This window comes from Mesoplodon bidens (assembly GCF_964165515.1).
Source record: "Mesoplodon bidens genome assembly, chromosome: X".
In the NCBI taxonomy this organism is placed as follows: Eukaryota; Metazoa; Chordata; class Mammalia; order Artiodactyla; family Ziphiidae; genus Mesoplodon; species Mesoplodon bidens.
This window is the reverse complement of record NC_138163.1, coordinates 101,434,525-101,578,703: the sequence shown is the minus strand read 5'-3', so window position 1 is coordinate 101,578,703 and position 144,179 is coordinate 101,434,525. Positions and strand designations below refer to the sequence as shown.

Here is a 144,179-nt window from a genome sequence, read left to right as displayed (position 1 = left end):
CCCTGCTTGATACAACACCCGAATGAATCATATTCATCCTCTAAGACTGAACTCAGGTAAAGAAAGTTGAGGAATAATAGGAGTGGTTTACATGGAGCCTATTCACATGTTTTCATGGAGGACCATGTGTAATTCAGTACCACCAGAAAATAAGTTATAAAGCAAGACAGGTCAATTCAGTTGAAGCTGAAAAGCAGTTAATATGACTGGTGCCCAATGTCAGAGAGTGTGTCTGAGAGAGAAAGGCAGTTCTTGAAGGGTGTTGATTCATTTAGTGTTTTAGAATTTTGAATATAGTTTCCACCCAACATAGGAAGTTGGAAGAATGGTTAGGGCAGAAACTTGGCAATATGGAAACCAGCTGAGGAGAATCTACCACAATCCAGGCAAGAGATGAAAATGTGAACCAGGTTAACAGTTATTTGGGATGTGTTTGATAAATATTTTAAAAGTAAAAAAAAATCAATAGGGGCTTCCCTGGTGGCGCAGTGGTTGAGAGTCCGCCTGCCGATGCAGGGGACACGGGTTCGTGCCCCGGTCTGGGAAGATCCCAGGTGCCGCGGAGCGGCTGGGCCCGTGAGCCATGGCCGCTGAGCCTGCGCGTCCGGAGCCTGTGCTCCGCAACGGGAGAGGCCACGACAGTGAGAGGCCCGCGTACCACAAAAAAAATAAATCAATCAATCAACAGAACTGGATACTCAAATAGAGAGGTGTCAAAGAACAAATGAAAATCATCAGAGGTTAAAAAAGTACGAAGTTGAGTCTATTAATTTCCCATGCAATGGAACTCACACCAGTGAAGAAATGCACTGATTTATTTACTGAGGAAAAAAATATAGGTGTTATTAAGTGCCAGAAAGGGAGCTTCATCGTGGTTACGCTAATGGAAGATTGAAAACTAACACTCTGGATAAAACAGAATGAATCCATAGGTCTGACGAGGTTGGTTTACTCAAGTCCTAGCACCCGCCGGTCAGGAAAGCATCATCAATTAGTTCCAACAAGTGTCTGGCTTACCACAGTCACTCAAAAAGCATGATCTTTTGTCAGCTTCAGCTGGTTACAGACAGTTGTGGTGATACACAGCATTCAACTTTGATATCTCCTATGCAAGCACTGCTGTAAGTGGGACATGTTCCTTTGTTGGGGGGACAAGCATAGGAGGTGATAAAAGAGTTGAACATCCCCTCAGGCTACTGGCTTGCATGACTAGTTGGATGCGGGAGTGGGGTAACATTAACTGTGATCGTGAATACCAGAAAAGATTTAGGGGTGGGGAGCTGGTTAGGGGAAATAAAGTTGGATGTCTGGGCCACGTTGAATTTGAAGTATCAGTGAAATAGATGTGTCTGCAATAGAAAACTCTGGAGCAAGCCTCGAGAGATAGTTCTGGGAGTCAACTGGGAATAGTTAAGAGGAATCACCACTCAAGAACAGCACAGAGAGCAGTGGGCAAAGAGGTACTGTGATGGCTAATTTTATATATTAACTTGACTAGGCCACACTGCTCAGATAGTTGGTCAAACTTTATTCTACATGTTTCTGTGAAGCTGTTTTGGATGAAATTAACATTTAGATTGGTGAACTTTGAGTAAAGCAGATTGCTCTCCATAATGTGGGTGGGAGTCATCTAATCAGTTGAAGACCTGAATGAAAAAGAATGACCTCCCTTGAAAAAGAAGGAATTCTGCCAGCAGACAGCCTTAAGACTTGAACTGCAGATTTTGGACTTACCAGCCTCCATAATCACGTGAGCCAATTCCTTAAAATATGTATGTATGTATGTATGTATGTATGTATCTATCTATCTATCTATAAATCCTATTGGCTCTGCTTCTCTGGAGAACCCTAATACAGGTATTTATCCCCCAGGCCTTTTACTGTTTACATTGAGGTAGGAAGGTAACCTTATGCCAGGTAGAATGGAAATATCTTTCCTTTCCTGCAAGGAACAGAAACCTTCACAGCAAGGGATAGATATCAGTCTGTGATAACAACACCAAACAATGACTCTGCTGATAGGACCATCAAGGCTCCTCCTGATTTCCCTCATAAGAGTCCTGATACCCAAAGAAAAGACTCCCTATCTAAAGGGGTTAGTGGAAGAAAACAGGGCCACCTTTTCCACATCTGATCCCTGCAAAGGTAAGGCACAGTGAGGGCATTATGCTCTTACAGAGAGGTTTTACCATTTCTGGACTCTCTCCATTTCACAAGGCTGAGAATAACAAGGAATCCTAAGCATCTTCCTGCTTGAGGACCACTGGTTTAGGGCACTGCTTCCCAAACTCTAACATGCATATGAATCACCTGGGGACCTTGTTAGAAAACAATTCTGATTCAGTAGGTCCACGGTAAGGCCAAAGAATATGCATTTCTAGCAAACTCCCAGGGGATACGAATGCTGTCAGTCCATGGATTCCAGTTTAGTAGCAAGGTCCTAAAGTGCCGGAGGTTACTGATGCCTGACCAACTTGAGTACGAAAGTCAGTGTAGCCTTCTGGAGAATTAGCAACAGGCTTCATGTGGTCCAACAGAAGCTTCTGAGTAATAAATGTTTTACTAGTGGGAGGTGTCTTCCATGTACATTTTACCTCAGGGGGTCTTGCAAGTAAGAGCAGCTCGTTGAGAACTAGACTCTGGTTGATCAGGAGGGAAAAGGTGAGATGTTAAGGTATATCAGCAACTCCCCATGTATTTTGTCTTCTAAGATAATTGTTATAGCTTTAAAGCCATGTACACAGGGGCCTGAGCATGATGCGCTTGGCCTCACCCACTTTGCACTACAGGATTGCTCTCAATGAGGAAGGCTGCAGATCTAAAGCAAACTTACTGTGTACATTTGCAGGTAATAAGTTCCATTTGTGGTGAATTCCACTCCCCCTGGATCAAACATCTAAATGTGACGATACCTCTATTACTCTCTACCAGTACCTTCTAGGTATCCCTACACCCATTATATGATTACATTTATTTTCTGGCTGATCAGTTTGCAGTAGCAGCCACCATCTGGGCTGGGCCCCAGCCTGTATCGCTAGTCCCATTAATACCAGATACAGCTTCCATTATGTGTGAAGTTGCCCTTCCAGGCCACAGCCCTGCGTGCTGCCTTGGAACAATGAGAGCTTGGGAGACTGAGTGTCCTAAACCCACCTCAGAGAAATGTTCTTTTGGTCTGGATCTGCTTGGATGCACCATGGAATGTGCCCCCCAGAGAAGGATCCCTTCCCTGACATTTCACACTTTTATAAGGAATTTTTTACAAGGAAATTGGGAGTAACCAAAGAGTCTTGTGAATGGCAATTGAAAGTCCTTGAGCTCACATAGTCAGACAAAGACCTTTTTGGCAAGAGGAACAGCCCACTCTCAAACATCAGGCACACAGTAGAGTTTACACACCCATGCTGGAATCAGCTAAGGATTTTGCAGCATTTTCTGCTAAGCCAACTCCTTTCTAGGTGACCAAAGGTAGGAAGGTACCAGGGCTGTCCAGTAGACCAATGGGATTATGTCTCCTCTGAAAATGATTTTAAGATGTCCAGAGTTTAAGCCCAACCACTGTGGGATAGTATAATTAGTCCATAAATAAAGAACATGAGCCTAGGGAAGGTAGCTTCCTCTTAGACCAAAACAAACAAAAAAAATAGAATGAAAAATAAATCGAATTGAAGTGAGAAGAAAAAAAGTCACTGAGGAAAGTCAACACTTGCCATGCTGTGGCTTTAGGAATCACATATAAGTGAGAGAAGAATCTCATTTCTCTCCATTCAAAACCTATTCAGTGGCCAGTTAATGCTTTAGAGGTAGTATAAGGACACCCAGAAAGAACCAGAATCTGACAGAACATGGGCCAAACTCAGGAAAACAGGGAAAGGGAAACTCTTAGAGTCCAGGTTAATCATATATGAAAACGAATAAGCAGTCTCTAGACTGGAATCTGCACCCAGACCTGTCCCACCTTGGGAGAAGGCAAGTTGATTAGTTTTGTTTGAAAACATAGGAGTAAATATTTTATAAACTTGGAAAACACACAAAAAGTAAGCACTAAAAAAATTAAAATCATCCACAATTCCTCAACTGAAATATATTTGTTAGATTTCCTCTTTTATTTTTCTTAGGTACATTATTTTTCTTAAATTGAGATGATATACAAGTGTCATGCAGTACTGTCTGAATTTTAAATTCTGGTTTTTGTATTACATGATCAAAACTTAACATAGGCTACAAGACCTACAATAAAAATAAACAGTCTTTTCCTCTATATTTCTAAACTTTAATATTTCATAAATTGACTTATTACAGAAGGTGAGGATTTAGCACTCTTACGTAATGCCAGCCTCCCTCGCCTCTAATATTATATCAATTTCTGGTTAAACCAGTATTTACTATTTTCCTTATTAAGATTACTATGATTCCCTGAAAAGCTAAGTGGTAAATAGGATTATGATTCCTTTTTGGTGCTCTTCTACCCCGTACCTGGAATTCATTTGCCTTGTTTTTTCTTTTATTTCAGTTAAATATTTGCATAGGTTCAAAAGAAACCATTTGGAAATCTGATATGTCTCATAAGACTTACAATTTAGTTACCAGTCATTAGTGGAGGAAAACTTTTTCAAACTAAAAGATACTACCATTATATGCTTCAGCTTTATGTGTTGAAACAGACTCCTGTACATTCTCAATTTTTCACAGAATTAAGTCCTAAAAAGTATTCTTTGATGTATCACACAGACTGCAACGTAACATTTTTCTTATGCTGAATGTCCAAATCTACACATACTGTCAGGAGATATTGATGGTGTGCTCTTTGCCAACAAGAAGGAAGAGAAGGAAGAAGGGACACAGAAAAGGGCAGCAAGCCCTTTTTTTCCTTGCTTGGGCATTTATCATTTTCAACATTTCTCCTTTGCCTTCCGAGAGATTTCTTACATTCACTTTCCCATCAAGACTAATATGAATGTTCTTAGCAATAGTCCTGAGCACCTAAGTGGAGATGTCAGTTTCTCTGGCTCTCCAAATCTGAAAGTCTGCCATACCTTCTCATTACTGAGCATAGGGTAATACTTCCTGGGATGTATCCATGTTTTCTGGATTTTCTTTGTTAACAGACTCAGAACCCGAGTGCCAGAACGCTAAGGGGGCCTGAGGCCATTTGGGCCATTTGGTACATCTTTGTGAGCATTTACCTCAAGCAGACCCTCAATTTATTTATTTATTTATTTATTTTTTTATTTTATTTTTTTTTTTTGCGGTACGTGGGCCTCCCACTGCTGTGGCCTCTCCCATTGCAGAGCACAGGCTCCGGACACACAGGCTCAGCAGCCATGGCTCACAGGCCCAGCCGCTCCGTGGCATGTGGGATCCTCCCGGACCGGGGCACGAACCCGTGTCCCCTGCATCGGCAGGCGGATTCCCAACCACTGCGCCACCAGAGAAGCCCCAGACCTTCAATTTTTGAACCATACTAGCAATTGCCTGACCCAGTCCCTGCTTTACTTTCAACACAATCATTTTTCCATTTGGGATCTTTTTTTCCACAACTTTTCATCTTTGCCGTTTGCAGATGTCCGGACGTCCCCTTCTTCAGGCCATACTGTGGCAACCATACCGCTCCTTTCTTCTACTTTTTACTCCCTCCAAGATTGACCTGAGGGAATTCCCTGGTGGTCCAGTGGTTAGGGCTCTGCACTTGCACTGCAAGGGCCACAGGTTTGATCCCTGGTCGGGGAACTAAAGATCCCACAAGCCGCCTGGCGTGGCCAGAAATAAAAAAGATTGGCTTGAGTTATGTATGTTTTTCTCTTCCTTCTTCCCTCCATTTTGCAATCTTCTAACTTGATCTTCTTTGAGCAGAAGCATGCATAATTTTCCCACAGAATGGGATAATCTTTTCACATACACTAAAAGGACAATCAACCTTTGCATATTCAGATATATGCCTGTCATACTTATCTTGACTTCTGAAGCCATGATCACAGGAATCACAAAATATTAAAATACTATAAAATACATTTCTTTCTCTTTTTTCATCTGTTTCCTACTGGAGAAGAGATTAAAGTCATTCAAATTTTTATCTTATTTTTCACACACAAAAAATATGTTTTCAATATTGTAGTACTGGCGACAGTCTCTTGAAACTTTAACTCAGCAGTGGAAGTATTACAACCCTCCAGATGAAAAGTGAAAATCCCAGGAAGGCAGTGAAACATGGAGAGCACTAGGTGCTGCAAGGGACAGTGCCTCAGGAAGAGGCTAGGGCATCAAGAAGGCACTGAACCTCTGAGAAATGCTCTACCCTGGTAGAGGTGGTAAGGATGGAGGCAGCGGCAGCACTGCTCAGTATCCAGGTGTCCAGCAGGGGGCAGTGTTGTCCAGAGATGCCAACATGGGAGTCAGCTGTGGGGGGTTGGGGTAGAAACCACCTGTGGAGACCTTGAAAACTCTAGCTGTCCCAGCTTGGGGAACTCACCCACAAATGTCTTTTTGCCTTTTTTATTTTTTTCATTTTCTTCATTTCTCATTTCCTTATCACTAGTTCTTTATGTTCTACAATCGAACTGTTAACCCCCATGAATACTTTTTTTCTAGTCAAAATCTAATCTTTTGACTTCTTGGAGCTACCTCTCCTGGAGCCCTCTGTTTTCCTCCTACAGTTTCAGTGGACATTGATCTGGTAAGCTCCTGAAAGTTTGCTGAAGTCCCACCAAGTGTCGTATCAACAGGCTTTCTCTAGAAATTTTGTCTTTGGAGAAAATTCAACAGTCCCAATCTCCAATGTGGGATGGAAGGGTCAAGTTCAATGGCCAGCACTATTAAGGGTGAGCATGAGAAGGGATTGTGAGTCTCTTCATTCAGTTAGGAAAACTTTCATCAATCTTTTCAATATGCCTGTTGTCCTGGAATTAAGAGCTTCTCTGGTACAACATATCCTCAGAATAAGCCTTTAGTTTCCAGTGCAGTTCTGGGAGGGGCGGTCTCCTGGATTCATGGGAGGAGAGGGAAAGGGAGCTCAGGGCCTAACAGTTCATTGTGCAGACTTTTAAAACAACTTCCTCATTTTCAGCTCCATGCCTCAGCTCCCCTTCTGAGGTACAGTATTTTGTGATGAGCATTTTGTTGTCAGCAGCCTGAATCTGAATACTTTTCGTGGCATCCCCCCTGCCAGCTGGTAGCTTCCTAGCTGCCAAAGATGTGTTTATATGTCTCCACAGTTGTCTCTTCTCCCATCTTCTTTATCCCTGCTTCTTTAAAGAGCCAAATTAAAATAAGAGCAAGAATTCCTTAAAAAGTATTCATCCCTAAAGGCAAACACTTCCACTCCAGCATGTTTAAGCATAAATCTAACTACTTTTTTCTCTTAGGCTTTGCGAACGCTTACCCAGTAACATTAACAGTTTTAAATTTGTATTTTGAAATACAAACGATTTAACATTTTACCTCTCAAATTTACTGTTCCTTCCTCTTCCCCTTCCTTTCCCCCAACAATCTGATTTTTACTGATTATCTTGTCCTTCTTAGTTTTAACAGTAACTTGATACCAAAGGCGGATAAAGATAACACAAGAAAACTACAGACTAAAATCTCTTATGAATATAGATGCAAAAAATCTTCAACAAAATCCTAGTAAAACTAATCCAACAGCACATCAAACAATGTAACCTGCCAGCTATAAAAGATGAGGAAATCTGGGCTTCCCTGGTGGCGCAGTGGTTGAGAGTCCGCCCGCCGATGCAGGGGACAAGGGTTCGTGCCCCAGTCTGGGAAGATCCCGCATGCCGCGCAGCGGCTGGGCCCATGAGCCACGGCCGCTGAGCCTGCGCGTCTGGAGCCTGTGCTCCGCAACGGGAGAGGCCGCAGCAGTGAGAGGCCCGCGTACCTCAAAAAAAAAAAAACACAAACACCTGACAAAATACACAAAACTATGGTTTTTAAGACAGTGGACATCAGACAGTGAAGGGCAGTGATCCCCAAGAGACAAGGCAATTCCTACAATTTGACCCATCTTACTGCCGTGAGAGAGCTTCCAGGCCACAGTGCAGGGAGGGGGAACTGAGTTGGAGCCAAGCCGACTCAGAGTTGAGAAGATAATGCTGAGAATCCAGGGAGACCAAGAAAGCGAGAGTTTGTAGACATAGTACCATAGAGGAGAGAGCTTCATGGAGAGAAAACTACAGAGACATGCAGAGGGTCCCCCCTTGGATATTCGTACCATCTGAAAGCATTAGAGGAAACCGTACCTGGCTCTCACACAGGGCCCAAAACAGTGCCTGATTCCACTAGGGGGGCTGGAAAAAGTAACAATTTCTAAGGCACTGGGAAGAATATTCAGAAAGATCTTGTCACTGGACATATATACACTACCAAATGTAAAACAGATAGCTAGTGGGAAGCAGCCGCATAGCACAGGGAGATCAGCTTGGTGCTTTGTGACCACCTAGAGGGGTGGGATAGGGAGGGTGGGAGGGAGGGAGACGCAAGAGGGAGGGGATATGGGGATGTATGTATACATATAGCTGATTCACTTTGTTATAAAGCAGAAACTAACACACCATTGTAAAGCAATTATACTCCAATAAAGATGTTTTAAAAAAAGAAAGATCTTGCTAAAATAGTGGAGAATTATTAGACTGAGCAGTGTTCGAGAACCTCCTAACAAATCATAAAAGCAAGACCTGAAAAGGTTAAACTGTTTCCAAGTAACATAACCATATCTTAGAACAAACCTCAACATTTACAGCAATACAAAAATACCCAGCACCCAATGCAGTAAAATACACAATGTCTGGCATCCAATCAATTATTACCTGGCATGCAAGGAAGCAGGAAAACATGACTCATAATGAGGAAAATATGTACAATGCTTATTAGCTGTGATGGTCAGTTTTATGTGTCAACTTGGCTAAGCTATGGTACCCAGAGTTTAATTTAACTCTAATATAGGTGTGAAGTTTTTTTGTAGATGTGATTAATGTCTATAATCAAATGGCTTTAAGTAAAAGAGATTAGCCTAGAAATCTGGGTGAAGCTGAAGCAATCAGTTAAAAGACCTTAAGAGCAAAACCGAGGTTTCCCTGAGGAAGAAGAAATACTCTCTGTGGACTGCTGTGCAGCATCCATTTCTGCCCAAGGGTTTCCAGCCTGCCAGCCTGACCTACATATTAGAGACTTGCTAGCCTCCACAATCTCATGAGCGGATTCCTTTAAATAAATCTCTTGATATTAGATAGATAGATAGATAGAGATAGATAGATAGATAGAGAGAGAGAGAGAGAGAGAGAGAGAGAGAGAGAGAGAGAGAGAGAGAGAGAGATAGTAGATAGTCAATCCTACTGGTCTTCTTTCTCTGGTAGGACTGTGATTGATACAGGAGTTTGTTTTCTTTTCAGCCTATCGTGGATATAAAAGGTATCCCTCGCTATCTGAACTCACTACCTAAATATTCATTAAAACTTAGAAGTTTTTGCCCTGAATTTATTATTCAAACAGAAAATCTTTAATAGTTCATGTGCATGCTAGTGAAAAACATTGAAGCTGGGTGCAGGTTTGTGTGGTAGGGAGTGTGCTCCAATGGCACTGCAGCTGTTCTCTGCATAGAACTGGGACTCTTGATCATGCCATTTAAACACAGTCTGCACTATGGTCCTTATCTTTCCCACATTAAATGAAACCATCTGTATTAGCTTCCTATGTCTGCCATAACAAAGTATCACAAACTGGGTGGCTTTAAACAACAGATCTATTCTCTTACAATTCTGAAGGTTAAAAGTCTGAAATCAAGGTGTTGGTAGGGCCACGCTCTCTCTGAAGGCGCTAAGGAAGAATCTGGTCCATGCCTTTCCTCTTAACTTCTGGTGTTGCCTGAAATCCTTGGTATTCCTTGGCTTGTAGACCCATCATTTCAATCTCTACCTCTGTCATCACATGGCATTTTCTCATTTCTGTGTGTGTGTGTGTGTGTGTGTGTGTGTGTGTGTTTTCCTCTTCTTATAAGAGCACCAGTCATATTGGATGAGTGCCCACTCTAATCCAGTATGACCTCATCTTAGCTTGATTAGTCAATGACTCTATTTCCAAACAAAATCTCATTCACAGGTATCAGGGGTTAGGATTTCAGTATATATTTCCGGGTAACATAATTCAACCCACACACCATCTGAATAAATGGAAAAGCAATTTGAGGAAAAGGTTTAACATAATTCCATTAACTAAAGGAAGAAGAGGCATAGATACCTGATGTCAAATCTTTCAGATTTATTTTTAATAGCAATCATATCTATGTAATCATGATATAAACAGAATCAACACCTTCCAAAATGCAATGATAAATTCAATCCTGTTATCAGGAGCAGCACCAATGCAAGCAAAGGAAATATAAACAGCTGCCCAATTTCAATTGCTTTATTTATGGTTTCAATCAGGGTTTACAACTCTCTACTTGCAGTGCCTGAGCGCCAAAAAAACGATAGACTGTTCAGTAATTCCTCTGATCTGGATGTGGTTGAACTGCAGGCATTTATTATCTCACTGACTCCTTCACAGGCTCACACTTTCTCATTGGCACCAACCAAGCAGAACAGTGCATCAGAGTCTAAACAAGAAAACAGAAGCTACTTCAAGTATTTACAACAGATGGAACTGAACAACGAATTGTTCACACAAAGAATAGAGGAAATGAGAAGCAAACAGAGTGGTGAAGCAACCTAGAGATGAGCAAAGCCAGGAGCCAACAAAAACTCTCTTGACCCTCTAGGCTAAATAAGCAGAATTCTCTGAAACTACAGCAGGAGTTAGGTTGCAGGAAGAAATGGAGACACTGCCAAAGAAACGTCTGAGGCAGAGAAGGAGAGGGAGAAATAACTACCTTCTCCCCTCCCACCAATCCTTGACCTCTCCCCAATGTCTCCATTGGCCAAAGGCAGCCAGAAGTCAGCCTTCACAGAAGCCAAGGGAATGCAGCCTGCAGAAGTAGGGCAAGAAGTCTATGAGAAATAATGTCCACGTCCTGCCTATCTTCCTCCAATGAGTTTGTTGCTATATAGGAAGAAAACAATTCACATTTGTTGTACTCTGAAAACAAATATGCCCAGCTGATGAATTCAGTAAGTGTTAAGTAACTAGAAATAATGGTTTAACATGCTATTATGCAAAAAATCCTTTATGAATTGTTATAGGTATTTAAGAATTTGCTTTGTTTCTTAGTAGAATTGGGGGGAATGGATTAGGGTTTGGGAATGGAATGATCACACATTTTTACCATTTAAAGTAAAAATCCTGCATTTCCAAATTTTGCTATCAGCATGTCTTCAGTAACAAATTCGAGTCAGAAATGGGAGATGCGTGGACTTGAAGCCACAGTCTAGTACAAAGTTTTCCACATCAGGTCTATAGAGTCCTCTTCCCAACTCCTAATTTGTATTTTAATTCTTCCAAGACTTTAGAGCTACCTACAGCCTAGGCATTTTTTACTTGGGTATGGTAAGCCTTGTTCTTTATTACTAGTTATTTGCAAAGCATTATTGTATATCTGATACATTCAAAATTATTTCAATAGACAAAGAGGGGATATATGTATACGTATAACTGATTCACTTTGCTGTACAGCAGAAACTAACACAACATTGTAAAGCAACTATACTCCAATAAAACATAATTAAAATTTTTTTAATTTTTTAAAATTTTAACTTATCTTTGTTCTCAGCATGAAGTGAAAGGGGTATGAATTTCCACCTGTACCTGTTCCATCAACTTAAGCGAAATTTGTAAGACCTATTTGATTTCCCCTCCAGACTTTAAATTCCTTGAGGAGAGAGTCATAAAAAATATACCAATAGACAAATTAGGTTACCATCCTATTATGAGTTAGAGTAGCACTATCTTGAAACCTAGAGCTATTTGAATTAAAAAAAAATAGGTTACAATGATTTGCCACGACCTTATTACTGAATTCTTGCACTCACACCAAACTTCACTTGAGACAGAAGAGTGCTAAAAAGTAGTCATAATTTTTAGTGTCTATAGAAAAAGAATAACTAGTATTCTGGTAGGATGCTCATCCTATCAGTAATGTCCTTAATTACACAGAATTTATAGGAACAAAGTCGATATAAGGAATGATGATATAAACTGTTTATTTGTAGAACAAAGCTAATAGGGTCATCATTCTTCACTGTGAGAATGCTGGCTTACCTAGTGTCGGACTCACCAATGTTCCAGACATGGCATTCCAATCACAGCATTACCACAGTGGCCTATGATCTCACAGAAGTGAAACAAAGGACCTGGTGTTGGTGGTTAACTCATCTCTTCCAGCCCAACTGATAATACTAAAGGCAGCAAAGAAAACAGCGAGAGGGGTCAGCCTCCAGCGATGTCAAAGAAGTCACAAAAACAGACACAGAAAGCCTTAGTTCAAAGCGTAGTCTCAGAAGCCCTGAAAGTAACATGTGGCACCTTGCAAGGTGGCTGCTGGTTCACAAACTGAACACCAAGAGAGCTGTGTGAGAGGAAGGAGGAATACTCAGTGCAGTCTCCACCACACAAAGGCTAATGCCATCTTCTAGGGGTCATTTGATGCACTAGTCCTAGGTGGGCTCAGGTGGGCCATTTAACAATCATAGCACAACTACACAACTGTTTTCAAATGTTGTGACTAGGTGGCCACCACTCCAACACCCTCCAAGCCCACACTCAACTTTCTCCAGGTCAATTTAAAGTCATATCCACACTAAGGGGGTGTGACGGCACAGAAGTGGCCCCAGACTGGGTGGTAGAGAGTATCTCGCAAATGTGGTCAAACAGCCATAGAAGATACTTTAAGCAGTTGAGCAGGAATGTGTTAGAGATGCACAAAATGCTAGTCTGGCTTTCTGCTAATATACATTTCCGCATTCCACAGACCTCATATAGCTTTCATGTGCTAGGGAGAGAGATGACTAAGACAGTCCCCTGCCTCTTAAGAGAGATTATGTTGGGGGCTTCCCTGGTGGCACAGTGGTTGAGAGTCTGCCTGCTAATGCAGGGGACACGGGTTTGAGCCCTGGTCTGGGAAGATCCCACATGCCGCGGAGCAATTGGGCCCGTGAACCACAACTACTGAGCCTGCGCGTCTGGAGCCTGTGCTCCGCAACAAGAGAGGCCGCGTTAGTGAAGAGGCCTGCGCACCGCGATGAAGAGCAGCCCCCGCTCGCCGCAACTAGAGAAAGCCCTCGCACAGAAACGAAGACCCAACACAGCCATAAATAAATATATAAATAAATAAATAAATAAAAGATGACTATAAAAAAGAGATATTATGTCTAGTTGCTGAGACAGACTTTATTATATTGCATTTTAAGTGCTGGCATATCAAGACCTGAGACAATACAAAGCAAACGTTTGATGGTGCTGCATGAAGCAGAGGGTACTTATAACGGCACTTGAGGTCTATCATGCCTTAAACAAAACCAAATGGCTAGATAGGCTATCAGGTATTACCTAGTATATCTTGGATATTAAGAGGTCTCACTGGGCTATTCATGCTCAAAAGGATAGCTGCTCAAGCTGTCACCAGAACTAGAAAAGTCAGAAAAGCTAGAAATTTAAATGGTCAGTTTTTTTTGTTTTTTTGTTTTTTTTTTTAAAGACGTTGGGGGTAGGAGTTTTTAATTAATTAATTAATTTAGTTTTGCTGTGTTGGGTCTTCGTTTCTGTGCGACGGCTTTCTCTAGTTGTGGCAAGCGGGGGCCACTCTTCATCGCGGTGCGCGGGCCTCTCACTGTCGCGGCCTCTCTTGTTGCGGATCACAGGCTCCAGACGCGCAGGCTCAGCAGCTGTGGCTCACGGGCCTAGCCGCTCCGTGGCATGTGGGATCCTCCCAGACCAGGGCTCGAACCCGTGTCGCCTGCATTGGCAGGCAGATTCTCAACCACTGCGCCACCAGGGAAGCCCCTAAATGGTCAGTTTTCATCTTACATCTTGAGAGCATGAGGCGGGTTTTCTCAAGGCCCCATGGGCCTCTTTTTGGAGCACAACTACTTGCATGGAAAAAGTGAAAGCCACTTGGTGGGTGAAGTTCTGCCCAAAAGACTGGGCAGACCCAAGGCTATAGCGCATGGATATAGGGTGGCTCCTGAAAAGTGGTATAACACATAACTCATCACATCCCCAAATTTGGAATCCTGTTTCTTGTCGTGTGGTAGAGATTTGACCCTCGCTAGCAAACCCCAAGTACTCCAGACTGAGAACTATCAAAATGCATTTTGGGTTAAACAGTGGCTGTTTATCAACTTAAGTGATTAATTTCCTCAAATCAAGGCAGCCCAATATCCTAATTTAAACATGAAAAAAATTGTACCAATGGCAGTTTGTTGGTTTTGACACTGTACTAGAGTTATGTAAGATACTACCACTACGGGAAGATGGTGAAGGGTACACGGGACTCTCTGTACTATTTTTGCAAATTACCATGAATCTATAATTACCTCAAAATAAAACTTTTTGTTGTTGTTTAAATGAGGTAAAGGAGCGTCAGAGATCTTTCTCAAGGTCAGAGATCCTTTGAAAACCTGCAGCTGGATCCCTGGCCTCACGGAATAACTTATCTGAGTAAGGAGCCTTATAAAATATGCTGCCACAGTAGGGATGACCGTGACCCATCTGCTGCAGGCCAAAATAAGCAATCTATCTTTTACACTAGGGGTTCTTAAGTTAGGGATCCAAAGTATTATAATATCCATGGAATATTAATTTGATTGGTAAAGCATTCATCTTTATTTTTACTAATCTCTAACTTAAATTTAGTACTTCTTCAGCTAATAAATTCACCATTAGCAGAATCTATGAATTTGTCACAACAGAAATCAGTTCTTTTCATTCCACATTACCTTGATGCAGATCTCAAATTTATGTTTATCACTACCTCAAAATTACGGTAGTAGAGTAGCCACCAGCTGTCACATGATCACTGTCTTTGTGTCTACAGATATCTGGACAAGGCAGTTGCCCAATTCTGGGTCAGGTAGACATTCAGCTACTGAGGAATGAAGTAGAAAGTTATTTCATAGGCGACCAGGAAAGCCATGTTGCTTTCCTGTACTCCCTATCTACAGTTAGTTTTCAATCTATACATGGAAGGTTGTGAGACATTCCGGTTAAGTTTTTGCAAAACTAGCACACTCAAATGAGAACACAGCTCTCCATAAAGCAGCCTGACTTTTGTAACAGACAGTACATGGACTACAAGGGTGGGCCAGGCAAGTTCAAACACATCTGAGTTGAAGTAACTTTAAATAAGACATTTAAACAGTTACTACTAACAGATTGTGCAATGTTGTAAGTCATGCACAGTGTAAATGTGATGAGTAACAGATGTTTTTCTCCTTATACTCCTTTTGTACATGGTTAGGAAGTGAAGACATGCACAAGGGTGATACAAGGTATTTTACAAGGGGTATTCATATACCATTCTGTGAAAATACCTCACCCCACATTTAAAAAATCATTTTTGCAAGAAAACCAATTACACATGAAAACCATTTTTTTTCTAGAAAGGCACAGAAGGCCACATATGTGGAATGCTGGAAGAAGTTCTTTACCAAGATGAAGCTGCAATTCAAAATTCTGTCTAGTTCACTGACAAAAGATAGCTGTTAACACCTACAAACACTGCAGAACTCTTTTCTTGATGGTAAAATTGAACCATGGGTTTGTAATCTCTTCTTAAATGTAAAACTGTATCAAAGAATTTGGCTTAGCCAAAGATGACCTATTGACTTTTTTAAAATAGTGGTTTTGAGATATAATAAACATATGAAAAAATTAACCCATTTAAAGTATTAAATTCAGTGTTTCTTTAGTATATTCAGGAGGTTGTGCAACCATCACCACCATCTAATTTCCAAGTATTTCATCATCTCAAAAAGAAATTCCATAGCTATTAGCAGTCATTTCCCCATCCCCTTTCCTCCCAGCCCCTGGCAAGCACTGATCTACTTTCTGTTTTTATGGATTTGTTTATTCTAGACATTCCATATATACAGAATCATATAATATGTGGCCTTTTGTGACTGGCTTCTTTCATTTAGCATATTGTTTTCAAGGTTCATCCTTTTTATTGCTGAATAATATTCCATTGTATAGATATGACAAATTTTGTTTATTCGTTCATCAGTTGATGGACATTTGGGTTGTTCCACTTTTGGCTCTTATGAATAATGCTGCTACAAACATTTATGTACAAGTTTTTGTGTTGATGTATATTTTAAATTCACTTGGATATATACCCAGGAGTAAAATTGCTGGGCCATGTGATAATTCTATATTTAACATTCTAAGAAACTGACAAACTGTTTTCCACAGCAGTGGCACCATTTTACATCCCCAGCAGCAATGTAGGAGGGTCCAATTCTCCATATCCTTGCTAACACTTGTTACTGTCTGTCTTTTTTATTTTAGCCATCCTAGTGGGTGTGAAGTGGTATTTCACTGTGGTTCTGGTGTGAATTTCTCTAATGACTAATATGCTTATTAGTTATTTGTATTTCTTCTTAAGAGATCTATTCAAATCCTTTGCCTATTTTTAATTGGGTTATTTCTATATTGTTGAGTTGTAAAATAGCTTACTGATCTTAGTGCAAATGATTTAATACAACTGGAATTTAATTCAAAAAACCTTGGAGAAGTCAAGTGTTTTTGCCTTACAATGTGAATTAGGGAAGCTTCACCTTTTTTTGAACCAATACATTTGTGAAATTGAGATTTTTCAACCCTTGTATCCATTAAACAAACAAGAAAATCAGAACTGATTGGATGTCCAGTATGACATGCATACTGTCTTGCCCAAAGACCACCCCAATTCAATGTTGTGATTCAAGCTAAGCAGCCTTCACACTGCTGTCTTTAAACTTCAACTTGCCTGTATTTAAAATGTATTGTCTTGCTATTTAATGCATTAAGGTACATATTTTTATATTACAAGTTTGCTTTAAAATTGATACCTTTCAAAGTATTTTATTTGAAAACCCATGTGTTTTATTTTAGACTTTTATACGCATTATTCTGAACTGCCGACAGATTTCAAACTAAGTAGGCCATGTGAAAAAGACACAGAACCCCTGCTGCAACTGCAGAGAAGAACACACCTTCCAAAGGGCAGGAGAAATCACTGCAGCATTTTTTAAAATGCTATACTGAAATATAGCTAGTGACAATGAGCCTCTGGCTTTTTTCTACCTCACTCTAATGTTGCATACTGAAATGGCCAATACTGTCAGTTTGATTGGGAGCAACGGGAAAGATGAAGCCTCTGACTTTTCTATATGAAAAGTCTTTAACCCTTAAACGATGCAAGCAAATAGATATTTTTGAGATAGCTTGTTTGCAATTATTACAAGCAAACTTATAAAGCAGATTCTTAGATCAGCCCCAAATGGCAATGTCTGCACAGCTACATTTGATTTTTTAGAAAAACCTCTCAGCTTTAGCATTCTCACTGTGGGTAGCAGAGTTGATACTAGTTTGTAAATCTTTGCTGCTATATTACAGACGTAAGAAAGATGAGTTTTTCCGACTAAGTCAGATAGTAGAAATATAAACCAAAGTCCCTGGGATCTAATGCATCTAACTGAATATTCCTGCCCCAGTAAAAAACCTTATAGAGCAAAGCATGACAATCCTGGGGTCATTTGCAATGTGCCTAAGGCAGCTAGGAGTTACAGGGGGGTTATCTGAGGAAGACCCAGAACGTGGACTCACACACAAGATACACATAAATATTTCAGTACACTGACAAGAAGGCTCTGTGATTTAATCAACAGGGTCCCCATTCCACGGTCTCAGAAACAAAGACAACCAGTCAGTGGAGAATGTAAGTTTATACACTAGAAAAACTAGACAATCAGGAAACAAAGGATGGAGTAGGAGAGGCTTCCTACTGAGAGAATGATGAGTTCCCTGCTAAATTCCCTAATTCTAATATTTTATATATATATATATCTTGGCCATGCCGTGCGGCATGCAGGATCCTAGTTCCCCAAGCAGGGATCAAACCCGTGTCCCCTACAGCAGAAGCACAGAGTCCTAACCACTGGACCACCAGAGAATTCCCTATAATTTTTTAATAGCAATATTTTTATCCATTTCAACCATTTTAGCACCTGCTGTGTGTCAGGGGCTAGACCCTGGAGATACAAAGATAAGTGACTGTTCTTGATCTCAATGATCAAGAACACACACACCCAGTCTTAACTCAACTCAGCCAATCTACCCAGTAGTCTGGGACAAAATTTTGTGCTACCCTTGATTCATCTCGTATCCCACAGCCAATTCGTCAACAGTCATGGAAGTTAAAGCTTCAAAGTTTTCAAAATTAGATCCACTTCTCACTACCTTCCATCCCATCCACCTGAGTCACCACCATATCTGCTAGACTACTGCCAAATCCTCCTAACTGGCCCTGCTCCATTCTCACCCCTGCACAGGTCAGGATCACCTATTGACGACATATGTCAAGTATCACGCCCCTGCTTAAAACTTCCCAACAAGTTGACAATATACTTTACAAAAAAAAATCCCAACTCTTTACCGTGGTCTACAAGACTACATAATCCAGCCCCTGTCTGCCTTATTTCATTCCACTTTCTTCTTTATTCAGAACTCTTCAGCCACCCTGGTCACATTTCTGTCCTCTTGCACTTAGGGTTCTGGTAAAAAGAAACTCCCTCCCTCCACGCATTCATTCTGCTGTTTACTTCCCGTTCAGGTCTCTACACTGAAGAGGCCTCCCTCATAACCTTAACTAAAAGAGCCACCCCTGCTGTAGTTACCCCAACCACATCACCCTGTTTTGTCTTTATGGCACCTGGTCCTAAACATTTTGATATACATGTGTCATCTCACTAATAGCACTAGTACTCATTCGAGACGCTGGGGATAAAGTAGTATGCCATGTCTTTGGGCTGCCTGACTTAGTGACAGCTACTCCTGGCTGTTCTTTCTGTTAGCTAAAGTTGCCTCTAAGTACAGTTATTTGATTTCTGTTTTGAACATTTGCTTATTCTGTTTCTTAAGTGTATTCAATTACCTCCCTTGCTCAGCTTGAAACACCTTCCTCTCCACTTTACTTGCTCCTTTTTTCCCTATATGCGCTATTCTCAGAATCAGACATAAACAGACATTTACCTGATGCTTCTCATACAAAGATGAGCATCTCCTTCTCAATGCAAGCTTTGCCTATTTGCTGTCCTAGCAGTAGATCCTGCCAACGGTAACCTCAAATGTATTAGGGTACCGTTGAAGTTCCCAAGAGTCTTCTAATACAACAGAACTATAAAGGGCTGAGAGTCTGTAGAGCAAAGGCTACCCTCCCTGGCCTCATCAGGCCAATGATTACATAGGTGTTATAATGAATGCACTAGGAAGTCTTTCACATATGACAAAAGTCTAACAGACGTCTGGGAGACCTGGACAAGTAAGAAACAAAACTAGATGACCCCGATTTGAAAAGGAACAGATTTGTTCCAGAGATGGACACTGGCGTGTCTGTTCCTTTTCAAATTGGGGTCATCTAGTAGGTGAGCAAATTAGAGTTGAGGGAAGCCTATAGCTTTTGGAACCAGAGTTTCCGCTCTCATTACAGGACCCATTCATTGATCAGTTGGATCAGATTAAACCAACCTCTCAGATTCTAGGGCTCCCATGAAGACCGTGCAGCTCTGCAACTCAGATGTCTCTGAAAAGACTAGGACTACAGAGAAGCCATTGGGTCAGAAATACTAGCCCTATAATCTCAAGTAGTAACTGCTCTGATGCTGCAGTGCCCGTGTTGCTACCATCCCAGACTAATTCCATCAAGCTCACCCACTTGTCCAGCTGTTCTGTTCAACTATAACTGAATATGGAACTACAAAATTCAAAATTCATAGGGAACAGAACAGCAACATTCTTTAGGTCTCAGCTTACTAGGGAGGGGGGACATGGGGCAGACCCACAGCTCTAGTCGTGAAATTTGGTAATTGAGAGAGAAGTCATGGCCCTTTCATCACAAGACATGTGCTCCCTGCACATACATGCATGATCAATGGCACTGGCCCAATTGTTAAGCCCAGGAAGAGGTACATGGAGGTGAAGGAGGCAATGATCCAGCCCAATGAGCTGCCCAGCCTCTAAGTGAGTAGAACTGAGAATGGCTGGATATCAGCTCTATTCACCTCCCCACGCATATTTCCTGCTTGCCTCCACTGAACAGGAGATGGGGCCCTGAAGCCAGCCATGTTCACACTAGCCTCCACAGAGGAGGCATGTCCTACAGGTGAGCTGCTATAGTGCGATGCCCCAGGCTCAGAGAGTGTTTGCCCCTTCTACTAGGAAGCACCCTGGTCCAGCAGTAGACATTGACAAGCAGGACCTTACATTATGTCTCCCATCCCCCATGCTCATTTCATCCTTCTGAGCAGTGCGGCTGAATAAACCTGTCTCCAGCCCAACATGATGGTCTATCAAAGAGAATCAGCAGATTTGTGAACCCAGCCTTGGTCCAACAGTCCAGCAGAAAATGTAAGCCACCTGTTGATGGGTCGCCTCTGCTAGGAATGGGGCAGTATCTCATAAAACCACCCTGTGAAACAGACTTCTGACTTACTTTACTGGCTTTGCCAAGTCTTTGGCACTAGGCGTCTTTAAGCGACTAGCCTCATCAGCATTACCACAAGATGCAGCCATTTTTTTCTCGGCTGTGCCACCAGACCTATCTATGTGTTCCACAATGCCCTGCTCCTCATATTCATACTTTAAGTGCTCCATCTCCACAAACAGTTCAAACACAGAGCCAAGGGAGTTGCCTCTGTGTTTTAACATACCTGCTCAACTGGCCTAGTTCCCAGGACCCAGCACATTGCAAAAGGAGACTCCCTTCTAGAGGCCAGACAGATTGAGTTTGCTAACGCTAACTCCCAGCAGGAGTTGTTCCAGGGCTTGACTAATGGAGAGTTCAACTTCTGCCATGTCACCAAGATCATAGTGTAGCCCAGCCTTTAATTGCTTTTGCTCCTTCACACGTGAAGGTCACAGGTCTGTGTTAAACTATACCTCTGGGATACCCCCAGTCTTGCCAGCCTCCAGGAAGGGCTTTTAGCTGTTACTGAAGCTGGAGAAAACAATCTGGCGTGGACGATGGATGGATGGCCACCTACAGCAAGGACAAAATCCAAGACTGTGAATGGAATTAGGGCAATTTACCTGGGCATTGCCTCCTTGGGATACTGCTTCAGGTAGAGTCAATAGCTCCAAGAGGCTTGTGTTCACCTCTTCCTTCTGTCACACTCTTAACATGGAGATCCTTGGCGATTTACCTGACATAATAGGCAACCTTTGAGAAACTCTTTGTGACACCCGAATCTGACTGAGAACAAGGTATGGGAACTTGAAATCTTGCGCTCTTCCAAGCTCTGAATTTCTCTGGATTTTGTATGAGTTCTCCCAAAGGCTGTCGTGGCACTACCCTAGAGGGGATCTTCAAAGAAACGGCTTATTCCAGACTTAACACAGGTACCACAGTTACCCCAGCCACGACCACCTTACTTAGTAATAAAACTTTACAACGTGTGGACTAAAGCACTTGATTTTCAGCCCAAGCCACATTTAGAGGATAAGCTCAAGTCTCGTCAAGCATGCACCTCCAGCTCCTCTCCCATCACTCCCAGTGAAATATGCCATTTCATTTCTCACACATAACGTGAATGTTGCACGTCTTCTGCTTCAGCCAGCAATTTCTCACCCCCAAAACAATTCCACACAAACTACAGCTTCTATCCCTCTGGCACCTATCACTGAATGCTCATCAGATGGACGATACCTGGGGTACATCACTCCTCCCTAGTACCCTAGAAGTCCCCAGCTGCCGCCAGTCATTTAGCTTACTCCCATCAATGGGCTCCATTGCTCAGGACTTCCTGGGGTTTTTTTTTTTTTTTTGGACTAGTTAACCTCGTAAACAGAATGGATTATCCTCTATCTGATTTGGCAACTTGACTTTTTAACTGGCCACTTGCCTTTAAGATTTCTTCCATCCATGTTTGACACAGCCTGACGCACTGCTGCTTACTAGTCCAGGTCCCTCGCTCTGCTTCCAAACAGCATGTGGCCCCCTTGTGGGGACCACCCTCAGCTCCATATACAACCAGCCTGTCCACACCCCCAACTGTTATTCTGCCCAATAGGTCTCTTCTCTTCCTAGGGCTCCCCCCAATGGTTTTACTCCCCAGGGGCTATCACAACATGGCCACAGCTGAGCTAAGCCTCTGTCCTGAGGCAGAACTACTGTTAGGTTAAACGTTACCTGTGGGTGCCTAAAAGAGTAGTCTATGTGATGTCTAGAGAGATTCAAAGGCAATTGCAGGCACACAGCGCCCTCACATGGTAAGGAGTAGTGGTGCAGCTGGGCAAACCTCTCTGCAAAGCAAAACCCGACTCAGAGCCCTAGGGGCATCTGGCAACCAAACAGGAAATTCTGCAAAATTCTTGAGTCCAGCAGAGTTTATGGACATGGACTGAAACCACCTACCCTTTCACAGACTGGGAAACTGAGAAGGAAATAGACATGTGCAAGGTAAACAAAGAAAGTTAGAGGCAGAGTCAAGGTCCTTGCAGGTCAAGTCAAGCCCCTAACACCTTAAAGGATATGACTTGACTTAATGCCTTTAGGCTCAATTTTTCTCCACAGCTAGCTGCTTAGGTATTTTAGAATAACATATCTGAGTTTAAGATGTGGAAGAAGTCACTTGTGGGTAAAAAGTAAAGTCTGCATCAGAGACTTAATGGAGAATAAGTAATTAAATTTTCTAGTTTGTTTCCCTCATTTGCAGACCTAAGATGAGAAATAAGTATAACAGAGATAGAAAACCGAAGGGATTGCCAGCCATTAACTTCAGCTTTTTTTTTTTTTTTTTTTTTTTTTTGCGGTACGCGGGCCTCTCACTGTTGTGGCCTCTCCCGTTGCGGAGCACAGGCTCTGGATGCGCAGGCTCAGCGGCCATGGCTCACGGGCCCAGCTGCTCCACGGCATATGGGAATCTTCCCGGACCGGGGCACGAACCTGTGTCCCCTGCATCGTCAGGAGGACTCTCAACCACTGCGCCACCAGGGAAGCCCAACTTTAGCTTTTTAACATTCATGGGAATGAGACACAAGTGATGTCTGGCCAAGGAAAGATTGTTTAGTCTCAAGTCAGGCGAGGCTGCTTTTCGTAAGTGAAGTTGTCCCTACGAAGATGAACTCATTTGGTTACTGAAGATTCTCACCAGGTTGCAGCAAAGACTGAGAAGTTTGTTGAAGAATGCCATTCTCCAAGAGAAACTGCTGTCTAGAAGCCAGCATAAAGGTATCTGAATTTCTTCCTTATTCTCAACTGTAAGATTGAGCTGGTCGTGCAAGGGCAATAGGGGAGGGGGATTGGCTGCACACCAAGGGTAATACTGCTTGCAGATGACACTGAGGCCCTGCTGAGCTACATTTTGGCCAAAATCTTGGCCATAAGCAACTTACAAAACAACCCCGAACAGCCAAAATCTGACAGGCTCAGTTCCCTTTCCTTCAGAAAGAGTCTTGCCCTGGTGCTTTTTGAGCGAACAATTTTTTCCTAGAAAACCAACCACCCATTGGCCATCTGTTTTAGTTCAATCAGCCTCAAAAGACCATAGACAAACCTGTAGTCTGACAGAGTCAGGTTTGTTGACTCACTGCAATAAGTAAGAATGAACAACAGAGGAGTCATGGGGCATCTCCCACCAAAGGAAATGGTAGTTCTTGCAGGATTGGGGGAGTGGGGGAGTGGAACTTAGGTAAATGATGGGCTCCGAAGGAAAGCAGGGCCGTGTGTAAACACATCAACATCAGGTCTGCACTGCTGTGTGGTCCCAAGCTCCTGTGTCCTTAGGGATAACAAAATTAATATAGATGTGGAATGTTGTATCCTGAAACCCCTTATCTGCACCTGGGTTGGAAATCCAGACTGCTTCGCTCTGTCGTAGAGACTCAGACATTCCAGGCTAGAGTGGGGAGTTTCATCTTACTGAGCTAATTTCAAAAAGTTAAGTTTCTGATAGTCTATGATCTTACAGAACAAAGTTTCTCACTGAGTAAGAAAGAAGTCGTCAAAGAAGGAGGTTTGGGCTATATTTTATCAAGTGCCTTTTTAGTACATGTTGTTATAATCATTTGATTATTTTTCCTTTAATTTGCTGCTTTAATAGATTGGGTTGATAGATTTCCTGATCTCAAGCCACACTGGTCCCTTAGTCATACTGTATCTTTCTTTTGATATGTTGCCGGAGCCTATTTTCAGTTGTGATATTGTTCTATAGCTTTATTTCTCCCTCTTTTCTCCCTTCCGCTCTCCCTTCTTTCCTTCCTTCTTTTCATATTATCATCATCAGGTTTCCATATTAATGGTACTGTCATAAAATAAACTGGAGCAATGTCCATGTTTTGCTTTAAGAAAAAATAGCATGTTCTTATGATACTTTACAGCTGTGATGACCTGGAGAGAAATGTTTCCTGATAATTTACAACTTAATTAATCTGTTATCTCAACTTGATGAATGGCAAGGCAGATTTTTCCCTTCTCAATCTATGCTAATTTTTACTGTATCATATCCAAGCAGGGCCTATCCATCTCCCATGATTTGTCTGCCAAGTGTTTTCATGAAATTAAGTCTTTGTCCAACTCTGATTAGGTCTTAAAAGTTCTAATGGTATTAAGAGCAGGAAAAGCTGAGGTCATAGTGCTTTGCAAATGAGGAAACCCAAGATAAAAAAGCTTTCACTTGAGTCCTAACAATGTTAGAAAGGCAAACTCATACATGAACAAAAGTTAGACCAGGGGAGAGTCATCAAGGCAAGAGTCTAGAAAAGGCAAGGTCAGTAACACTAGAACAGAACTAGATTTTCTAGTTATTCTACAGCAGCAAAAACTTCCACTGGAAACAGCTAAAGTAATAAAAAGAGATAACCCCTGCTGACAATTTGAGAAAGCCCTTTATTACTGCCTCTCTTATGATTTGATTAAACAAAGAAAGCTCCATGTTATTAGATTAGTTTTGGCCAACTGATTTCAGAGCCAAAGACAAATTACATTTGAAAGTCACTGACATTTGAACATTATTGAAATTTGAGGCCACTTCTACTGTGAGAGAAGAGCAAGCACACAAAGACTCCTGCAGCATGGAGGGCAGCACTACAGTATCTAAGGTTTGTTTGGAGTTAAGGCCAAGAATTTGCTTGGCTAGGAAAAAGAAATACACCTAGAGTCTCATCCCAACTCAGTCACTTACTAACTCTGGATCCTTGGGCAACTACACATCCAAAGCTCCAGTTGTTTGAGTTATGAAGTACAGATGCCACTGAGATGCCTAAAGACAAAATGAGAACAAAAGTAGAAAAGCGTTGTGAGCTACAGAGCACTGCACACTGTAAAGTTATTATTGCTGATGGGCCAAGACCCTGATTCATTTGAGGCAAGTCTTAATGCCAAGAAGGAAGTCTGGTAGTGCCAATTTCAAGATAAGTCCTACCATGACAGGGATAATCCACACATAGTAATAAATCGGTTTTAGAATTTGTTGAAGGGTTTTCTGAGAAATCCTCTTGTTTAAACTCACAGCTCCAGCACTGAAAGTTAACTGTATTCAGAAGAGAATTTACATGTGAAGGAACAAAAAAGAGAGATGAACAAGAATCTAAAAGGTGTCTCAAATCACTGATCTATGGTTGTCCCATGCAGTGATGGTCTCTAAAAAACAAATTACCTCGAATCAAATTTTAATGTCTGGTTTCTTACCTGTCCCAAGCAACGAAGTATCAGGCCGAACTTTCTAGTTTAGAACTTAATGGCAGACACCAGATTTAAATGTAGAAACTTAATTTCATTTAAGAATAAGAAGTTTAGAGCTGGAAAAAATCAGAAGTGCCTGGATTAAGTGCTGTCTCTATTAAATCATTCTATTAGCACTTACTTTCAGTTGTTTGCTACAATTCCCACACACGGCTGCACTTAGAAATTTATGTTTCATCTTAATTTAGGACAAAGTAAAATTGGCCCTCTGCTCTAATTCATTGTTAACAAACCACTTTGTTACTCACTTGGACCACTAATTACCAAAGACCAGAGACTGACAGGAGAAGAAAACAGCAGAGAGAGTTAACTAGAGAAAGAGCTATAGTGCCTAAAGAAAAGACCAACATAATTAAGAAGTGAGAAGTATGTATCCTGACAACATTCAGAAAACTTAAATGATGCTTGGCTGCTCTCTTTATCTAGACTGGCTTCCTGACCCACTAGTTGAATACCGACACCTGAGTCTCATTTTTTTTTTAATTTTTTTTTTTAAAGTAGATGTTGGGGGTAGGAGTTTACTAATTTTATTTATTTATTTTTGCTGTGTTGGGTCTTCGTTTCTGTGCGAGGGCTTTCTCTAGTTGTGGCAAGCGGGGGCCACTCTTCATCGCGGTGCACGGGCCTCTCACTATTGCGGCCTCTCTTGTTGTGGAGCACAGGCTCCAGACACACAGACTCAGTAGTTGTGGCTCACGGGCCTAGCTGCTCCGCGGCATGTGGGATCCTCCCAGACCAGGGCTCGAACCCGTGTCCCCTGCATTAGCAGGCAGACTCCCAACCACTGCGCCACCAGGGAAGCCCCTGAGTCTCATTTTTGACTTTATCAGACATGTACTCCCTTTTATCTTTTTTTAAAATAAATGTATGTATTTATTTATTTATTTATTTATTTTTGGCTGTATTGGGTCTTCGCTGCATGTTGGCTTTCTCAAGTTGCAGCGAGCCGGGGCTACTCTTCGTTGTGGTGCATGGGCTTCTCATTGTGGTGGCTTCTCTTGTTGCGGAGCACCGGTTCTAGGCGCACAGGCTCCAGTAGTTGTGGCTCGCAGGCTCTAGAGTGCAGGCTCAGTAGTTGTGGTGCATGGGCTCAGTAGTTGTGGCTCGCAGGCTCTAGAGTGCAGGCTCAGTAGTTGTGGTGCATGGGCTCAGTAGTTGTGGCTCACGGGCTCAGTAGTTGTGGCTCATGGGCTTAGTTGCTCCATGGCATGTGGGATCTTCCTGGACCAGGGCTCAAACCCGTGTCCCCTGCATTGGCAGGCGGATTCCTAACCACTGTGCCACCAGGGAAGCCCCCCTTTTATTTTTTGACTCAAAGGTATTCCTGTTTGGAAATCATAGCCATCAATAGCCTACTGTGGGAAAAACTGATGAAATCCTAATAAAGTCTTTAGTTACTAGTATTATACCAATGTTGATTTCTTAGTTTTGATAACCACACATGGTTATGTAAGACGTTAACATTAGGGGTAGCGAGGCAAAGAGAATACAGGGACTCTCTGTATTATCTTCCAACTCTTCTCTAAATCTAAAATTATTTCAAGGGCTTCCCCGGTGGCGCAGTGTCTTGAGAGTCCGCCTGCCAATGCAGGGGACACGGGTTCGTGCCCCGGTCCGGGAAGATCCCACATGCCGCGGAGCGGATGGGCCCATGAGCCATGGCCGCTGAGTCTGCGTGTCTGGAGCCTGTGCTCCGCAACAGGAGAGGCCACAACAGTGAGAGGCCCGTGTACCGCAAAAAAAAATAAAAATAAAATAAAATAAAATAATTTCAAAATTTAAAAAAACATTAACCAAAAAAGCCTGCTGTGTGCCAGCACTGTGCTCCACAAGGCTGTGGTTGGCACTGCCAACAGCTGGATATGCTCTTACTCTGTCAACTGTACAGCCTCTACAATTCAGGAATATAAGGGAACATCCAACCCACCCTGCACTTGTGCTCTGGAAACTGACTCCTCTGATGAGGAGGAGGGATATTTCTAGGAGCAGAGTTCTGTCCACAGTGGGAGGGAACAAAGAATTCTGAGAGACTCGTCACTGCCTGTCTCACCCCCACCCCCCTCCAGCATCAACTGGATCCTGGAGTTATCTAGAGGGTCTCAGAAGGAATGTGACTGTCACAGAAACCTTTACTACAGAACAGACTGTTACCATTTGCTCCTTGAAGGAAAGCTCATCTGCTACTCCACTGGCATGTGGGACACACGCTGCCAGGTTGATCTGCAGGCAGAGCTCTCCAGTGACACACGTTGGCAGTCTGTTTTGATGACTGGAGTTTCTGCTCAGGCAGACCTAGGGGATGCTTAGCAATATCCTTAGCACCCTTGTATTGAAGCACTCCTGCTAAGGATTCATGATAATAATCTAATGAGATGAACCCTGTAAAAGACCTTAGTGGTGGGACTTCCCTGGCGGTCCAGGAGGCAGGAAAGACTCCACGCTTCCACTCCAGGGGGCACAGGTTTGATACCTGGTCGGGGAACTAAGATCCCGCATGCCGTGCAGTGTGACCAAAAATTTAAAAAAATTTTTTTTAATTTTTAAAAAGACTTTAGTGGGTATTTTACTAGGTAGGGGTATTATGTGCTAGATGATTTTTTAGCTAATTACTTCCTTAAGACAGTAGATTATTTACCCTCTCTTTGCCATAGGGTTCTTGACTCAAGTTTGGGATGTATTAAAGCTAACATTCTCTGCTCCCCTTCCTCAATATATCCTGTAGCCTTTCTTAATATTTAAAGGAGTTTTAAAGCCTCTTGGTTAAGCTGTATTTATTTGCAAGCTCCATTACTGAGCGGTCCAGGAGACGCAGTAAAAGCTTTTTACTGAAAAGGCAAATCACACAGACTAAATCAATCAACTGTTTGTTCTCAATTTATCCAAAACTTTATATTATTCTTTATCCATCAGCTATAGATGGAAGGAAGGTAATATGAAGATTATTGAAGAGTAAAAAAGGAGGGACAAGCTAATGTTTTGTATTATTCACCATAAGATGCAAGGAGCACTGGGAAAATAATGATGAATGAGACAAGCACCCTGCCTTCATGCAGCTTACATGGTTGCAGGGGAGAGAGATAAAAATTAATTAAACATAGACATCAGTAAAATAAGTCATCATAGATACTATGCAGGAGAGAAATAAGGGGCTGATATAGGGAAGAAGGTAGAAGGAAAGGGAAATCTACTTTGGAATGGACTGTCAGGGGAGGCTTCTCTGGGAAGATGACGTCGGAGCTGAGACCTAAAGTAAGAAGGAAGCAGCTCCACAAAGATCAAAGATCAGAGGGGAAGAGCATGGCAGGAGCTTATGTAAATCCCTGGGGTGGAAAAGCTGGGCATGTCGGAGCAAGTGAAAATGAGTGGGGCTGCAGCACATCAAGCAGGGGCAAGTGGTCTACGACTGGGTTGGAGAAATGAGCAGGGACAAGTGATGCAGGGCCTTGTAGGTCATGGGATGGAGGTCTGCTTTTGTTCCAGATACAGAGAGAAGCCAAGGAAGAGCTTTGAGCTATGGGGTGACATGATTGGTTTCAGACTTTAAGAAGATTACTTTTGCTGCTACTTGGAAGGAGGCATTAAAGCAGATCAAGAGTGGAAAAGGAAAGCCAGTTCCAGGCTGCTGCAGTGCTCCATACCTGGACTAGGATGGTGCCAAGGGTGAGTGACAAAAGAGGGCAGATGCAGGATATATCTTGAAGAAAGTACTAGACTCTCCTGTGGATTAGATGTATGGGCTGAGGAAAGGAAGTATTATTGATATAATTAATAAAATAATAATACCTACATCCAATAAATATCCCCTGAGAAACACTGCAGTAGGCACCATGAAATATTCTGGAGCATGCATGGGTGGAAGGCATGGGTGATGGATGGCCCAGAGTGACGAATAAAGGTGGAAAAGGAAAGAGTGTCTACCGTGTGACAGATTGTTAGCATACAGTACTTCACTGAGCCCTTACAAGGCCACGGTGAGACTAAAATCCTCGTGTTCATCTTAGTGAGGAGGAAACCAAAGCTCAAGGACATTATGTACCGTGCCTGAGTCACGCTGCTGGTAAGCAGTAGAGCCAGCATTTAGGCCCACGTCTGTCTGGTTCTAAAGCCTGTCTGTGCTTTCTTCTTTGTTCCAAACAGCCCACAAGGAATTTACAAACCAGTGAGGGCATTTGAAGCTTAGGACAAAAACGTATATGTATATTTATGCCACAAAGTTTTATAAGTACTATAAAATGTAGAAACAAATTTCTAAAACAATTCCAATTGTGTGGGTGTACTGGTACAGAAAATCAAGGCATACAGTCGTCTCTCAAGATTTTCCTGCTAATCCTTGATGGAAAGGTAAGACTGTAAAAGAGTTGCTAAAAGCCAAACTATTTCTGTCTCCCAACATTTTGGACCATTTATCAAGTCCACCAGAAAACAATAAGACTTTGGCATGACCACAAGATATACAGGCCATGGTAACAAGAAGGGCATAAACTCGATTGTGTTGTGAAGTAAATCTGCTGCAGGACTGCAAATCAGTTTTGCTGCAAGTACTGAATCTTCGAGGTTCCCTGAAGTTTGACTTAAGCCTAATACTAAATTAAGTAAACATATTTTTTCTATGGGGTAGGTTTGGTTTTTGACACGTTAAATACAACTTTAGGTTAAATACAAATTTGAGGAGCAATGATAAGGCATGAAATCCACATGAGGTTTTTGCCTCTGACGAGGCGTTGACTCCCTTAGAGAGATCATTCATCACTCAAACACAGAAAGGGCAAAGAAAATTATTCCAAGTTTTTTAATATCATGAAGGTGGCACAGACTCATGAAAATTAAACAATTTTAAATGCAGAGTTTCCTGCAATTCTTTCCACAAAACCTAGAGATGTTGTTTTTCATTCTCTATAGATTGCTGGTTTCACTGCTCTCTGTGTGTCACAAGATAAAGTCAAAATTTTGGAAGGAAATAAAAGACCCTTTTCCCATGAATATTCATATGTAAGAAGCCCTCACCCTCAGCTACCCATCATAGTGGGTTATTGCATTAGTTACCCATGGCTGAGTAACAACTTACCCCAAAATTTGCCTAAAACAACAAATATTTATCCAACACTTTCTGTGGGTCGAAAATTTGAGTGGCTTAGTGGGTGGTTCTGATTCAGGGTCTGCTGTGAGGTCATAATCAAAATGTTGGCCAGGACCGAAGTCATCCTACACTCAAAGAGAAGGAAAGCCTGGGGCTGGGGGGATCCAACTCCAAGCTCACTCATATGGCTGTTCGCCAGAGGCCTTAGTTCCTCACCAGACTGGTCATACCATAGGGCTGCTTGAGTGTCCTCAAAACATGGCAGTTGGTTTCCCTAAGAGGAAATGATCCAAGACAGAGTAAAGCAAGGAGGAAGCCACAGTGCGATTATGACTTAGTCTTGGAAATTATATAGCACCACTTTTGCCATATGCTATTCATTAGAAGTGAGTCTCTTAAATCTAGTGCACACTTAAAGAGAAGGAAATTAAACTCCACATCTTGTCTTGAAAGGAGAAACATCAAAGAATCTGTGAACTTATTTTAAAACCACCATAGTCATTGAAGTAAAAAACTAATGTGCTTCCCCATGAAACAGAAAAAGTTGCTATTAAATATTAGTGGTGCTCTGTTGTGATTGCCTGTTAAGAGCAATGAGTTTCTTAGTAAGAAAACAAAATAATGGTGACCTACTGTATCATGTGGGAAATCATTCTGATACAATGGTAGCCATCATCGATATAAGGCAAGCTATTCCAGAATCCCAGAGGTTACAGAACAGGAAGGTTCACAGATCAAATTATGAAGCAAATAATAAACATATAGTTTATTAAATCTATTTGAAACACAATGAGAAGCAAGAAGGAAAAGATGGGATAGTTTAATACACTTAAGATAAGACAAGCAGGGTGGAAGAACCACACACCTGAATCTTCAGAATGTCCTCTCTCTCTCTCCTTCTCTGCGCCCTCAGCCTTTGCCCACTGATGATGCAGTTAGAAAACTATGTATTGTGGGTTCCAGAGACAGGCACTCCTAGACACAGATGTAGCCTGTCAATAAGCTTGCAGAACAGCTATGAGATTCATTTCTTTTGTTTGGGAAGAGCACGTGTGAAGCCATAATTGTACCCTACAGGATGCCACCAATAGGTGGCCAGTTTAGGGGTGACATAACTGTCAACCAGAGTAGCATCATCATGATTTGGTCTTGGTTTTTCCATTACTTTCTATCCATAAGAACACTCCTGTCTATTCTATTCCATACTCCATTTATTCTATCTATCTTTTAACATATCTTTTAGGTTACTAACTTACCGTCTAAATTTAAAACCTCTTATATGTTCTGCCTGTCTCACAAGCTACATGCTTACTCATTATCTATACTTAACAGATCCTGTGAATTCTGCATATATCTAATGAGCTTCTAACTTATTACTATTTATGCTTAACACTTCTCGTGGCTTTCATCTGTCCCATTTAATTTTCTTTTCCATAGCAGAATTGAATTATTGAATTATAGCAGAAATATCAATGATAGCAGTTGTATTATTCGCAAAATAATACCAAAAAAAGAGACATATTACACTGTATCTAAAAGCAGAGACAGCTCTTTGCTAATTGAGGGAATATTTTTTCTCAATATGTATTTGGATTATATGATCTCTAAAAGAAATGAGTGATAGCATTTAAAAGACGTGAGTAAGTCACTGAGTTCTGGAGCTGCATAGCTGACAGCTCTCCTGGTCAGTAGTAGATCTCTACCCATACACACAGCCTTCCCCCACCACTGCCTGCAGAACAACTGGTAACAAACATCAAGATCTATCGGGCAAAACGCAGGAGATTTAGTGATGACTTCAGGAACTGGACAGGATCCAGAGAACCTCTTGCAGGTTGAGTTCTCTGGAAGCAGAAGCTGTGATAAGAGTCTGGGGTACAAGATGCTTATTAGAGATCAATATGTTTACAAGAAAGGGGAGCAGAGGGAGAAGCTGAGCTACAGTGCAGGCCCAATACAGCCCAGTTCAATCCAGTGAGGATCTCTGAAGATAGGACTGTTCATCAGAGTTGTCTCCTATCAGGACAAAAGAGCAGGACCTTTATACCACTGCCACCCTTAGTCATTGGATATGGGCTGCCCTGAAAGGGCATGAGCTCCCACAAGGCTGCTTTCTGCAGATGAGACAGACCCTGAAGGCAAAGCCTTCCTTGAAGAAAGAGCTGGGTGGTGCACCTCTTTGTTGAATACGGAGCCACGTCAATCTTCTGTGGGATGGGATGTGGTTCTCCTGATAGGGAGGAGAGACTATTCAGACTGAAAGATTTGAAAGATAGTATTCTTGGGAAGCAGAGGCCAAAACTAAGGAGAGAAAAGCCAATTAGGAATCAGGGGGAGCTGGCGAAGGGTGGCCTTCTCCAAGGGAAGACCTATGGCTCTGGGTGCATCCCTTGGGAGATGGAAAAGAAACTCAAATGAAACAAGAACTTTGATTTATATCTCTACTCTCTGTTCCTCTTTTCTAAAAACACTTTATCCCTTTAGGGACAGGGTAGCCAGAGGGAATCCCCCATATCTCTGAGAGAGAACACTGTGGCAATTTCCGGCCCTGGAAAGTTTCCCGCAGTTAAGCCAAAGGTAGCAGAAAGCACCAAGCCCCTAAGAGAAATGTTCTGGAGAGAGCATATGCAGAAAATAAGACCAAACCTTTTGGCTATGGTTATAGATAAGCAGATGACACCTCTTAAGAAAGAAGGGCGGGATCCCAGCAAACTCCTAGTTTACTCAGGAACTTCCGACATTGTGGAGTAAAGTAGCTTTTTCTGAGATGTGTGCCTAGGAACCAGAATATAATTCTAATCTAAATTCTGAATTTTTCAGTTCAGTCACAGGTTCCTATCAAAGGTGGGCAGATTAGTCAGGAAACAATAACAAACCCTAAACGCTCAGTGGCTTAACCCGACAAAAGATTACTTCTCACTCACATTACACAATCAGTACAGTCAATGGGAGACTGTGCTATACACTCAGTTACCCAAGGTATAGAAGCTCCACCATCTTGAAACTATGCCATTTAGAAAACATGTTCTCCACCCACTTCTACATGCCAACTCATTATCCAGAATCCAGTGCCGTGGCTACAACCTCAAGGCAATGGAATCTGGGAATTGTAACCTTCCTGTGCATCCAGACAGTAGAAAATGAAATGGCATTTGGTGAGCGCATAGCATTGCCTCTTATGTAATGAGGAACAGATGGCAGTTTGGTTCTGAAGAAAATCCTGATGACCCTTAAAACCCACTTCTCGGTCACTCTTACTTTCATCTGGCTTAAATAATCCCAGATTTGGCACTGCATACCAGCAACGCCAAACAACTGCTTTTGGGAAGAAGACATTAAATTATACTTTTGAGACCAATTGGCATCTAGGAACTATTGTCTTAGCTTATCTATAAACCTTGAAACTGCTGGGGTATTAAAAATGATGAGTAGGAAAAACTATATAAATATGCTCAGGTTCAAATAATATTTTAGAAAAAATCTTCACAATTTTAAGAAAACCGGAATTAATAGAGGACTGGTGGTCTGTCAAAAACACCAAGGAGCAAGATAAGCATTCTTCTACACTCTTCCTCAGAAGATAAGATTAGGTAGCTCACTGAGGCTGTTTCTGTGGATCATTTCTTCTAAATATATGAATAAAGAGAATTTTTCCAGAACATTCATGTCATCTAAACTGATAGATAAATATGGCATCTGAATACCTTTTATTCATTCCATCTCTTTCTCAGTTAAATAAAACCATGATAGGTATCGTGGGTTGCCTCCTTGAGATGAGTAGATGATTTACTTCCAAATATGTATTGAACATATATTAAGTGTGAGGCAGTTTCTTCTGAAGACATTAACAGTGATCACACAGAAGAATTCTCTGCCCATTTAAAGCTTACATTGTAATGGATAAAGACAGACAAGCAAATAATTCAGCGAGATAAACCATGGGTCAAAATGTTGTAAGTGCTACAGAGAAAAACAAAGCAAGGAAGACAAATGGGAGCTGAGATGGGAGCTGTCGTGGGCTTCACGTCACTGTGAGACCATTCCTGGTGCTCTCAAGGCAGATAGTGAGCGGGTAAGAGGGCTTGGACATGGAGGTTTTGCCAGAAACGTGCAGAGCTCTGGTCTCCTTTTCATTCCTGTCAATGGTGATACGGAGACTGAGGAATAGATTATTGTAACCAGAGAATGTAGAGTTCTGGAACTCCCTCTGAACTCTTGCTCTCCATTGATTTTTCTGTTTTTCCCATTGAACTGTGAATTCCTTGAAAGCAGGGACTGTACCTACTGGGATTCAATAAATGTTGGATGACTAAGTAAATCTCTATGAGATGCATTTTCAAGCGTTTTGGTATAATTGATTAGCTAGCAATCTATAGGAATGGCTTGGTAATTGTGGTGGCGTTACAATGTGTCAGCTTGGCTAGGCTGAACTACATTTTCCAGAATTCCCTTTCTTGTATGTTTCCAGTTAGGGTCAGCAACAGGGGAGAGTCTTGGGAAATTTGGAGCACAGAAGGGAAGCAGCAGGCATTCTGTAGCTCATACATATTGTTGCTGACCTGTCGACTCACTCATTGGTGTGAGGCAGCAGCTGGACCTGCAACTGTTCTACCTTTCCCCGGATTCTCCTGTAGCATCCCCAATTCCTGAGGCAGGTGTGTGTGTGTTTTACTCTTCGAGGAAGCATCACAGCCACACCCACTAAGGTCAGGGTCAACAAAAACTAACATGGATTTCAGTCTGTCCTTGTGGGGTTCTAGCCTGCCTTTTCTCTTCCTCACTTTACAGTCATCTTTCCTTCCTGACTCCCTGCCCTGTGGCTTCACATTCTAGCATCAGACACAAAGATTTACACACATACACACACACACACACACACACACACATCCTCGTCTTCTGCCTCTCTAGTTGAACAATAATGAATATAAATGTTTAATTATTAATGTCCCCAGGGAGTTAAGAGAAAATATGGCATCTGTGAAAAAACACTAGGATACTATAGCAAAAGAACATTCAGAAAACAAACAGAGAGGAGCTTCAAAATGGCGGAAGAGTAAGACGCGGAGATCACCTTCCTCCCCACAGATACATCACAAATACATCTACATGTAGAACAACTCCTACAGAACACCTACTGAACGCTGGCAGAAGACCTCAGACTTACAAAAAGGCAAGGAACTCCCCACATACCTGGGTAGGGCAAAAGAAAAAAGAAAAAACAGAGACAAAAGAATAGGGACGGGACCTGCACCAGCGGGAGGGAGCTGTGAAGGAGGAAAGCTTTCCACACACTAGGAAGCCTCTTCACGGGCGGAGACAGGGGTGGGCAGTGGGATGAAGATAAAATAGACTTTAAAATAAAGAATGGGGCTTCCCTGGTGGCGCAGTGGTTGACAGTCCACCTGCCGATGCAGGGGAAACAGGTTCGTGCCCCGGTCCGGGAGGATCCCACATGCCACGGAGCGGCAGGGCCCGTGAGCCATGGCCACTGAGCCTGCACGTCCAGAGCCTGTGCTCTGCAATGGGAGAGGCCACAAGAGTGAGAGGCCCACGTACCGCAAAAATAAATAAATAAATAAATAAATAAATAAATAAATAAATAAATAATAAAGAATGTTACAAGAGACAAGGAAGGACACTACATAATGATCAAGGGATCAATCCAAGAAGAAGATATAACAATTATAAATATATATGCACCCAACATAGGAACACCTCAATACATAAGGCAACTGCTAACAGCTTTAAAACAGGAAATCGACAGTAACACAATACTAGTGGGAGACTTTAACACCTCACTTACACCAAAGGACAGATCATCCAAAATGAAAATAAATAAGGAAACACAAGCTTTAAATGATACATTAAACAAGATGGACTTAATTGATATTTATAGGACATTCCATCCAAAACCAACAGAATACACATCCTTCTCAAGCGCTCATGGAACATTCTCCAGGATAGACAATATCTTGGGTCACAAATCAAGCCTTGGTAAATTTAAGAAAATTGAAATCTTACCAAGCATCTTTTCCGACAACAACGCTGTGAGACTAGATATCAATTACAGGAAAAAATCTGTAAGAAATACAAACACATGGAAGCTAAACAACACACTACTTAATAACCAAGAGATCACTGAAGAAGTCAAAGAGGAAATCAAAAAATACCGAGAAACAAATGACAATGAAAACACGACGACCCAAAACCTATGGGATGCAGCAAAAGCAGTTCTAAGAGGGAAGTTTATAGCAATAAATCCTACCTTTAGAAACAAGAAACATCTCAAATAAACAACCAAACCTTTCAACTAAAGCAATTAGAGAAAGAAGAACAAAAGAACTCCAAAGTTAGCAGAAGGAAAGAAATCATAAAGATCAGATCAGAAATAAATGAAAAAGAAATGAAGGAAAAGATAGCAAAGATCAATAAAACTAAAAGCTGGTTCTTTGAGAAGATAAACAAAATTGATAAACCATTAGCCAGACTTACCAAGAAAAAAAGGAGAAGACTCAAATCAATAGAATTAGAAATGAAAAAGGAGAAGTAACAACTGACACTGCAGAAATACAAAAGATCATGAGAGATTACTACAAGCAACTCTATGCCAATAAAATGGAGAACCTGGAAGAAATGGACACATTCTTAGAAATGCACAACCTTCCGAGACTGAACCAGGAAGAAATAGAAAATATGAACAGACCAATCACAAGCACTGAAATTGAAACTGTGATTTAAAATCTTCCAACAAACAAAAGCCCAGGGCCAGATGGCTTCACAGGCGAATTCTACCAAACATTTAGAGAAGAGCTAACACCTATCCTTCTCAAACTCTTCCAAAATATAGCAGAGGGTGGAACACTCCCAAACTCATTCTACAAGGCCACCATCACTCTGATACCAAAACCAGACAAAGATGTCTCAAAGAAAAGAAAACTACAGGCCAATATCACTGATGAACATAGATGCAAACACCCACAACAAAATACTAGCAAACAGAATCCAACAGCACATTAAAAGGATCATACACTATGATCAAGTGGGGTTTCTCCCAGGAATGCAAGGATTCTTCAATATACGCAAATCAATCAATGTGATACACCATATCAACAAACTGAAGGAGAAAAACCATACGATCATCTCAATAGATGCAGAAAAAGCTTTCGAGAAAATTCAACACCCATTTATGATAAAAACCCTCCAGAAAGTAGGCATAGAGGGAACTTTCCTCAACATAATAAAGGCCATATATGACAAACCCACAGCCAACATTGTCCTCAATGGTGAAAAAGTGAAACCATTTCCACTAAGATCAGGAACAAGACAAGGTTGCCCACTCTCACCACTATTATTCAACATAGTTTTGGAACTTTTAGCCACAGCAATCAGAGAAGAAAAAGAAATAAAAGGAATCCAAATTGGAAAAGAAGAAGTAAAGCTGTCACTGTTTGCAGATGACATGATACTATACATAAAGAATCCTAAAGATGCTACCAGAAAACTACTAGAGCTAATCAATGAATTTGGTAAAGTAGCAGGATACAAAATTAATGCACAGAAATCTCTTGCATTCCTATACACTAATGATGAAAAATCTGAAAGTGAAATTAAGAAAACACTCCCATTTACCACTGCAACAAAAAGAATAAAATAGGAATAAACCTACCTAAGGAGACAAAAGACCTGTATACAGAAAATTTTAAGATACTCATGAAAGCAATTAAAGTTGATACAAATAGATGGAGAGACATACCATGTTATTAGACTGGAAGAATCAACATTGTGAAAATGACTCTACTACCCAAAGCAATCTACAGATTCAATGCAATCCCTATCAAACTACCAATGGCATTTTTCACACAACTAGAACAAAACATTTCACAATTTGTATGGAAACACAAAAGACCCTGAATAGCCAAAGCAATCTTGAGACAGAAAAACGGAGCTGGAGGAATCAGGCTCCTTGACTTCAGACTATACTACAAAGCTACAGTTATCAAGACAGTATGGTACTGGCACAAAAACAGAAAGATAGATCAATGGAACAGGATAGAAAGCCCAGAGACAAACCCACGCACATATGGTCACCTTATCTTTGATAAAGGAGGCAGTACTGTACAGTGGAGAAAGGACAGCCTCTTCAATAAGTGGTGCTGGGAAAACTGGACAGGGACATGTAAAAGTATGAGATTAGAACACTCCCTAACACCATATACAAAAATAAACTCAAAATGGATTAAAGACCTAAATGTAAGGCCAGAAACTATCAAAGTCTTAGAGGAAAACATAGGCAGAACACTCTATGACATCAATCACAGCAAGATCCTTTTTGACCCACCTCCTAGAGAAATGGAAATAAAAACAAAAATAAACAAACGGGACCTAATGAAACTTCAAAGCTTTTGCACAGCAAAGGAAACCATAAACAAGACCAAAAGACAACCCTCAGAATGGGAGAAAATATTTGCAAATGAAGCAACTGACAAAGAATTAATCTCCAAAATTTACAAGCAGCTCATGCAGCTCAATATCAAAAAACCAAACAACCCAATCCAAAAATGGGCAGAAGACTTAAACAGACATTTCACCAGAGAAGATATACAGATTGCCAACAAACACATGAAAGAACGCTCAACATCACTAATCATTAGAGAAATGCAAATCAAAACTACAATGAGATATCATCTCACACCAGTCAGAATGGCCATCATCAAAAAAATCTAGAAACAATAAATGCTGGAGAGGGTGTGGAGAAAAGGGAACCCTCTTGCACTGTCGGTGGGAATGTAAATTGATACAGTCACTATGGAGAACAGTATGGAGGTTCCTTAAAAAACTATAAATAGAACTACCATACGACCCAGCAATCCCACTACTGGGCATATACCCGGAGAAAACCATAATTCAAAAAGAGTCATGTACCAAAACGTTCATTGCAGCTCTATTTACAATAGCCAGGACATGGAAGCAACCTAAGTGTCCATCAACAGATGAATGGATAAAGAAGATGTGGCACATATATACAATGGAATATTACTCAGCCATAAAAAGAAACGAAATTGAGTTATTTGTAGTGACGTGGATGGACCTAGAGTCTGTCATACAGAGTGAAGTAAGTCAGAAATAGAAAAACAAATACCGTATGCTAACCCATATATATGGAATCTAAAAAAAAAATGGTCATGAAGAACCTAGGGGCAAGATGGGAATAAAGACACAGACCTACTAGAGAATGGACTTGAGGATATGGGGAGGGGGAAGGGTAAGCTGGGACCAAGTGAGAGAGTGGCATGGACATATAATACACTACCAAATGTAAAATAGATAGTTAGTGGGAAGCAGCCACATAGCACAGGGAGATCAGCTCGGTGCTTTGTGACCACCTAGAGGGGTGGGATAGGGAGGGTGGGGGTGAGGGAGACGCAAGAGGGAAGAGATATGGGGACATATGTATAACTGATTCACTTTGTTATAAAGCAGAAACTAACACACCATTTTAAAGCAATTATACTCCAATAAAGATGTTTAAAAAAAGAAAACAATCAAAAGAAGTTATTAGAACTCAAAAACAAGATAGCAAAAGTTTAAAAATTCAATAGATGGTTTGGAAAATATAGATGAGGAAGTCTCCCAGAAATTAGAGCAAAAAGATTGTGACTTCTGCCTTGCTTACTTTCTCTCTGGCTTTTCTTGCTTGCTTGCCCTGATGAAGCCAGCTGTCAAGTTGTGAGCTGCCCTAAGGAGAGGCTCACGTGACAGGAAACTGAGAATGGCCTCCAGCCAACAGCCAGGGAGGAACTGAGGCCCCCAGTCCAAACAGCCCACAAGGAACTGAATCCTGCCAACAACCACATGAATGAGGTGGGAAGTGGGTCCTCCTCCAGCTGGGCCTTGAGATGACTGTGGCCCCACCCAAGGCCTTGATTGCAGTCTCATGAGAGGCCCTGAGCCAGCTAAGGAGCACCCAGATTCCTGACCCACAGAAACTGGGAGGTAATAAATGTTTGTTGCTTTCAGCTAACTTTTGGGGTGATTTGTAATGCAGCATTACATAACTAATATACTACTGGTAGGTGATCATTAATCTAAAATTAGTTGATCTGTATTCAGATCTGTTGTAAGTAAAGCATAAGCACTTATTACAGACATATCCTAATTCAATCATGTTCAGGTTAGGTGGAAAGCATTATGGTTTTGGAACTTTGTTCTAGTCTCTCTCCCTGACTAACAGTACCATGGAGTAAACTTGGCAGTGAACAAGACGTTCTCAGAAGAGAAAGACAGGTTTCCATGGGTCTAGGACTAACTCCAGAATTTGGCAAATCTGAGAATCCTGAAGTCTAAGGAAAACAAAAGATGCATTTGTTTGTCAGTGATCAGGCTTTCCTGGGAAGTTTTCCTAAGTGAATAACTCATATCCTGATATACCAAGATACCTAACCCTAGATGAAATGTGCAATTATTAAGGTTGTGTTATGCATGTATGTATGCAGAACTGCCTTACTATAAGTTACAAATCACTGAGAAAGGCCAAGGTTATGTAATTTCAGGATTAGTCTTAAACCTGAGATTCTTTTCTTACTCTATGTTTTTAAGGAACTATGTCAATATGCCAAGTTGCAATATATTTATAATGTCAAATATGTATGTTGGTCTCATTTTCCTCTTCCAGACATTTGCACAGTATGTGCACCCATGGTGTGATTAATAACTGTTCTATATTTAGGAAATAAAGTCCATGAAAGCAGTGACAGCTGTGGTATTTAGATAATGGTGCAAGGATTTCTTTATTAAAAAATGTGTGTTACATAAGAGCTGCTTTTGTAGTTTTTAAACAGAGATTTCCTATTGCAATGAATCTTTCATACATGTTTAAGGATTTTAAAAATATAGAAAATGAAGAAGATGAAACGAAGCCTACATTGTTGAGCTCTAAAGGAATTAGTAGTCTTAGATTACAACGCTCCTCATGTGATAGTCCACCAATATTATGCAATACTCACTTAGCATTGATTTTTTTAGAATTTATTTTCTCACTTCAACTCTATGACTTGCTAAGTGAGTAGGAAAAACTCACTTGTCTTGTGTGTCTCTTCTTTATTACTCACACAGAATACTTCACTTCCCGCCACCAAATTGGGGGGGTTCCCCCACCAAGCAATTCTCTGAGACACCAGCTGGGTGTCCTATAATTCAATCCAATTTAATTTTGACACTATCTACCTAGAGTTAGCATCAGATCCTACAAGGTCTGAGTTCAGTCCCACAAGACTGCCCCACCCCCACTTCAGATGCCAATTACAAGTCCCAGGTTATCAACTGTACTTCTGACCAACCGGCTATAAATTGAGTTCCCACAACCCCCTCCTTGGGTTGGGTAATCTGCTAGAATGACACAGAACTCAGGCAAACACTACTTACCAGTTTATTATAAAAAGGATAAGACAAAGGGTACAGATGAGCATCCAGATAGAAGAGATGCATAGAGCAAGGTATGTAGGAAAGGGCATAGAGCTTCCAGGATCTCTCCCAGCACCTCCATGTGTTCATCAACCTAGAAGCTCCCTGAGCCCCATACCACTGGAATTTTTATGGAGGCTTCACCATTTAGGCAAGATTCATCATTAACTCAATTTCCAGCCCACCTTCCCTTCCTGGAAGATGGCGGATGAGCCTGAACGTTCCAAGCTCGTAGTCATAGCCTGGTCTTTCTGGTGACCAGTCCCCATCCAGGAGCCCAGCAAGCATTGCTTCATTAGAACAAAAGATGCTTTTAGTACTCTTATCACTTAGGAAATTACAAGGGTTTTAAGAGCTCTGTGCCAGGAACCGGGGGCAGAGGCCAATATATATTTTTTCTATTACTTCACACTAAGAGACAGAAGCAAATAAAAATACATGTAAACAACTATAGGAAAACATCATAATAAAAACTGACTTTAATAACTTAAAACTCTCTAAACACAGGAGGACTGTCAAATTCACTTTTGATTACGAGACTAGGTTTTGAAAATGGAAGAACTGGCTAGAACAATTAGCAGAATTACTTATTAAAGAAAAGCATATTTTTCCACGAAATTTAGGTTGTCTATTTAATGCTTAACTACTTTGGTAGGCAGTGATGGTTTAAACCAGGATAGCATTTACTTCACTTCAGGCCTGGAACATTTTTTTTAATGAGTATCAGAGGAAGACTGCTGAAGAAATGTCTAACAATACACAGGAAACATCTATGCCTTTTCCTCACCTTCCCTTTAATCACCTAAAAGAAAGTTCATGCACTAAGTCCCATGTAACTTATTCATACGAGACAGCCCCAAACTATCATTCTGAGTTAATTCACAATTCTAACATATTTCATTCATTCATTAAACAAATACTGAACACCTACTATAAGTCAGCTCCTTATGCTAGTTGTTGGGATTATGACAACAAAATAGAAACAGTTCCTGCCCTCATGAATCTTGCACTGAACAAATGATTCTAATAAAATATGTAGTATTATAAAGCAAATTTTAAAATGTAGTGTCATTATTGGAGGAGAATTAAGGGAACATGTGGCAGGGAGACCTAAACCAGTGAAGGCAATCAGGGAAGGCTGACTTTCCAGCCAGGTAAAAGATGATGTCATTCATTAAGATGATAGAGGAGGGAGAGCAGTGATGGCAGGGAAATGAAGAGTTTTATTCTAGGCCTGTTGAGTGAGCTTATGGTGCCTACACACAAGTTATGATATTTTGGTGGCAGTTGGATGAACCTTGTCTGGAGCTCACAAGAGACGTCTGACTTGGGAGTCTCCACCGTATGGCTGGTAAAGGAAGCCACAGGGGTAAATGAGCTACCCAGTGAGAGGACATGGAATGGAAGAGAGGATGCCTAGGGCAATATAATGAAAGACAAAAACATCCAGAAAGAGGGAGAAGAAAAAGAGTCGGAGAGAGAGCTACCAGAAAAGTAAATAGAAATCCAAGAGTGTACTGCTCCAGAAGGAAAGGGAAAAGAGTGGCTCAGGGAGGGAGGGAACGTTGAGTGCCAAATTAAATGACAACTGGGGAATGTTAATTAGATTAGTGACAAAACACTTACTGATAAACTTGGCAAAACCAGTTTGAGCAGAGTGGCAGAGACAGAATACAGATTGCTAGAGTGGGAGCTGAATTAGGAGAAACATCAAGTATAGACAATTCATTCTAGAATTTTGGTTGTGCAAGGGAGTTGAGAGAGCTTGGATAGTGAGTGGGCAAGAAAATGAGAATGGATTGAATAAGCAATAGGTGAAGCAGATGGGACAAAAAGAAATTTTTCTGTCTTTCCCCTCTCTCTCTCCCCTTTGGTAACCATAAGTTGTTTTCTATGTCTGTGAAACTAACACAGTATTGTAAATCAACTATACTTCAATTTTTTAAAAGAGAGAGCTTTTTTTTTCCTTTGTCTTTTGAATGGGAGATATTTGCAGATTTACATTTTGATGGGAAAGAGAGTGTAGAAAAGAAAGGGTTAAAAATAAAAGTGGGGGGCTTCCCTGGTGGCGCAGTGGTTGAGAGTCCGCCTGCCGATGCAGGGAACACGGGTTCGTGCCCCGGTCTGGGAAGATCCCACATGCCGCGGAGCGGCTGGGCCCGTGAGCCATGGCCGCTGAGCCTTGTGCATCCGGAGCCTGTGCTCCACAACGGGAGAGGCCACAACAGTGAGAGGCCCGCGTACCGCAAAAAAAATAAATAAATAAAAGTGGGGGAGGAAGATGGAGATGAAGAGGAAGAGAAGGAATGACAATGGCCAGAAATAATGAGAATACTAAGGAGAGAGAATTCAGAGCTCAGTTTCTACTGCAACTGGAAGGAATGAGGAAAAGACTGGTGCAAATGCTGAGAAAGGTTTGTAGATGTAATTGCAGGAAGTTGAGAGGATTTTATTATGGGGTTTCCAGGCCGCATAAGATTAAAAATAAGAAATTAAAAGGTGTGGACTTATTAGGGGCAAGTACATTGACCATTATAAAAGTAACAGTTGATCTTAAAGGATATTCAATTCATTTATTTAACAAACATTCACCTAGTACTATAATAGGTTTTATGAGAATACTCTGATGAAAAAAACATTGTCTTAATTTTATGAATCGGTGAAAAAAAACAAGCTTCCCCCCTCACTAAATAGTGACCCCACCATGCCACCATTCATCTAGTCGCTTGGAGGAGAAACCCAGGAGTCAACATGAACTCCTTCCTTTGCTTCACCTACCCTCCTCGCGTGTGCACACACACACACACAGACACACACACATCCCATATCCAACTCACTGGGAAGCTGTGTCAATTCTATTTCCAAAACAGATCTGGAATTTGTCTGGTATTTCCATCTCCACTGCCTCAATCTTGATCCAAACCACTAGCATCTTTTAGCTAGACTATTGCAGTAGCCTCTATTAAAGAATAAAACTTTAACTGAGTAAATTTTTTAAATCTTATTGGCTTTATTCAGCAATTCATGAATTGGGCAGCATCCAATCCAGCAGGATAGAAAGGAGCTCTGAGGAGTCATGCAAGGTAAAAGATTTTATAGACAGAAGGAAGCATAAACCAGGAAGTTGGACTAAGCAAAAAAGCAGATTGATTATTGCAAGATTACTTTCCTTTAGGGGATGGCAGGGGTTTATCAGTCAGATTACCTAACTAGTGCTGATCAGGAGATTCCTGATTGGCTGGTTTAAGATTCCATTACTGGGAGAGCCGAAACTGAAATTAAATTTCAGTTTGGTAATGTGGGGCTTAGCATAAGCGACTCCATTTTGAGCCTTTTGTCTAGTCTTTAACACCTTCTAACTTGTCTCTTCCCGATATCCAGCAGCTAGAAGGTAGATCAGATCATTATACTCGCCTATGTAAAACCTTCTAATGGTTTCCAACTGCTCAGAAAATAAAATCCAAAATTGTCACCATGCCCTGAAAGACCTTACATGTTTTCCTGACCACCTTTCCACACTTGCCTCATTCAAAACACCTCCTCCAAAAAAAAGAAGTTATCATAACCTTAAAAAAAAAAAAACCACCTCCTCCACACAGGGACAGGGACATAGGCCCCATCTTAGTTCCTAGAATATGCTAAACTCTTTTTCAACTTGGGGGCTTTGAACTTGCTGTTCCTCTGCCTAGAGCATGCTTCCCCTGGCTTTTGCATGACTGGCTCTTACTCAACCTCAGCGTCACTCCTGAAAAAGACCTTCCTTGATAATTTCACTAAAAGTGTTTCACTTTACCACCTATCATAGCACTTTAGTGATTCCCATCATAACACTAAAGACAATCTGTAGTAATTTTATGTGTTTACTTTTGTTGTTTGTATTTCCCAATAGAATGTAAATTCCATGAGGGCAGGGACTATGAGTGTCTTGTCCCCAATTCCTAGAACAGTGCCTGGCATATAGCAAATATTCAAAAACGTAGCCTGAATAAATGAATTGCTCAAAAACTAACCAATAAACAAGGCAGAATGAAAGTATACTGAATTACACATAAGATAAAATTTGTGAGAGCATATAAGAAGAGATGAGAAATTCTCCTTGTTAAATAAATATAACTACAGTGAGATAGTGTTTAAGGCAAAACTAATCTATGCTACTAGGAGTCAGGATGATGCTTTCTCTTGGAGGGGTGCAGGTTCTGTTTCTTTATTTGAGTGCTAATTACCCAGCTGTGTTCAGTTTGTGCACTTTTCTGGATGTATACTCTATTTCAAAAAAAAAGTTAAAATTGAGGAAAACCATAGCTTATATGGACCATATGACATCAAGGTACAACTGATGTTCATAATGGTGGCCTAAGTGATCAAAAAGATTAAGTTATGTTTATTGTGAACTACTTTCCAAAACTTCAAGTGTATAACATAGTTTTTAAAAGATTTCTGCTAAAAATAGTTAATATTATGCCACTGAGGTGGGTCTATTACCTGAAAAAGTTGACTTAAGTGGAACACCTTGTACTTCCATGATGCTCAAGAAATAAAGTATGAATACATTAATGCCATTAGAACAACCACAAGAACCAGGCCAGGACTACTGCCCCCATTTTACAGAGGAGAACACTGAGGCTCAGGGTAGTTACCTGATTTCTTTATAGTCGCACATGCAGAAAGCCTAGAGTCAAGTTCCTCTGACTCCAGGAGCAGTTAAATTATGCTTCTCACTACTCTTTGTATGAGTACATGGTAATGTGGAAGAGAAGAGGCAAAGCCAAAGGGGTTGGGCCATCTCAGGGAGAAGGGTCAGATAAGAAGATGGTCTGTGAGTCCTGCCAATCTTCAAGGCAGGACTTAACATCTCCCTTGACTCCTCCTCACCTGCTTTGAGTGGCACTGGCATTTTTTTGAGCAATGAAACTATGATTCTTCATTAGGCATTCACCGTGCCTTACCATAGATATAGCTAGGTTCTGAGCACCGCCATCTTTTATTTCTAGGGGCCTCTGCACATCTGTTCCCTAGTTGTAGATTGTAATATATATTTAAAGAGAAATGACCCTGCAAAACGAATATCCTCTGTTGGGGCCTACAGATTTCACCTCAAAGCTGATTTAAGCATTCAAGCCAATGCCTGGGTAACCGCTCTGTCAACATCTAAGTTCAAGACTGATTGACTTATGAACCAATCAAGGACTATCAAGCCCAGATTGAATGAGAATGTGGGACATTAGAGGAAAAGGAAGAAGTGAGACCCACTTTGGTATATAATGGTCTCAGGGAGTCCAGTTTTCCCAGAATCCTATCAGGTCTGGAGGGCTTGGTGCAGGCCTCTCCTTGGGCCAATAAGGTGAGTATGTGTAATTCAGTTAAAACCTACATAGCCACACAGAAATGGCAGTTCTATGTCCCAGGAGGAGCATGAACCTGATCCAAAGTTCTAAGATAAAGCACTAGATAAGACCCAGAATTGATTGGACTTGAGACCAGCTTAGGTTTAACAAAGCCATACTCAACTTCTCAGGCCTATAGAAGACCAGATATGTCAGAGAAGTCAGTCGACCCAAAGAACTGCAAGTCTTGCCAGTGTTTTCAACCCTGTAGCAGATGCTGTGATCCATCCGCCCAAATTCCACCTTGAGAACTGAGACATTCATTATCCCCGTGGCCAGGAATGCTGGTGGCTGATAGTTCTTAGCTAAGTCCCAGTCCAGGAATTGCCAAAAGCCAAAAAAACAGCCAACTGCCACAAGGTCACACTCCCTCTCTAGGAGCAAACTTCATCCAAAGACCAGTTATGCTTGGGGTGGAAAGCCTAGTCCCATTATCTCAGGGCAGGATAACAACTCTGAAGGGCCATCCCAGCTTCAGAGCTCCCTGGAAAATCAGCTGAGACCTTGGCTGCGTCTGCAGCACAGGTATATATACCCCCACCTGGTCCTGCTTCCTTCACTTCCCCGCAGACTGTGATCCTGAGATAAGCTATACACTAAGCTCTGGCTCAGTCAGTTTTCTGGGAACAGGGTTCAAACAAACTGTTACAAAATACAGAAGGTATTATAAGTTTGGGAAACAGAAAGACCATGAGTGCAAATAGCTAAAATATGAACGCAGCGGAAAATATCTTCCTTGGAATATTGTTTTGGCAGCGATAAACTGAGACACTATGAAAGGAGGTCAAAGTTAAACTGTCACCAGCAAAGCCCATTAACAATGCCAGGGAAATACAAATAGAATTCTGGGTAATAAAGTCTAACCTTTTTCTTTTCCTTTGTGCTTTGTCTACTTTCGCTTGCTCAGAGGGTGCCGCGTGCAGAGTCCTTGCACCCAGCACTTCAGACCGGGGCTCCTAAGGCGAAACAGCAGCACCGACACGGGGATTCAAGATGGTGGTGGTGGGTCGTGCGCAGAGATGCTGCGCCCCGCCCTGCGATCTGGACTGTGAGCAACACGCCAGCGCCGCCTCGCGAGAACTCCACCCGCCTCGCGAGAACTCCACCCGCCTCCCGGTGCACAGATCTCTACAAAGCAGCCCCGCCCACAGCGGGGCTTGGCCAGGAGAGCATGTGCGAGCGCTTACTTCCCGTCTTTGTTCAAGAATAAAAGCTTCGGGAGGGAGACGCAAGAGGGAAGAGATATGGGAACATATGTATATGTATAACTGATTCACTTTGTTATAAAGCAGAAACTAACACACCATTGTAAAGCAATTATACTCCAATAAAGATGTTAAAAAAAAAACCACAGCGCTTCTCTGGTGGCGCAGTGGTTGCGAATCCTCCTGCTGATGCAGGGGATACGGGTTCGTGCCCCGGTCCGGGAAGATCCCACATGCCGCAGAGCGGCTAGGCCCGCGAGCCATGGACGCTGAGCCTGCGCGTCCAGAGCCTGTGCCCCGCAACGGGAGAGGCCACAACAGTGAGAGGCCCGCGTACCGCAAAAAAGAAAAAAGAATAAAAGCTTCCTTTTGCTTCTGAACTGAGCTCTGTCTCCTTCCATTGGCTCCAAGGACGCCAGGCAGAAGGACCCTTGTTGGGGACCAACTCTGGAGGGTCGGTAACAAAACTGCAATTTAAAAAAAAGATTTAGCTTAGACTTAGTTTTGCTTTTAGGGATGTTTCAACCTATGGCTATTTTAGAACTGGAGACCCAGGCAGAAGTGCTGATTTTTCGTTTGTGGTAAATTGTGCATGGATAGACCAAGGGTTGATATTTTTAATGTCTAAGAAGCTCATATACATCAATAAATAAAAGCATGGATACTTCAAAAGATATAAATGTTTAATGGTGCGAGTAAGTGATTCAGAAGCAAGCAAGTGTTAAGAACAAACAATCTCTAGTAATTTAAAATGCAATTAAAACACAGCAGTATTTTCTCTATTAAATTAGCATATATTAAAAAATTATAAAACGCCTAACCCTGGTGAGGTTTCAATGAAACAAGTTCTTACTGCCAGTGGGGTGCAAATTGGCACAATCTTTTTGGGAAGTACTTTAACGTTTGATAGTAAAGCTAAGAGATTAATATCCTTTGTTAAAGTAATTCCATTTCTTGGACTCTATCCTCAAGAAACATTTCCAAATATGGAAAAAGCTTTGTTCTACATATTTTTTTCATCACAACATTAATTCAATTTGCAAAAACATGAAAACAAATGTGAGACATTAAGTCTATATATACATTTGATGGGCTGTTATGCAATCATAAATGACTACAAGGAGTTCATACAAATTCGGAAAATGCCCATAACTTAATGCTAAGTGAAATTTTAAAAGATACATACATTCTGTATTTCCTCTCTGCTCTTGAGTGGAAAACTTCTCTTCCACCTGATATCGCTTTTGAACAATTATATCCCTCATTTAAAATATTTTTTTCTCAGCAATTTAAGATACTGAAAACATATTGTGTATCTCAGTTTTACTTAATTTTAAGATGATCCCTGTTGTCTTGGACATGGCTTCATTCACATCTGTCATCTCTAACAATCAGACAGAATGGTTCACTGAAACTTTGATTGGAACACAATACAATAGAAGGTTAAAACACTGTACCACTGTGGGATGACTTCAAGAATTTTAGGGTTTTTAAATAGTCCAAAACCCTGGATCATTGCTCTAATTGTATTTGCTCTAGCAAATGCAGTGAAAAGATTTTATTTACTGAACTACCAAAGGGAATTTGCCTCAAGGTGACTCAACCCATAAAGCCATCAACAGTAGAGCCCAAGGACTTTCTAGTAGCGAGACTGCATCCTGCTGGTGTTAGCTCTGGCAGGAAGAGTTGATTCATCATTAACTAGTTAGTCCCTGTGTTATTTGAGTGGTGTACAGCCAGAAGTGATAGTAATGGCTTTATGTTTTGTACAAATGTTCCAGAGCAAAATCTATAGTGAGGGACTAGAAACACAGAAAAACTTCTATTGCATTTGTCTGCATTTTTCAAACAGTAATTCTTGAGGGAAGAAATGCTCATCAGATAGCTTGGTCTGTGACTTAATTCCTTAGCATCACTGCCCTGGATGAGTTTAATACATATAAGTCTATTCCTTTACCAGAGGAGTACTTGGCAAATCACTTATGTATTATCAAAAAAAAAGCGTTCATCATCAAACAATCTGACTGTTTAATTTTACATTTCAAACCCAAAAAATGTGATGAGAAATGTATCATCTATTTGCAAATATAAATTTGCAAAACTTATTCCTATTCCGCATGCAGAGTCCTTGCACCCAGCACTTAAGACGGGGGCTCCTAGGGCGAAACAGCAGCACTGACACGGAGAATATGTGTTAAAATACCTTGGCTATGAAATATGAAGTCAATGGTTTTCTTATTTTTTAATACTTGAATTTTATTGTCTTATTCTCAGTGGGATGTGATTTTCTGTAAGAAGGTAATAGGAACCTGGATTTTAAGAGCAGATAACATTTGTTATAACAGTATGATTGTTTGTCTCAACCACAGATTTACATGCACTCCTATACCAAAAACGAAAACAAAGGGAATTCCCTAGTGGTCCAGTGGTTAGGACTCTGCGCTTTCATTGCCAAGGAGGGTCTGGGTTCAGTCCCTGGTCGGGGAAGTGGGATCCCACAAGGTGCGCAGCACAGCCAAAAACAAAAAAACGACTTTCTCCTTAGGTATAATTAGAGCAAGTCCATGTTGTCAAGACAGCACTCAGTATTCAACAGAATATAGCAAAGACGTGGAGGAACTGGAACTCTTGTACATTGCTGGTAGGGATGTAAAATAGTACAACCACTTGGAAAACTGTTTGACAGTTTCTTAAAAGGTTGAACATGTTCCCACTGTACAATACAGCCATTCCACCTGAAGGTTTTATCCAAGAGAAATGAAAGTATAAAACTATGCAAAGTCTTGCACATGAATGTTCATAGCAGCTCCATCTGTAATAACCAAAAACTAGAATCAACCCAAATGTCCATCAGGAGGTGAGTGGATAAGGAAATTGTGGTATATCTACAATTGTCCAATATCTACAGATACCCCATATCAGCAATAAAGAATGAACTGTTGATACACATAATAACATGGATGAATTTCAAAATAATATGATGAATGAAGCCAGATAAAAAAGAATACATTCTATTTTGAGTCTGTGTATCCAACATTCTAGAAAAAGCAAACTAATCTACAGTGACAGAAGGCAGATCCATGGCTGCCTAAGAATTAGGAGTTGGCAGGGGCAGGAGAGAAGGATGGCAAAGTGGCTCAAGGAAACTTTGGGGCCTGATGGATATGTTCATTTTCTTAAGTGTGGTGATGGTTTCAGGTGTGTATACATATGTGAAAACGTATGAAATTATACTCTTTAAATCCGTGCAGTTTGTTATATGTCAATAATATGTCAATTATATGTCAATTATATGTCAATAATACCTCCATAAAGCCCTTAAAAATTGGGAGTTCCCTGGTGGTCTTGGTGGTTAGGACTTGGTGCTTTCACTGACGTGCCCCCAGATCCTGCAAGCAGCACAGTGCAGCCAAAAACAAATAAAATAAGTAATAAAAGGAATAATATTCAGTAGAACAAAGGTTGTAAAAAACAATAAGATATGATGACTGAATTTCTTTCAAAAGGGATATAAAATTTATACATCCTGTCTTTTAAAGAATTGCTTGGAAAGCTACATAAGGACTAGCAGCAGAGCTGGAAGAATCTTATGGAAGGGACAGTTACTTAGTGACTTTCTAGTCAATGAGTCATCAGCTATGTAATAATACCCCTGGGAGAGATAGAGATATTCTAGTAAAATATCAACAATAACAATCTCTCCCTCAGAGATTTGGGGAGAGCAAAGTAGGACACTGAGCAAATAAAATCCTGGCTCCAATATAATCTAAACTTCCTCCTCCAAGAGAGAGGGATATAAAAAATTAAAAGGCCCCTAGAATACACAGCAGGCACTGACCTAACAAATTGCAGCCTATTCTGTAGGCAAGGAAAGGTGGCTAGGAAGTGAATGTGAGGGCACATATCATCCTGCAGAATCTCTTCTTTTCATAAAACTCCACCCATGGCCAATTTCCCCAAGCATCCATTAGTATTTAAAACTTAAACCCAATTGAAAGATTTTACATTTCACTTGGGTAAGAGCTAAGTAGAGAGAGAAAGAATGAGAGAGAGACAGTGATAGCAAAGAAAGGCCAGAAGCCTGAGGGTCTGCTATCCCTGATTTAATGTGCCAGCCAAGGAAGCAGATATCCTAAACAAGTTAGGAATATTGGATCTGTCTTCTTCCTCGAAGCAAGGGATTAATCCTACTGAATATATCTTCCCTCTGAGGCTGCTTTGGAACTGTTGTTTCACCCTAAATATTCTCTGGATCCTTTTGGCAAATGGCTTTGAGATAACATGACGAGAATGAGCTTTGGATCTTGTTTATAATGACAAAACAGAAAGAATAGGTTCACACCTCAAAGTTCTGACATGGATAGTGGCAAGTGTGAAACAGGCAAGAAGATGATGAGAAAGACAAACAATACAAAAAGAAATGAGAGGAAGGGAAGAAAAACCCTAAATTTGATTATTTGGGGGTAGGGGAAAAGAAAGGAAAGTGGATTGCCTAGAAAGGCAGACCCTTGAAGCAAATGGGACTCTACAACATTTACTGATAGATACAGCTTCATAAGGAGATAATGATTAATTCGGCCTAAAAGAACAAATGAGACCATCCAGGCAGAAATTTATACAGAGGGAGAATGGAGCCCAGGATGCAGCACAAACAAAGGGGTGACATTATGAAACATTGTGCTGCTCTTGCTGGTACATAGAATGTATGTGTAGGAGGTGGAGAGTGGGGCTGGTGAGTGGAGGGCCAAACAGGAAATTGACATTGGCAATATGATTAACTAGACTACTGATCTTGCTTGGAATTTACCAAATACCAGTATTTTAAAAATTGAAGTGTTAACATTTCAATAGTGATATGTATATAAGTCAAGGATGATTGCTAATGGCTTGTGTGGACTGTCATTCAGAAATAACTTCAGTGATGATGGTGAGCATGTGCTAACCTATGTAAGTATAATTACTGGCATGAAACTCAGACAGCTCCTGTCATATGGAAGTATGCAATCCTCTTGGGAACCTGAACAATGCAAATAGAAATGAATACACAATCTAAGTTGTTGATAAGAGTTCAAGGTGGAAGCAGTCCTGTTGGAACAACTGGAAACTTGCCTGCAGTGGTAACTCCATGTAGCCCACAGATAATAGGGCAGAAAAAAATTTTAGTCTAAGTGTTCAAAGGGCTGCTTGCTGTTTCTGCTGGGACATCAGGTATTTATAAGCAAACCATGGCTTTGACCTATCAAACTTGGTAGCTTTGTCCTTTGCTCCTCGATTGCAGGCAAGTGAGCTTTCCAAAATGGTGTAGGGAAAGAAAAGACTGTTTTTCCTCTACCCATCTTGGGTTCTCCAGAGGAGGCCCTATAAAATAGACTAAGACAGATGAATAAGAAAAAACAAGCAGAATTTATTAACATGTGCATCATGCATGCACATGGGAGCACTCAGCAATGAGAAACTCAAGGAGTGGTTAAAACTTGGGCTTATATAGTCCCTTAAGAACAGAACAATAAATTTGCAGAGATTTGACAAGACAAAGAAACAGGGTTTTAGGCTTCCCAGGGTAGCAAACTGTTGGAAGGTAAATACAGGGCAGAAACTAATGGAAGGTAAGGGTTATTTGTGGGGGGTCCATTTTGGTGCTGACTTTCCATCTTCTTCATGGCCATAAAACTCTCCTGGGAGAGGGGATTTATGGCAGTCCTCATTTCTCAGAAGTGTCTGCTTTTATTTAGATAAGGAAAGCTCTGGAAGCCTTCATTTTGCTTCTGTTGATTCCCATTTGCCTCCAGATCAAAATAATCTTTATGCCAAAGTGACATTTTGGTGTGCCATATTCTGCTACCCTTCGATGGTAACAGGAAAAGTAATAGAGAATGGATTTCTCTGTCCCCAGGGACAGTGTTCCTGGGAGCATTATCCATGGAATTTACTCCCTCCTAGACTCAGCAGAAGCCAAACATCTGTTCTGATCATTCAAAAAGTAATGACTGAAGGGCTTCCCTGGTGTTGCAGTGATTAAGAATCCACCTGTCAATGCAGGGGACACAGGTTCGAGCCCTGGTCCAGGAAGATCCCACATGCCTTGGAGCAACTAAGCCCGTGTGCCACAACTACTGAACCTGTACTCTAGAGCCCGAGAGCCACAACTACTGAGCCCGTGCACCGCAACTACTGAAGCCTGCGTGCCTAGAGCCCATGCTCCGCAACAAGAGAAGCCACCGCAATGAGAAGCCCGAGCACAGCAACAAAGAGTAGCCCCCGCTCGCCGCAGCTAGAGAAAGCCCGCGCGCAGCAACAAAGACCTAACGCAGCCAAAAATAAATAAATTTAGTTTTTTAAAAAAGGTAATGACTGAAATGGTCATTGGGACCTAAAAATCAATAGAGACTAGAAAACTTTCAATGACTTCTAAGTCAGAGCTATTGACTAAGGCAGATGATCTTAAAGATTTTTGTGTCATGGACCTTTTGGCAATCTGGATAATAATCTTTCTAGATTAATAAAGTAAAAGATCTAAGAGTACAAAGGAAACCAATTACATCAAAACACAGTTATCAAAGTATTAAAATTTTTATGATACAATAATACGGGCAATTCTTTATCAGTGCATTAAATAGTAAGGTCTAGCTGTGGACTTTGTGACTAATTTTGAAGTATTGTAAGTAATGTAAAGGATTTACAAGATAGCTGCAAGAACTACTATATGATATAGCAATGCTTGTGATTCTTGTTGGTGAGAAAGTCACAGGTATTGCTAATACTTCTATTGTTTGTTACCCACATTCAAAATTGAAAAAAATGCTAATTTCAGTTAGAGGTTAGTGAAACTGAAACCGAGCAGGACCCTGTGGGGCTCCTGGGCACATAAGCCTTTCAAACAGTTGATAATCAAGGAAGGGAGGGGATGCAGAGACAACTGAGGAGCAGCCAAGAAAATAGTGCAGCCTTGGGAATTCCCTGGCAGTCCAGTGGTTAAGACTCCATGCTCTATGGCAGCTGTCATAGAAAGAGGGTTTAGATAAGGTATTTATACTACTTAAAAAAAAAAAAGACTCCATGCTCCCAATGCAGGGGGCAGGGGTTCCATCCCTGGTCAGGGAACCAAGATCCCACATGCCACATCGTGTGGCCAAAAAAAAAAGGAAAGAAAAGAAAAAGCAAATAGTGCAGCCTTGGGTCAAGGTCATGGTTCCGCCTCAAGTGAAACACATAACTATATCTTTGAGCTCTTTACAGAACTAAAACCCCCAACAAATGGAAGATGTTAGCATCTTCCTGAGGCCAGATTAAAGGAACCAGAGAAGCTCATCAAGGGACTACCTGAGGGCTTCCCTGGTGGTACAGTGGTTAAGAATCCACCTGCCAATGCAGGGGACACGGGTTCAAGCCCTGGTCCAGGAAGATCTCACATGCCTTGGAGCAACTAAGCCCGTGCGCCACAACTACTGAGCCTATGTGCCGCAACTACTGAAGCCCATGTGCCTAGAGCCCGTGCTCCGCAACAAGAGAAGCCACCGCAATGAGAAGCCCACGCATCGCAACGAAGAGTAGCCCCCGCTCTCCGCAACTAGAGAAAGCCCGCGCACAGCAACCAAGACACAGTGCAGCCAAAAATAAATAAATTAAATTAAATTAAACAAAAAAGAGACTACCTGAGGCCACATTAAAGGAGTGCAGGCCCTGTGCATACCCTGATCCTTAACAGCAACTCCATCCTTGAACCAGTGCTATAAAACTCCTCATCAAATCCTCCCGGGTTGGGACACACATTTTCGAGGGCAAGAACCCACTGTGTCCCCCTTTGCCTGGCAAAGCAATAAAGCTATTCTTGTCTACTTCACCCAAAACTCTGTCTCCAAGATTCGATGTGGCGCTGGTATACAGAGGCCGAGTTTTCTGCATCAAAAGTGAAGATGTAAGATTTTCCCTTCTCAAGATTACAGATCTTCCTGAATTCTATTAGTTGACCCACAGTTAAGAACCCCTGTCCTAAAAATCTGTGGTCTTCTTGTATGCTCTCCACACTGGGTCTGCTAGTGTGTACTGAGAAAAATCCCCATTATGTACCAAACTACATGCTTAGAGACAATACCCAAGGCTTCCTAGAGCCCTCCCCTCTTCAAATCATAGAGAAGTGGTCCGAAGACTATGCAGTGTCTGGCAACTCTGCTATTTGCATAGTTTCTGTTCACAACTTTTTATCCATAACTCTCTCAGCTTGCCCTGTCTCTGATGGCCCTATGAGACTCTCATCATTTTTTTTTGTTTTGTCTTGTTTTTTTGAGACTCTCATCATTTTTTTAAATAAATTATTATAATAATCACCATTTCAGATTTTAGTTCCCTCAGGAAATTTTTTAAAAATTTATCTTAATGTATCACAGATGTAAACTGAAAGGATTTCCGGGGACACAGGTGCTCTGTGCTTGTAACAAGAGCTGTTAACTCCAGTTTTTTTTTTTTAATTTGGAACATGAAGCAATTGAAAATAATGAGGCTGACTCATGCTCATACTTTCACCTCCACGCAAAGGATTGTGGTGACTGATAACAGATATCAGGTCACACCTTCTCTTTTTAAACATTCTTTTCCAGCTCAGCAAATTTAGAATGGTATACTCACCATGCATATACACTGGGATTACAACCTCATTTTTGAAATATTTTAAGGCACTCGTTCACAAATAGAACATAGAAGTAAACATAGCTCCAAAGTCTCACTTATCAGAGGGTCATTGATGCAGTTGACTATTAATCAGGATCCTGATCAGAAACACATGACAAACTCAGATGGGATTTTTGAATAGGCTTTTTAAGAAGGGAGCATTTACAAAAGTATGAGCTGGATTAAGGGAACCAACAAGGGATGCTAAAGCATGCAGGGACTAGCAATGATGGAGAGCCATTATTTGGCCTGAATGGGCATGGGGAAGAAACAGGGTTAAGTGATCCCAGCTGACAGCTGGAGCTGTGAAAGATGGCAGGACAGAAGGGGTTAGAGGGAGGCAACCATGGCCATGACCTCACACAACTTGTGGGGGGGGGGAGGGGGGGCGGGTGGGCAGAGATGTTGATGTTGATGGAATAAACATCCTGAACTTTCTCTCCTGCCTTTCACTCTCTTGGTAACCCCCACTCCTATGGCCCAACCCAACCAGAAGCTAAAAGGCAGGGGTGCCCAGGCCATGTATTCCATGGGAATCAGAGCAGGGCAGAGAAGGGTGGAAAATCACAGTGGATAAGGGAGAAATGGAGAATAACCAGCACATGGCCTCAGCTTTTTTGAACAGTATTTACACAAAAGAACAAGTTGAGGAAATTGAAAGCAGTTATATGGTTTATAATTCAAGTCCCTCTTAAGATGATGCTTCTAAGGAAGTCTTGTTTGCCTGTGGTTCCACTTCCATATTGATCAAATTGTAGAGATAATTGTTTGTTTACCTTACCATTTTACATTGCCTTCCTGGTCCCAGTCAGTGGGAATGCCTGGAGCTGCATCTCTTAAGTGAGGCTGATTTGAGCTTAATTGTTTATCTGCTCAAAGGAGAGCACTGCCTGTTTGGTTGTTGTTGTTGTTGTTTTAATCATCTTGTTCAAATTCTGTCTTGAAATATTGAAAGTTAAGGGAATGATTTAACGAGCCTGGACTTCAAATTGCCTAGAGCCACGTGATTCAGAGGGTTCTCCGACTCTTCGTCTATTTAGGTGAAGGGAAGAGTAAACACGTTTATAAATGTCAGACACAGCCCCTCTAGGGGCTATTGATGCAGACAGCCAGAGACGGCATTAAAAAAATTATCCAAAGGGCTTGATTCAATATCATTGCTGACCAGAAGTCTGGGAAAGAACTGATGTTGATGTGCTTGGGAAGACTTACCTTTCCCTGATCCTCTGTCACTGCACACAAGAACCTTTTTAAAGAGGCCAGCAGCTCTTGTGGTCTGAGTATAGAAACTTAACTTCAGCCCTTGACCAGCTGAGATGACAGTTAGTTCCTATCTCACGGCTCTACATTCAGTGCCCCACTCTGAAGTTAAGTCACCTGTCACTTATTAAGAAACTCAACCACAAACGTTTCTATTTCTTCTTGTATGTGGTACACTCTTCTGAGAATTTCATTCGGCCCACATATGTCCTATCTCAGTGATACCATCTCTGGTTATTACCATGATAATCAGTGTGGTTCCTTCCCACAGTGGGGCTATAACTCAAAGTATTATTCTGATTGTGTTCTATGATTTTCCCTGCCCCCTCTGCTCTCACTGATACACTCAGGGCCAATTTCACTCCTCCAGTCTACACTGTAGATGAAATAAAGATATATTAAGGGACTTAACTGGTGGTCCAGTGGTATAGAATCCGCCTACAAATACAGGGGACACGGGTTCGATCCCTGGTCAGGGAACTAAAATCCCACATGCTGCGGGGCAACTAAGCCCACGTGCCTCAACAAGAGAGCCCATGTGCCACAAACCACAGAGCCCATGCACCACAACTAGGGAGAAGTTCGCATGCTGCAATGAAAGATGCCTCAACCAAGATCCCTCGTGCCGAAACTAAGACCCGACACAGCCAAATAAATAAACAAAACAAGAAACAAAACAAAACAAAACAAAAAGATGCACTAAAAATATTCGGAACTTCCCTGGTGGTCCAGTGGTTAAGAATCCACCTTCCAACGCAGGGGACATGGGTTTGATCCCTGGTCGGGGAACTAAGATCCCACATACCTTGGGGCAACTAAGCCCACGTGCCACAAACTACAGAGCCCATGCGTTCTGGAACCCACACACCCCAACGAAGAGCCCGCCTGCCAAAAGAAGATCCCGAGTGACACAACTAAGACCTGATGCAGCCATAAATAAATAAATAAATAAAATATTTTAAAAATATATTCAAAGAAACTTCTAACTTTCGTGTCAATGAAGAGTCTCAGAAATGTGTGTACCAGCTTTTCTTCTCCCAGAGATTAGATGAGACAGAGTTTAGGCAAAGTGGAAAGAGATGGCAAAGTAGAGGCTCAAATGGAAGAAGGACTAAAGAATGGGAGGAATGAATTTTTCTGCCACAATAACCAGAGTGCTGAGTAAAAGGAATCCCCCTCCCCCTCGCCTTGCCAACTGATAACCTACGGACAAACAACTTTCAACAATATTGGACGTTTATAAGTTTCCTTTTCCACCCCATCCTTGATCAAAAGTTGGGGATGGGAGGCAAGAAAGGAGAATCTTTGCCCCTGGTAAGGTGGACCTAAACAGAAACAGTTGGGAGTATCCTTTTTGAGCAGGGCAACAGTAGACACATATTTACTGTTCTGCATTCATTTAAAGAACTATATCAGAAGGATTAAACTCAGCTGCTCGTGACTGAAAACTCTAAATAATAATGGCTTAAACAAAAAGAAGTGTATCTCTCATGTAAAGAAGTGGCACAGTGGTTAAGAATCCTCCTGCCAATGCAAGGGACACAGGTTCAAGCCCTGGTCCAGGAAGATCCCACATGCCGTGGAGCAACTAAGCCCTTGCGCCACAACTACTGAGCCCACCTGCCACATCTACTGAAGCCCACGCGCCTAGAGCCCATGGTCCGCAACAAGAGAAGCCACTGCCATGAGAAGCCTGTGCACTGCAATGAAAAGTAGCCCCCGCTCACCCCAACTAGAGAAAGCCCATGTGCAGCAACGAAGACTCAGTGCAGCCAAAAATAAATAAATAAAGTACATTTATATTTTAAACAAGTCTAGAAATGTACATACTCCTACATCTTACTACTCTGCCAGCCTCCTTTTATCTCATGGTCCCAGATAACAATGTGAATTCCAGCCTTCATGTCTGTATTCCAGGTAACAGGAAGGAAAGATGAGGGGACAATCCCTCCCTTTAAGAAAACGTCCTGGGAGTTTCACATGATATTTCCAATTATATCTATTTGCCAGAACTTAGTCACACTTAGCTACAAGGGAGGCTGGGAAATTATAGTCTTTATTCTGGGCAGCAAAAACTGTGGGTTCTATTCCTAAGGAAGAAATGGAAAACAGATATTGGGGGATAACTGTCTCTTCCACAAAGATAATCACAGTGATTTTCTTTCATTTTGTTAAAAACAAGACAACAAGTCCCAAATGGGATCACTTATGCTAAGCCCCACGTTATCATACTGAGACTTAATTACAATTTCAGCTATCCTAGAAATGGAATCTTAAACTAGTCAATCAGAAGTTGCCTGATAAACACTAGTTAGGTTAGCAAGATAGACCCCTGTCATCCCCTAAGGAAAAGTAACCTTGCAATCACCATTACGTTTTTTTGCCTAGTATAACTTTCTTTTTCCTGTTCCCTTCTGCCTAAAAAAATCTTTAATTTTGTACAGCGCCTTGGAGATCCTTTCTATTTGCTAGATTGGATGCTGCCTGATTCATGAATAATTGAATAAAGCCAATAAGATCTTAAAAATTTACTCAGTTGAATCTTGTTTTGTAACAATTTACAATGGAATAAGAGATGGGTAGAAAATTAGAGGGAGAAACACAGATAAAATAACAGACACAATGCATAAATTCTTAGCATTTATTCTTTCTAAGAGTGGAGTACACTAAAAAAAATCAGAACCCATAATGTGGCAACAGATATATATTTTAATACTTTTATACTGCATGCAGTAGAAGATGTAATGCTCACAATAGGATCAGAAGATAGACATTTATTCAAGATTGGAGCCTGGTCAAGGAGGGCTGTTGTCAGAGCTAGTTTCATAATTCGCATGGCCCAGTGCAAAATGAAAATGCAAAGCCCCTTGTTCAAAAAGGGCATCACTAATGCTACATGCAAATGTGGCGATAAAGAACAGAGAACATGCATTTTGTGCTTATCTCCTCAGTTCACGTGCATGCACCATTGTCTCCTTGGGCTTCATTTACAAAACACAAGTTCAAAGATAAAATTATTAAGTTTCAAGACAGTGACAGCAGGACTTTAAAACAATGGCAGGGTCCTTCTGAATGTGGGACTGACCAGGTCACATGCCTAGGAAGCCAGACCTGGGTGCTGTGGCAGACATGTGCCACTCATTTTCCCCTTCAAGAAAGGACCCTCTATAAATAACAAGGTACTACTGTATAGCACAGGGAACTATACTCAATATCTTGTAATAACCTATAACGGAAAAGAATCTGAAAAAGAATATATATATATATATATATATATATATATATATATATATATATATATATAAAATAGAATCACCTGGCTGTCCAATTGAAACTAACACAACATTATAAATTAACTGTACCTCAATAAAAAAATTGTTTTTAATTGACAGAAAGAAAAAAAAAAAGAAAGGACCCTCTGCCCAGAAGTGAGGAGTGTGGTTAGCTAATGGGCTCTAGGTGTGATTTTCTTCAGGATCTGCCTCAACTTTACAGCCTCCTTGACAATATTCTTGGGGAAGCACAAGCCAATAATTAAGGAAAAGCAGTCTTCTTAGGGCAACTCCCAGTAATGACTGAGCAAGGCGCTGGTACTCCAGACTGGCCATTCCCACCCAATGTGGGGCTCCTCTAGTGGGCACCCTTTGCTTGGAGCTCCCACTAAGCCGGCAGAGACTGTTAGAGCTGCACTGCTGCCTGCTGGCTCCTGACCTATCCTGCTTCTGCCCTTTTCCTTTTCTAATAAAACTTTTGCATTCCTAGCTCCAACTAAGTTTTGCTTCACAGAGAACACAACCTGTGGCAGCCTCATTTGGGATTTGGTCTAGAAGAATGGATAGAGAATATCCAGGCAAAAATTCATACAGAGGGAGAATGAAGCCCAAGAAGCAGCACAGTAAAAAAAAAAATTATGAATCATTGCGCTGCTCTTGCTGGTGCATAGAATGTGTGTGTGTATTGGGAGCTGGGGATGGGGAGGGAGAGTGGAGAGGAGAGTGGAGGGCCAAACCAGGAAATTGACATTGACAATACAATTAACTAGACTACATATCTTACTCAGACTATACCTAATAACAGTATTTTAAAAATTAAAGTGTTAGAGACTCCCCTAGTGGTCCAGTGGCTAAGACTTCATGCTCCCAATGCAGGGGTCCTGGGTTTGATCCCTGGTCGGGGAACTAGATCCCACATGCCACAGCTGAGAGTTCGCATGCCACAACTAAAGATCCCGCATGCCGCAAGGAAGATCCTGAATGCAGCAACGAAGACACAGCACAGCCAAATAAATAAATAAATATTTTAAAAACTTAAAGTGTTTGTTAGCACTTCAGTAGTGATATGTATATAAATCAAGTCTTATTGCTAAGGGCTTATGAGTACTATCATTCAGAAATAACTTCAGTGCTGCTGGTGAGCATGTACCAACTTTTGTAAATGCATTTCTTGGTTTTGATAATGTACTATGGTTACATAAGATGTTACCATTGGGGGAAGCTGAAAAAAGGGTAGACTGGACCTCTGCACTATTTTTGCAACTTCCCGTGAGTCCATAATTATTTCAAAATAAAACTAAAGGGCTTCCCTGGTGGCGCAGTGGTTGAGAGTCCGCCTGCCGATGCAGGGGACGCGGGTTCGTTCCCCGGTCCGGGAAGATCCCACATGCTGCGGAGCGGCTGGGCCCGTGAGCCATAGCTGCTGAGCCTGCGTGTCCGGAGCCTATGCTCCGCAAAGGGAGAGGCCACAGCAGTGAGAGGCCCGCGTACCGCAAAAAAAAAAAAAAAAAAAAACTAAAATTTTTAGCTTAATGGTTCAGTGATTCTCCACCCTATACATTTTGCTTTATACAATTGAGACCACATGCCATTTACATTTTTATCATGCTTTTCTCACTCAATGTAATATAATAATTTTCATATGCCATGAAAAAATTCCTTGTAAGCATAATGTTTGAAGACTGCATGAGCTCCACTGGCATATTTGTGACATATTACTATGCATTTCCTTATTGTTGCGTGTATAGTTGCTCTGAGTACCAATCCACTCTCCCAAAAGTTAGGTGTGAGATGCCAAATTTGGCCCATGGTAGTTTTGTGAGTCTGAAGGTTTTAGTTGAACCCATGAAGACCCCTAATGGAAGTTGCACTAAAAAAGAATACTCAGAGAAATCTTACTCCATCCCTACCCCCTCCACTGCACTGTCATACATTTCTCCATTTATGATTTATCCTTCCTGTGTTTCTTTTTGCAAATATAAGTTAATGTTTTTCTTACATGAAGGTACAAATACACACATACACACACACACATATATATACACATAAAGATATGTATTTTTTCAAACTTTGATTTTATCACTTATATTCTGAAAATCACTCATATCAGTTCCTAGAGACCATCTTCATTCTTTCTTTAAATGGCTGCATAGTGTTTCATTGTGTAGACATATCAAAGTTTATGCAACCAGTTTCCTACATATGGGCATGTAAATTGTTTTGAATATTTTGCTGTTAAAAGTAATTCCACAATAAATTATGTTTTTCTCCTATTTGTGGAAGTGTATCATTATGGTAAATACTTAGATTTAGGACTGATGGTTCAAAGGGTGAAAGTATAAGTGATTTTGTTAGATATTACCAAATTCTTCTCTACAGGGGTTGTACCATTTTGCACTTGAATTAGCAGTGTATGAGAACGCAATCCATATCTGCAGACAGAGAAGAGCCTTTTCAAAAACAGTTGATGCTGAATGCATAAAACTAGATCTCTGTGAAACAAAATTAGGAAGTCAAAAGAAAAAAACTATACTGAGATATACATGGCAAATAGAAAGTGAGTTGGATGAAATAAGAATTTAAATTTTTTTAAAAAAACCTAACTGAAATGGCATAGTCAAAATCTACAGTAGAAACAGTAAAGAATGAATTAGAACTGCAGAAAATTAAATGAGTAATATGAAGGATACATATGATTAGCTCTCTCAGAATTCAGAGGAAACGGACAAAGAGATGACAATAATGATAAAGGACATAGAAGGATGCTCTAATAACATAATTACAGGTGTTTCTCAGGAAGAAACCACTTAAAACAGATGTAGTAATACAAGTTAGAGTAGAAGAATAACTGTCCTAGCATGGGGATTAATAAAAACCCAAAATTAAAAATCCACAGATTGAAAGTATTTATACCACACACATATGCGCACACACACTCACACTCTCAGACTCATATTATTCTCACAAAATTGTTTAATTTCAGCGATAAATAAAACAATTTCCTATAAGTATTCTGAAAATAAAGACATCTTTTAAAAAGATGTTAAAAGAGATTGCCAAATATAAATTTCCTAGATCCACGTTTAGGAATAATCATCATCCCAATTAAATTAACCAAAAGAGATTTTTTTTTTAGTATTTATTTTTGGTTGCACTGGGTCTTAGTTGCATCAGGTGGGCTCCTTAGTTGTGGCATGCAAACTCTTAGTTGCAGCATGCATGTGGGATCTAGTTCCCTGACCAGGGATTGAACCCAGGCCCCCTGCATTGGGAGCACGGAGTCTCAACCCCTGTGCCACCAGGGAAGTCCCACCAACAGAGTTTTTAATTGATGAAATGATTCTAAAATTCATTTAAATATATAAGAATATATTAATAGAAAGAATATATAAGAATATAGTAAATAATTTGTAAGGAAGAGCATTGGGAAGGGATTAATCCTTCCTTCTGGTAAAACCTACTAAAAAGCAACAGTAAGTAAATCAATGTGGCATTGATGGCAATGTGACAAAATAAGCAGGTCAATATAACAAAAGAAAGAGTTCAAAATCAGATCTCAGTATATGTGTTATATGAGGTAAAACAAATCAGTGGAGAATGCAAGGATTCTTCAACAGATAGTTTTGTTATGATTGATTAACTATTTGTGTGTTTGTGGGGGGGAGGGGTGTTATTTAGACCCTCACCTTACAGCACATAACAAAATACACACCAATAGATTAGGATTAAATAATTCAGTTTTAAAATATCAAACCGTCAAAAAACCAAAGAAAACATAGATTTTATCCCTTCAGCTCTCTAAGTTTAAAAGCAACAGAAGGGAGTTCCCTGGTGTCCTAGTGGTTAGTATTTGGCACTTTCACTGTCATGGCTGGGGTTCAATTCCGGGTCAGGGAACTGAGATCCTGCAAGCCAGTGGCGTGGCCAAAAATAAATAAGTAAGTAAGTAAATAAATAAATAAATAAATAAATAAAATTTGTTTAAAAGCAACGGAAGAAGTCACTAAAGAATAGATAGACTCACATACATTTAAAATGTTTGCATATGTAAAATGCCATAAACAATACTAAAATATAAGTTGTAAAAGCTATCTGCAGTGAAAATACCAAGCAAGTGGTTAATACGTTATTATATAAAGCACTTACAGAAATCAACTACAGAAAGACAGGAGTTGATCATCTACTACAGAAGAAATTGAAATGGCTATTAAATATGTGAAGAAAATGTTTTATTAATAACCAAAGAAACACTGATTAGAATAGCAATACCATGTTGACTTTCAACTTTCGAGTTAAAGGTTAAAAAGTTAACTTGCTTAATGTTGGAGTTGAGGTGGTAAGAAGACAGCCATTCTTTGACATTGCTGATGAGGTATAAATCTGGACAATCTCTTGGGCAAGAAATTTGGTAATTTCAATCAAAGAGCTTTAAAGATGCCACCACTCTCTTACCCATAATTCTACTTTTAGGATTCTATCTCAAGGAAATTCTAAGAAATATGTACAATATTTTAGTCACAAAAATGTTCAACCCCATGTTATGTATTATATAAAAAATGGAAAGTACTAAATGCTTAATGTAAGAGGATAATGGTTAAGTAAATAACAGTCCGTGACATGAATATAGTGTAGTTTTTAGAAATTAAAATGTGGGCAAGAATTGACTAATTATCCAGGTATTTTATATTCATTTGCTCATTGAAACCTCACTACAGAGATTCTCTTGGCCCTTCCAGGTGTACCCACCACTTTTCTCTAACCTGTTATGTTCCCTGAAGGCTGACCTGTATGGACTGCATCAACAGGCTTCCTTGCCTTCTAACTTCTGATTGGCTTGGGTCAATGGAGAGGACCAGCAGGAGACTGTTGGAGGGAGGGAGGAGAGGGAGGTTGGGTGTTTATATGTCTTGGCTCCCTCTCTCTGGGTTTCCTGTGGACTGACTGCCTTTCTGAACTAAAGGCCACAGCTAGTGTCAGGTAGCCCTTTCTAAACACCTCTGCCACCAGGTTCTGATTACTGCTCTCTCCCCCTACCCCTTTATAGTCATGCCTTCTTGCTGTCACCAGCCTGCGGGTACTGCACGATTCCTTGTGGTTTCTCTCCATCTTCCCACATCTTTTTATTTTTATTTATTTATTTTTTGGCCACACTGTGCCACTTGTGGGATCTTAGTTCCCCAATCAGGGATTGAACCCGCGCCCTCGGCAGTGAAATCTCGGAGTCCTAACCACTGGACCGCAAGGGAATTCCCTTCCCACATCTTTTAAAATACTTCCTTTGTGCTATTCTCTTCAAATGAGGTGTGCCATTTTCTGCTGGAATCTTGACTGATACAACAACTTAAGAGATTCTTTGGTTGAGGAGATAGGCACAGAGAAGTTAAGTAATTTGCCTAAGGCCTCAAAGGGAGGAAATAATACTTGTAGAATATGTCACAATTATTTACATATCTATCTTAAAATAACTTGTACTGTTTTTATTACAAAAGGTAAAACATACAATACAAACAAGTAAAATGAAGAGATAAAATACTCATATTTCTGCCCATCTATTCCATCCATTATTTATTTAATAAGATTCCCACATTTTTATCTCTAGCTGAACTCCTACTGCTTTAGAATACAGACTGAGGATCTCACTTTGGCCCAGCTGATCTCAGCAGTTTTGCCTCCTGCGCTTGTCCCCTTGCCATAGCTCCATGGGTTGCCTTTCAGCTACTCCAATGAACTATGTTTCTTTCTACTACAGGGCCTCGATCCACATTGTTCTCTCTTTCTAGGACATTTTTACATACCCCCCTCCCAAAGTTAACTTCCAGAATGATCTAGACGCCCAAACACTTTATCACTATGGACCTTTCCAAAATAATATTTATCAGAGTTTGAATTGACACACCAAGCATGTGGTTTATTTCCTCTGTAGCTCCTCTAGTAGGCTGTATGTCACTGAAGGTCTCCAGCTGTCTTGTGTCACATGTGTATCCCAAGTACCTTGCCCTGTGCCTAGCACGTAGTATGAAATCAAATATTTGAATGAAAATAAAGCAATGGGACTAATGAGAAAGTTGGACAGAATCACATTAGAAAGGGCTGAATTCTTTATTATTTCCTCTTTCTTTGTTTCAAAGTCTAAGACAATTTAGTCATGTCTCAACCCCTTTGCTAGAAAGTAAAAGCTATTAAAACTGTATAAAGAAAAAACTAAATCTGTATTTCTTTACAGTTTCTTCAACAAGATACTATTTGATACAAATGGAGGGGGGAGGTGGGCAGGTGAGCAAGAGAAATGTTTTTAAGTGGGAATGGATACTAGTTAACTTCCTAGAGTTCTCAACACTTACTCTGAATTCATGTCAAAATTACATCTTTTTGAGGGCTCTAGTGATGACAAATTCAGCTCTAGGAGGATAAGGTGGAAATTTAAGGAAGGGACAAAACTAGCAAGACAAGAGGCTGACTGCACAATAAAATATACGCACTAAATAGTCCTCTTTTCAGTAGGATGGGGAAACACGTGTTAATTTGGTTCTGCACCTTAGTCATCCATTGACCTTCGCTTTTAAACTGCAGGTCCCACTTAATCTGTGATAGCTGAGTTCTTAATTTTCTCGCCTACTTGCTTCGATTTTGGTTAAGAACTTCAGCTTGAAAAACCCCATAGACAACCAATAACTGCAAAGTCTCCCCCTGGGGGCAGTTCCCACCCCAAACCCCTCCCGAGGGAGGGAGTGCGACTGCGCAGACCGCACAGGCTCCTTGTGACGTCACAAAAGAGCCAAACCAGGTGGGGGGGTGGCCCTGCGACCACTTCTCGGTCCGCTTCCTTCAGTACCCGCTTCCCTAAGCCCACCCCCTATCCACCCCCAGTCCTCCTCTTTTAGTTAAAGAATAAAATCACCAGGTTGAAACCCCATGTGGCCACGCCCACACTCTCGCCAGGCCACACCCCCTATTTCGGTGGCGCCGCCAGGCCACACCTGGCGGGAGGGTTCCCCGCGCGCGCGCGCCGCGTACAGGCGGGGAAAGCGGAGCCAGGCCGCTTCAGCGCCTCGTCTCCCCACCCCGCAGTGGGCCCGGCTCTCGGGGCGGGTCTCCGAGGGTGCGGATCCAGGCCAGCTTGGGCGGGAGAGACGCGCGCCCGTGAGGGAGGGGCGGAGGAGAGCAGAACATCGCCCCCCAGGCCCTCCCCCCGCGCGCGCTCCAGAACAATGAGCGCACACAACTCAGCTGCGGCGGAGGTGGCGGCGGCGGGAGCGGGCGCGAGGCACAGCGCGCTCCCAGAGTCGGGGACCCCGCTGCGCAGATCTCGAACCCGGCCTCCGCCTGTGCGCGGCCTCGTCCTCTACGCGCATGTAGAGCATCCATTTAGAGTGGCGGACCTTCTCCCGTCAGTTTTCCAACCCCCTGTCGAACGCGTCCGCAGCGGACGCGGGGTGCTCCCGGAGACACAGCGCGCCCTCCCAACTCAGCCACGCTCCTGGCCTAAGAATTGACACAGACACCAAGGTTGGCCTCTGGGGCTTTGGCGCCCGCCTCCAGACCGACCGGATCCCTATGTCTGCGACCCGCTCAACCACCTCGGACGGAGCCGCCCCAGCCTCTAACTCGGACACCAGCAACCCCCGGGCATCTATACAAGGATCTGTCCCGCCCTCAGTATCCCCCCGATTGTCCCGACGTCGGTCCGCCCCACCCTCAGTACCCGACTCCACCCGGGTATCAATACCAGGAACTTCTACAACCAAGAACTCCCTCAAAGGTTCGGTACAAGAATCCATCTCGCGCTCGATGCCCAGCTTCCTCAAAATATAGGTACCAGCACCTCCACAACCCAGTAACACTCCCCAAGTGTCACTACTTGGGTTCACCCCGCCCTCAGTATCCGGCTTCCCCTGGGGTTCGGTACGAGGACCTCCTACACCCAGTAGCTCTCCCCAACTGTCAGTACAAGAGTCCAGCCAGGTCTCCATGCCCGACTCGCCCCGGCTATCTGCACCAAGATCTGCCCCGCTCTTGGACTCTTCCCGAGAATCGGTACAAGGGTCTGCCCCGACCTCGGTTCTCAGCCCCCCCCGAGAGGTCGGTACGAGGATCTATCCCGCTTTCGGACTCCTCCCGAGTGTCGACACAAGAGTCCACCCAGCTCTCAGAGCTAGGTTACCCCCGAACATCGCTGGAAGAATCGGCTCCGCCCCCGGGTTCCCCGGGAGTACCAGTACCAGGGTCCGCTCCGCCCTCAGCGCCGGGCTCCGCCCGGGTATCGGTGGAGGAATCGGCTCCGCCCTCGGGCTCCCCCCGAGAGTCGGTAGAAAAGTCCGCTCCGCCCTTGGCCGGCCCCACTCCTCTACCCACGACCCCGGAGAGCCTCGACCAGAGCATGGAGAGTCAGGAGAAGGCGAATAGAGCGGGACGCATGTTCGACGTAGTCGTGATAGGAGGCGGCATCTCAGGTCAGTGTGGACCGTAGCGCTATAGCCTGAGGGACCCTGGCCGGCCTGGGGTGAGGGACTTGCAGCCGCAAGGTGGCGTTTGGTGGGGGTCTCTCTTGTGCATGCGAGAGTGCAACGGTGGCCGGCCCCGGATCCTGCGAGGAGGGGGTGGGGTTGAGCCGGGTTTGCTGGTGGTGTGAACTGGGGGAGGCAGGCACAATAATTTTACTACTACTATGAAATACTAACATTTAATTAGCTCTTGCCGTGCAGTTATATTTAGCAGTTTACGTGGATTTTCTCAATCCTCAGCTGTCCTGTAAGGTGGGTACTTTATTCGTCCCTATTTTACAAAACCTAGAAACGGAGGTAACTCTGCAGATGTCAAATCACCTAACCGGGGAAGTGGCGATGATTTTCTCCCATTTAAGACCCTCACTCCTAATTCCTGAGGTAGCTGCTTTGCCTTCCTGATTTCATGCCCTTTGCCCTAAACAGAACATCAGTATACGGATTTTGGTAGTATTGAGTGTTATTCCAGTCCTCCTCTTCTCAAAGCGCTTTTCCTTAGAAAATTTGGTAACTGGAGAGGAAGGAGGAAGAATCTTTTAGGAAAAGGTTTTTTTTTTTAAAAAAAAAAAAAAGTGGGGGCGGGGGGAGAGAGGTGGGCTCTTAGTTTTAACCTACTCCAGCCATTTTTTTTTTAGAACTTGCAGAAAGTGTAGGGCATTTATTATCCAAAGGGAACCTCTCTGTGAAGCAGGGGCTGAGGGCAGATAAGGGAATGTCCTGTTTGTGTCTTTTCCCACTGCCTGAATCTTACCCTGTGATGAGCCAGCTGGCAAGCCTGGGTTCCTCTGGTCCTGGCTTGGGTTTGTAGCTGACCAGCTGAGTGATGCATAAGGCTTTCCCATATCTTCCTGGAACCCTCATCATGATTGATATATTAAATTTGTCACATGTTGTCATAATTGGTAAAATGTCTGAAATTTAGGAATTGTGTTTCAGCTCTAACTAGAGTCCCACACTAGTCTGTCCACAACCTGGGAGAATGTTAATCATTTCTGAAATATACCTGAAAGAAGGAAAAATAAGGTGGGAGGGAGTAAGTAGAGTGCCCCAAAGTAGCCATTTTTATGTATAATCCTTCTGAGGAGACTCTTTTGGGTGAAGATAGCTTTTGACTTGGCCTGTTTCGGATAACAGTCCTAATCACCAGAGAAGAGATTGGCATGAGCTGTTGCTTTGACAACTCCAGCCAGTGCCAACAAAAACATGCATGTATGTCAGAGCATCAGGAAAGCAGATCCTTGTGGAGAGTACGAAAAAGAAGTACTTCTCTTGTTTCCCTTCATTCATTTATTAGCTTATTTATTAGCTTATTTATTCATTCAACAAACACTTGTTGACTGCCTGCAATGAAGTGGACTGGTGTTTCTAAAAGCCTAGTTCTTGTATGTGAGCCTCCTAGAAGCAATGGGATTGTTCATCACTGGAAAATAACTATGATGATAATGTGTTGTGTAAATTGATTAGGAGTTCTGTCTCTATTCCCATCTCTATACCATTCATATTTCACAATTCAGGGTTCTTTCTGGGACTTTATTCTTGTCTTTTTCTTGTTCTGTGTTCCAGTATTCCTTAAGGAGCGTTTTGTCTGTTACTTTTTCTCTGCCTGATGACTGGCTGTCTCTCCCTTTCCACACTTTACTCCAAGTAGTTGATCGTGCGCAGAATTGGATTTACCATGTAGCTGATGATGCTTATGCTCTATGGCCTTACAACTGCAGGTCGCTTCTGGTTCTCATTCTAAATAAATAACCAGTTTCATACTGAATCTTGTATTTGTCTTTTTGCATTCTTTTTTTTTTTCTTGAAGAGGGCACCCAAATTATATAAGCTTCAGGCTCCTCAAAACCTGGATCTTTCCACGGTCACTATTAATTATTAATTTGTTCATTTCCACTTGGGGGAAGAAGAGAGCATTTCTTGCACAGTAGTTCACAGTCCTATTCCAGAACCCAACTTCCACTTCATCAGTGACAGTGGAACAGGCACTGGGATTCCTTTAATATCATCTCTTATCAGTCAGATTTGATTTTAACACCCAAACTGACCAGAAACATTGCTTCCTGGCTGTGGTGTCTTGCCAGATGGTTCACAACTAAAATGAAAGTAGATGCAAGTCTGGCTTAGGATAAACCCTGCACACAGACTGGGTGTTTCACGAGCAGGTGAGAGGCATTACTTCCCAAGGGTTCTCGAGCTCAGAAACACCTCATCTTTGTGTGTGCTTAGCAGTATCCCATGAATTACTTAATAGTCCCCATATCAGTTTTAAATGCTTTTGGATATTTCTTCTGTCAGAACTGGCACATTTTAACATGTTACCCACATACTTATAATATATGGCCAATACTTTGCATCTGCAGTGTTATTCCTATTATATAACAAAATAGCTCCCAGAAGCGTACACATCCTCAATTCCTCAAAAGCAGTCCATATGAACAGAATTATCTTTCATTTTTTTATAACTATCTCTGCACAAAGAATAGCAGCATCTTAATATATCTCCCTTTTGTCATTAAAAATCATGGAACAGCATGTCTTACAGCCACAAAATCCCTTTTTCCTCCCACTCACCAATTAAGTAATTTTATGTACTCTATTAGTAATTGAGAAGGGAAGCCCCCACCCCGCACTCATTTGTAAGTAGTATAATGGTACCTTCAACATGCTCTGGTCCTTATCCATCATCCATCATCTATCACCAAGTCCTTTTTGAAACTTCTTTCATGCCTTCTGTGACACTACTGGATCCTGAATTTTTATCCCACACTGTTTGCTCCTTTTCCATTCCTTTCATTGTGCCCATATTCTTGCGACCGACCTTCTACTTTTGAAATGACCTCGAGGTTCAGCTATTCATCACTTTGGGGCTCTTATGCACTCCCTCTCTTTTTCATTCTAAGGCCTCACCTTTCCCTTTATCTATAGGAAACTGTTAAGTCTCTAGTTTGAGTCCTTTACTTTCTCCCAACTCCTGTCCCATAGCTTATCTGCTCTTGGGTATTTCACACTTGACTGTCTTATTCTTACTTCATATTCAACATGTTCAAAAGCCTCCTTGCCCTCCAACCTAGCTTCTCTTCCTCACTTCCTTGACTCTGTTCTTGGTACCACCATCCTTTCCATCATTTTTGACACATCCTTCTGTTTTATCTTATATACCCAGTCAACAGATCCTTCTAACTCCTCCTTTGGGCTGTTTCCTCTCTTGTGTCTCCCCCATCCCCCGGACAGACCCTTAACCCCTTCAACTCACCAGGTTATGACCATCTTCCCAGTGGCCACACTTTGGGCTCTCCCTTCATGTCCATCCCAGACTTGATTGTTTTAAACACTTCTTTCATCACCTTGTTCTGCTCAGGATGTTCAATAGTATATTGCCAGCCTTGCAAGCTCCACCCACCCCTCCACATATCTAGTCCCACCTTGTTGGACCAGTAGCATTTCCCACCATCCCTAACATAGCTTTAGTCACACTGCTCTCTTGTCTCCAGTACTACACCATGTTTATTTTGTCCCTCCATTCCTTCCCTGTTTTTGTTTTTTTCCTAACACGGAAGTGCTTCTCTCTGAACATTTACATCCTATCCATTCTTCAATACCAATTAACGCTCTTTTCCTTGATCATTCTGGTTCTCTTGATTTTTCTCTCCTCTTGTGGAGCTTGTAATCTATATCTGACCATTTGAACTTATTTTATGTCCTCTTTCTTGATGTTATTTTAAATATAGCAGTTGAGTCACTGACTTTACATGCTACTTCTTACTCATAAGCTGACACGGATACAACAAGTGACAGAAACCCAGTGGTATAAGATTTTAAAATCTGCTCCTAACTGAGAATTTCTGAATTAGCTCTCTTTAGGAAGAGAGAATAAAAGGAAAAGAGGGGGGGAAAACGCCCACCTCCAGGGGACAGTGCATACTTCAGAGTCTTTGGGCCAAAGGAATTTTTAAAAGACAGTCTAGTCCAATCATGTAAGATTTTAATCCTCTCGACGGCATCTCCTTAGTAATTATCTGGCTGTAGCTTTGAACACATCTAGGGAAAGGGAATTCTGTACCCCTCAAAGCAGCTCATTATGGGTAGGGGTGGCCCTGGGGCCTGGACTCATTCAAGCATTTTGGGAGCCTCTACCATATGCCAGGCAGTAGCTAGATCACGGGGCAAGAAGTATATAATGAGGAGTAAGAAGTGTCCTTGCCCACAAGGTGCCCCATCCTCTTGCAAGAAGTGATCAAGTGAGAAAATAATTGACATGCATAGAATGAGAGAAATATTAATATTATGAATCTGAAGAAAATGCCAGGGCCTTGAGAGATAAGTATGATTTTAACAGGTAGAGATAAGAGGGTGGAAAAAAGACACACCAAACAAGAGAGTATGGAGGAGCACAGATACAGAGTCAGGAAGCCCTAAGTCATACATGAGTAGTGTTTAACTTAAACCCATGACGAGTTCTACTGGAGGAAGACAGTTGCCTACTGTGCCTCTAGCGATGTGATCCTGGTAGTTGCTGAGATTACCCCAGTGTGCCACATCTGCCCCACAGTTAGCCAGGGCACAGCAAAAACGCTTTCATCATAACACCAGATAGTCCTGGGTGATCAGAATTTTTCCATGTTTTTTTGAAATTAAATTCCAAGTGTCTTGGAGAGAGAGCTTTTTCCAAATAGTGACTAAGCAATAGAACCTCCCTATATTTGTATCCACGAGCTGAGCTCCACTAAAAGAACTGAGAGCATAGCCGCCCAGAACACTGTGCTGTGTAAGAGCAGCTGGGATGGAATCTTTCTCATCATCGGAGACAGAAAAGCTATTTCGTAAGAAGATTGACTAATGTTCTGAATCCTGCCAGCGAGTCCACAACGTACCACAGTTTCCCTTTTTGCTGAAATACATCACCCTGAAGAATCATTTCTGCTAGGAGTGATTTAGGCATTTTAACTCAGAACTTGGCAACACATACTGTACAGTTTTGTAGTGATTAAGGAAAGCTTACATTAAAAAATATGCCACTTAGTTTCAGTGCCTTGGTTATTTAGGTACTCTGAGGTTCACTGCCAGCTAAGCATGAATTTTCTGCCTTTCAGAACACTTCTTGGCCCTAATTTTGTTTTCTCAAAAAAATAAGCAAGGATTCTTTTTTTTTTTTTTTGCGGTACGCAGACCTCTCAGTGTCGTGGCCTCTCCCGTTGTGGAGCACAGGCTCCGGATGTGCAGTCTCAGCGGCCATGGCTCACGGGCCCAGCCGCTCTGCAGCATGTGGGATCTTCCCGGACCGGGGCACGAACCCGTGTACCCTGCATCGGCAGGTGGACTCTCAACCACTGTGCCACCAGGGAAGCCCATGAGGATTCTTTTACTTTATTAACTTTTAATGTTGAAGAAAGAATACAAGAATTACATTTATTTGGGTTCTGATTCTTCGATATCTTCATAGTTGAATGAGCTTTGGGGTTTATCTGACATTTAATGGGCAGTTTTAGCATTTGGCCAGTACTAATTGATATGAATCTATACATAATACTCAGCTAATGTGAAAAATATATTTAACAATAGATCTAGGGACTTCTCTGGCAGTCCAGTGGTTAAGACTCCGTGCTTCCACTGCAGGGGGCATGGGTTCTATCCCTGGTCAGGGAACTAAGATCCCGCAGGCCACGTGGTGCAGCCAAAAAAGGAAAACAAAACAAAACCCAATAGATCTAAGTATAGTATAATTGTATAAGTATAGTATAGCTATAGTATAATTGGATCATAGAGACCAATAATTAAGAAAAGGAAATGTGGAAGTCTGTTATTGGCAAATATTGGGTCATACGATCTTTGTACAGGTGTGACATACACATATTTTACATATGATAAATCTTGCCAGTATTTGGATGCAGGTATACCCAAAAAGACTGAGGTAATATTGTAGTTTCATGTCACATACAGGGGTTTGCAAGAGTGTAGACATGCAATGAGCACTGGTTTGAAGACTACATTTGCATGTATGAGATAGATTTCATAATGACAGTTACTTTTCATTTTAAATTTGAGTGATCAGAACTGCACAAAATGAACCAAAAGAAGTCAGTTACATTTTTAAATGTTGTAAGTGTTTGAGACAAGTTGATTGTTAGGACTGCTTTCTCCTTTTGTTTGAAAAATGTTTTACAGCTTTACCAGCAATTTGTGTTCTCCTTCGGGTGATCTGTTCTTTATTATGTTCTCATCTAGTCTTATGAATTAAGGCAGCTTCAAATCTTTGAACCACAGTTCTGTCAGCTGTAAAATGAGAGGTTGGATTACGTTATGTATGATATATCTTCCAGTATCTTTTTCAGTATAGTTGGCTTCTTAAAGGTCTATGTCTTCAGCTTTCTCTTTTGGACCCTCTCCCCAACACTTCTTCCTTCCATGTTGCATTCTGGAAATGGTTTTCATCATCCATCATACTGACATCCTACACTAACTTAAATCAGGATCTGGGTCTGCCTTACAGGTGCTCATTCACACCTTTCCCATGGCTCCTCTGAGCCTTAGTTTAAAAGCCCTTTTCTAGTTGTTGCCAGGCCAAAGGAAAGAAATCCTACTTTACAGCAATATTCAGTTGATTTATTAGGTAAGACTGTCAATAAGAACATAAAAACCAGGTGATAAGCTTTGAGAGTTGAGTTAATTACATATTCACCATGTTCAAGGGTCACAGAATTGCAGCCTGTAATAGCTCAAAGGGACCAAAACGGAGGCACAGGAGGGTCAAATGAATTACCAAATGCCACAAAATTCTTAGTGGCATAACTTGACCTTGGAATATACCCCACCTCACTTAGGCTTGCTTTATAGGCTCATTCATAGAACTGCAGTAAACTTTTATTATTGTTTTACTTTGAGGCTTGACGCTCTAAAAACTAGTGGCTTGTTGTTTCACAGTAATTCATGTTTTAGACTATATTACATTGCATGTGACTGCTTCATGAACATTATTTTTTTTTGGCTGCCTGGCTTGTGGAACCTTAGTTCCCCGACTAGGGATTGAACCTGTGACCCTGCAGTGGAAGCACGGAGTCCTAACCACTGGACCACCAGGAAATTCCCCTGCTTCGTGAACATTTAAATTTTAAAATATTAGGCACCCTATTAGGATGGATGACTTTTATATGAAGAATTTATTTCCTTTTTGAAAAGTCCATTCCTGGTGGTTTTAGGACAATGTATAGCAATTATTTGAATAGTTTAGATCAGTGGTTCTTAACCTTTTGGAGCAAGTATCCCTTTGAATATCTGATGAAAGCTATTGGACCTTTTCACCAAAAATAAAAGCTTTTTTTTTTTTTTCGGTGGTACATGGCCCTCTCACTGTTGTGGCCTCTCCCGTTGCAGAGCACAGGCTCCGGACGCTGAGGCCCAGCGGCCATGGCTCACGGGCCCAGCCGCTCTGCGGCATGTGGGATCCTCCCGGACCGGGGCATGAACCCGTGTCCCCTGCATCGGCAGGCAGACTCTCAACCACTGTGCCACCAGGGAAGCCCTAAAAGCATATTTTTATGCATAGCCTTTTTTTCCCTGCACCAGGCCAACATCTGATATTATGGAAACGTCTTCACTGTCACTGTCCCTATAATATAAAGATTTGGGGCTGATCCTGAGACTCACAGAATGGTGAAAAATAAGAAAAATAAGAATTCAAAGGATTTATTAGGTCATTAGACAGTTACCAGTAATGAATATGTAAATAGACAATAATAAAAACAGTCAAGAAATCTAGGCTGAAAAATAAGGCACCTGCATTTACTACCTTAAGACCATGATAAATATAACAGTGAACCTGCCATGTTTTGAAAAGAAAGAATTTGGGGAGACGATATTGGTGAAGAAAATGGAAGGCTATGGTGGTCTATGTGAGTTTTAAATAGTTTTCTAAGATTGGTGTTTACAGGTTTTACGTACTGAATTGAAGCCATCGATATTAAATACGCATTTCAATTTAATATGCATTTGTAATTACTTTATAAAGAACATTGGTCATTGAAGGCATCTGACAAAATTCAGACCCAAATGGAGGAGTTAAGTTCTCTTAATTTATGTTAGTCCATTTGTCTCTCCAGTGACCGTGTGAGGCATGGGACCCCTCTATGTAGCAGGGGTTACAACCATGAACCTGAAGTGCCCTTGGTGTTTGAGGTTGGTTCAGGGCTTCAGTGGTGGCACAAAAAGGGAGAAGGAAATGACAGACAGGAAAGGGTTTCATGGAGAAAATAATGCTTGACAGAAGTGCTGTGGATTTTGGATAAATTCTGAAATGTAACAAGGATGACCTTTCAGGTGACTTTTTTTTTCAGATTAAATGAGTTAGCTGTGAGCTGTGGCTTACGTGAAAGACCTTTTTCTTGCATGTCTGCATGTATTCTTCATTCATTCATTTATTTATTCATTCAATAAATATTGATCGAGCACTCACTATGTGATTTGAGCAAAATTTATGGGTTTTGCTTTTTTCCTTCTTTGGGAACATTGCTTCTAAAACTTTAGTATGAACTGTTGTTTGACTGTACATTTTATTTTCCTCGGAGTATTCAGTCCAAGAGTCCAAATGTGCAGTTAGATAAGAATTCTGTTGGTCAGAGATCACTTCACTGAATAATAGAAAATTAACTTAAAATATTTAATATGTGATGTACACTATACACATTCATAGGTGGTGGTGAACGTCAAAGTTGAAGAAAAATACCACTTTAAAAAATAAACAGGAAGAACTAGGAGAGCCAGCAGAACATAAGCCATAACTACACTAAAACTTTGCTTCAACACTTAGCTTGTGCTCTAGGCGTTGTTCACTTGGGACCTGCCCAGGTGAGTTTATTACTGTAAATATTTGACAGTATTTTAAGAGCTGAAACCAGCTTTCCCAAAGTGCATTTTTTGAGATGTAATTTTTTTTAAGGCAAAAGGTGGAGAAATGCTAAATTAAACGAATCTCTTCCCTGCAGGACTTACCAGAGCCTTTAATATGCCAGTGTGCACCATACACTTCCCAGAAGGAGAAACAGCATATGTCCCAACTTCCATGAACATTGATACTTTTCCCCAGAGCATCTTGAGGACTAGTATTCCATAAAACATTTTGGAAATTGCTTCCTAACCACAGTGCATCCTAGTGTGCAGCATCTGAGGACAGCAGTGTGGAGTACCCTTGGTGTATTTTCAGTTTCAGTGAAAGAATGGGGCAAATAATGAATTAAGGACTAATTGCATTCCCTAAGTCATGTGAGATCCATTTATCTAAAGTGAAGATGAATGCTGAACAATAATCAAATAAATTAGGACTGTCTAGACAACGAGTCTGTGAATTCAGGGCAAATTGAAGTTAATTGTTAGCTTTTATCTATTTATCATTTGAGACAGTTCTGTCTTTTTAGCTTATCAAAGGGATCAGAAGATTTGGCATTTTCAAAAGCAGGTTATTATTTCTCTGAAAGGAAGCACAAAATACAGATGGATATAGATATAGGTAGGTAGATAGATAGGTGATAGATAATAAGAATGGCTGTATTGTATGTATGTAGGTATTGGGGACAAGTTTGTATGCACATTGATATTCTCCATTGTCTTTTGCTAAAAAAGCATAATACTGGTTCAGAGACCAGAAAATGTACTAGTAGTATTAAGAATCTGCGAATTTACTTGGGCATAAAGGTTTAAATGACCAGACACCCTGTCCTTGTCCGTCTTTCTTAGTTGCTTGAGATAAATATAATCTAAGTAGCATTAGAAACTTCCCCGTTGCCCTCATCCAGGTGAGCATGGTTTTCTTTTCTTGGTATGTGGTTCCTCTGTTCATTGCAATGAGTGTTTGAGCACCTGCAACACGGTAGGCTCTATTCTAGGGATGCAAAGGTGTCTAACACATATAACACACTAGTTAAGAGGCAGATCTCTGGGCAAGAGGTCATGTTGCCTTGGACAAGGGCAAAAGGCCACAATGGTTTGGACAAGAGTGGCTAAGATTGCAGTGGTTGGAAGCAGCTGATGTATATAGAGTGCCAGGTGGTGATGTGTGCTAAGAAGAAAAATACAGCAGCTTGTGACAGATGATTATATCACTTGTCCGTTTTGAAAGTGGGGTCACTGGACATTTTTCATGGGGAATATGCTACATTTCAAGGTTTGTTCTAATCATTTGTTGTAGAAGGAAAATCAATAGTTGAAGGGTAGCACGAGTCAAATGGACAAATTTCTCTTTTTTCATAATGTGAATGTACTTGAAGAAGTAAGGTAAAGGAAAGAGCCCTTGGTGAGGTAGAGAAGGCAGGGGTACAGATTTATAGCCCAGGAAGCAAAGGACCATTTCCTCAAAGCCTTTGTTGCTGATATTAATTCCTTCTCCAGGTGTGCTGTGTGGCTTAAATCATTTCCTATCCCATTTCTGTGGGGATGTAACCATCTCAGGACATTGGAAGCACTGCAGAATCTGTGGAAACACAGTTTCCATGGGCAGTGGCTTTAAGAAGCTGGAGCTTGGTTTGAGGTTGCCATGGCAACAGCACTGCTGGCTGGATACATCATCTCACCCAGGCTCTCCTGATCTAATAACCAGGATTAACAATTGCCTGAACTCTCATATGAGGTGTGCTTTTAGCAGACTTGGTTTTGTTTTTTTTTTTAAGCCTCTCTAATAAATCCATTGACCTATTTTATGTTGGTTTCTCTAAAACCCAAATGGTTGAAGAGAGAGAAACCAGAAGAGGAATTATATTGTTGGGTTTTTTAAAATAAATTTATGTATTTTATTTATTTATTTTTGGCTGCATTGGGTCTTCGTTACTGGGTGCGGGCTTTCTCTAGTTGCAGAGAGCGGGGGCTACTCTTCGTTGCGGTGTGCGGGCTTCTCATTGTGGTGGCTTCTCTTGTTGCGGAGCACAGGCTCTAGGCACGGTTTTGAGTAGTTGTGGCTCGCGGTATCTAGAGCGCAGGCTCAGTAGTTGTGGCGCACGGGATTAGTTGTTCCGCGGCACGTGGGATCTTCCCGGACCAGGGCTCGAACCCGTGTCCCCTGAACTGGCAAGCGGATTCTTAACCACTGCACCACCAAGGAAGCCCATATTGTTTTAAACTCATTATTCCTATTTAAAATACTTAATTGCAAAGTGATGAAAGTTTCTCTTGTGCCATAATCTGCTATTTTCCCTATTTCAGGATTTTGCATTTTGAAAGTGATCAGATCCTTATATACATAATAGGGGTTTAACAAACTCTGTGCATTTAGCTTCTCCAGGCTCTCTACTGTCACAGAAAACGACAGGACATTTGGGAGTTCGGGGCTCTTTTCCTTCTAATGGGCTCAGTTTGCCATGATTTGGGAGAGGAAGAGCTCTTGGTGCAGGGGCAGGGATATTTTGCCAGTGCCCACTTAGACCTCTTCCTTCAAACACACCCATGGGAGATTCACAGGCTAGACACTAGGGCACTTGAGAGTCTAGGACACCAATGAATCTCATACACTTGCTGATCTAATAGACTCTCTCCCAAACTTGTTTATCCTTCCCCTCTCTGACCTGAGGCCAGGAGTCTATAGGTCTGACAGTGTGTGTTGGAGCCAGCTTCTACTGTCATGAAAGGACTGATCCTGATTGAACACTTCTCTTCCCAGTTTCACGGTCAATGATATCACATTGGTAGTAATCACACTGGTGATTTTGAATCAGCCATGTGGAGAGTGTATATACACCATGGAAATCCAAATGCTGCAAATCAGGAGTCCCCTCCATCCCCTGAGGCCAGGGATGGTTGTTAACCATTTACCAGCATGCCCCTATGCTAAACCCTTTCCCTGTCTTGGAGGTGGGGAAGGGTGCCAAGAGAGGTGGGTGGGAAGCAGGCTTCTTCTATTGTCCTAGATTCTGTGTGGCCATTAAATGATAGAAAATGAATGACAGGAAGAGCTATAATGCACAATGCTCTAAACTTTGGCTAATCTATATTTCTTTGGAACAAGATGAAATAGGTTTAATATGAGATTTTCTCTTTTCATAACAAATATTTGATTTGAAAGTAAAAAAATATTTGATTATAAAATCTGTTTTTTAGTAGCAACATTGTATTTGGTGACTTATCTTCAGACTTAAAAACTTTTTCTTTTCTAACAATTTTATCCCATTTACCAAAAAAAAAAGACAGGCTTTTATTTATTTATTTTGAAATTTATGTCAAAAGCCCTTAAACTAATCTGTGGAGTTGACATATGATTTTTTTTCTATAAGTGATTACTGAATTTTGTAGTGAGGGGAGGGTAGAATGCATAGTGATACACAGAATAATAACAAAAAAGAATTAAGGAATATAATTCAAGATGCCTGCTTCAAGATGTAAGCAGACATTATCTTAGTTTTTTTTTTTTTTCCATTCGAATCAACAGACAGCCACAGTCAATATATTAGAAAAAGCCTTTCTGGACTGCAAGTGTTTGCCTGTGCTTTATTTATGACTTACTGAGTTATTTATTCAAAATTAGTTATTAGTTATTATTCAAAAATAACTTTTTCTAATGGCATCTTGATTGTATTTCCATATTCTGTATTTTCTAGCTTTAAATTATCATGGAAGTTCCTTATCAGAGTCTTCTTCACAATAAACATGCAAACAGAAACATTACCCCCCCCAATTTATTCAGCATCTTAAAAAAATATTTTTCTAAATGACTTAAATCTTCCCCCTTCAAATTCCAAGACCTTTTGGAAACCATTTTTCTGGAATCCCTTTTAAATGTTTTAAACATGTTCCTTATTTCTCAAACTAAGAGCTTAAACTTTCCTTGCCAAGATAGGGCCAATCATTTTCCTGTAATGCAGAGACAACCTTTTTTTTTTCAGCTTTTTTGTTTGTTTGTTTGTTATTTTGGGAATTTTTTTTAACATCTTTATTGGAGTATAATTGCTTTACATGGTGTGTTAGTTTCTGCTGTATAACAAAGTGAATCAGCTATATGTATACATATATCCCCATATCTCTTCCCTCTTGCGTCTCCCACCCTCCCTATCCCACCCCTCTAGGTGGTCACAAAGCACCGAGCTGATCTCCCTGTGCTATGTGGCTGCTTCCCACTAACTATCTATTTTACGTTTGGTAGTGTATCTATGTCCATGCCACTCTCTCACTTCGTCCCAGCTTCCCCTTCCCCTTCCCCGTGTCCTCAGGTCCATTCTCTAAAACGTCTGTGTTTTTACTCCTGTCCTGCCCCTAGGTTCTTCAGAACCATTTTTTTTTTAGAATCCATATATATATATATATGTTAGCGTACAGTATTTGTTTTTCTCTTTCTGACTTACTTCACTCTGTATGACAGACTCTAGGTCCATCCACCTTTTTAATTTTGTTTATATCCTTAAATGCCAAAGTGCGAAACGACCTTTGTCACTGGTGTGCTCATTTGTCCTGGCTCAGCTAGCCCTGCTTCCCTCTCCTCCTTTAGCCTCTGGAGTAGTGTTTATTTACTATTGGCACTGAACCCCACTCACAAAACTTGTTGAGAATTACACACTAGATTCAATTTTATTAAGGCTGCAGCCTTATAAGTGAGGGTGTAAGAAGTAAAAATTTTCACTTTTCAGGAGACTTTGTTGTGGGCATATCAGGCACTTGGTATCCTTATCTGGAACATGGGGTAATGAAATCTATTCTGAAGAATGGTTGTGAGAGGCAACAGGAAAGGCACCTGAAATTGATCTGTAGGATGTAAAGTGCTAAACCAACTGCCAGGCTGCCTCTGGGGGCTGGACAGCTGCAGGTCCCACTGCGGCTGGAATTCAGAGCCACCTCTGCTTCTCTTTAGAAGAGGAGCTACTCGAGTAATTCTGGCAAACCCAAGGGTGTTTTTATCTATCTAATTGGTTTATGGTTAGATTGACTAAGGGGAACTGGGAAGAAATTCAACTTTTTGCATCTTGAATTTCTCTGCTTTTAAATATAGAGTGGTGCTTTGAGCCTAAAAATTATTCAAATCTTTTGACCTAGTAATCTCCGTTCTAAGACTTAATCCTACAGAAATAGTCAGACATAACAACAAAGATTTATGCATAAACATGTTTTTCATCACACCTTCATCCTTTTTTTTTTTATCATGGTCAGCAGAAGAAGCCTTTGGCTGTGTCCCAGAAAACATATTGCACCAAGGTTTGCAGACATTAGTTTGCATTTATTTAAACAGTCACGGGATGCCTTTCTTTGTGAGCAGATTCCAAATATTCGTTGCACACCTAAATCTTGGGTGGATGTCAGCAATGTAAGGGTACACTGTACTTGAAGGAGTCAAACATTAGCAGACAGCAGTGCTGGATATTATGGTTTAGCCTCCCTGCATTTTAAATCTTACAGACCCAAACTCATCCTTAACTCTGGCTATGTATATTTCATACCATTCTGCATATGAACAAAATACTGTTGTCAGTCTGGCTTCTCTGAGAGCAGACATCAAGACATAACTAGCCATGTAAGAGGTTTATTGTAGGAAAAGCTGGTGAAGGGTAAAGGAGAGAGAGAGCAGGAGGGGGCAAGTTGTTTTAAAAAGCAAACAAACAGAAAAACCCAGGGTACTCCTGTATAAATCCTATAATCTAGATTTTGTTGATTGCATCCCAGTGGTATTATTTAACATGTTTTTCTGGCCCCTAAGTATCAGATCTAGAGGCTGGATCACATTAGAATTTAGTTTGTTTGCTCCTTCCCTTTCTCCCCACCCTCCCTCCCTTCCTTCCTTCCTTCCTTCCTTCTTTCTAACTACTTCATACATGGTGGTATGTGCTTCCATTAAGAGGCAAGTAACATCTGGTTATCTCTTTTTTTTGTCATGTTAGCAGCTGTTGACAATCATTGCACCAGATCTATTAATTCATTAGGGGTTGCAAAATGCTGATGTTCTAATTATTCCTGTCTTCACTTATTAGCTAGCATACTTTTATACGGCGAAACCTCCCTTTGTTAGCTATTTGGTTGCTTCAAGGTTTGGTGCAAATAAGTAGGGCAGAATGAATGCCAAATTCTTTTTTTTTTTTTTTTTTGCGGGACGCAGGCCTCTCACTGTTGTGGCCTCTTCCATTGCGGAGCACAGGCTCCGGATGTGCAGGCTCAGCGGCCATGGCTCACGGGCCCAGCCGCTCCGCGGCATGTGGGATCTTCCCAGACCAGGGCACAAACCCGTGTCCCCTGCATCGGCAGGCGGACTCTCAACCACTGCGCCACCAGGGAAGCTCCTTTTTTGTTTTTTTTAATGATAAGTTGGTTCCTTAGCATTCTCCAAAGGTGACCAGTGAGAGGTTTTGTTTGTTTGTTTAGTATTATTACGAGTGGATTTAAGTCATTGCCTTTGTTGTTATTTATTTATTTATTTATTCATTCGTTCATTTATTTATTTATTTTTGGCAGCGTTTGCTCTTCCTTGCTGCGCGCGGGCTTTCTCTAGTTGCAGCCAGTGGGGGCTCCTCTTTGTTGCGGTGCACGGGATTCTCATTGTGGTGGCTTCTCTTGTTGCAGAGCACGGACTCTAGGCACACGGGCTTCGGTAGCTGTGGCACACGGGCTCTGTAGTTGTGGCTCACGGGCTCTAGAGTGCAGGCTCAGTAGTTGTGGCACACAGGCTTCGTTCCTCCACAGCATGTGGGATCTTCCCAGACCAGGGCTCAAACCCGAGTCCCCTGCATTGGTAGGCGGATTGTTAACCACTGTGCCACCAGGGAAGTCCCTGTTATTTTTACTTGATACTCAAATTGTTCCATCTCTAGCCAGTGAGAGTTCACCTAGGTAGGTTTCTGAGCCTTTTTGTCATACTCCTCGTGGTCTCTGTTAGCCTCCTTGCTTTCTGGTGACTTGAGATTCCAGACCCATCTTGTACATTTCCTGCCCTAAATTTGCACTTAATTTCATTGTTCTTTCATCCAAATTTCCTGATCTCCAGGCCCAAAACCCTGGATCTCAGTGACAGCAGCCTGATTACTCATTTGCTTTATTCCACATTACATACATAATGGCCTCAAAATAATAGTTCTAATCCTAGCACCCACAAAATGATTACTGAACAAAATGTTTGCAGCTCTTTTTTGTCTTTAGGATATATACCATTAGAACTGTCAAGTTACTGAGTTTTAAAATCACTAAGAATAGTTCCTCTCCTCAACCACTGGTATACATATTTAGGTATCATTTGTATCATTTTACTAAACTTATCCCTGGTGTCATTCTTATTTCTCTTTCACCCTAAATTCTAACTTTTTTTTTCTCCTTGAAGTATATTTATCTGTGTAGTCTGCTTCGTATTTTTTGTAATAGGAGGATAAAGATAACTAGGTATAAGATAGCATTTGAAGTGCAAAAATGTATTGATAGATTTTAAAATGTGTATACAGACATTTATTTCCTTACTCTGTGAGCTGAGCAGTCCCACAAGCAATGATAGCCCAGTAGTGATGGGCACACCTAGAGCCCAGATCTTGCTTTCTTTTTTTTTTTTTTTTTTTTTTTTTTTTGCGGTATGCGGGCCTCTCACTGTTGTGGCCTCTCCCATTGCGGAGCACAGGCTCCGGACGCCCAGGCTCAGTGGCCATGGCTCACGGGCCCAGCCACTCCACGGCATGAGGGATCTTCCTGGACTGGGGCACGAACCAGCGTCCCCTGCATCGGCAGGCAGACTCTCAACCACTGCGCCACCAGGGAAGCCCCCCAGATCTTGATTTCTAATACTGTTCTCCAATAAAAGGAACCAAGGCTCACTGAAGAAATAGCTGATAGTAGGGCTGGGCAGAGAAAGACAAGATGAGCCTGGAACATCTCTTAATGCCAGAAAGTAAGGAAGTGCTCAAACACACGCATACACACAAAATGATGAAGGCACGTCAAAGGGACACAAGAGCCTCCCAGTGACCAAAGCTGAAACAATTTGAGCAACAAAATAAATAACATAGTATTGGACTATAACCCAAAGTATAAAACAACTATGTATGACTCCATGGGGATATAAGTCAGTGGTTAAATAAATAAATAAATGGGAGAGAAGAGGCAAATCTCCTGTGCAGATGAATTTCAAATCATTTATGTCAATACTCCACCCTCAAGGAAGTAGGACATACCTCCCTACTTCTTAAGTGCAGGCTGTACATAGACTTCCTTCCAAAGAGTATAGCATGGAAGGGGAAAAAAAGAATAACTTTACAGTGGAGAAACCTGGCAAACATTACCTCAGCCAGGTGAGCAAGATTAACATCAGTGATAACTCATGTTGATAGCATGTACCCTTGATATAATGTTAATCCACAACATTTTCCTCTACTTTTCTGGTATTACTATACTTTTGTTTGTTTGTTTTTTGCCTTTTTTTGGCTGTACTGTGTGGCTTGCGGGATCTTAGTTCCCTGACCAGGGAATGAACCACGGCCACGGCAGTGAAAGAACCAAGTCCTAACCACTGGACTGCCAGGGGATTCCCTTACTATACTGGGTTTAAAAACCTGTCTTTTACGGGCTTCCCGGGTGGCACAGTGGTTGACAGTCTGCCTGCTGATGCAGGGGATGCAGGTTCGTACCCCGGTTCTGGGAAGATCCCACATGCCGTGGAGCGGCTGGGCCCGTGAGCCATGGCTGCTGAGCCTGCACGTCTGGAGCCTGTGCTTTGCAATGGGAGAGGCCACAACAGTGAGAGGCCTGTGTACCACAAAAAAAAAAAAATCTATCTTTTATGAAGGTTTTTGTTTATGAGTGAAAGTCTGTACTCAGCTTTGAGCCAATAAATAAAGTATGAAACATGGTTCCTGCCTTTGGTAACTTTTAATCTAGCGGGGAAAACATGATATAGCAAGCATGTAATCCAGGTATAAATGATAGGAGGTCATTATAGGGGGGTTTTAAATTGAAAAAAGCACAGAGATACTGGGGGCTGGTGTAAGCCAGGGGGAATTTCCAGGAAAACATACTTCTGTTTATACAATCAGGATTTCTAGAAGAGTGGCATGATAAAGGTTGATTTAGGGGTTCAACAAATTCCCTTACATATGATTATCACCAAAACCCCAAAATATATTTTTTAAATTATTACATTTTTTCAACCAACCTTATGATAGATAATAAAATTAACTTATGATACATAATGTAATATATGCTAGATTATAAAATTGGTGGCTTAGTTCATCACAGTGTGCTCAGAATTTATTAGATAGCACAATCAATGAATTGTGTCTGATACCTGCATTTATATTATATGTAGACCTGTTTAAATGTTGAATGTTTCACATGTAGGTGTTAGTATGTTCCTCGACTTTGTTTTCCTTTTTTTTCCTTTTAGGATTATCTGCTGCCAAACTCTTAGCAGAACATGAAGTTAATGTTTTGGTTTTAGAAGCCCGGGACAGAGTTGGAGGAAGAACATACACAGTGAGGGTAAATGATTTTAATACTTACGTATAAAATCTCACACAAACTAGAGATGGGGGTCACTGGAAGTCACAGAGCTGGAGGAAATCTCAAGAGTTTATGCAGTTAAGCCGTTGGTCCTCCATAACCCTAAACTACTGCATTAAATAAGTATCTGTTCTTTTCAACAAGCACCCACCAAAGAGTGACAGCTTCTGACCTTCAGTAGCTTACATTCTAGTGAAGAAAACAAACGTGAACAAATAACTTCAATACAGCGTCATCATTTCCATACTAGAGACCTAAATAGAGTATATAGCGTCTCAGGTGAGGTTAGGGTTTGGCTGGACTTGAAGTGACTGTACATTCACCACACACACACACACACACACACACACACACACACACACACAGACATACACACACAGTATAGGTTCCTTATTTATTTATCCAAGAATCCACAACTTAACAGAAGTGTGACCACAGTAAGCAGAGGCAAATGTAGCATATTTCTGTGTAGCTTTTTCTTTAGTCCTTGTTCCCTAAGAGGTGTGCTGCTCCGGTGGGGTCAGCTAGACATAAGGAAGCCCAGTTCTTGCTACATCACTGCCTTTTTATACTTGGGCTTACATCACCATTTTGGAAAAATGCATGCCAACTGGTGTTTACTACTATTTGAAGAAATGGTTGCAGGATGTTAAAATCTGGAACTGATGAAAGTACACAGGGAAGGATGTAAGGTAGAAAGGAAGTATGGACAAAGATGGAAGTTTGGGGAACATGCAGATTTAAAGGGGGTGCAGAGGCAGAGGAGCCAGAGAGAAGCAGTGGAGGCTGGGGAGGAAGACCAGATTAGGGCGGTGCCATGAACATCAGCAGAGGAAAGAGAAGGGATGATAAATCGAATCAGATGCCAGGGGCATTTGACACAAGATGAAGGCTGAGTACGGCCCTTGTGTTTGGCATTGAGAAGGTCACTAATGAGCCCCCTTGCTAGAGCACAGAAACAGAGCGCTCAAGGCTGGGGATTGGCAGTAAGGACAAAACCAGACTGTTGAAGTGACTGGAAGGAGAGGAAGCCTCTATCTAATTAGAAGATGTGTCAGATTTATAACAGAGTGGCTTATGCAGTGATAATAACAATGGGTTAAGCAATACAAACATTCAGTTATTTTACATAAGAAGTCTGGTGGTAGGTAGTCCAGGCTGGGGCAGGGGTTCAGCTTTGTCATCGGATCTTTAGGCTCTTTCTGTCTTTGTGCTCAGCCATTCTTTTAATGTTGGCTTATTGCCTAATGGTAACCAGATGGCTGCAGCATCTGTCAGCATCAAGTCCTCATTCAAGGCAGCAAAGAGCGTGAAGAGGCGGGCCCAGTCTTATCTGCAACAAAGCCTTTCCTTTACCAGAAGACCCCAGCAGACATTTGCTTTAGTCTCATTGGCTAGGTTTGGGGCACACAGCTACCCTGAGCTGCTAGGGAGCCTGGGAAAGCAAGTCTTTAACATTTCCAGGCTGCATAATAGAAGCAGGCATGGGAAAGGGGGAATATAAATGGATATGAAATAGCCAACCAACATCTGAACTAGGATATTGTACCAGCCGTTTCAGTCACACCAAGCCAAGCTCCCCTTCTGTCATTCACTTTCTGCCTTTTTAGATGTACAGGGATGTATCATAAGCCTATTTTTACCTTGCTCAGCTCTAAGAGTACCCTACAGCCTTGCTACTCAAAGTAACCTGTGGGCCAGCAGCCTCTGAATCACCCTGGAACTTGATAGAAATGCAGAATCTCAGGTCCTGTCCCAGACCTGCTGAATCTGACTCTGCATTTTGATAAGATCCATAGGGTATGCTACAGAAGTGCAGCTCTTTGGTGTATGCTCGCTTGCTTTAAATTAATGTGAATCCAGATTAATTGCATTTGGAGAATTTGAGTACCTCCTCAGATGTAGTCCTCTGAGAGGCTATTGGTCTGGGAGTGAGGAGACTGGGATTCTGGCCCCTGTACTGGCCCGACACACTGTCATACCTTGGGTAAGTACTATTAGCACTTTACATGTCACTTTTCTCATCTGGGCAGTGAGATATAATCTAAATGTACTTGAAGCTCCCTCCAACTTCAAGTTCTAATTGAAGGCAATGTGTTGTAGTGCAAAAGAAAGATTGCATATTCTGCCTGTACCAGCTTGTTAGATATGCTTCTCCTGTCATTTTCTGAAAAACATTCCTTTATTTTGGAGATAGGTATTAAGTTGTCCCTTTGCCCTACTTTTCTTATCTCTAAAACCGTTTGGTTATTACATAGGAGCATCCGTCGTGTTACGGATTTTTCAGTTAAGAACAAGTTTCTTTGTACAAGGGAAATGAGAATTCCAACATGCTTAGCCCCATCTATGTTATTGTTCCAGGCTGCTTTTTCTTGCTACATCATTTATATATGTCAGCACCATAAAGGAACTATTGCGTATTAGGCATCATATTAAAATTCCCTTTAGGTATGTGAGAGAGGAACTCTGAAATGCTTAGAAAGTAGGACTTGACATCTATAAGATTTCAAATAAATAAAAGGGAAAAGCGGGGGGGCTTTACAAAGCAGGGACAGAAATGGTATTTAATCAGAAACTGAATTTAATATTCTTACAGTTGCTTCTACTAGCATAATCAATTTGGATTTGGGGAGGAGATGCCATAAAAATTACTCTGGATCTTTAAGTATCGAAATGTCAAATTTGATATTGTCACTTGGCAACTGTTCATATAGATCTTCTATTTGTTCAGAGCTTCCCAATTTTTCCTAGTGCGATTCCCCCATAATTCTTCAGGACCAAATTAATTAAGTTGAAATGCCTGCAAGGCTACCACAGGGTTGGTGTATTTGTTTCCTAATATAGTTGCATGTTTGTGGCCTCTTCAAAGACTGAATAATGAGATCAAACGCAAGACCCTAAAGACTGAGGGGCAACACAGCAGAATATGGTATTACAGTTCCAGTATATTCATGCTGAATCTGGGGCACCTCCTTTCAAATGTTTCGACTTTGTATAGAAGCATTCTGTAAAACGCCTCATGCTTTTTACTACTTCACTTAGGATTATTTACTTTAAATAGTGTCTGTGTTCTAAAGACATCTTTTTTGGAAACTCCCAAGAATTCTATTAGTGTCTTTGTTAAATTTTATTAGAATACTGACTTCAGTTTTGTGCTTCCTGTCTTAAAAAGGATGTTGGAGACTAGAGAAGGTTTGGAGCACAACACCAATAGTCAGTAAAAGGGAGAGTTAGGATTATATGAGGGACAGATGAAAGAAGTCAAAGGAACAGATCACTTCTGGTATTATGGCAGAGTGGAAGCCTGATTGACTCTCCCTCTTAAAATAAAATGCTGAATAAAATATACTGTGCTGGGTGGCTTCCCTGGTGGCGCAGTGGTTGAGAGTCCGCCTGCCGATGCAGGGAACACGGGTTCGTGCCCCGGTCCGGGAAGATCCCACATGCCGCGGAGCGGCTGGGCCCGTGAGCCATGGCCACTGAGCCTGCGTGTCCGGAGCCTGTGCTCCGCAACGGGAGAGGCCGCAACGGGAGAGGCCACAACAGTAAGAGGCCCGCGTACCGCAAAAAAAAAAAATATATATATATATATATATATATATACTGTGCTGCCCTGAAGTTAGAAGTTTGCAGATCTCCTGGATGTTGAACAGACATCTCAAACTTCACACATCCAAACTGAATTTCTTTTCTTCTTCATCAAGAACACTATTCTAGGGACTTCCCTGGTGGTCCAGTGGTTAAGACTCTGCACTTCCACTGCAGGGGTCACGGGTTCGATCCCTGGTTGTGGAACTAAGATCCCACATGCCGTGTGGCATGGCCTAAATAAATAAAATAAAATAAAATAAAAATTAAAAGCTTATCCCCAGCACAAGAAACCATGAACAAAATGAAAGGCAGCCAACCAGTATGGTAGATAATATTTGGAAGCCATCTATCTGATAAGGGGTTAATAACAAATTATAAGGAACTCATACAACTCAATAGCAAAATAAAGCAAAAGAAACAGGGGCTTCCCTGGTGGCGCAGTGGTTAAGGATCTGCCTGCCAATGCAGGGAACATGGGTTCGAGCCCTGGCCCAGGAAGATCCCACATGCCGCGCAGAGCAACTACGCCTGTGTGCCACAACTACTGAGCCTGCGCTCTAGAGCCCACGAGCCACAACTACTGAGCCTGCGTGCCTAGAGCCTGTGTTCTGCAACAAGAGAAGCCACCACAGTGAGAAGCCCATGCACCGCAATGAAGAGTAGCCCCCTCCCGCCGCAACTAGAGAAAGCCTGCGTGCAGCAAAGATGACCCAACACAGCCAAAAATAAACAAACAAATAAGTAAATAAATTTATATTATAAAAAGAAACAAATCCAATAAACTGATTAAAAAAAAAAAGAACACTATTCCAGCAGCCTTCCTGGTAAAGGAGGATGGCAACTCCCAAAAAAACTCGGGAGTCATGTTCAACACTGTGAGACCCCACATTCATTCTGTCAGGAAATTCTTTTGGCTCTGCCTTCAAAATATACCCAGAATTCAACCCTTCCCTCTGCTTCCGTGACACCCACCTGTGGGAGCCACCATGATCTCTAGGGCAGATTATTGCAATAGCCTCTTAAATAATTTCCCTGCTTTTTACCCTTGCCCCTTATAATCTAGCCTTAGTGCAACAGCCAGAATGAGCCTTTCAAACCTAAGTCAGATCTTGGCACTTCTGTGCTCAAAACCTTTCAAAGGCTGCCGTTCTCACTCACAGTAAAAGCCAGTGTCCTTTCAATGTCTTGTGACGCGTACCATGATCTGCCCCCTTCCCCCCCACCCCCGCCCTGCAACTTCTCTACTCTCATCTCCAGTTCTCTTTTCCTTGCTCACTCTGTTCCAGACACATTGGCCTGTGTTTTTTGAACACACCAGGCAAATTTCTCCCTTAGAATCTTTGCAGTGGCTCTTTCTTCTGCCTGGAATGCTCTTGTCCCAAATATGCACATAGATAACTCCCACGCCTCCTTCAAGTCTTTTACGCAAATATCACCTTTTCTCAGAGGCCTACATGTCCCTTGTATTTGAAGCTGAAATCTTCTGAAACTTCTCTGCAGTTTCAATCTGCCTTGTCCTTCTCTAGTTGTTTTTTTTTTCTTTTTCACTGTTGTTATCAACTTCTAAGATACTTATTTATTATGTTTGTGGTTCATTTTCTGTCTCTTCCGACTAAATGAAAGCCCCTTGAGAGCAGAGATTTTTATTTTGTTCACTGATGTAACAGAAGTTTCTTGAACAGTACCTGGCACCTTGTAGGCACTCAAGATACAGTTGTTGAATGAACTAATGAATCCCCAAAGCAAAGTAAAAACATGAAGCCTAGGGATTAAATGAGCTCAAAATTTGACTTTCACCTTGAATGTCTACTGAACCCTGAAGACTCTGCAATTCCACTGTGATGGCTGTATGGCATGCAGGGAACAGGAAATAAAATCCAGAACCTGTTGAAGGTAGCGAATTTAATAGGAAACACTCCAAATTGGAATCCCCTGTGCTATACTCTGTACATGAAAGTGAAAGAGAAATAAACCTTACCATTCTAAAAGGGAGAAAAATAAAGCTTGCCTTCATCCATGGCTTCAATCTAAATTTACACTACCTATATGGTGTGAAAAACCTTGGACAGAATATTTAAAGTGCCAAGGTGGCTGGCAGAAATAGACTCAAATCATTTCCACCCAGGCCTCAAATAACTTACACAGAAAAAGTTGTAAGGAAAATCAGCAACTCATAGTCAAAAGTGACAGCATACAAGGAAAATAAATAGAAAAAATGATCCAGAAAGATTTTGCAATAGTTGAAGTATACACAGAATAAAAAATTACTGTAGCATGTTTTAAAGAAAAGACGTGCTTAAAATTAGCAGCAGGGAAAAGAAACTTAAAAAAATGATCAAGTAGTTTAAAAATAATTTCTAGAAATGAAAATGTACTGATTAAAATGAAAAAACTCAGGGACAGATTAAACAGTGTATTAGACACAGCTGAAGTGAATGAGTGAACTAGATCAGAAGGAATTATCTATAATGCAGTTCAGAGATAAAGATTGGAAAATACGTTATGTGGGGCAAGGGCAGGAGCAGCTAAGACATGAAAGATAGTGTTATGATAGTATGAAAAAATAATGGCTGAGGATTTTCCAGCATTGTTGGAAGATACCAGGAAACCTAACAAATCCACAGCATGAAAAAGGAAAAGAAATTCTCACCCGGACACAGAAGCTGCAGTATACCAAAGAAAAGAGATCTTAAAAAAATTCAAGTCTAAAAGTAATTTTTTTTAAAAAAGAGAAAGACAAATTATGCATACTCTGAAAAAATCAGTAATTAGACTTATGAGTGACCCTTCAACAGCAAAAAATAGATGCCAGAAGATAAACAATATCTTCACTGTTCTGAGAGAGAAAGAGAAAATAACCAGAATTTGTTACTTGCTAGAACTATCTTTTTATCAGACTGACAAAAATAGAGAGTTTAGGACCCAGATTAGAGGAAATTATAAAGGCTGTGTTTTAAGAAGAAGGAAAATGATAACAAATAAAAGGTCTGAAATTTAAGAGGAGACAATGAGCAAAGATACTGGTAAATATTTAAATAAAATTCAGCAACATCAACAGAATAAAACAAAATAACGTCAAATTTGTTGGGAGACAAATAAACCTGAAGCAAGGTACTTTTATGGTTTACAGATTAGAAGAAGGGTGATCACAGTTGATGCATGAAGGTTTTGTATTTTTCAATAGAAAGACAATATATTGATAAACTTTAGAATATATTAAGTATGCATGTTAATACAGCTAGAAAAAAAATAGGCCTGACAGTATAACTTCCAAACAAGTAGAAGAAAAACTTAAAACAAAAGGAAGAAAACCCTTAATCCAAAAGAAGAAAAGAAATCAGGCATGAAACTGTTAAAGTGGGACAAATAGAAAGCCATAATAAAATAAGTAAAGTTAAGACATTTTAAAAGAAATAATAATATAAATGGGTTAGACGTCTCAGTTAAAAGGGGGGAAATGTCAGAATAAAGAAAACTCTAACTGAAAGATAGAAAAAGATAGTATACAAATACTAATCTAAGCTATTTTACCTATATTAATATCAGACAAAATAAGGTTTAAACAAAAAAATGTTTCATTGAATTAAGTTTCAATACATAGTGATAAAAGACCCAGAAGACCGAACAATTCTAAACTTGTATATACTGAATAATGTAGCCTCAAAATATAAAGCAAAATTGACAGGAATCAAAGATAAATGCCCAATAGTGTAGGGGATTTTTAACATACTTTTCTAAGTCAATAATAAATGAAGCAAACAAAGGCTGAGCACAGTTAATCTTTTTCTAATGGACATGTATAAAACATGCATATTACCTAACAGAAGACTATGTTCTTTTCATGCAGAAATGGAAAATTTTGAAAATCAACCATGTGCTAGGTCATAAAGTAAGCCTCAAGGATTGATATCATATAATCCATATTCTTTGACCACAATGCAGTTATGACAGAAAGATAACTAAAAAAATTCCAGTTGTAGAAATTAAAACATGACAAAACTTTTAGAAACATAGATCTAGACAGAAATTGTAATGGAAATTTGAAAATACTTAAAGCCGCACAATAATGGAAATACTAAAATAAAGTTGTGGATGTAGCTAAAACCATATTAGAGGAAGATTCATAGCCTAAATTTTTCTATTAGAAAAGAACAAAAGACTCAATATGAATAAGCTAAGCATGCAAGGAATTAGAAAATTAAGAGTATAAAAAATCCAAAAAAGAGGGGAAAAGAGCATAAATCAATGGTATAGAAAATACTCAATAAAGATGATCAATGAAACAAAGGTTGATTCTTTGAAGAGTCCTATTAAAACTAGACAAGTGTCTGATAAGATTTTTCAAGGAAAAGGAAAAAGAGACATCTCTAAACAATAAAAGGGGTGAAAATGAAGATATAACTACTGATACAATAAACAATAAATAAATGAAAAGAAGAGGTCATGAACTTTAAAGCAATAGTTTTGAAACATAAGAAATGTATATATGATGAGAAAATATAATTTATAAAAAATAACACTGATTCAAGAAATAGAAAATGTGAGTAGTGCTTTAACCACAAAATAAATTGAACCTGTAAATTAAATTTTTCCCACAATGAAAACACTAAGCCTAGATAGCTCTACAGGTGTGTTCTACCTAATGTTCAAAGAAGAGATTATTCTATTTATATATGAACGCCTTCTAGAGAATAGAAGAAAGTATGATTTCTAACTCATGAGATTAACAGTACTGTAATACAAGAAAACAGACAAGGGCTGAAGAAGAAAGGAGAATCATGGGGCAATCTCAGTCTCACTTATAAACACAGATATAAAAATTCTAAACAAAATGTTAGCAAAGCATATCTTGCAACGGAAAGATAATATCAGGTTATATTACCCCAGGAAGGCAAGGTTGCATAATTCTAGACAATCGATTTTCTGGAAATAACAGATTAGGTAAATTATCCCAACCCTCCCACTACATATAAGGAGACTAGACAAATTACACTGTGTACACACACACACACACACCTTCAAAGCATCAGAGAGCTAACAAGATAGTGAAGAATCACTAGACCAACATCCAGAAAACATTGACCTGCATTTTCCCCTGGGGGTGGAGAGGTGGGAGTTTGCTGACCACTGAAGACGCAAGTGAGAGACTGAGAAGTACTTTTCAAAAGTCTTACAAAGCTAGGGCAACTGAAGGTCAAGTCCAGAGCCCACCAAAGTGTGTGTATATGGAGGGATGTGTTGGTAAACTCCTTGTGCTTTGGGTTGGACTGCATCCTAGCGCTAAGGGTGAACAGCAAAAGGACTAGGCCACGTTGCATTTCAACCTGCCTTCAAATTGTCTCAGGCACACAAAATGCAATAAAGTTATCTAGTATTGTTAGCGTCCCCAGATGCTGGGCAGAAGCAGACATAAATCCTCTCTGAGAAAGATATAATCCTCCCAGGATTCAGATAATTTCTGTATTTTCTCAAATTCAGTCAGTGGGGCGCAATAAAAAATAATCAGGCAAACAAGGAGAAACAGCAATGCGAATTAGAACTGGTATAAACAACAAAAATAGAAACAGACCCATAAGAAGTTATTACAAACACATGGAGGAATTATTACTCACCAATGCACAATTTTATTTTATTTTATTTATTAATTTTTTTACAATTTATTGGTTAAATCATGGGGAAATGTGTTACTAAAAAAGCTGGGGAAAATGGAAAAGTGCATTTAAGAAGTGGAAAGTAAATTTTGGTTTATGGAGGAAGGTTTGCATATTTATAAAATATTTTTTAGGTATATGAATCTTTTCATACCTTTTGGTACTCTTTTCCTATGAAGCATTCTTCCCTGCAAGTGTTTTAAAATAGGATCAGGAGCCCACCAGTGTGGGCTGATTGAAGCTTTCATCTGCTGGAAATCAGAGAATTAGGTCTAATAAAACTCTGGGTGACCCCTCCAGCAACAACCCCAAAGAAAAGCATAGAAAATAAAGCTAAATGCTTTGAAAAGGATCTGGATCGGCAGGGCGTACTATAGTGTTCTTTATTCTTTATGCGTGTTATTGCTGAATCAGCCTCACCAATAACTCGACAAATGGGATTGCTTAATGATGAGTGTACTATAGGGTTAGAGTGGAGGAGAAAGATTTGCTGTTTTCAGTGGCACTTTATACGAGAGATGTAAGGCACATTTAAATTGTAAAAAATAAACAGGGTTATTTTTTATAAGACATAGAAACATTTGTTTTAGAGTTCTAACTAAAGTCTTCTGGACACTTTTTCTGTTTCTACAGAACCAACATGTTGATTACGTAGACGTTGGCGGGGCTTATGTGGGACCAACCCAGAACAGGATCTTACGGTTATCTAAGGAACTGGGTTTAGAAACTTACAAAGTGAACGTAAATGAGCGTCTTGTTCAATATGTCAAGGTAAGCCTGATGTTTTACTCAACTGACCAATAGGGGAGCATTTTATTTGGGAAAGCATTTGGTTTTGCTTTTAGTTGTTTTTTCTCAAAGCAATCATAAAAGTAGGTTCTCAGCTTTAAAGTAGTACTCTGCCTTTCTTTTCTTCTTCTTTTTAAAAAAATCCCTTCAGACTCCTGGAATCACTGCAAGTGGTCATGCTTCAGCTTGGTTCTCCTCCACCTCACCCACTGTGGCCCTTGAAGGCTACAGCCCCACCTCTAGTCCAACTGGAGTAGGAGTGGAAGGCTCCTTCCTTCCCCTCCCTCTGAAGGTGGGGGAGGCACCAGAAATAGACACACACACACACACACACACACACACACACACACACACACACACACACACACACACACACACACACACACACACACACACACACACACACACACACACACACACACACACACACACACACACACACACACACACACACACACACACACGCAGCCCCTGAGGCACCTATGAGGCAGTTCTAAGGCCCCAAGGAACACAACAGTTTGAGGCCACTTCTTAAGACTTTGAATGGGTCATTCATCCTCATCCTTACCTGACATTTCTTTGCACACTTTGATAATTTTCTCTGCACCTAGCCATGACTCTTGGGAAGTCTAGCTCAGTTGTGCAGTTTCCTACTGTTTAAACAAGAGATTGTTTAAACTCTAAGTGCTGATATCCACTCAAGAAACAGCAGCTGTTGCCCATGTTATTCTTTCTTACTGAAGCCAAACATGGAACAGCTGGAGTCTGGAAATGTGCCTTGAGAGATCAAGTTTCCGATCTGACATTGTAGCCCATTTCCTGGAACTAGAGTCATCAGGACTGGGGTTATTTACTCATTCTAATGCCAGGATTCCCACACCAGTAACCACATCACTCTCAACGGACACATTTAAGCCTCCATTCCACCCCAGCAATCATGTGGGTCTGGCATCTTCAGGGCCTTTCAGAGCAGGGAATGAAGGGTACTTGAAGTATATGCACACCGATGTGCAATCAGGGAGATCAGGAATCTTGGGAAACTCTGATAGCTGGTCTGGGTTGGTTTGGGATGCTTGGGAAAGTCTGGCAGTGAGACACATGAAAAAACAAACCAGTAGCCTTTAGAAAAACTAGGTTCAGAGGTCAAGGGAGAAATGAAGAAACTACAAAAGAATTATACAAAGTGTTTACGAATGCTGGCTTCAATAGGCCATGATCAAAAAGGAAAAACTCCTTTGCTTCCCCACTTTGTCATCTCTGCACGGCATGTTGTTTACCCGGACTAGTAAGTTATAACAAAGGTAAGAGTAATAGCAACTAACCTTTATGGAGCATTTTTACCTGTATTATCATATTTGATGTAGGGAGAGAAACCAAATCCTTTGCACTCAATATGCTTTGCTTTTAGTTTAAACTGCTAATTAAACGGTCGTATAAATTCACTGTCTAGTCCAACTGGGAAGCATATGAGTCTGATGATTATCCTGGAATCTGAGCAAACTTATGCTCTACTTTACAGAGGAGAAAACTGAGGTTCAGTGAGGTAACGTGACTTGAACAAAGGTATAAAACTAGTAGTGGTCTGCCTACCCCCTGAGCATATGCTCTTCATGAATTTTAGGATTTACTTACAAATAAGCACATATTTAAGATGCTAAACACTGTTCTTTTCATTTAAGACAATCTCATCTAATAAAAACGTGGAGAATAGAAATACTATTAGGGAACTCCCTGACGGTCCAGTGGTTAGGACTTGGTGGTTTCACTGCCGTGGCCCAGGTTTGATCCCTGGTTGCAGAAGTAAGATCCCACAAGCCATGCAGCGCAGCAAATAAATAAATAAATAAATACTTACCATTAAAACTGTCCTCTCACATACTTTACCCTGCCAAGGAACACATATTTTCACCCAAGGTAGACAGCAAAGTTAAGGTAAAAAAACTAGTGCATCAGTTAGAGGTTAATTTATTTTATCTGAATAAGTGCCTTTCTGCTAGTGTTTCTAATAAATCATATCATTTCTGCCATGAGAAATACTCAGGGTAGTGGATGTTTTTATAATGACCAGGAAACTAGAAAGCGAGGAGGCCGGATTAGGGAAAAAGCAGAAAGATATTCATCTAACTATTCCAGGTAAGACTGATGATAAACTGTATAGCAAAAAATAATTCCACTTATTTAAGAATATCTCAACTCTCACTGTTCTGTTCGCTTCTAGGGAAAAAAAGGACTTTTCCCCCTGGCATGATAGTGGACTGGGTTAATAGTGCAAATTGTCTTTGTGACACTTTCTGCATCAGCTCTCGTGACAACCCCAGCTTCTGTAATCTAATACAGTGTATTCTTTTCTGTAACACTGAAATGAAGTGGGTGAATCACTGGAAGATTGACACTGTCTAGTTAAACCAAGCCATATTCTTTATGATCCAGATTGCTTCAGCTCTTAAATTTTCCTGATGTGCAGCCTTAAAGAATGCCTCCATTGTTTCTTCTGTCAGCAGACTGTAGTGCATCCAGTTTCAACCTACTCTAGGATGATTTTTAGTATTCACCAGAGAACTATTCTTGACCTTTGCTAGATTGTGCTTACAGTGCAAGTTTTGACATGACTATGTGGCATTCCAAGCCTGAGCCTCAGAAGCACTGGGGACAGATGTTAGGTGGTGTTTTCCAACCTGTCCCTTCCCCCAGAGACTAAGTCTATCTGCTTCATTCTTAGAAGGTTCGTATGGTTATGCTAAATTCATTCACTGTTTCAGTAAGTCATTACTGGACAATCAACTCTGTACCAGATATTGTTGTAGGCTGGAAATACAGTGGTGGATACATGATCCAAGTTTCTGCTCACATGGAGCTTGCCATCTCAAGGGAGGAGATAAGTAAATAAATAATATTGGCTAACATTTCTGCCTTTATCCTTCATGGATCTTGTGAATAGAATCTCTATTCTAATTCTGGTTTAGTAGATCCTGATTCTCATGTAATAGGGTTCTTGACTGGTTCCTACAGTGAGCAGGTTTTATGAATGTTGTGAATTCAATACGGCTTTATTTCGGAGACTACATCTGATTTGTGACGTTAATATAAATTAATCATGTCTTTAACCTAAAAGGTGGCTTTGAAGTGGTGTCAGCTAGATATGTTTAAAATGTTCTCTATGGATTCTTTTCTTTTGGAAGGTGTAAAGGAAGCAGGTGGACTTGAATGCCTCTTGGATCGATTGATTGATTACTTGCATTAGTAAAGAAGATGCACCATCATTACGATCGTTTTATGAGTTAGTTTCATTGAGTTGTGGAGACAAATTTAGCAGTGCCAGGTCTTGGAGAAGAAGAAAGAAATACTTGATTCCTCTTTTTTTTTTCTTTCCATGGGTTCCTCCAGATCATAATAATGCAGGTAGGGTGTCAAGAGGGAGAACACTGCCAGAGATGGAGCAAGGCATTTTGCAGGAACTACTTTAAAGGAGACATTGACATTTTCATGCATTCTCACTTTCTCCCTGCTTTTCACATCCTCTCTAAATAAAAATCAAGACTATAAATATAGACCACACATTTGTTTTTAGAGAATGGTGTGATAAAGATTTATTTAAAACAACATAGGCTTTCCTGATAGTAACAGCTCAGCAAGCAATTTTTCCGAGTATTGGTTCTGTTCTTCCCACAGCCATTTACTCCATGTTTCTATGCCAACGACTGAAATCACAGGCTTTTCAGAACGTGTGTGTTCTGGAATACTAAGTAATTTTTTTTGTTGTTGCTAAGAGGTGAACTTTGTTTTAGCCAGTAGGCTGTATTGAAAGCAGAGGATGTATTTTTTATCAGTTTGTCTTAATGCTTCCAGATATAGCTGCTTCTTTGACCTCTTGCTTCTAATAGGGTGTTTCCTTTGGATTGGGGACAATATATTTTTAAGCTGCTTTTAACACCTTTCCATACCAACTCATAGAACTCTTTTCTTTTGTCAAAGAAAATTATACTTTCACTTTCAACCCCTCTCAGTAGGAAACTCAAGAAGCCAAAGGTGTTAGGCTCTTGTAGGGATGTTGATTGTCGTGTCTTTTTTTTTTTTTTTTTTTTTTGCGGTACGCGGGCCTCTCACTGTTGTGGCCTCTCCCGTTGCGGAGCACACGCTCCGGACGCACAGGCCCAGCGGCCATGGCTCACAGGCCCAGCCGCTCCGCGGCATGTGGGATCTTCCCAGACCGGGGCACGAACCCGTGTCCCCTGCATCGGCAGGCGGACTCTCAATCACTGCGCCACCAGGGAAGCCCTCGTATCTTTCTTTTAATCACCTAAATTCATCCCTCCTGGCTCTATGCATTGGTGTTGCCTTCCATCTGTAATGTGCCTATACCTGTGTTACATTTGAGCTTCCCAATGATCCTTTGAGGTAATAAGCATTCTCCCACCTTACAAATGAGAAAACTGAGACTCAGAGAGATTAGGAGCCAAAGTGAGGCTTTCCATCTCTTGAGCCCAGGTTCTGTGAGTTATAGCACATCGTTCCTTATTCTTGTGAGCAGAGTTAACTTGTGAACCCCTTTAATAAACTGCTCCAAGATATGACAACAATCACCTTACCCCAACAGGCTTTGGAGTCCTAAGATGCTACTTTGGCTGTAAGGGCTCCTGTGGACTCCAGCGGTTGGAGGGGAGTGGGTGTGCCTAGGAGTCATATGTGGTACTGTTCACCAGAGTGGCCTCTTCTCTTGTATCCTGAGCCATAGATCTGGTCCCCCTCTGGCCTTCAGTGAGTGATTGACTCCTGAGAAACCCCGAGGCCAGCCCAGTTAGGCTCAGCAGGCTGAAGAAGACGGATTCTATTATTGTGTTAAAATACTCAGGCTAGAGGTCTGGGGCATGGCTTGGAATTGTTGGCTGTATGTTCTTTTTCATAAGTGACTTATGTAAACTTAATAATCAAAGTATGATCTAGATAAGAGTATTTTATTTTATGCCATTATACTCTGCCTGGTTTAAAAAAGAAAAAAGAGGATTTAAAGTAATTTGTATAAGTCAGAGTAGAAGATGAAGAAAGACAATTAGGTAAGGACAGCCAAGTGGTAATGGGCCTGTGTTCATGATAAAAAATTCTTTGTTGATCATAGAAATGAAGTAATACAAAAGGGATTTTTTTTCTCTAAACTATAATTATACATAGGATTTTAAAAGCAGAGAGACTCAAAATGTTTATATATTTTCACTCTAATCTATCAAGTATTCAGTATAAAGATATATAGACATAGCTTGCAAAAAACAGTTGCTAGTAACTTCCATTCTTTTTTTCCCTCTCCATTTTTAAAAGACCTCATTTACTTCCTGTGGATCATAGGAAAGGCTCAAAGGCTCAAAGGCTCCTTTCTTTTTCCTATAAACTTTCAGGAGTAAATCTCAGATTTAGTTTCTAGAGAATGAAGTTTCTACTCAGTTGGAGTGACAGCCCAATATATAGCAAAGTCAGGTTAATGATTCGATTTTCCCCTTTCATTTATTTTTTTTTAAATTGTGATAAAATAGACATAAAAGTTACCATCTTAACCATACTTAGTGGACAATTCAGCGACATTAAGTACATTCATGTTGCTGTGCTACCATCCACAGAATGCTTGCTTTTCATCTTCCTTTCATTCATTTTTAATAGGAAGTAATTCACTACAGAAGGCATTTTCTAGCCATTCATTGAGAAGTAGTCTAAAGTCACCCTCCTGCCTTGGACTGGCCTTCACTGGCAGCATAGAAAGGGGATTAGGTCAGACACAAAGCATTTCTCTCACTGAGGCTGTGGAACTTTTCGATCACCTCCTCAAGTGGGGCCCTGGCATTTTGGTTAATGGCAAAAAGAACCCTGTGAATAGAATGAAACATAAAAGCAGCTTCCTCAAGAGAAACTGCTCTAGTCTCTGTGATTACCCAACTCCTAGAGGATCTGACCTTTCAGGTTAGAATGTAGTTGCCAGTTTGAGGTTCATATCTCCCCCAGCCTCCCCTGTCCTTGCTTTCTACTTCCTCCCTCTGTAGCCCCTACTCCCACCTCAGAGCACACACCCAAATACCCCAACCCAAAGGCTTAATCATAAACTTTTGCAGAGTAGCCTTCTAATAGTTGAAACCTTTAAAAACCCCCTAATGTCCTATGAATCTGTTACCAAACGCAAGTTCCAGGGCCCAATGCACGGTGAGGCCAAACAAACTGAAACGTCGGAGTTTGGGGCAGAGAAAGGTTGATGGCAGGGCCAAACAAGGAGAATGGTGGCTCATGCTCAAAAATCCCGAACTCCCCAATGGTTTTCGCGTAGAAGCTTTCATAGGCAAAATTTAGAGTGAGGGCTGCAGGGTGTGTGACTTTCTCCTGATCGGTGGGTGGTGAGGTAACAGGGTGGTGCTCCAGGAATCTCGTGCTCAGCCTGAAGTTACCATCCTCCACCTGGGTGGGGACCTTAGTTCCTGCAGAAGCACTCAAAGATATTGTTATGTATATTCCTTGAGCAGGAACCAGGACCCTGCTTTCATCGCTGCACTATTGTTTCTTTTTTTTTAACATATATATAATTTATTTATTCATTTATTTTATTTTTGGCTGTGTTGGGTCTTCGTTGCTGCATGCAGGCTTTCTCTAGTTGCAGCATGCGGGGGCTACTCTTCGTTGTGGTGCGCGGTCTTCCCATTGCGGTGGCTTCTCTTGTTGTGGAGCACGGGCTCTAGGTGCACGGGCTTCAGTAGTTGTGGCACACAGGCTCAGTAGTTGTGGCTCGCGGGCTCTAGAGCGCAGGTTCAGTATGCACTATTGTTTCTTGGCTGCTCCTCCTTTGTTTCTGCATCCCCCTTCCTTCCCTGATTAGCAACTGTTTGAATCTGCCCTTTGGAACTTAGGGAAGGTCTAGGAGGCTGAATGAAGCCTATTTCCTACGAAGTAGAAATGGGGCCATGGAAAGGATTTGTTACAGGGAGGACCCCCCCACAGGGTCCTGCTCAGTTTCAAATCCCATATCGTGTCCATTCTGGGCCTCCTGAAAACGGGAAGTTCTCTTGTCCCACTGACCCTGCCAGAAAGTCTTTCCTGTCATCGCCCTGTCCTGCCACTTAAGAAAATCGATGCTACTATATAGCCTTCTGTCTCAGGTGTGGACTCCAAGCTTTTTCACTTGTGTACCAAACTCAATGAACGAATACCTTTTGAAAACCTAGTGGATCTCAGAGTTTTAGGGACAGTTATTCTTACTTTAGAGATAGGAGAAAGTTGTAAGAATGCAAGTATTTGGTTCAAGGTCCTACAGAAGTGAGTGAGAAAGAGACAGACAGACAGACAGACGACAGACAGATGTGAAAGCCTAGTTGATAATTAACCTTAGCAGACACAGAACTTGGAACTGAAAAGACAAATAATGGAAATAATGTTGATACTTTATATCTGAACAGCCCAGTATTGTTTTCATAGCACTTCATTTTATTTTTTGCCTTGTGCTTGGGTTTAGTGCAACTAGAAGAAGAAAATTCTAGGTGGAATCACAGAAAATTTCAGTGTTAATTATAGTTAAATGTAATCAACACTTTGATCCCAAAAGCTGCTGAACTGGGTCCTTTTCATTTAAAAGACTTTACTCATATAAGGTTTTTCACACAAAGAAAATAATTACCGAACTATTAGTCTGTTTGCTTTCATTCCCATAGCTCTCATGTAATTTGTCAGACTCAAACGATACACAGTGAACCTCAGGCCGAGATTTAATTTTGTGTGTTTGCCAAAGTACCCAGTGGCCTAGTTTCCACAGCCATATCCAACAGATAAATGTCTCTGAAAAAAGCATCAGGCTTTAGAGACATGGGAGGAAATCACTACTGGCTCGCACTTCCTGACCAGCAGCAGGTGATAAAAGGAAACCCTGAGACACAGACATGGGTGCAGTCACTCGCTAATCTACATAATTATTTGGGCACCCACCCAAGAAGTCCTGAGTATCTGTGACTTTCCCCCAATCTGTAGTGTATTAAAAAATACTTTTCTGATGTCCAATGTTGGGAAGATTGTGCTAAGAATCTTATGGCTGCTGGTCCACCCTCCCTCCCAGTGCAAGCTCTTATCACATCTCTACCATCGTGATCGCTCATGTGATCGCATGAGCCATCACCGAGGTAACTCCATCCAGTAGAGGGGCAGGGCTGCATCTACCCGGTCACTGGGATACACAAAGTGAATGCTCTCAGTTAACAGCCCCTCTGGCAAGAAGTTTGCTTTGCCCTGGACCCACTCCACCTGCTCTGATGTATTTTTCCTCTGTACTGCCCTGTTCCAAGGGGGCAGAGCCCAGACCTGAGACTCAGCACAAAGCACTTGCAGTTTTAGCTAGATGTACAAGTGATTTTGTTGCAGGAAGGGGGACTCCTTCCAGGGCCAAAGAGTGGGTTCTTGTCTAACACTCGGAAATGAGTTGTCCAAGGAGACTTATGTGCTGACAGAGCAAGAGACTTTATTGGGAAGGGGCGCCGGGCCAAGAGCAGGAGGGTAAGGGAACCCAGGAGAACTGATCTGCCACATGGCTCGCAGTCTTGGGTTTTATGGTAATGGGCTTCATTTCCGGTTGTCTCTGGCTAATCATTCTGACTCAGGGTCCTTCCTGGTGGCACGTGCATCACTCAGCCAAGATGGATTCCAGCGAGAAGGATTCTGGGAAGATGGTAGGCCATGTGGACTGGCATTTCCTCTCTCCTTTTGACCTTTCCCGAATTCTTCTAGTTGGTGGTAGCTTGTTAGTTCTGCGTTCCTTACCAGGACCTCCTGCTGTAAGATAACTCATGCAAGTGGTTACTATGGTGCCTGGCCAGGGCAGGCGGTTTCGGTCAGTGGTTCCCCTAACAACTTCATTTGATTTCTCCTATTTGACTCAGTATTGTGGGATGATGTACCCTTTTGTGCAGGAGAGGTATGTGTGAGAATTTATTCCCATTTGTAGCATTTGGAAAATATACTGGTTATTGTAGGTCTTCTTTCTAGCCTATGTTTTCCTGTGTTCTCTCAGGCCCCTACCAGTGCTAGCCAGCATATGAAGAAAGCATGCCTGAGGGAATATTTTCCAAGCAATATTAATCCCAAAAGTGCTTTGCAAAAGAGGAGGTTTGTTGGTCAGATAAATTTTGCAAGTGCTCCACATTCTAATCCTGTCTTTGAGAGCCAAGATGTCCATTAGCAAATTAGGAGTCTTATGAGGACCAGCAATTTTTTTTTAAAAAGCTGTCTAACTATAAACCAGGATTCCCCAGATTTATGACCATGGAACTCATTTTCATATAGCACCCAGAAAGATCAGAGTGAGAAATGCAAACATAGAAAATGGTTTTAGGGATTTAGGTTCCCTAAGAAAGTGAGTCTCCCATCTTTCTCTTCCCTTCACACCTTACACATAGTGCATTCTAGTAAATTTGATGGTAATATTGATTATGGCTATTTTAGAAAAGGTATGCCTGTGAATTGATAAGGAAAAATCTGTGCAAAATTGGCATTCATTCGAAGGTCTTGTCTGAGGCAGGAAAAGAGGGGGTCATTTGTGTAGAAAGAGATTGGACCCTTTCTGGGGCCTGGGGGAACTAGATGTGATACGAGATGGGCTATAAAAAAGCAAGAATTCCACTCTTCTTTTTTTTTTTTTTTTTTTTTTTCTGTATGTGGGCCTCTCACTGTTGTGGCCTCCTCCATTGCGGGGCACAGGCTCCGGACGCGCAGACCCAGCGGCCATGGCTCACAGACCCAGCCGCTCCGCGGCACGTGGGATCCTCCCGGGCCGGGGCACGAACCCCTGTCCCCTGCATCAGCAGGCGGACTCTCAACCACCGCGCCACCAGGGAGGCCCACCACTCTTCTTTTTATTCCTTCATTTAATAAGCATTTCTTAGAACCTTGGTATTTACAAGGCAATGTAGGAAATGAGGTGTAGTCCTTCTCAGGTGTGTTGAGACTAGTCCAGAAGGTAAGACATGTGCTTAATTTCGTTTAATACATTGTAGAAAATGGCAAAGTGCCATGGGCAATGAACAAAGTGCTCTAGTGCATCAAAGGAAGCGGAAGTGGTTTCCGACCTAGGCAGCTAGGTGAGATCTTTGGGACCATGTCTCTCTCAGATCAGTATTCACTCATGCCTACAACCTCCAGGCCTAGAAACACATCCTAATAGGCTCTCGATGGAGGATCCAGCTCAGTGGCACTGCAGGTCCAATCTTTCTAACATGGAGACTGAGGCACAGAGGTAGGGGCTGGGGGAGCCTGAACCAAAAGCATGAAGACATGAACTCTGCCTCTGCCAGGTACCAGTTGGGTTTAAACAAATTATACACACACACACACACACACACACACACACACACACACACACACAGGCATACCTCAGAGATCTTGCGGGTTTGGTTCTAGACCACTGCAATAAAGTGAATATCACAATAAAGTGAGCCGCACAAATTTGTTTCCCAGTGCATATAAGAGTTATATTTACACTATACTGTAGTCTATTAAGTGTGCAAGAGCATTATGTATAAAAAAAGTACGTACTTTAATTTAAAAATATTTTTTTGCTAAAAAGTGCTAGCCATCATCTGACAACACAGGATTGCCATAAACCTTCAATTTGTAAAACAAAGAAAAAAATACACAGCATCTGTGAAGTGCAGTAAAGTGAAGCATAATAAAACAAAGGTATGCCTACTGTACACCTACATGTATATTAAAAACTTAATACATATATAATGTGGACCTCTGAATATCTTCAAAGACATAGTGAACTTGCTAAATTTATCAAAAGCTGTCCAAATGTACCACCCTGTGATGCATCTCACTTATTATGATCACAAGATTTTACCTTGGAGCAGTGAAAAGCAAGAGAAATCAGACATGGAATCCAGGCATAGTAAAATCAAAAATGTAAGGAAGAAGAGTAAAGTAACTAAATGATTTTTTTTTTTTCTTTGCGGCACATGGGCCTCTCACTGTTGTGGCCTCTCCCATTGCAGAGCACAGGCTCCGGACGCACAGGCTCAGCGGCCATGGCTCACGGGCCCAGCCGCTCCGCGGCATGTGGGATCCTCCCAGACCGGGGCACGAACCTGCGTCCCCTGCATCGGCAGGAGGACTCTCAACCACTGCACCACCAGGGAAGCCCCCTAAATGATTTTTTAAGAAAAAGATTTAAGAGGAAATAAATATTAATGAAGAAAATGGACAACCATAACAAAAATCATCATTTCCTTTAGTCTTTTTTTTTAAAGTTTTTAAAAAATATTTATTTATTTATTTGGCTGAGCTGTGTCTTAGTTGCGGCATGTGGGCTCCTTTAGTTGCGGCATGTGGGCTCTGTTAGTTGCAGCATGCAGGCTGTAGTTCCCTGACCAGGGACTGAACCCGGGCCCCCTGCATTGGGAGTGCAGTGTCTTAACCACTGGACCATCAGGGAAGTCCCCATTTCATTTAGTCTTTTTTGAAGTTTAATAAAGATAAGGATTAAAAAGAAATGGTGTAGGTATTTTTATTTTTACTTTTCTTCATTCAAACAATTTGACAACATGCATAGCTAAATGAATAAGAGGAATTTCTTACAAACACTATAATGTGATAAGACCCAAGCTTTAGTGAACATTAGGATTACCTGGAATTTGTTAAAAACATAGATAGCCTGGCCACACACCCCTAATTTAGTAGGCCTGACAGCAGGATCCCTACACCCTGCACCCTGAGTTATTCTGAGGCAACTTCTGCTACAAATCCAGGAATCTTGCAAATGGAAAGGGTAGGATTCCAGAAAAGTTAGTGATACTCACTCACATTTATATGTTACTCTACAGCAGGGTTTCTCAACCAGGGCACTATTGACTTTTGGAACTGGATAATTCTTTGTTGTAATGGGGCTGTCCTGTGCATTGTAGGATATCTAGCAGCATCCCCCATCCAGTAGTGACAACGCAAACTTTCTCCAGACATTGCCAAATATAAACTGGGGAGCAAAATCACTCCTGGTTGAGAACCACTACTCTACCGGGACCAAAGCCCCTTCATTCTCACTAGAGAGTGATACTGATCTTTCTAGATCAAATCTGGTAACAGTGAAGAGTACCTTTCCCTAAAAACTCTAGGTCCCCAAAGAAAAAGTTCTCAAAAGGGTCTGTCCACCTACCCTCTAATGTCTCAGCTATTCCACTCAAGGACTATACACATCAAACACCAATAGCAACTTACGTAGACTTCCGTATAAGACACATTTCCCCCCAGACTCTCTATAGGAGTGTATATCACTCAGAATATCCAAGGGATCTCAGTATAGCACTTTACCAACCTCCAGATATAGAGCCTGAAGACAGTGTTATAGGAGGGAAGGGAATAAATGCCAATAAAGGGTTAATGAGTTGTTACAGCTGTGGGCAACTGAGGCTCAATTCCCCCTAGTTCTCCCTGAGGAACTGTGTGGAATGTGCCAAAGAATTGCCCCATGAAGAACAGAGAAGCTGAGATAATTTATCCTTGTCCCTCACTGGCTGGGGTTGCCCTTGTGTCCCATGTTGAATGCTGACCATTGGCCATCTGCTGCAGAGTAAGCTTTAATAATCAGGTGCAAGATGATCCATCCTTAGGATAATCAGTCAAAGTTCAGTGAGATAAGCAAAACTATTAAAGGATTTATTGTAGGGATTTGGCCTTACCTAATTGTGGGAGTCTTTGTAAGGCTCTTGTCTTTGCATCTGATGCTGGAGCTTGAAGGGCAGGCAGTCAGGAAGGGAAGATAGATGTATGATGGAGGAAAGCAAGAACAAGCTGGAACCCACAAGCGTGAGCTGGAGTCCAGGTCAGTCTTTGTTGCCTCTGATCTTGACACTGTGGATGTCTTGCAGAAGCCAGGACCCTTCATCATAGAGCTAAATACATATACCAGGCCTAGGAGTTGTAGAAGCTGAAGGAGGATCCCAGAAGGGTGGAGTAGTTGCAGGCCCAGATGCTATCTCATGCCATGAAAATCAGCAATAATGTGTGTGAACTACAAAATGAGTGGCTGCTTCACTTTTACTCTCTAAATTTCCCATAAGAATCTCTCTCGTGAACCTAACCAGAAATATATAGGAAAGAAAACTGTGGGAAATCCAGTTCAGCCTGAACAAGTTGACACAGTACAAAGCCATCACACCATCTGTTTCCACTATCACTTGCTCAGTGGGCCCACATACAAAGTGGCCATGGCATCAAGGCCAGAGACAATGTATGGGCTCAACAATATGACCTTCCACTCACCAAGCCAGATTTGACTTTTGGCTATCATTAGTCATCAGGGAAATGCAAGTCCAAACCGCAATGATATACCACTTTGCATCCACCAGGATGACTGGAATCAGAAAGACAGACAATAACAAGTGTCGACAAGGATATGGAGATATTGGAACCTTCATACATTGCTGGTGGGAATGTAAAAGGGCGGCAGCTGCTTTGCAAAATAGTTTGGCAGTTCTTCAAAATGGGGTAGGAGAGAATGGAGAGTGACTTTTAATGAGTAAGGGTTCCTTCTTGGGGTGATGAAAATGTTCTAAAATTAGCTGTGGTGATGGTTTCACAACTCTGTGAATATACTAAAAAGCATTGTATTGTACACTTCAAATGGATGGATTATAGAGTATGTGAATGATATCTTAATAAAGCTGTTAAAGAAAAACAGCCGCTCATCCTCCCAGTGTAATATTTTCATCTTTTTTCTAACTGCCTAGTTCTCCTGAGTTAATGGCATTTGTGAAAGAGGAAAAATATTTTTTCCATGCCCTCTCAGTTATCTTTATTTACCCAAGAGCATCCAGAAGAACTCATATTATTTCTATATTAAATGGTTTGTTTGTAATGTCTGTATATACCTAGAGTCCCTTGGGAAAGATGGCATGACAATGCATTTGAAACCTTTTATTCTGATGTTATGGCATTATTTATACCTGAGTGTAATGGTTCTCTTTTTCCAGGGATGAGATTGCACAACTCAATTGTTTTAGCTGTACAAGTCCTAAGAGAGGGGACTGAGCATAAGATGAAAATCAGGTCATGAACTTAGGAATGTGCTGCTAGCTCTTGAAGTTGTGTGAGAGGTAGAGGGAGCAGAGGCATGAAAAATGCAAACCATGAGACTGTGCAAATATAATAATAATAAATCCAGGCAATGGATGTGTTCCCCAGGTAAATGGGTGGGCCAAGGAAGGCTGAGGATCAGACCCCAGGGGAGTCAGTAGATGAGAGAAGAAAGGGTCTTGCAAAGAAGAACAGAGGAACCAGATGGCTACTTGGGAGAACCAATACATTAAGATAGGATATGGGAATTCCCTGGTAGTCCAGTGGTTAGGACTCCGGCACTCTCACTGTGGAGGGCCCAGGTTCAATCCCTGGTCCCTGGGGAACTAAGGTCCCACAAGCCTTGTGACATGGCCAAAAAAAAAGAAAAAAAGATAGGATAGATGCTTCCATGTCGATTATGATGGCTTCTTCTGGGTAAAGTAGCACTATGTATAATGTTTGAAAAGAGTTTGTCTACCTGCATATGGAAAGAGGAAGAAGATGATTTTTTTAACTACTAATACAACACAATATTATTTAATGGGTCTCTTTTTAGATGATTTCTTTATTTAAAGCGTTGTTATGAACTATAGAAAATAAACCACCAAAAGATTTCTCTTACAGGCCTGTCACAAAACAGTGGGACTAGAAGGGTGCCAAGGGATTCATATGGGTTGGGCAGACATGTTCCTAAATCGATGCAGAACATATCTGTTTATTTTCAAGATGATTAAAGAAAAATATTTGGCAGCTTTCCTCCCTGGCCTATGATATTCTTTAATACCACTCATTTCCTTTTTTTTAATATATAAATTTATTTATTTATTTATTTATTTATTTGTTTTTGGCTGCGTTGGGTCTTCGTTGCTGCACGCGGACTTTCTCTAGTTGTGGTGAGCAGGGGCTACTTTTTTTTTTTTTTTTTTTTTTTTTTTGCAGTACGCGGGCCTCTCACTGCTGTGGCCTCTCCCGTTGTGGAGCACAGGCTCCGGACACGCAGGCTCAGCAGCCATGGCTCACGGGCCCAGCCGCTCCGCGGCATGTGGGATCTTCCCGGACCGGGGCACGAACCCGTGTCCCCTGCATCGGCAGGCGGACTCTCAACCAGTGCGCCACCAGGGAAGCCCAGGGGCTACTTTTCATTGCTGCACGCGGGCTTCTCACTGCGGTGGCTTCTCTTGTTGCGGAGCATGGGCTCTAGGCGCACGGGCTTCAGTAGTTGTGGCTCGCGGGCTGTAGAGTGCAGGCTCAGTAGTTGTGGCACGTGGGCTTCGTTGCTCCGCGGCATGTGGGATCTTCCCGGACCAGGGCTCAAACCTGTGTCCCCTGCATTGGCAGGTGGATTATTAACCACTGCTCCACCAGGGAAGTCCCAACACTCATTTCCTTTTGTTTAACTAAACTATAAAAGTACAGAGAGCTGAAATTCTCCAACATGCCAATCAGTGAATGCTACTTGCTGGCTTATCTTATAGGACCAACAATAAAGAATGATGTGGGAGCCACAAACTGTCCTCTCTTTATTTTTGAGCTTTATATAAATGGACTCATACTACATGTATTCTTTGACTTGCTTCTTTCACCAACATTTTTTTTTTTTTGCCACGCTGCACGGCTTGTGGGATCTTAGTCCCCAACCAGGGATTGAACCTGGGGCCCCAGTAGTGACAGTGCCGAGTCCTAACCACTGGACTGCCAGTGAATTCCTGCACCAACATATTTTAAAGATATCAATACATCCATGTTGATTGGTGGTGTTCACAGTTTATTCATTTTCACTGCTCCACAATGGACATTAGTGTGTGTCTTAGTCCATTTATATAAAGCTCAAAAATAGGCAAAACAAAGCAGTGTATCATCTACGTATGTATACAGGGCAGATGGAAGAAAAGAAAAGGAATGGTAAACACAAAATTCACTACAGTGGCTCCCTCTTGTGCAGAGGGAGCTGGACGTGATGGGGAGAAGCACATGGTGTACTTCTAAATTTCTGGTGATATCACGCTTCTCAGATTGGATGGTGTGCACATGGTTGTTCATTTCTATTATTCCTCTTTAAGCTATCTATTTTTATCATATATGGCATATTTCATAATAAAATGTTAATATCATAAAATAGCTTGCTCAGTAGCATCAGTGTGTTAAGAATGCCCTCCCCTTGCCCTAATTGGGTGGGCATCCAAGAAATAAAAAAAATTAAATTAAAAAAAAACCTGTCCTCTCCTGGCAATAGTCTCCCTTTATTATGAACACTGGTAGATTGAAGGTGTGGTTTCTCAAAGGAACTTAAGTATTTGTGGCACAGTTCCAGGGACACTGTATTCTACTCGACATCAACTTCTGCTGTGTCAAAGACATTTTAGAGATTAAAGGCCACTTAGTAAGGGTAGGAAGGTTTCATATTATAGGCACAAAATGGAACTTGACTTTTACCCAAGATTTTTTTTTAATTTTTATTTTTAAAGAGCAGTAGCCATGTAGAAGTATTCCAGGAGATCCTGCCTCACACTCTTAGGTCTTAAAGGCATTTCTTGCTGAGAAGTGGTTTAGGATTGCAAAACAGCTGACACTTTTGTGAGAAAACTAGAATCACATTTAAGATACTGAGAAGGTCTGTTCGCAAGCAGTTCTCACGCAGCCAAGAGCCATCTCCAGGCCCTCCCATTGCCCTACTTTAGAGATTTACACATGCAAAAAGTAGTCTTGAGTTGTTTAGTTTAGACGCAGGCCATGGAGGAAATAAGCATTCCAGGAGCTTGTGAGAAAGGAAGAGGTACGTGCCTGTTCCCACATACATGCATTTCTTTAGCAAATTTAGATTTTTCTGTGGAATAAAAGTAGAGAAGCCAGGGCTTCCCTGGTGGTGCAGTGGTTAAGAATCCACCTGCCAATGCAGGGGACACGGGCTTGAGCCCTGGTCCGGGAAGATCCCACATGCCGCGGAGCAACTAAGCCCGTGCGCCACAACTACTGAGCCTGCGCTCTAGAGCCTGCGAGCCACAACTACTGAGCCCGTTCGCCTAGAGCCCGTGCTCCTCAACAAGAGAAGCCACCAAAGTGAGAAGCCACCAAAGTGAGAAGCCCACGCACCTCAACGAAGAGTAGTCCCCGCTCGCCGCAACTAGAGAAAGCCCACGCAGCAACAAAGACCCAACGTAGCCCCCCCCAAAAAGACTAGAAAAACCAAAAACTGCTAAGAGTGAAACACTCATGAAATCCTTTTATCAACTTGGTGCCTCTGTCAACAGCATAAAAATTAATGTCATGGTGGGCCTTTATGATCTTTAAAATATTCCATGACTCCCATTTCTAAAAAAGATTGCCAGGCTAGACCTTTCTCTTTCCCTGAACTCTTCACCTCTCCTGCCACCTCTCTTTGTTTATCAAAGCTCAGATCATGGGGTCTTTAGGACCTTGTGTGAAATCATATTCTGGTTGGTATCATCCCATGAAGAAGTTCATTGGGAATGTGGGACACATTTTGTTGAATTTTATTTATAGTACTTAATGTCCCCAGATGATTAAGCATATTGAAGGTTTTTTTAAACAATTTTTTTCAAAGCAAAGATCACTTTGGTATGAGACTATTACTTGAACATAAGGAACATATAGGTTTTTCCCGATTTCAATTAAGGGAAGAATTATAACAAGAACCAACTGTTCTGAAGGCTGCCCGTGATCTATTACTTAACCCAGTCTCTCTCCTCTCCCTAGTTATTTTTGTGTCTGCCTGTTTCTCTCAGAACATGCTTCTGCATTTTCCAAAGTTGACCCTGTTACCCCAGAGCTTCTTAGTTTCCTTGTTTATTCCTTAGAAACATAAAAGATGTGTGGACGATTTATAAGTTTCACATTTCAAAGTTCTTTTTCTTTTAATCAGGAAGTTTAAGATGTCTCTAGGACAAAGCTATCTCAACATTCCATCAACCATATAGGAAGCTGGAAATCTCAAGGTTTATAAACAAGGGTTTTGGGAGCAGGAAATTTCTGTCCTACTGTTTTCTAGATAATATCCCTGGGCTTTAGTTTCCTCATTTATAAAATGGGAATATTAATAGTTCTTGCCTCCAGAGGGTTGGGGTGAGCATTACATGAGATAACGCACATGAAGAGCTTAGGCCAGTACCAGGCATGGAAAAAGATCGCAATAAATGTTAGTAATAATGGCGGTGATGGTGGTAGTGATGATGATAAAGGATTTGGAGTCTTAAAAAGTTATATTGGAGCACTGCAGCATAGCATTTTCAGATAAGAAATCAGGTCACATAATCTGCCAAGGTTATTTGAATTTGCTACTGTGGAAGAGAAAATTACTTCTTTGTCACTTAATATCTGCCATATATTCTTACTCAGTTGGAGTGTGTGTGTATGAATGTGCGCACATGAATGCAAATGCTCTTATGTCTCATGTCCCTACCTTGATGGTCAGGAGTTTTGCTTTAGCCCTTTTTTTAAAATCCAGCTCTTAATATTGTTCAGTGCACACAGTAGCCTTTCTACAAATATTGAATATGTTTCTATTTGATAAAATCAAAATCTTGTGGAAAATTGTATTAATAGACAATGTTTTCACCTTAGGAAGGTTTACAAGATGTTTTAAAGAAAAAGGAATTAAATTAGGAAATAAAGGGAATTCCCTAGCAGTCCAGTGGTTAGAACTCTGTGCTTCCACTGCAGAGGGCAAAGGTTCAATCCCTGGTCAAAGAGCTAAGATCCTGCAAGCTGTGCGGTGAGACCAAAAAAAAAAAAAAAAAAAAAAGGGAATAAAGTCTTAGAAACTATCTAGACATGCTCTCTTTTCCTAAGGCTTCACCCTCCCCTCACAGTATCACAGTGCCTGTCACACAACTGAAATGAAGTAAATGGCCGCTAATAATTAGCTGTCTTTGTGTTGGAGGTTTTGGTACCAAGCAATAGAAACCAACTCAGGCTCACAAGAGAGGATTTACTGAAAGGATATCAGAGGGTCCACAAAATCAATAGGAGGCTAAAGGGCCACACTTGGGAATGGGCAGAGACCAGGGAAACTCTAGCAATTTAGGGGCAGGAACCACAACCATGGTCTTTATAGCAGGAAGCATCTGCTCAGCATGCTGCCATGGGGAAGGAGAACCCAGAGTCAACTTTCTTCTGTGCTTGGGTCACCCATTGCAGGGTCAGAGTCCTCTGAGAGTGTGTGATTGGCCAAACTCATATCACAGACTCACAGCCTGGCCGAGGCGGGAGAAAGAACCTAACCCATCGCCTTCTGTAATGGGAGATGGTACCCAGGACTGTCCTTTCTACACATCTATTCACAGAGGAGAAGATTCAGTTTCCCAAGAAGAAACCAAAGTGCTTACTAGGAAAGGGGAACAGATGCTGGACAACCCAAAACGGCAAATGCCCATTATTCTACGTTTCTAATATTTTGATTCTTGACTTTGGGCATGGTCCATAGTCTAGTCAGTCTTTATTTAGCCTGTGTGAACCGTAAGACATAGTTTGAGATATTCCACTTTGTTATTCCAGTCCTGTATGTGGTCCAAAGACAGTCCTCCATGTCATCATCCTGCTCTCATCTGAGTGGGAACATCCTTTCAAAGAGATTAGATAGGAACTCAGGAGCTGAGAATATTGTGGCATCAATATGAGACACTAGGATGAGCTACCTTTATTTATTTGTTTGTTTGTTTATTCTATGTAAGTAGAAACAAGTTCAAGGCTATTATTTCCTGTAAATTAAAAACGGGTAATATAACACCAGGGAAATCTTGCTAATCTAATTAAAATTTGGGGTCTGTATAGGTCAAATATATTTACTGTCCATCAAAGGTGATCTTTTTGACACAGTAGAGAATCCTGTTTCCTTGAAAATGGCTCTTAGGCTGGTTGGTTTGGGATTTTTTGAATGTCATCCTAATTTAAGGTATTATCCTTTGCTTTTAAATGTTACAGGGGAGAACTTATCCATTTCGGGGTGCCTTCCCTCCAGTGTGGAATCCCATTGCCTATCTGGATTACAACAATCTGTGGCGGACAATGGATAACATGGGAAAGGAGGTAAAGTGTGTGTGCAGCTTGCATATGACCTGTTACTGAAATATCAATAGCAAATGTTTAGTATTCATCCTTCCACAGTGCAGGGAACATTGCTCTGGATGTTGATGCATATCATTTCCAGTGTTCCCAACAACTCTGCCAAGCTGTTAGTATTTCTACTTTACAAATGAAGAAAATCAGTGCCAAGGGGTTACATAATTTCCCCAAGACCACACAACAAGGGACAGGATTCAAACCCACATGTCTCTGATACTAATGTGTGTGCCTGTGTTTTCAACCTATGCCACTGAGATTTTTTTTTTTTTTTTGCGGTACACGGGCCTCTCATTGTTGTGGCCTCTCCCGTTGCGGAGCACAGGCTCTGGATGCGCAGGCTCAGTGGCCATGGCTCACAGGCCCAGCCACTCCACGGCACGTGGGATCCTCCCGGACCGGGGCACGAACTCGCGTCCCCTGCATCGGCAGGCGGACTCTCAACCACTGCGCCACCAGGGAAGCCCTGCCACTGAGAATTTATGTGACATATTTTTGCCGGGAGTCCTACATATAGTGATCTTATCCATATGTTATGCCACTTGAGATAGTAAAGGAGAGAAGGATTCGTTTCCCCAAAGTTTTAAAATGGGTGTTAGCTTTCACTAATAATTATGATGTTGGCCATCATAATTACATATTAACTTATACATATATTTATGTATTATTATTATTATTTTGGCAACAGCATTAAGGCATAGAATCCAAAGAGCTATCCATCCCAAACCCACCGCTATCTATACATAGAATTCTATGCCAATCACAGTCCAACATAGACAGAGAAACCAGTTTTCAGAGGTTCTCCTGAGGGCCTCTTGGCAGGGCAGTGAGCAGTAACCATCCGACCTAAATGTGGGCCCTTCTTTCTCTGCAGATTCCAGCTGATGCACCATGGGAGGCACCACATGCGGAGGAATGGGATAAGATGACCATGAAGGACCTCATCGAAAAAATCTGCTGGACAAAGTAACCTTGACTATTTAAAACATTTTTTTATCTTCCCTTCAGATCGTTCCTATCCTATCTTGAACTGCAGTGTTTTTCTTCATAAGTTATAGGGAAAAAGTTAAGAGGAAACTTAATGACCTTTCCATCAGTAGCAACTTTGGGGGCCCTTTAGACACTCAGAGCAGGATTGAACATAAAATGAATCTAAAACTTAAGAAGAAAAGTAGGTGAAGGAAGCTGAACCTTTTTTTTAATGAAACGGTTGTATGCTTTGCAATAAAAGAAGTAATTGTGTTTTCAGATAATATAGAGGTCAGCTACAGAAGCAATTTGGAAAGATATTAAAGTAATTTCATATAAATATAGAAGAACTGGAGGGAAGCTAGTCTATATTAATGAAAAATATAAACTATATGTTTTCACTGAGAATCTGTGTTATTAGCTGAGTTACTTACAGATCATTCAGCCAGCATTTTGGGGCTCCTATGTGAAGGCACAGTATGAAGCACTGAGGAATGGTGGTGAACATGTTAGGCATGGCCCCTAACCTCACCGAGTTGATATATTTTTAGCAGGAGAGACTGTCATTATACACATATTACATAATTCTAGGAGAGACTGAAACTGGGAACCTGACCTGTCTGATGGCAAAGGAGAGATTCCTTGTTGAAGCAATCTTTAAACAGAAACCAAGGAGTTAGTACATCAACTAAGAACGAGCCACAGAGGATGGGAAGGGACAGGGAAGGATGGATGGTGTTGGGGCAAGGAATCTTCCAGGAATGCACCCTAATGGATGTGGAAAACAGGAAAGATAGATGGTGTGAGAGGATGGTATCTTCCATGAATGAGCCATAATAGATGGGGGGAGACAGGAAGGGTGGGTGCTGTGGGAATTAAGAATCTTCATGGAAGGTGCCATAGTGGATGGGGGAAGACAGGAAGGGTGTTTAGAGTGGGGAAGTGTTATCTTGCAGGATGAGTAACAGTGGATGGGGGAGTTAGAAGAGTGGACGGTGTGCGGTGGTGGTATATTCCAGGAATGATCTAGTAGATGAGGGAAACAAGAAAATGGATGTTGTGAGGGGATGGTATCTTTCAGGAATGAGCCACAGTGGATGGAAGGAGACAGGAAAGATGGGTGGTGTATATAGATGGTATCTTCCAAGAATGAGCCAGTTGATGGGAAAGAAAGGAAGAGTTGAGGATGGTGTGACGTGATGGTATCTTCAGGAATGAGCAGCAGTGGATGGGGAGATAGGAGGGTGGATGGGTCGGATTGTATCTTCCAGGAATGAGCTATAGTGCATGAGGGGAGACAGAAAGGATGTATAGTGCAGTAGGATGATATCTTCCAGGAGTGAGCCATTAACCATGGAGGGGGACAGGAAGGGTGGATAGTGTGTGGGGTTGGTACATTCAGGAATAAACCATATTGTATGCAGGGGACAGGAACAGTGGATGGTGTGGCAGAATGGTTTCTTCTGAGAGTAAGCCACTGTTGACAGGGGAAACAGGAAAGATGGATGGTGTGGGAAGATGGTATGTGCCAGGAATGAGCCATAGTGCGTGGGTAGAGACAGGAAGGATAGATGGTGTGGTGGGATGGTGTCTTCCAGGATAAGCCACAGTAGATGGGGGGAGGGTGTGTGGTGTGGGGATAGTATCTTTGGGGAATGTACCAGTTGGTGGAGGATATAAGAGATATATTATGTGAGATGATGGTATCTTTCAGGAATGAGTCACAGAGGATGGGGGAGAGAGGAAAGAGGGATGGTATGTGTAGATGGTATCTTCCAAGAATAAGTCGGTTGATGGAGGAGACAGGAAGAGTGGATGCTGTGGGGAGATGATATCTTCCACGAATAAAGTCAGCTGATGGGTGGGACAGGAAGAGTATGGTGTGAGGGGATGGTATCATCAAGGAATGAGCAACAGTGGATGGTGGAGAAAGTAAGGATGGATGATGTGAATGATGATATCTTTCTGGAATGAGCCACAGTGGATGGGCATAGATGGAGAAAGGTGGATGATGTGACAGGATGGTATCTTCCAGAAATAAGCCATAGTGCATAAGGGAGACAGTAAGGATGGTTAATTTGGTGGATGGTGTCACCAGGAATGAACCACAGTGCATGGGGGAAAGGGAAAGGATGGACAGTGTGGTGGTATGGTATCTTCCAGGAATGAGCCAGTTGATGGGAGAGAAAGGAGGAGTGGGTGGTGTGAGAGGATGGTGTCTTCCAGGAATAAGCCACAGTGCATGGAGAGAGACATGAAAGATGGATGGTTTGTTGGACTGATATCTTCCAGGAAAGAGCCATAGTGCAAGGGGAGAGACAGGAAGGATGGATCCTGTGGGGGATGTTATTGTTACCAAGTCCAAGCTCTCTTTGCTCGCCACACGACAGGCCAATGAATCGGAGACGAGGTGTTGAGGCAAGGAATATGACTTTATTCAGAAAGCCTGCAGACCGAGAAGATGGCGGACTAGTGTCTCTGAAAAACCATCTTCTCGGAGTCTGGATGCCAGTTTCTTTTATAGAATCAGAGAGGGAGAGGCGGTGAGGAAGTAAAGTAAAAGGGCCATCAGTCTTGCAAAACATCTCCTGGAATGACCAGCCTCTGTGAGGGGATGTGTTAGTTTCTTCTTTCTTGCAGCCATTCATGGGTGGGCGGGGTCAGATTGTCTCCCTGTGAGCTGAAAAGCAGAGGGGCAGGGTTCCCTGAGGCAGGCCATTATGTATGATTAGAATAACAAAAGCAACGAAAAGCAAAGGTTAAAGTCAAAGAAAGAGGTCCAATGTGGAGTCCGATTTAGCTCTTTCCTGTTACATTACGTTCCAGGATTAACCCATAGTTGATGGTGGGGACAGGATGAGTGTATGGTATCTATCAAGAATGAGCCACTGTGGATGTGGGAGACAGAAAAGATGGATGGTGTGGGAGGATGGTTGTTCTAGGAGTGAGACATAGAGGATGGGGGTTGGGGAGGAAGGGTGCATGGTGTGGAGGAATGGTATATTCCAGGAATGAGCCACAGAGTGTAGGGGGAGATGGTAAGGATGGATGCGATAGGGGGATTTATGTTCCTGGAATGAGATGCAATTAATGGGGGCAGACAGCAAGGGTAGATGGTGTGGGTAGATGGTGTGGGAAGATGTTGTCTTCCAGTAATGAGTCAGTTTTGGGGAGAGACTAGAAGTTTCCATGGTATCTTCTAGCAATGAAGGAGAGTGAGTTGGGGGGGGGGGGCAGGGGCCGACAGGAAAGCTAGATGGTTTGAGGGGAGGGTATCTTTCAGGAATGAGCTACAGTGACTGTAGGGGGAAACAGGAAGGGTGGATGAGGTGGGGGCAAGGTATCTTCTAGAACTGAGACAAGTGTTGGGGGAGATAGGAATGATGCATGGTGTGAGAGACTCCATCTTCCAAGAATGAGCCACAGTGGATTGTGGTTATATGGGAAAATATATGGTGTGGGAGGATGGTATCTTCCAGGAATGAACCACAGTGGATAGGGGGAGACAGTAAGGGGGTAGATGGTGTGAGGGGATGGTATATGCCAGGATTAAACCATAGTGGATGGTGGGTTGCAGGAAGGATGGATGGTGTGGGAAGATGGTATCTACCAGGAATGTCCGACTGTGGATGTGGGAAACAGAAAAGATGGATGGTGTGGGAGGATGGTATGTCCCAGGAGTCAGCCATAGTTGGTGGGGGGGGCAAAAAGGTGGATGGTGTGAGAACATGGTATCTTCCAGGTGTGAGTCATTGTGAATGGGATGATACCATCTCCTCATACTCTTCCTGTCTTCCCCCATCTACTATGGCTCATTCCTGGAAGATACCATTTCCCCCACCCATCCACCTTTCTGTCTTCCCCTACCTGCTGTGACTAATTCCAGGAAGATACCACGTCCTCACACCATCCACTGTTCCTTTCTCCCTCATCAACTGGCTCATTCCTGGAAGATACCATACTAACATACAATGGACGCTCCTGTCTCCCCCCTTTCTACTGTGATTCATTCCTGGGCCACACCATCCCCTCTTCCTTCCCCCACCCCATCACTGTGGCTCATTCCAGGAAGATACCATTCACCACATCTTCCAGATGAGCCACAGTGGGTAGGGGAAGAGGGGAAGGATGGATGACGTGGGGGGATGGTATGCCTAGGATTAAACCATAGTGCATGGAAAGGATAGGAAGAGTGGATGGCATGGGGGGATGGTACCTTCCAGGAATCAGTGACTGTAGATGGGGAAGACAGGAAAGATGGATGATGTTTGGATGGTATGTGCCTGGAATGAGCCATAGTATGTAGGGGGGAGACTGGAAGAGTGATGGTGTGAGGAGATGGTGTGGTCCAGGAATGAACCATAGTAAAATGGGGGGAAACAGAAGGGTTGATTATATGTTGAGATGATATCTTTCAAGAATGAGCCAGTTGATGGGAGAGACAGGAATAGTGGATGGAGTGAGGATATGGTATCTCCCAGGAATGAACCACAGTGCATGAGGGGAGACAGGAATGATGAGTGGTGTATGTTTGGGGGGGAAGGGTGGCATCTTCCAGGAATGCACCAGTTATGTGTGTGTGGGGGTTGTCTACAGGAAGATTAGATGGTATGGTTGTGTGAGGAGATGGTATCTTCCAGGAATGAGCCACAATGATGGGGGATATAGCAGGAGTAATATAGTGAGGGAACTGGTATCTTCCAAGATGAGATACAGTGGTTAGGAGGAGACAGGAAGCCATTGGAGTGATGGCATCTTCCAGGAAGGAACCACAGCGCTTGGTGGGGGAATGCTACAGGAAGAGTGGATGGTGTGAAAGGGTGGTATCATGAGGCATGAACCACAGTGATTGTGAGGGGAGATAGGTAGGGTGAATGTTCTGGGTGCAAGGTATCAGGTAGGGATGAGCCACACTGGATGGACTGTATGCACGATAGATGAGTGATGTGGGGGATGGTATCTTTCAGGAATGAGCCACTGTGGATGGGGGTGGGGGACAGGTTGGTGCATGCTGGGTGTGAACAATGGTATCTTCCAGGAATGAATCACAGTATATGGGGGATACAGGAAAGATGGATGATGTAGGAGGATGGTATCTTCCAGGAATGACCTGCAATTAATGGTGGGGGACTGTCAGGAAGGATAGATGGTGAGGGGGATGCTTTCCTCCAATGATGTATCAGTTATTGAGAGACAGGAAGAGTGAATGGTGTCTTAAAGGAATGAGCCAATTGATGGGGGATACAGGACTGAAGGATGGATGGTGTTGGGGGATGATATATCTTCCACAAATGAGCACAGTGGATGAGTGGAGATCAGACATGTGGGTATGGGGAGGATATATGTTCCAGAAATAAGTCACAATGAATTGGATAAAACAGGACCAATAGATGGTGTGGGGTGTTGGTATCTCACAGGGGTGAGCCACAGTGATGGGGGAAGACAGGAAAGATGGACGATGTAGTGAATGGTATCTTTCAGGAATAAGCCATAGTGGATGGAGGAGACAGGAGATATGGTTAGTGAGGGGGATGATGTTCCAGTAGCGAGCCTTAGTAGATGGGGAAAAATAATGAAGGGGAGGGATGGTTTCTTTCAGGAATGAATCCTGAATGATGGGATGGATGGAAGGATAAATGGTTGAGGCATGGTATTTTCCAGTTATTAGCCACAGATAATGGCGGGAAATGTGAAGGTTGGATAGTGTGGGAAATGCTCCCCCCGCCCCCCCCCAGTATAGAGAACAGGGAACAGCTTCTGAAGGCCCTGAGATGGGGAGATTGACACGTTTTAGCAATGAGTGGATAGTATACCTGGACCATAAAGATGCCATGAGGAAGTGATGGAATGAGAGTTTGGAGAACTTGTTGACAGGTTGATGGTGCAAGATATATTGACCATATTCAAGACTTTTGCCTTTTGCTCTGAATGTCACTGAAGGATTTTAAGCAGAGTGGGGTTTTATTTGTTTGTTTGTTTAAGTTTTGGACTGTTAAAAGACTTAATTGGCTGTAATGTAGAGAAGGATCATGAGGGCCCAGGAGCAGCCACCATTGTTTTAAGCCAGGTGAGGGACAGTGGTAGCCTGGACCAGGGTGGGAGCAGGGGGGGTGTTAAGGAGAGAAAGTTTGTTCAAATAAATGAAGACAATATCCTTAATGAACTCTGACAAGCATATTAACCCTTTAGATTGCATTGGGATCGCATGTTTGGACTAACCCATAATTTCCTAAAAGTAAGGGAAAAGTTTATTTTCCCCAAGAGTTAAAATCTGCATTCCTTCAGAAATTGAGTCCATGAGTTGTTTTTTTTCAAAAGCAATAGAACTGTTTTCCAGCCATGCTAAATTGTGTTTTAAAAAGGTAATGTCCTGTGAAGCATGTACGTATTTACTCCTGACTTCCGCTCTTGTTCTGTGACCAGGACTGCTAGGCAGTTTGCATCTCTCTTTGTGAATATCAATGTGACCTCTGAACCCCACGAGGTGTCTGCCCTGTGGTTCTTGTGGTACGTGAAGCAGTGTGGAGGCACCACTCGGATATTCTCCATTACCAATGGGGGCCAGGTATGGAGTGTCCATTCTCACGCTAAACTTCATTTGTGATCTTGCCCTCATTGCCTTAATACTTGCTTCTATATTTTGAAGCATGAGTGAATTTGAAACATGGATTTTTGAAACGATCTCCAAAAAACTTTTCTGAAAACAAAATTTCTCATTTCCTTTTCTTGTTCCTGAAAATAAGTTCACAACTAAAGAATGTTTCATTTTGAATTCATTAGGTTTGAGGAATTCAGTTCCTTCCTTTTGGAAGAAGGTAAAATTAGACTATTTATGTAGGAGGAGCTAAATTACTAAAATCATCTTATTTCCAAAAATTTCTTGTACTTGTAAAATTGTACTTAAAGTCATCTCTGTTCCAGACATGAGGCTTTTTTGTCCCATTCTGTGTCTCGGAGTTATTATTTTATGTTGACTGTTACAGAATGGAAGTGACTATTCTTTCTTCTAATTCAAGTGATATATTGGTTACTCTTTCAATAGTAAATTCTACATCTTGGCTTCTAAATTTTTGCTGCCCACTAGCATTTGCCCAGCTTCCATACTACTTCCATTACCGATGAATGAACTCATTTGACTCACTGGCTGGCCACACAGCAAACCAGTGGTGAAACCAGAATCTTAATTCCCTGATTTTCCAGATTCTGAGATTCTTTGTTTCAAGGCTATCCTTTATCGGAAAAAAATGGATATCTCTTTTCTAGGAATGTTATGCCTCGATGGACTAAGGTTTAATTAGGATCAGTTTACTTCTAACTTATGTTCTGTTTCATAGTGTGAGGTGTAGAGTCCTTGTCAACTGAATGAAATGTTCCTCTCCTTGGGAGATCTCCAGAAGTCCCCAAGTTGTTCTTGTGGTCCCAAGAGTTATTGCCCATTTGACCCTTAGCTTTAGCAAACTTAAGGCAGTTGCATTTTTTAAGTGTCTTTACACTTAGAAATCCCACATTATTCTTTTTAACCTATATTTTACTTTCTGAGATATCGTGACTCGTATTTTATATTTACATCCCTCATTCAGGGGAGCCAAGATACTTCTAGGCAAACTCCACATGACCTTTTGGAGGGTACAGTTCACATTATGAATCTCAGACCATTATCACAGTATCTTTACAAAGAACTTAGACTTATCCTTTAATAGTTTAGTTCAAGAAATACTAGACGTGAAGGAGTGGATAGTGAACACAAATGGAAATAGTTCATGGTCTTTCCACTATACTAACATTCAAAGTAACTCTTGGAAAACAGAAGTCACATTATAAATTAAATGGTCCCAGTTTTGTGAGGAAGGATGGATCATGAATTTAGGGCTAAACTGCTTTGGGAATATTTTTATAAAGAACTGTGGTTGTGTCATTAGAACAATAGCCAGTTATTCAAGTGTAAGAATCATTCTGTGGCTGCTGACACAGGCTTTCTGGAAGAAGGTGATTGTCAAATGTCTGGCTGTTCTTCAGTCTACCTACATGTATTTGTAACCATTCAAAGAATCTTCTACAGCAGGCTAAAAGCATTCCCCCTGGTTCTTACAAGATGCACTGTATTAAGAACAGACCTTAGATTAATCTGGAAGCATGACCATGGTGAGTGTAGCACTTGTGGTCTTACAGAGCTGCTCAGGGGAACTGTTTCACAATGTCTGGAGGAACAGGCAGATGCTTAGTCTTCACCCTTCGGCCCCCGCAGTGAAACTTTCAGGCATTTTGGCAAAAATTTCTCAAGAGCTGAGGTTTGGATTCTTAGAACATCATTTGGTGATGACCAGGTGAGCCTTGAGGGCACCATGAGCCTGTTCTGCCTAGACAACCCTGGGCTGGGACTTTAAGAAACCAAGGGGAGTTAGAAACCACATCCCCATCTCAGTGAAACTAGAAAAAAATAATTAATTTAAAAAAAAGAAATCTTCTGAAAGTTTAGATTCCCATACAGACTATGAAGCCAAGGCCCCCCTACCCATTGGCTGCTGGGTCACATGTGGGCCTTTTTGGTTCCAAAAATCACGCAACTTCATGTCTGCTATATTGTTTGTGTCTTCTAATGAGCCTAATGCCAGGGCCTTGCCCACTGAAGGAGATCAATCAAGGGTTGTTGTCTTGAGTTGAACAGTTTTTAGCAAAGAGAAGGTCATTATCGTTTGTGTTTATACTTGGAACATAAAGAATAAAGACAAAAGCTTCACCCATAATCTCACCCCGTCTACTGTTAACATTTTAATGTATTTCCTCATTAAGATTATACCATATAAGTGGTTTATATATTTCACTTTTTCACTATTAAATTATTAAAAATATCAAAAGAAAGAAAGAAACCGCATCCCCTGGGAGAAGCGCAGCATCCTCCCTGTCCCAGGGTTCCCTCCATGCACTGCACTCTTGGGCACTTGAAGCCCACAGACTTGCTGTTATTTGCATTCGGTCAAGGTGCCAGTGGTATAGGGGAACCTTCCTTCTGATTCTGTGATTTTATTTTAAATTTTTATTGGGGTATAGTTGACTTGCAATGTTGTGTTAGTTTCAGGTGCACAGCAAAGTGAATCAGTTATACATATGCATATGTCCACTCTTTTTTAGGTTCTTTTCCCACATAGGCCATTACAGAGTATTGAGTAGAGTTCCCTGTGCTATACAGTAGGTCCTTATTAGTTATCTATTTTATATATAGTAGTGTGTATGTGTCAATCCCAATCTCCCCATTTATCCCTCCCCCGCCATTCTGTGATTTTATAAGCTGGTAAGAGCTTTTCGTCACCAGACGCTGTGTAGAGCATGATGATTGAGGTATCTTGGTAGACTGCCTCTGTCCTAATGAGTTCTTCCAGTAGTTAAGGGTGCAGAGGGTGGAGGTATGGCCTGTGACTTTCTGGAGGTTTCTGATCAGCAGTAAATATGATCTTCCTTCCTTGGGCTTTTATAACATTTCCTTTCCTGCCTGCCTTCTCCTGTAGGAACGGAAGTTTGTAGGTGGATCTGGTCAAGTAAGCGAGCGGATAATGCACCTCCTCGGGGACAGAGTGAAGCTGAGGTGTCCTGTCACCTGTGTTGACCAGTCAGGTGACAACATCATGATAGAGACGTTGAATCATCAGCTTTATGAGGTAATTCAGTTTTGTCAAAAAAGAGCGTATATAATGGGACTTCCCTGGTGGTCCATTGGTTAGGACTCCCCGCTTGCACAGCAGGGGGCACAGGTTCGATCCCTAGTGGGGGAACTAAGATCCTGCATGCCGCACATCAAGGCCGAAAAAAAAAGAGAACCTTATATTAAATAGGTCTCCTGTCTTCTGCAGCTTCTAACCAAATATAATCCAAGCAGTGGCGTAATTAATGCTGGCGTATTTCTGACTCGGTCTTCCAAATTACAAGCCTTGGTCGACTGCCTTATTCTGTTTTGTTGCCTCACAGTGGCCTCATACTGTACATTGTTACCGCTTACTGTCATTCAAAATGGCAAATGTGATGTTTCACTCTCCCTGCAAAGATTGCGACTCAACGTTTGAGATGGTATCTTGTGTCTATGTGTTTTAGTGCCGATACGTAATTAGTGCCGTCCCTCCAACTTTGACTGCCAAGATACACTTCAGACCAGAGCTTCCTTCAGAGAGAAACCAGTTAATTCAGCGTCTTCCAATGGGGGCTATCATTAAGTGCATGATGTATTACAAGGAGGCCTTTTGGAAGAAAAAGGGTAGGTTGCACTTATTCATGTTTAAATTGTATTAAGCCAAGACCATGCTCTTTTAGGAACATTTTATGCTACACACTGAACAGAAAAAAAGATAAGTGTTTCCAGTTGGTAGAGAAAGGATCAGAAATCTCAGTCCGTCCACTCCTCATAGCCCCAGGCAACACAAAATGACCCCAAGAGCGCTTGATGGCAGTGAGGGGGAAGGAAGAGGTCCCTCTGGTCGCAGGACCACATTGACCAGACCCCCGGCATATGTCTCGTGAGCAGAGACAAAGGAGCACCATGGAAAGAGCACTCCTTTGAAGTTACACATCCCTGGTCTCCACTTGCTTACTAGCTGTGTGGCCTCAAATGATACTTCACCTCTCTCAGCCTCAGCCTCTGTGTCAAATGGTAACAATGAGACCTGCCGTTGGGGTGTTGTGAGGATAAAATGAGGCAGAGTCTGGGCAGATATGGTGTCTGTTGTTGCTAAGCCATCAGCTCATACTCAAAGGATTCCTTCCTGCCACTTCTTCCATGGTTTCACAGGGGTGATTCCCTCTAACACACCCCCCTCTTTCCCATGTATTCCAGGACTCCAGAGCCATCTTCATTTTACTCATACACTGATCATACCTGACCTTTATATAAAGGTCATCGAGATGGGTCATTTTCTAATGTGTCTGGGTGACCGACCAAACATCCTTGTATGGTCAGTGTGCGTATTTAATAGGAAATAACTTCTAGAGTTGGGGCAAAGACCAATAGTTTAAGATTTGCCTTCCTCTTAGCAAAAGAGTTTTATATATATATATATATATATATATATATATATATATATATATATATATATATATATATATATATATAATCTCCCTCTTAAATCTCTGGTGAGGTTACTCAATCTCCTATTGATTTTCTTCTGGTTAAGATTACTGTGGCTGTATGATCATCGAAGATGAGGAAGCTCCGATTTCAATTACCCTGGATGACACCAAACCAGATGGATCGCTGCCCGCCATCATGGGGTAAGTTAGAGCTGGGTGTTCTGCATTTTTCAAACTCTGTTGGTGTATTGGTGTGTGTGCTGACAGAACATGTTGTTTTGGATTAGAGCTCAAGCAATGCTAAATAACCCTACAGACAATTTATGTCATGTTTCCATGTATGAAAATATTAGAGTAATAGAGTATGTGGCACAAGAACACTGAGAAACTTTACTAAAATTAACACCACTTTGAACTTGTGCCCATATGTTTCTTTCCCCCATAAACTTACACGTGGAGGTCAGAGTGAAAAGCGCAGCTAGACAGGTGGGATGGTAGACCACCTTGCCTACAGGATGTTGACAACCATTCTGGAATGAGAACTGCTTTATCCTGTAAAATCTTCCAAAGTTATGTTTTCTGGGCTTTATTCCTTTCTCCATTCTAGACATCACTACCTAGCAAATGTCAATATGTTAATTGTTGGAATTCCCTGGTGGCCCAGTGGTTAGGACTCCACGCTTTTGCCACCGAGGGCCCGGATTCGATCCCTGGCCGAGGAACTAAGATCCCACAAGCTGTGTGGCACAGCCAAAAAAAAAAAAAAAAAGGGAAGAAAAATATGTTAATTGTTACCCTGGGAGATAAGATGGATGACTAATGAGAAAGTGCAGTTCAAAGGAGAGCCAGGCCTTGAGTGTAGGGCACTTTTTCCAGTAGGTTACTCTATGACTACTTCACCAGGGATGGGCCAGGGCAAGGTTCTGTGTCTGGAAGAGGAGGACTCTTTTTCTCTCCTACCCTCTCCTCACACAGCTGCTCTGCCCTCTGGAGACTAGGGGTCCAGAGAGGGAATCGGGGCTCCCACAAAGAAATTTCTAAGGAGTGCCGTAGCCTCCCAGTTGCCATGTCTTTTAGTCCTCCTCAAAGCAATACAAACAAAAGGGCTATTTATTCTACCACATTGCAATAAAAGAGCACAGCTTCTATAGCAGTCAGTGACTTTTAGAAACCAGTGGTTTTCCCCTTCACCCCGAGGAGAGTTGAGCTCATGTGCATTGCATCACTGAAGGGAAATTACAAAATCAAAAGGAGCAGACCCATGACCCTAGGGACTTAGAAAAAGGCTATGCTACTGGACTGCCAACAAGACATTTTATAACCACTTCTCTGGCTATAAAATATAAGAAATAGCACCAGCCTCCCTGGTAAGGGCAGGTGCTCACAATGTAAAGACTATAGGAACATTGCACCCTGTTCATCTCTGACCCCCGCCCCCCCCAGGGCAAGAAAATACATAGATTGTTTGGGCAGTTTGCCATCGCCTTCTATGTGCCAAAGAAATGCAGGAGGTTGAGGAAGAGGTTTCAGGAGACTTGTCGGTCAAGATCAATCCAACTGTAGATGAAAGAATATTGATGTTGTTCTTGCCCTGGGTATTAAATATTGTGGCATCTGCTCTTCTGGCGTTTCTTTACGTTTATTAACAAGGACATGTATTGCGGAAGCCTTCTAGGTGGTAATGGGTTTATTTAGGCAGTTCCTAGAACGTGATACTCTGATCTGTTTTATCTGGACAATTGCTTCCACCCTGTTCTTGCCTTGAAGCTGTATTGCCTCTACCCTGCTCTTTGCTCTAGGCAATGAAAGCCTTGAAGACAGGGGTGGTATAATTGCCCAGCACTGTTTATGATAACTAGTGCCTTTTGGAAACTAGAAAGGACCTTGTACTTTAGAGCTGTGAAATGTTCCCAACCCAAAGCCAGGATGTTTAATTTCTCCAATAAAACACCAAAGAAAGTTCAATGATAGTTGTCCATTGTTACAATTAGATCAAAGAGGTTATTTCATTCATGACTTGAGATTTGACAGATATAGCCAACCCTAACTGCCCTTTAGAAAAGAAATTGTAAAAAGCACCCAAGATCTAAAAGGGTTTTCAGATAAATCATTTCATCTTTTATCAGATGTTGGTGATTTTCATTGAAATACTGCATAAGTCTAAAATGATTGATTCTTGCAGAAACCTAAAATTTAACTAAAATCATTACCAGCAAGCCACAACATAAAGTGTTAGTTAAATCAACCAAAATCATGACTATGTCCCCAGAAGTTCAATGGTTCAAATTTCTTAAACAGTCCACAGCTTTGTATCTTTGCTTCCCAGAATGATCTCGAATAACAACTCTAAAGGAATTGCCAATCAAATTGAGGAACAGTTTAATTGGGAGGGGGGCTTGAGGGAGAGGATGAAATACCTGTTTTCAGCCCTCGCATTTTCAGTCTTGATCTACTTGTCTTTTCGGTCTAGAACAAAAAAATACAATTTTAAAACTTTTTTTTTTTTTGCGGTATGCGGGCCTCTCACTGTTGTGGCCTCTCCCGTTGTGGAGCACAGGCTCCGGACGCGCAGGCTCAGCGGCCATGGCTCACGGGCCCAGCCACTCCGTGGCATGTGGGACCCTCCCAGACCGGGGCACGAACCCATGTCCCCTGCATCGGCAGGCGGACTCTCAACCACTGCGCCACCAGGGAAGCCCTAAAACTTTTTTTAAATGGAGAAATAATTTCATTGTCCTTTAGCTCATTTGGATTTTTTGAAAGTTTTCTAATGATAGTATAACTAAGGATTTCTTGTCACAATTCAATTCTTTAAAATATACATGCAATTAGTAATATCAGTATAATAAATAGAATCTATTTGATTAAAGGGAAGCAGAGAGATTATAACTGAGTTTTACTGAGTCACTGAATTTGAGGACCGTGCTAGGCCAGTTTTCCAGGAAGCCAACTCCGAGATGGAGATTTGGGTGCAGGAGGTTCTTCAGGAACTGCTATGGGGGAAAGGGAAGGAATCAGGATTGCGCAGAGGGAGAGGCTGGGCTCCGGTGTTGCCCCAACAGAGGCCAAAGCCATCCCTTGGGAAGCTCTGGAGCGGGGATGGCCCTTCAGAGGTGTCTGCACTGAGGCGAGGGGGTGGGCTTTGGTACCCACCACACTCCAGAGCCAGTCATTCTGGGAAGGGATGGGACCTTGCGCCAGGCAGTTCTCTGCTACAGAGTGCAATTGCTAGGGAGGGGTTTGGTTGTGAACTGAGGGTAATGAGCATTTGGTCCTGAAGAGGGATCTGGGTGGCCCACCATGGCAGCCACTACAGGCACTTTTTTTTTATGGCCCCGCCTCGTGGCATATGGGATCTTATTGCTCCCCAACCAAGGATCAAACCCATGCCCCCTGCAGTGGAGGCACAGAATCCTAACCACTGGACCGCCAGGGAATTCCCAACAAGCACTTATTGATATTTGTTTTTCCAGCTTTTATCAAGTACTTGGCAGACAGCAACAGTCATTACCAGGATAATCATTTAAAGCAACATTAATTCATCTGACAGTTCATTTCCTACTGTATGCCAAGGACTGTGCTAAACTTTTGGGGTAAAATATTGAGTAGGAGGTGACCCGTCCTTTAGGATCCCACAGGCTAGCAGGAAGGACAGAGAGGCAGATGAAGACAGTCTGGCATTTGCTCTAGTAGAGGGAAATAATGGGAGGGTGTGGGAGAGTTTACTAATGCTGAGTAGGTGGAGGCAAGAACACTTAAAGAGACAACTCTTAAGATAAACCACTGTCGCCTAATCACTCAAATGTAACCTCTCTCTCCAGCTTCATCCTTGCTCGAAAAGCTGACCGCCTTGCTAAAGTCCATAAAGAACTAAGGTAAGTATTTACACCTGAAACGTATAAAAGGTTAGCTTTATATTGTGCTTGTTGCACTAACAACAGGATAACGGCATTATGAAAAACGCAATAATTCATTAATCTCAAAATCCCAACAAATCAACCTTTTTGTATTTCGCTATGCCCCCTTGACTCCGTCCTTGCCCATATGCGTCTATCAATTTAGTGTCACATCTTTGTGTTCATTTTACAGTGGTTGAGAGGTAGGCTTTCCCAGTAAATGGATGGAGAAAAATCATAAAAAAAAGTTAGCTGTGAATAAAGCTTAAGAGGCCAAGTCCCAATCACCTTGCCAGACCATTAGTCCTTCTCCAAGGTTCTCTGACATGTACTTTTTCTGAAAAGCAAATCCATACATAGGTCTTCCAACCTATTCCAACTTGTATACATAAAAGTATGCTCCTTTGATTATCTGGGATACAGCTCTGATGTTCCCTTCTCCCAAGAGCTTCCTAGTAGAAAACAATTATTTTAGGACAATGACTTTTTTCTTTTTTTCTCCCTTTCTCTCTTTCTGTTTTGTTGTATTTGTTTTGCTTTGTTTTGCACTGGAATCCTTTGTTCAAGTAAAATCTTACCTGGAACTCTTACCTGGAAACACTCATTAGGCTGTTGGGGGGCTGCCTCTGGACATTTCTGGGCTTCCCTTCTTTAGGGTAACCCTAAATCCTTTGTTAGCTTTTGAAGAGGGCCAATACGCATGCAAATGTATACTTCTCTCTGCATTTGATTTAAAAATTAAGCAGCAAATCCACTACCAGCCCTTGCTTTGAGAGTTACTTTGATGACTTTGCAAGTCAGAGAAAGGCTGCAGAAGTTCCCATGTTTGCACACGGATTTGTTTATTTGAGCAGCCATGAGATTTGATGTCAGGAAGGGGGAACCCTTTTATTGTTCACCTACTCACTCAATAGAGGAAGAATTTGGGGGTCCAGTGATGGGGAATGATTTGTTCAAGGCTCCGCAGCTAGCTTCTGACAAAGTCAGAAATAGCATCTAATGTGTGCTTTTTTTCATTACGTCACACTAAGCTTGACATTTTCTTTTGGATTTCCTGCTTTCCCTCCTTATTAATAGTAAAATAAATACCAGCCTGAATGTAGACATTTGGTTATGATTCCACATAGCGGCTAAACTTCTCAAAATTCTTATAAGGCAAAAACCCTTAGAACTCCGAATGTCATTGACTAAAGTAATGGTTCTCAGGACCAACTGCATCAACATTTCCTAAAGAATGTTTGGAAAATTTTTCTGAGGCTGATAGATTATGATTTGGTAGGTTAGGGGTGGGGCCCGAGTACTTGTATTTTTTAACAAGCCTTTTGAGTGATTATGGTGAGCAGCCAGATTTAGAAACCCGTGGGTAAATTCAACTTGCACAATGACCTCTTTTGGCCATCATTTAAAGTATGTTCTGTTGGGACTTCCCTGGTGGCGCAGTGGTTAAGAATCTGCCTGCCAATGCAGGGGCACAAGTTCAAGCCCTGGTCTGGGAAGATCCCACACACCGCGGAGCAACTAAGCCCGTGCGCCACAACTACTGAGGCTGCGCTCTAGAGCCCACAAGTCACAGCTACTGAGCCCGCGTGCTGCAACTACTGAAGCCTGTGCACCTGGAGCCTGTGCTCTGCAACAAGAGAAGCCACCGTAATGAGAAGCCCGTGCACTGCAATGAAGAGTAGCCCCCGCGCGCTGCAACTAGAGAAAGCCCGCGCGCAGCAACGAAGACCCAACACAGCCAAAAATTAATTAATTAATTAATTAATTTTAAAAAAATAGTAAAGTATGTTGTGTTATTTTTAGAGTCCAGCTAATCCATCAGTGCATTGCTCCAACATCCTTATCTTATATGACTTTTCTAAAAAATTTTTATATTAATGGGAGGAAGGGATGGAGAAGATAATTTCCTGATGTGTTTGTATGAACTAATCCTTGACTTATTTAATAATGTGAACTATAGTAAATAATGGCTTATATTTCTGTTATTACTAGTTTATTGTTCATGAATGAAAAATTGCCTACGAAGTAGGTTGATTAGATTTTAAGGTTCACTCTGTTTTAACAAAGATTTTATTATTTTTTATATACTGAAAATAAGTTAAGCATTATTAAGTTTTTCAGAATAATGATTGTCAATACTTTTGTTTTCTAATTGACTCAAAATGTCAGAATTATTTTTTGTAACACTCATGTGAAGTAGGTAAGATTCAGTCACCTATCTTATTATAGCATAGGAAAGATGGTACCATACTTGGCTGAGGATGGATTTTGATTCAGTAAATTTTTATTGAGCACTTACTATAGGAGGGATGCTCAGGAGAGTAGACCCTTGACCTGCCATTAATTAGCTGAGTGATATTGAGCCAGTCTCTTCAGTGCACTGAGCCTCAGCCTCCTTATGTCTGAAATGAGGGGCTTGGATTAGACAGAGAGAGACAGTCAGGTGGACAGTAGTCTTGAGACTTCTTCCAGTTCTGCCTTTCCTTTATCATTATTGATCTGTAGTATGAACAGCTCCTTGAAGGAGCTGTATAAATGGTGTAAGTGTGAGCATTTGGATAAATTTATAAAGTTACATTTTTGTCCCACATTATTCAGAGAGATTGGGGACACATTTAAAAAATATTTTCTAATATAACTTGGCAACATTAAATTGGCATCTTTTTTTTTTTTTTTTTTTGGCTGTGCTGCACGGCTTGCGGGATCTTAGTTCCCCAACCAGGGATCAAACCTGGGCCCCATGCAGTGAAGGTGCAGAGTCCTAACCACTGGACCTCCAGGGAATTCCAAAATTGGCGTCTTTTAAAATCTGTTTATTACTAATAACTATAACTTTCCCTTCCCCCCTTTCTTCCCGGCTCAACAATGTTTTGCCGTTTGTCTCTTTAGCTTCTAATGCTTGTCTTACAGATTTGAATTAAACCCTTTGCCATATTTTTTTACAGTTGCTTATTAGCCTGTAAAAAATATTTTGGAGCACTTTTTAAAAACGTTTTATTGGGGTATAGTTGATTTACAATGTTGTGTTAGTTTCAGGTGTATATCCACTCTTTTTTAGATTCTTTTCCCATATAGGTCATTACAGACTTTTGGGTAGAGTTCCCTGTGCTATACAGTAGCTCCTTATTATGTTGGAGCACTTTCAGTATTTAAACTATATAAAGACTAAAGAAGGTAAACACCTAAAGTATATAACTGGATCAGTGGGAATCTGTTCAAACAATTCCTGAAATAGAACCATTCATTTCTAAAATGGGTGATTTTAGTAAATTAGAACTTTTTAATTTCACCAAGAGTGGTTGTGAGTTTAAAATGTATCTGTTTCAAGAAGTGCTTAGATAAATTAAGCTACTGATTTTTAAGATATAAGATGTGCTATGTTCTGTGCTGGTCATTTACATAATGAATTATGCAGGTGACCAAAGACTGTTTGAGGTAACATCACATAGCACATCATGCCCACCCACCCCCCAGATGCCCTTTGGACACAGTACTGTGTCCACAGACCATTCTGTCAAATGACAGGTTATTAGCTTGGAATAACCGTAGGCCTCTCCTGATGTAGCATATTTTACGTTATGTTTAAAAGATTAAATGGGGACTTCCCTGGCAGTCCAGTGGTTAAGACTCTGCGCTTCCACTGCAGGGGGTGCGATTCGATCCCTGGTTGGGGAACTAAGATTCCATGTGCCATGCGGTGCCACACACACAAAAAAAGATTAAATGAGTTTTATATGTTCATAGATCTTTAAAACATAAATATAGAATAGTTAAAAGACACCATCATACTTACTATAGACTTGTAAAAGAGATTATTTTAGAATTTTACATATTCCAGAAAAGTGACTTAGAATCAATTCCTAAAACTGAATTTAATCTCATTTTCCCCATTTTAACCGAATAGATATGGTATTAGGTAGTGAAAGAGACAAAAATGTAAAAGAGAAGAAAAATTCTGTTGCATCTTCAAAGCACATGACTGTATTCAGGAAAAGAGTTAATCTGAGTGCAGAGATTCATGGAACTGTTCATACAGAAGGCCATTGATTTTAATTTTTCCCTTAATAAATCTAGTTCATTGGCAAGAGCCCTGGAACTCATTGTGTTTATTCTATACTCATCAGTCATTACTTCCTTAACATTTTTTGGTTCTTTTTTATAGGAAGAGGAAAATCTGTGAGCTGTACGCCAAAGTGCTAGGATCCCAAGAAGCTTTACAAGTAAGAAATCCCCAGCTTTAATCCCTAGCAGGTTCTGCTCTGTTTGCTCTAAGTGGTAAAGCAAAGCAGATTCTGGGTTCCTGACGGTGTTACGAAGAGAAGAAATATGCTTACTGGAGGTTTAACTTCAGCAATCACAAAACACCATTAAAAGCTGCTGTCAGTGCATGCAATTTCTGATGCAGCAGTTTCCTGGGCTGTTTAAATGTTCACTGGATAACTGGCAGCCGGTTGTAATGACAGGCAGGAGCTACAGGTATTATCTCCAGGGTGATTGAGATAAGTTCCCAGAACAGAGGCCCTGCCCTCTTGTCAATGTCAAATGACTGCTGCAAAATAAAATCCCAGCTGTATCGTCATTTGTTGGTGAAGACACAGTAGTATATACTTGATAAGATAGACCGAATCTGGACTCTGCCCAGGTCAAAGTCATACTAATTTGCTTTTCTATCTGCAGACTCAATTCACACTTCATTTAGACTCAATTCACACTTCATTTAGAAATTGCAGTGCTTTCAATCCACCATTGAAAGCAATTATGAGAATGAAATTCTTTTTAAAGGCCCTACCAGATAGCTGGGGGCTCTTTCAGGGGATTATCTCTGAACTGTTCAAAGAATAAACTTGCCGAATGTGTTAGGGAAATCAGAGAAGGGTCTCTCATGTCCCTTGGGAAACATTTTTCATCTTTAATTGTTCCCTTTTTAGCAGGATTCCCATCATTCACATTTCCAGCTGAGAGAAGGGGTTCTGAAAAAAGCCTTTTTCTTAGACACTGTGCTTTTCTTCTACCTTCTCCCTCCCAGCCTTTTTTTTTTCGGCAGTAATGCCTTGGTAGATGGGGAAGTAAATTCTGTTATTTAGAGAATGCGGAGATTGGAGCAGACCTTTCCAGAGCCTGATTGTTGATGGGGTCCTAAAGACTTCAGAATCTGCGTGGAGATGCCCTGTCTTCCAGATATTGGAATACTTCACGTCTCTCCTGGGCAAGAGGTTGAGAAAGTCAAAGTATACACGTTTTGTCAGTTGGTACCTCACAAAAGGCCATTACTTGGTACTGTCGTGTTTCCCCTTAAGTTAGAAAAACAGCGCTGCTTTTTTTTTTTTTTGGTACAGACTATAATTTTATTTCTCACAGAACACTTAAAATCTTCACCCTCATGGATTTTAATCATCTGTAGCTATCCAACGTCTTTGAATACTTTCCTTATATTTTATTAACTTCCCACATTTAAAGTCCCTCTTTCTGGAGGTAGAGAAAATTCATCTCTCAAGATTCCTAAGCAGTGCAGATTCTAACAAGGAGACATACACATGCCTTGAATCTGTAAATGAGAGACAGGAAGAGGTGGCCCTGAGAAGGGGACTAAATATTCTAGTACACGTGGTCGCAGAGCCCAGGAGCAGTGCTGCTTTTTTTTCATGTAAACTTCCTGTTAAAGTAAAGCACATAAGAGCCTTTATTGTTGACTGGTGGCCTTTCAGCTTTGTCTTCCCTTTGAAATTTTCTCCCCATTTAACTGCAGCCAGTGCACTATGAAGAGAAGAACTGGTGTGAGGAGCAGTACTCCGGGGGCTGCTACACGGCCTACTTCCCCCCGGGGATCATGACTCAGTACGGAAGGTACTACCCAGACACTATACCAGTTGATACAAGGCATGAGCCAAACTTAAAAATAGAGAAGCAACGGGAGAGGCCACAACAATGAGAGGCCCGTGTACCGCAAAAAAAAAAAGAAAGCCCAAAGTTATAGACTCTTCCCAGATATTTACAATTCATGACAGTTTTCCCATCCCAGATACAATTTACCAATGTGGGGATGCAAGAGAGCCATTTTTACCACAGGCAGTGCTGCCTGGCAACATATATGGCATTATACCTTCATCAGGTTTCTAGAGGAACAGAACTAGAAAGTTAACTCAAGGTCACGTGTGTCCACAGAGAAGGAAGAAGGGTTTGTTAACCCTTATCTTACATGAGCTTTTTGTTTTTTCTTGATTGAATTATTAAATAAACAATGATTTTAGTTCAATTTTAGGTTTATGCCAGAATCAATCATTTTAGACTTGTGCAGTATTTCAGTGAAAATCATCAATATCTGATGAAAGATTAAATGATTCATGGAAAAATCTACTTAGGTCTTGGGTGCTTTTTACAATTCCTTTTCCAAAGGGCAGTTAGTATCGGCTATTTGTGTCAAATCTCAAGCTGAGAATGAATAGCCTTTGTTAGGGATAACTGTATTGATGAACTGGAGTGCTTCTGGACTCTAGAAGATGGGATTAGGATCAGGAATAGATGAAGCTAAGGATTCCTGAGTTGGAAAAAGGCGTGACAGTGGGTTGAGGTGAAGGCCTTTGGGAGAGAAGGCCTTCTTTGCTACCCTCAGGCAGTCTCTAGATAAATCCATAGAAACTAACTGTACAGAAGGTTTTTTTTAAATTGAAGTATAGTTGATTTACATTGTTAATTTCTGCTATACAGCAAAGTGACTCAGTTATGCACTTATACGCATTCTTTTTTATATTCTTTTCCATTATGGTTTATCCCAGGACATTGAATATACTGTAGTTCCCTGTGCTGTACAGTAGAACCTTGTCCATCCATTCTATATGTAAGAGTTTGCATCTACTAACCCCAAACTCCCAGAGGTTTGTTTTTTTTTAACATCTTTTTTTTTTTTTTTTTTTGCGGTACGCGGGCCTCTCACTGCTGTGGCCTCTCCCGTTGCGGAGCACAGGCTCCGGACGCGCAGGCTCAGCGGCCATGGCTCACAGGCCCAGCCGCTCCGTGGCATGTGGGATCCTCCTGGACCGGGGCACGAGCCCGTGTCCCCTGCATCGGCAGGTGGACTCTCAACCACTGCGCCACCAGGGAAGCCCACCAGAGGTTGTTTTTTAAGGAGATAGACATATAATCCTTCGGGTCTCTCCTTTGCTAGAAATCAGTTTCTCTCCCTGTCTTCCCACTCGCCACCACGGTTCCTCCCGGCACCCTGGGAGTATCTGCATGGCTGGGGTCTGCAGTCAGATGTGATCTCGTGAAGAACTCACCCCTTACTGTAGGTAGCAGAATGGACTGCAAACAGGAAACATGCAGCACATAGATCTGAGTGTGATCTTAATGCACATTCTTATATTTCTAATTCTGGCTGGCTAGAAAAAGGTCATCATCACCTTTAGTGATTGATGAACTGACGGCCTGATTCTCTCTGGCTTGAAAGTCCAGATCCTTTGGTGCAGGCCCAGGAAACAAGGAGGAACCTTTCACCTTTGGCTGAGTTGCATGGGAGTTTTGGAAACAATCTGAGTTTCCTTGTCTTCTGCGGGGTAGATGAGGGCAGTGATTGGGTCATTGATCCTCAGCACCTTCCCAGGTAACTCTGTGTGACCTCTCTGTTCCCTTGAAGGGTGATCCGCCAGCCCGCGGGCAGGATTTACTTTGCTGGCACGGAGACGGCCACACAGTGGAGCGGTTACATGGAAGGAGCAGTAGAGGCCGGAGAACGGGCAGCTAGAGAGGTAAGACAGGAAGCCGAGTCGCTCTCCCTCCCGAGTCCAGCAACATAGTTGGCATCTCTTTCCAGATCTTACCACTGATGGTCTATATGTCCACTTCTCTGTCCCTCACTCCACGCACGAGGCTCATCTGTGGCCAGCAGGGCCTTGAATCTGTCGAAGCTACAGAACCTCATTTCATAATACCATGGCCACTTTCTTTCAGGTCTTGAATGCTTTGGGGAAGGTGGCAAAGAAAGACATATGGGTCCAAGAACCTGAATCAGAGGTAAGTTTGGCAGCTCCGTCTGCATAGACCAGGAATTGCACGTAAAAATCTCTCATCTTCTAGCCTCTGATGTCATTGTAGATGCCACTCTCCAGGGCAGATCCACACACTGATTTTACAGATATGTTTTGCCCCTCCTTGTCCGTGTAAGAGTTTTCTGCTAAAGATCTATATTCATTCATCCAGGATGTTCCAGCTGTAGAAATCACCCACACCTTCTGGGAGAGGAACCTGCCTTCCGTGACAGGCCTGCTGAAGATCATCGGATTTTCCACATCAATAACTGCCCTGTGGTTTGCGGTGTGCAAATTCAGGCTGCTGACCCGATGCTGAAGTTTCAGCTTCATGCTTTCTGCTTACTCTTTCCCAGCATCATCAAAAGCAAAATGTTGACAAATTGAAAGGCTGTGTCATCGGATCATCTTTAAGTGCACTGATTTAACCCCTCAGTTTGATCTCAGTGTATCACCTCCTTAATTTCCGTAAGATCAAACTCCATCTTGTGATTTGTCTGTACCAGCTCGTATTGATTGGTAGAAGATAACCTTGTGATCAATTTCTTAATTTCAAGAAGTTAAAGTTGACATGCTCATAAGAAACAGTTTCTGTGTCCTGTTTTTCTCCCCTTTAACACAAAACGTCTGATGAACGCAGAAATGAAGCATTTAACTTTCTCCCTGTAGAGGCCGAGTAGGCTAAGGCCTAGCCTGTGACTGTCCTTTGAAGTCCTTAGCAAAGGGTGAAGTGTAGGCCCAGACCCCAGAGACTCACAGCTTCCTGGGGTGAGCAGCTCCCACTTTGGATGAGGGAAAGCAGTGGAGGTAGGATTCAGGCCCTCAGACCAGTGAGGGGACAACATCTTGTGGGCGGCTGCCTCAGGAATCTCCTGACCACTTCTAATTCCTGTGAAGTTTCTAGACATCTAGCCTTCGTGCTGGTTTGTTTGTATTTGTCCTCTTTTTCTTCTTAAAGAGGACAGTGTTTACC

General features: G+C 41.6%; 1 protein-coding gene across 1 annotated transcript; it reads left to right on the top strand.

Annotated features, from left to right (window-relative positions):
• The first annotated feature begins 70,513 nt into the window (after positions 1-70,513).
• Positions 70,514-143,639, top strand: MAOA (monoamine oxidase A). The gene is made up of 15 exons (XM_081221762.1): positions 70,514-70,633; positions 88,992-89,086; positions 98,983-99,120; positions 119,131-119,235; positions 120,143-120,234; positions 126,661-126,802; positions 129,741-129,890; positions 130,321-130,480; positions 131,394-131,490; positions 135,111-135,164; positions 139,348-139,405; positions 140,932-141,029; positions 142,816-142,927; positions 143,130-143,192; positions 143,379-143,639. The coding sequence occupies exons 1-15, from the start codon at positions 70,561-70,563 to the stop codon at positions 143,523-143,525; spliced, it is 1,584 nt and encodes a 527-aa protein (XP_081077888.1). The 5' UTR covers positions 70,514-70,560; the 3' UTR covers positions 143,526-143,639.
• The last annotated feature ends 540 nt before the right edge of the window (positions 143,640-144,179 follow it).

Coding starts and splice junctions, on each gene's coding strand:
- MAOA (XM_081221762.1), top strand. CDS start 70,561: ATGGAGAGTCAGGAGAAGGCGAATAGAGCGGGACGCATGTTCGACGTA. Junction 120,235..126,660: donor GAAAAAATCTGCTGGACAAA/GTAACCTTGACT, acceptor TTCTGTGACCAG/GACTGCTAGGCAGTTTGCAT. Junction 130,481..131,393: donor GGCCTTTTGGAAGAAAAAGG/GTAGGTTGCACT, acceptor CTTCTGGTTAAG/ATTACTGTGGCTGTATGATC.